Source organism: Passer montanus, unplaced genomic scaffold, assembly GCF_014805655.1.
Source record: "Passer montanus isolate IOZ18808 unplaced genomic scaffold, ASM1480565v1 scaffold3, whole genome shotgun sequence".
Taxonomy (NCBI): Eukaryota; Metazoa; Chordata; class Aves; order Passeriformes; family Passeridae; genus Passer; species Passer montanus.
This window is the reverse complement of record NW_024367707.1, coordinates 17,412,535-17,534,430: the sequence shown is the minus strand read 5'-3', so window position 1 is coordinate 17,534,430 and position 121,896 is coordinate 17,412,535. Positions and strand designations below refer to the sequence as shown.

The window sequence follows — 121,896 nt, the reverse complement described above, 5'->3', positions numbered from 1 at the left end:
TCAGTCTGTGCATAGATTCCATGCAGCTGTCTCTGGGGTTTCTATATTGCAGTGGAGGGTTTAGTTTCACTTATACAACTGTTGATTCTTGATCAGTTTTAATAAATCATGAAACAAGAACTTTAAACAAATTTCTGTAATTCTTTAGATTACTTTCACATTTTGATACATCTCACTCTGTACTTGTAACTGTGAATTCCTAGAACACATTTTTCCTGGTTTAGTACAAAAATCATATCAATATTTAGCTAGGTCTGATTTTTTAATGTAAAATGCATTTTTTTCCATGTCCACAGGCCTCACTTTACCATCTCATTTGGCTGCAAATACTCCGGAAAATATGGACCAAATTAACAACCATGGTTTGTTAAAGAAAATTATGCATGGAACCGGTGCTCAGGCATGCAATAGGCAAGGTTTGATACCACCTCACATCAGTCAAATTTATGATGAATTATTTGTCATACATCAGAAGCTCCAGGTAGGAACTGGAATCACCTTCAAATTTTTGTTGAATAACGCTATAAATATTCTCACTTTTGAAAAATAAATATGAAATTACTTATAAACAAAATCTGTGTCCTCATCTGCCTCTTCCCTTAGATTAATTCAGTGATTCAGTAATGATGCTCTGACTTGAATTTTGGGTAGACCAGGTGGATGGGTAGGTAGGCAGATTCAGCTTGAGGGAGCTGGAACAGTGTTTCTACATCCAAGACTGTCTCATGACACACTGTGTGTGTAGAGGGAAGCACTCATAACCATTGCTTCTCTTGAGAACATCTGAAACTGTTCTCCTGGCTCTAGGCATTCCAAAGTGCTTGCCTTCATGGCCTCCTCCAAAATCCCTCTTTTCATCCCACCAGTTCATCTCCAGCAGGTTTAGGCTACTAGTAGAAGAACCTCCTATATGGTTTTACTCTGTAATAGTAACTAAGCTTCTGTTGCATTCCCTGCCATGACTTAATTTTGCAACTTGTGAGATAAAAATAATTTTGTATCTCTTTTTTTCTTCACTGCTTTTTCAGGGATGCTTCTCACTACTTGAAGAAACAATATCATTAATCTAGTGTTCAACACAGACAGTCACATCAGACTCTGTTCTGTCTTACAGTTAATACCATTATCCAAATATCTGGGAAGCAAAAGCCAAAGTTTAACTTTCTGGAGCAAAGTTGAATTTTGCATTTTGGGAGGCTGAGCCATTCCAATGCACGTGGAGGTCTTTTGGGTTAATGTGGGAGGAAACTGAACAGAGGTGGCTGTCAGGATACTTTGTATTAGTAAGATCTTGTGTAACTGTAATTTCACAAAGAGCTAAATGTATCTCTGGGACAAAATTTTAAATTCAGCATAATTTGGGAAAACTTCACGTGGGTTTTTAAAGTAGTTTAACTTTTTTTTCTCTTGATACAGAGAGAAAGTTCAGCACAGCAGGAGTATGCTCTGCAGCTGCAGGAACGAGAGCGTTGTGTAACAGAACAAGAAGCATTGTTTTTTCAACACGAAGCAGCTTTGGCTAAAATAAGAGGTGTGGAGGAAGAAGTTCACACAAAAATTGCAGCTATAAAAGAGGTGAAATAGTATATTTAATGATAGATATTGCTCTATATGCCCTTTAACTAATTTGTAGTTATCCTAGCCATCACATTTTTGCTGGAAATCCTGCTTGTTTCTTTGAAACCCTTGAAATCCCCAAAGAAAAGATTTAAATAAAAAGTACTGAACAATATTGCTAGAGTTTTTGTATGACTTCTGTTTCAGAATGGTGCATTTACTTGTCTGATGTGTAGTTCATTTTACAGTTACAAGTTAGAAAACTGAGGTAATTTTTTTTTTGTAAAATAATGAAAGCTATGTGACTAATATTAGAGAAAAAAATGTGGTCTGTCTGTAATTGTGTAAGTTAAATGCGTGTCTTTGCATTAGCTGTAGTTGCAGTGGATTTCCTTGGGAATGCTTTAAGACACATTGAGATCTTCTGACATAACACCTATTGCAGAGAGTACTAGCAAACAAAGGCTCAAAAAGTTTGGAGGAAGACCACCCTGACTTTGGGGGTGTGGAAAGAAAAAGTAGTGAAGAAGAGTGAATTATTGGAAGGGGAGAAATGAATGTTAGAATATTTTCAGTAAAAAGTAAAACCTTGCTATTTTATCAGATCTGAGGTACTTAAGTCTCAGGTTCAGAGAAGATTTAATATAAAACAAATTTCAGGGTTAAGAGATGAACGGCAGTGGATATGCAGGTTGTACTTAATAATTCATATGCTTGTGTTGCAACCCAGAGCCCCAGTCTCTACAAAGCATAGGATTAGTTTCTCACTCTGTGTAATTCAGAGTAAGCAAAGCCAGAAACATGAGTTGAAACCCCAAAGCACAGTCACAACCTTTTGTAAATATTTGGAAGAGTTAGCTGTAAGTAAAAGCTTTGTCACTGATTTTAGTTCACAAATGCATCCCACATCTGAATTGTTTGAGAAATATACATGTATGTAGTTGGTCTGGGTAGAATAGGCATCAACAGGAGCTATAGGCTGTGCATGTTGCTCTCAGTTTCTGTATAGATCCTTCTTAAATGCAGTAGAGAGCTTGTCTTTCTCACTGCTGACTGAACATGCAAATTTGGACATGAAGAACTTCATATGAGAAAGTTTGTCCAACTCTTTTAACACTTAACTGGAACTTATTGTTTCTCAAATAGTCTCTTTTAAAACATGTTCTTAAATTTGATATTTCTACAGCAACATGAGGCAGAAGTTAAGCAGCTGACAGAAGCCTTGAGAGAAATTACTAAAGAAAATAGGAGGCTGAAGTCATCATTTGACAGCTTGAGGGATGTGAATGACTCTTTAAGAAAGCAGGTAAACTTTATTATTTCCTGTCATAAATAATTCTACAAGTTACAGTCAACAGTTTTAAATATTTGAGTAGCTTGAGTTTGCAAAATTGCTGACCTTTTGTTTGTCTAAGACAAGAATTGTATGAATGATTGAAAGTATTTTTCTCATCTGTTTCTACTACTTGAAATTTAGCCTTTCTGACCTTTTACAGTATTAAAAAAAAGTAGGATTTATTCCACTGACTCACTAGCAACAGCTAATTGTTAGGAAGGGAAAGTGCATTGAGAATGGATGGAGAGAAAATATTTTATGACATAATAGAATCTATCCTGTGCAGATTTGTTGGGCCAAATTGCTATGCTGATTCTATTAAATAAAAAGTAGAATGTTTATTTCTAACTTCATGTTTGATCAGTATTTTCAGTTATTTTTGCAACTTTTAATGAAGGTAGTATTTTCTCAATTTGTAAGCTAGAATGGTGTGTTTCACAGTAATGCATAGAGTAGGAATTTGTCTCACTTGACTGTTAAGTCTGATCTAAAATGGTGATACATAAATTATCTAAATTATTTGAGCATTGTTTATTCATTGACCTAATTAATGACCTAATTAATGTTCTGATAATCTGAATACAATAAAAATCTACAACAGAGCCTTTCCCTTAAGAAGGTCAGACCTAACTCCTAGGATGCTGATGGTTCTGATGCAACCCATCTGTCTTGTTATTTCCTCTCACTGTAAAATCTTTGCATTTCTGTGCAAACTGAGGGCTTCTGTGATGATCATGCTGTTCATTGTTGCATGGATAAAGCAGGGGGTTTTGTTTATTTAAATGGAGGTTGCAGTTTTCCTGATCTTTTCTCACCAAACAAACTAGTTTTTTAGCATGGTCAGTAACCACCTTCCCCATTAACAAGACTACAAAAACATTCTTGAAATAGTGCATTTTTGTCACTGCTTCATAAAAAACAATCAAATGTGAAGTGCCTGTGTATCTAGAGTGTCATTGTAGTGCTTATTCTTGTCCTGCAATCTGAAAGGTTGGTCTGCAGGTCAACAAAGAGGTACTGCTGCTGTCTTACTTATCCTGGAACAGGTTGTCCACACAGGTGATAAGAGTCTAACACCTTAGAACTATTGAAAAGCTGTCTGGACATAGCAGCCAGTTCTTCCTGGCCCAGCTTGAGGTCTTCCAGAGGTTCTCTCAAATCTCAACCAGTCTATGATTCTGTAATTTGTTGAGGGAGGTGGATGATGATTTTGTTTCCATTACTTCTCATGCTAATAAGAAAATACTTAAATAATTTAGCTGCTCAACAACATTGTGTTACTTCAGTGTGATAATTAAGTCAAGATGTGAGTTTTGAATTTACAGACAGTTTAATATTTTCTGCTTCTTTCAGTTAAGTGATGCAACTGAGTTGAACAAGAAGTTGGAAGGTCAAGCACGAAAAGCAAAAGCTCGTTTAGAAAATCTGCAAGTAAGCTTTGTTCTTACATGTACCTGCTTTTATAGGCAACCAGTGAAATATAATTCATTGTTATATTTTGTTTAGAGGAAGCATGAATTTTCAAAGGTAAAGAAATCTAATGATTTGTGTCAAGTGATGAAAGAAGGCAAACCTGTGAAACAGGAAAAAGTGATGGCACCATCAAGAACTGCTACGGTAAGAATTAAGCAGAAGTCTTGAATCTTTTAATTTGAAAGATATTAGGCTGTGTAACATTCTGTGTGCCTCTGCTAGAAATTGCAAAATGTTGTTTCTAATTTAATTTTATAAGTTACACTAAGAAGTGAAACAAATTATATTGGGGGAAAATCCACACTTAACAAAGAATTAAGTTTGCTGCTAAAAATATGTCTTGGATTTCATATTGCTTATGTCTATGTATGTGTGTATATTTTTATTTATATGGCAAGTTTTCCTCCTTATATGATGTTATCTTTCATCTGCCAATTAGAATTATAACTTGCATCCACTGTCACAGGTTTCTTTTGCTGTATCAGAACAAATCTTAGACTCATTCTGGTTACTGCTACAGTACAGCACTATCCTTATGAATAACACTAGGTAAAAGTAGTCTTTCAGAAGTATCCAATAAAGAATCTTAATCTTCTAAACCAAAAGTGGTATATTGCTACTATTTTTTTGACATGTAGTCTTTAGTGAAGAACAGAGATTAAATGCAGCATTCATTCATGGTTCTAAAACAATCACCTTTTTTCCTTAAAAAACCTTCTTACCTTAATGAAATTCTTTTGGTCTCCATGTAGTTCCATTTATGGTATTGCTCTGCCAACATCTCCCAGCTGGTTATGCTTTTTTTCCCAGCTAGAGGTAAACTGTGAAATGAGAAAGATATTCACACCACCCTATCTAATTGATCTACAGTGGATGCCTTAAAACTGTGCTGTCTATATATAGCCAACAAATTCTCTTTATATAGATTTTAGCATACTTTGGTTGCACATGAAATACAAATAGTATCAGTAGTTATGGTTCTGAGTGAAGAGGAAAACAGTTATCTGAAGGTAGATTGAAGAAAAGTTTTGAGGTCTTTAGGGAATTGTTCATGCAGCCTGTCTTCAGGTATATCTGGATTTCTTTTGTAGAGTATTTCATTGCAATGTAGTAGAGCCAAGATCAGAGTTTCATTAAGTCTTTGTTCTTTTTTCAAACAATACTAGTTACCCAGTTAAATTTATCAACAGTGGATTGCATAAAATGAAACTAAGTAGGTCTAGTATATTGAAATAAGAATTTCCCAATGTGAAACACTTTAAAGTCTTTCTCCTGTATTTCATTTGTCCAGAATAACAAAGTGTAGTGATTCTGTATGAATTTTTCTCCAAGCTCTTTTACTACCATTTGATCAAGTACAAAATAAATCATGGGCATATGTTTTTCACACCCAGAAATCATCACAATAGGTGTTTGTTTTGCACTGGGGAGTAAGGTGTGAGAGAAAGAGAGAGAAACACTGCAGGGTTCTGTGATAGGGTTCCTTCTGGGTCCTTGTAAGAAAGGCTGACAACAAATGGCTTCATTAAATGGCTATTAAAGACAGAGTAAAAGGAGGAATATAGAGAGTGAGTAAATCTTGTGTCCCTTTAGATGCTGGGAATGTTGTGTTTGTGCAGCATCAGATGGAGCCCTGGTGGACTTTTCCCAGGGCATGCTGAGCAGATCCTGTCCATTGAAAGAAGCCCCTCCTTTTTGGCCACTCATTTTATATATTTAATTTTCTTGGAAGAAAACAACTCTGTTCGTGAAGGACATTCATGGGAGAAGAACTTGTTGCCTTTTTAGACAAGGCCAAGGCCAAGGCCAGGCAGGATCAGCAGTACCAAGAGGGATCTGCCTGAGTTTATCCTGCAGCCAAGCACAGGATAAACTGTGCAGCTGGTTATCTGTGCAGCACAGCACAGACTGCACCTGCTCAGGTTAACTGTGCTGTGGGTCTCTGACTCCTTGATATGCAGGGGTCTCCCAGTCAGGACTGCCACCATCCAGCCTTTGATCTGCAGACAGTTTACCTTTCCCAGAGATACTGTAAGTTACAGTTACATTCATACTATACAGGCTTCTCAAACCCTAGGTGCAAGGCCCAGCAGAGCACACACAGCCTGTTCAAGATCACTGTCTGCTTGAATACATTTTCCACAAGCTCACACTGCAGTAACTCACCTCTCAGATTTTATCAGGCATAAAATTCTTATGCTTTCTATTATGCATAACATTTCATAGCTAAAGTACTGTCATGTGTTTCAGTCTGTTACTGTTTTAGCTTAGAAAAAGCATTAAATTGAAAGCTGAAATATCTGATGATGTGAATATATTACAGCTACCATTGAATTCACAAGTCTATGAGCTCTTAACTTATCTTATGGATTGGATCTCTGACCAGCATCTTAGCAAAATAAAAACACAAGAAGAGAGAGAGGACAGTCATAAACCTAGGGTTACCCAGAATTTAAAGAACTCCTGTACTCAGGAAAAGTGTATGAAGGTAAAGGGGTTTGGGTTGTTTGCTTGTGTTAATATGTTTTCAGATTTCACTGTGCTTTAAATGATTCTGAGAGTATAACAGGTCATCATGTAATTACAACAAAATAATTGTTAGTAAGTCAATATTCATTCCAGCATTGAGATATAATACATAATTTGTCATTTGTAAAACATACAGATAATTTTTAATAAAAAGTGTCCTGTCTCAGCCTAAGAGCTTCAGCATTTTATTTCAAGTGACTTCTGTGAGGTGATAGCTTCTCTTGTGTATTATGTGTGATACATTGTTTGAAGGAGATCAACAAGTCAAATTTAAAATATTTCTATGCTTATTTAGATCTTAAAATTTCAATTTATCACCAACAAAAGGTGATGCTATGCTGTATTTCAACACCTCTATTGTTTTCTCTTGTGATACCAAGATTTAGAAATTGGTGATATGTTCAGAAAATTCACTTTGTTGTATTTATTCATTATATAAAAGATCTGTAGGCACTGTGATTGGATTTACATGAGATTGAGCTCACATATATCTCCATTCCCACATGTAAACCTATGTAAAATTTAGCACCTGTGTATGCATATGATTCTGTTAGCTGTACTGGATCTGCCTAGAGAACACTTGCATATGTAATCTGATACAAGAGAAAGTTAGGATGTTGGTTTATTTGTTTTTCACTTTCACTTAGCTTACAGAATAGTTCATATACTGCATGTAATTCTGTTTTTGTATATTTCTGCAGCTTTTGCCTATAGCTACTGAGCAACTCCAGTGGATGCCATATGTGAATCCTAAACTGCACGTGCCTGTGATTAAATTTATTTACTGGTCTATAAGACAGTTAGACACTGATATACAGGTAAAATAAATAGTTCTCATGCAGTATGTTTTTAAAAACAAAATCACAGAAGATATTAGTGGATTTTGCATATTAAATACATATGAAAAATGGATGTTTTCAGCTAGCATATAGAAAAGAAACTGCTGTCTTTGTAAAACATAAATTCATAGTGTTGACTGCAGAGTGGCAAATGAAAAACAAATTCTTTTTCATGTTCAATTTAAATTTTGCACTGTGTATCTAAATGTAGTTTCCCTATGTATGTGATCTCTTTTGTGATGTCTAAGCACATTTGAAAATATATTTTGCATATGTATTAAAAAAACTTGCACTAGAGACAGCAGTTACTTTATTGTGTATTTTATGAATGAGATTTGTTGAAAGTGGTGGAAATGAGTGGCAAAGCAGCAAAGAAATTTTGATTTTTGTCCTCTGTTTGATGTCTAACCACAAGACATTCCTTGCTCTTTTTGACTAGACTGCCATAAGAAAATACTTAGCAATATAATAAAGAAAAAGACAGTTGTCATACTGTACAGACCCTGCATAGTGCTGTCAATGTTCATTTGCTAAATCAAATGCTAGAAACTTTGTAAATATCCTGAGCTTAAATTCTATACAATAGTAAGATATTTGGTTTAGTTCTAGTAAGTAACTATATTTTAAACAAGCATATTGTGAAGTTTGATTCTGTGGAAATATTTCTATAGAGTTTATGATGAAAATCTAGTAGATGGTACCTCTACCTCTACTAGTGTTCTTCAGCTTTGTATTTAGACCTTGATTCTGTAAATGCTTTTAAATGATATAACTTCAGACAAGCTTACAAAATTGAGTTGACTGAAGCAGCTTTTTCTGGAACCAGAGGCAACTTAAAGAACATCAGAGTATCCTGGGCCCTCACTAATTAGTCTCTTGCTGAAGTGTGTGTTGATAAGGCACCATGTTAATATTGTTCAACAGCTTTGGAAACAAAGGAGTATCTCCTATACTGATTATATTCCTATACATGGTCAAAGCATTTGCAATTTAATGTTTAATTGCATGGAGGACATATGTGTGTCAAGTTAAAATGTTTGCACTAACTACATGCACTGTTTGAAGCAGCACACAACAATGAGATCAACCATGAGGAGACTTGGTGAAGATATCTTCAAAGGCATAGTGAGTAAGGGAAACCCACACAGTTCTTCTGAACAGTCTACAGAAAGTAAATCAAAGTCAGCAGCTTTCTTTAAGAGTTTCTGTATGCCTCTGAGGTTTCTGTCAACTTTGATTGTGCTTAAAACTGTAAAACAGGGTAAGTCAAGATTTTTTTTACATTAATTTGTCTATTTCAGTCATGTGCCTGGGCAAAAAGCATTTTAATGATACTGTGGAGTCTATTATGCTTTATTAGTGAAAAGTGATTTCACTTAGGTATTGTGAAGCAAAATGTACAAGTATAAATCTTACTATAATTCATTTTATGTTAGAATTTGTGTTTTTGTTAATATGATGACTTGACAAGTCAGCATTTCTGAAGAGCGGGGAGAAGATAAAGGTTTCAAAGTAGACACTGTGAGATTACAGAAATCAGATTGTGTCTGGACAGTGTGAGTAAAGATGTGGAAAATACAACTCAAAGAATAAGATAACTCTTCTCTCAGCTGATTTGTTAACTGCTACCTCCAGTTATAAAGCCTTATATTTCTTCAGGAGAAACAGGGAACAAGGTGTTGCAGATCCTTTTTTATGGAAGTCAGGCAGAAAAGTAATTTTGTACCATTAAGAGCAGGTGTAAGATGTGATTGCTGTTTACCTGCAGCAACTTAGCAGTAACTGTGTGTCTGCAAAACTGGGCTTTTCTGCAAGAATAAATTTTACTAGGATAGCATAAGAATAAACATCTCTGTAACCCTTTTCCAACTCTTTGTGGTACTAACCACTTATTTTTCCCTTTTCAAAGACAAATATTTTAAAAGCATGGATCAAGCTTTTGATAGCAAATAATTTTTTAATGGGGTTACAACTGAACAATCTAACCTATCCTCAGAGATGGTTCTGTTTTCAGCTGGAATGTTGGACTAGATGCCAACCTGAATTTTTCCATGTTTCTATTTTTGCTAACTTTTTGCTCAGGTGGTTTGTATTTTAAAATATCTTTACACATAACACATTTCTTTTCTCAATAACCTGAAGAGATTGATACAGGTTACAGAGATGCTAATTTTCAAGGTACTCCTGCAATACCATGCAAAAATGTCAAGATCAGATGCCTGCTTTGGAATCTGATTTTTTTAGTCTCTTCCACGAAATATGTTAAATTTCGGGGCATTTCTTAACAGAGATCCATGTCACAAAATTACTACAATCTGTGACATGAAACAGGAATGCCAAATATTTTAAATGCATAAATAATGAATAAAGTTTTTATTCACAGAATTTGACGTTTAAGCAGATTAGTATGTTTTTTTGTTTGATGACCTGTGCAATATTTATATTGTGAGTATTATTTGTAGTAAACATGGGAATAAATCATGGTGGAAGACCGTGCAGACATCATGAACTAACACAGTGTTTCAGCTGTTGGAGGGAACTATTTCAGTCAACATATTTTGGTGAAGCAGATAATTAGATAGTAAACATGGGAATAAAACATGGTGGAAGACTGTGCAGACATCATTCATGAACTAACACAGTGTTCCAGCTGTTGGAGGGAACTATTTCAGTCAACATATTTTGGTGAAGCAGATAATTAGTCTCAAATTGAGACTCACATTCTAGGAATGTTTGATAAAAGCAATGCAAGAATAATTGAAATAAAAAACTAGTCATTGCAGAGACTGATTTACCCTAAGCAGATGAGCACTTGTGATTAGAATGAATCAGTTTAGCTTTTCATGGTTGCTTTGTGCTGCTGGTTGCTGTAGCACAGAAAATATGATCTGTTGTTAAACATATGTCAGATATCACCGTGTATGAATTTTGATCACTCTGACCACATGGCACTAATGATCTGGTGATAAAATAGCAGATTTGGTTTGAACATATGTCCTCATTCCTTCAAAATGTCAGTATCCAGCAGATGGCATCCTAGTTAAACTTATGCAGTAGGATAAATTGTTTCCTTCTGCTCCAGATGATCAAGGCAATTCCAAGATACTGAGGAAGATTTGACAGCAAGAAGTTAAGAAAATAGATTGGTACACTTAATCTACATCCTTTGTATAATTTCTCAGAATGGATGAGAATATAAAATGTTTATACTGAAATATACAGCTTTTTATAGAAGGAATGGGACTAGTTGCTCTCATGAAAATAATTGCTCTCACTCAGACAATCAGGCACTGATTCCCTTAATAGAGGATTCCCAGATGTTGAAATCAACATTGTCTCAAACTATCTGAGTTTGTATTTTCTTTCCTCTTTAACAAAATATTTGCAGGACCTTACATTTGTAAGTATATTTTTCTAAAACATATGAATTGTGGATAATCTTTTTCTCTACTCACAATGGATTGTTAAGGAATAAAAATAGGCAGAGGGTGTCTTCAAATAAAAAGTAAATTTAATATTTTCATCTGTTTAAGTGTCTATCTGCCATGGTAGCTGTCAGGTAGTTGCTCACATGGCTTAATGAAACAATGATTGTAAAAGTTTTATTGCCTGTATTCTGATATTTTCAGTGGATTACCTGGCTCAGGCATTTGAGTCCCTTCGTGTAGACTTGAAGACAGATGAAGGGAAGGCCTTATTTGTGGAATACCAATGTGTGCCTGTCGTATTAAGTCACCTAAAAGTATCCAGTACAAGTCTGCTTTCCAGGGCTCTTGATGGATTACTTCAGATGACCATGGAATCTGGTAAATGTGGGTAATTTAAAAAAAATCATTATGAAAAGAGATGAAGAAAGCATAAAAACAATGGAAAAGCAATATAAAAATACAGTGTAAAAGCTGTATAAATAGTCTAATGTACTATTAGCAATTCTTTGTATTGTGTACATTCAGTAAAGGCATAAAATGTATTTTTGAATTGTCTGTCTTTTTCTGAGTCATCTTGTGTTTTCTTCTCCCTCTCAGACACTGTTTTATATTTCATCCTGGTTACTTTCTTATTTCTTGCTGTGAAATTTTGTAGCTGTTTTTTGTTTGGCTGTTCAGTTTATTCCACCCTATTACCTTGCTGGTATTTTTCTTTGTGCCAGAGAACCCAAATCATGACAACCTGCCAGAAGGTGGAGATAAAAAATAGGTTCTATTTTAATTCTTTTCCTAGTTTGAATGACTGGCTCATCCCCAATAATTTTTCAATTTCTAGGGTTTGGAAATGGTATTTCTAGATGAGATGGTTATGTTTTGCTGAATTTTACTGTGCTTTGGCCCTAGAAAAGCATTAGCAATCTTATTTGCCACAGCATTTTTCCAGGTGATACAGGTAAGGATCAATTGATAACCACCTGAATGAGCATGAAGGTAGTCACACATTCCAATGCCATGTTGAATAAACCTTGTGAGTTGTTTTTATTGTTGGTTTTTTTTTTTTTTTAAGATAAAATCACTTACTGCCTTTAAAAATAGAAATGTGTATTGTTTTGGAAGTATTTTGTTATTATGCATTTACTAGTGAAATAGAAAGAATGTTTGACTTGGATGCTATAGCACTGAGTAAAAAGCAATTTTGTAGCAACCTAAGTTCAAAAATATTTAACTGAAGTTCTGTTGTTCCTTGCAGTCTTTTTCTGACCAGGTAATGAATGCAGTCTTACACTATTCTTCCTAATAGTCTTAAGTGTGATTGGGAAAGAATTAATTGAATGCACAAAGGTAGCAATCTAAGCAAGATGGACAGTGTTTGGTATTTCTTTGGGTAATGACTGTGACAGTACATCTTCTGTTACCTAGCAGTAGTCATTCTGTTACACTAGGTGCCTGCAGTTTGAAGAATAATGAAGATATATTGTGAGACTCAAATTTTGCTTTCTTGCTTCTCAGAGAAGTTGTATCTGTGTAAAATCAGGGAAGGAAGAGTTCTGTTTAATTAAATTGACATTTGATTGAAAATTATTTCTTGGCAACTGGATATAAAGATTATATTATGTGGAGTCTCTTTGGTAGAATAAATTATCAATACACAAATTAGGCATGGTCTGCTCTTTTCCAATACATAGTGTTTTGCAAGAAATTTTTAACAATAAGAAATAGTGTTGCTGATGGGAAATTGTGGTTTCATTCCTTTGTAAGTTTCCAATTAAAAAGTCATTAAAAGGCAAACTTTGGAAGGGGGCAGTGACTATTCAGAAGAGAACTCTCTGTGTTAGAGTAAAACAGGAATTCATGCACAGTTTTAAAGCTGTATTCATGTGCAGCCCTGAATATGAAGACATAGGTAGTGGCCGTATACTAAAATATGGAGTCATATTACCCAAAAAGACAGCATCCAGTCAACAGGAGGCAAAGTCTAGACTTCTATTTTTTAATGTAATATATACCATCCTAGGCATTCTCTCAATTTGTTGCAGTAATTTTCTGGCTCTATAGAAATGTTACAATACTCTTGCTCAAAAATAATACCTTTAGAGATGAAGCTATTAGAAATTAAATTGGAAAAAAGGCCAATGGAAATTTTTCTAGCATATAATTTTCTATAACTTTATTTTAAGGGTTTTTTTAATGAGATGTTTTTACAGATTTGATTCTCTGTTGTCCAGGCTGAAAAATGTGAATCAGATGTGAAATAACTACTGTGTTGCAGTTACTCCCTGTAACTGCATGTACCTTTTTTTTTTTTTTTGTATGGGAAGCTGGAAAGGTGCTGGTAACCTAATAATAGGCAATGAATGTTAATGTTTCTGTGCAGTCCAGGCTTAGCTGAGGTCCTTAGGTAGGTTCTCTCCCCTGTAAGAAATTATTTTTCTCATGTTCCAGAAAGGAAGCCCTCATATACTGAGGATAATTACTTAAGCTGCATATGAAGAATCACAGAATCATAGAATGTGCTGAGTTGGAAGGGATCCATCAGGATCATCAAGTCCAGTGCCTGGCCTTGTGCAGGACACCCCAAGAGTCACACCCTGTGCTCCAGAATGTTGTGCAAATGTTTCTTGAATTCAGACAGGCTTTGTGCTGTGATCACTTCCCTGAGGAGCCTCTTCCAGTGTTCAACCACCCTTTCCATGGATATCCAGCCTAAACCTCCCCCGAATAAGCTTCATGCCATTTCCTTGATTTCTGGTCACTGGTCATGAGAGTGAAGAGATCAGTGTCTGCCCCTCCTCTTCCCTCTGTGGCAATGCTGATGGCTGCAATGAGGTCTCCCTTCAGTCTCCTCTTCTCCAGGCTGAGCAGACCAAGTGACCTCAGCAGCTGCTCGTAAGGCTTCCTCTCTTCACCATCCTCGTGGCCTTGCTTTGGACACTCTCTCATACCTTAATGTCTTCTCTATACTGTGGCACCCCAAACTGCCCCAGCACTCGAGGTGAGGCTGCCCCAGCTTAGAGCAGAGCAGGACAATCCCCTCCCTTGCCCAGCTGGCCATGCTGTGCCTGATGCCCCCAGGACAGGGCTGGCCCCCTGGCTGCCAGGGCACTGCTGGCTCATGGTCAGTTTTCTGCTGACCAGAACCCCCAGATCCCTTTCCTAAGTGCTGCTCTCCAGCCTCATTCCCCAGGCTGTCTGTACATCCAGGGTTGCCCTATCTTAAGTGCAGAATCTGGCACTTTACAGTGTTAAACTTCATGTTTAACATGTTGGTTGGTGATTGCCCAGCTCTTGAACTTGTGGAGTTCTCTCTGAAGGTCTGAGACAGATATTTCTTAGATTAGTCTAAGACAGATATTTCTCTTGATGGAAGCTAGAATGAGAGTCTACAGTACTGCTTAAGCAGATTTGGGATTGGTGTGCATGTTCTTACATTTTGGATCAGTATCATTGATTTGGCTTCATAGTATGTCTAGTACAGTGGGTTCAGAATCCATGTTTCCCTTGCAAGTTCACACAACACTGATGGTGCTTCACTTACTGAAAATATGATGTCAAATGCGGCACCTGAGGCATTAGTATCATCTTTTATCTCTCTCTGTCCAAGAACTTAATGGCAAATTAAAATTAATAGTCTCACTGCTGTGGATGTTACTGGCAGACAACCTTTCATGCAGTCCATCTCTCTTCAGGAGTTTAACAACAAGCTGTGAGAGTCCTGACACCAGCATTTCAATGGGAAATGATAGAGAACTGAAAGGTGACATACCTCAGTACTTTTTTTCTCTTTCTACATCTCCTCTGTACAAGGGATAACATCAGTGTACCTCTCCAGATAGGCCACTTGTGGAATTCTGTGAAAAATGTTTAAGAATTTTGGTACCCCTAGGAAGCTAATTTCTGTGTGTTTCTTGAAATTTAGTTGCATCTAGTTTAGCTGCACTGTTATTTTCCTGACATCTGTGAGTTTCCATGCCATTGTATAATTCTAAAAAAAATAATCCAACTGTTTTGTCCCAATATAGTGGGATGGCCCTGGCTGAACACTAGGTGCCCACCAAACCACTCAGACACTCCCCTCCTCAGCAGAACAGGAAAAAGAAAATAAGATTGAAGAAATAAATTTTGGGTCAAGCTAAAGGCAGTTTATTAAAGCAAAAGCGAAGTCCACACATGGAACCAAAGGAAACCAAGAGATCCCATCAGTAGGTAGTTTCTGGCCACTTCCTGGGAAGTGGGGCTTCAGCATGCATAGAGTTTGCTCCAGAAGACGTGTCATAAATAAGGAATGCCCCCTTTCCCTCTCATGCTGCCTTCCTCCTCCTCTCTTCTCTTGGCTTGTATTGCTGAGCTAATACCCTATGGTATGGGAGTCACTTTGGCTCAGCTGTTCTGCCTGTGTCCCCTCCCAGGATCTTGCTCAAGCCCAGCCTCCTGGTGAGGGGAAATTTTAGAGGGACAGTGTTGACACTGTGCTGGCACTGCTTAGCAGTAGACAAGGACTGGTGTGTTACCAGCACCTTTCCAGCTTCCCATACAAAGCACAGCACTTTGAGGGCTGCTGTGAAGAAAATTAGCCCTGTCTCAGCCAGACCCAGTACACCAAATCATTAACATATTTGGAATTATAACAATGTTTGTAATATACAGAATATGTATGTGTGTGGTATATATATATATATATATATGTATGCCAATCTTGTTTGCCTCACCTCTTTTACAGAAATTTTAAGGCCTAAGGAAGAGGTAAAGTGTACTGCTGATCATGGTTCTTGTCATATACAAACTCATTGATAGTTGGTCCAAAGGCTGACTTTTAAATGTCAGGGGTGAAAAAAATTGAGGTTAGTATGCTCCTCAGGTCATAAGAGTGAGAGGAACTGCTAAAGATGTTATGCAGTAATTCAGACAGTTTACTTCGTGTAAAAAGAACTTCACTTTCAGTTTACTTTTATGCTCTCATAGTATTGGGATTTTTTCCATATTCCAGTACTTCTGTGGACTCTGTTAATTACATTTACTGTTAGTAGATTTGAGGAACAAAATTTTGCAACTGTATGCGTTCTTACCTAATCTCTTGCATTTTCTTAGCAAATTGCTTATTTTAACTTGTGCTAGAAAGTTAATAAGCAACTGAAATGAAAATGTAGGCAATTCTTATGATAAACAATGTAATTGTAAATAATTTATATTTCATGTTGTTTATATGCTGGAGATTTTTTTTTTCCAGATGAGCTCAGTGGCCTAAGTAGCTGTCTGGTTGGTTTAGTCAGCTCTCTTCAGGGGAAGTAATAGGTTGCTTCTAAATTCCACAGTTGTGGGAGTTAACAGCTTGTTATGAACATGACAGTAGAAAGTCAGCTCCACAAAGATGTTTTATCTCTTTTCTCTTATTACATTATGCTAATATTTTTGTTTAAAAATGTACAGAATGTTGTATAAATTTGTTTAGCTATATTTTTACTGTAGCTGAATTACTGGTTCCTGTCTTGTTCCGTGATCAGATAGGAGGACTGTCACTTCAGTTACATCCTTTTCAATTTATTTTTTGCTCTCCATACCTATTACCAGTATTTTAGTCCATGTTTGTTTTCTGGAGAATGCCCACCTTTCCCTTACTACAAAGACTGATAAAAGCAGAGTCAAGGTAGCAAGTCCTACAGTGTTCTTTTAGTCATGGTGCTTTTCCTTGAATCTGAGGCTTCAGATACGTGTCATAACATTCAACTTGATCCTTCTTTTGGTCTATGAATGTAATGAGTGATCTATAAAGGCATCTTCCTTGCTTTCTGTTAAGGAAAAGGGTAAGACATCTATTCCTGCTCATTTAATAGGGAAGAAAGATTTCAGTACTACAGCTTTTGAAGGTTTCCTTACTTTAGTTAAGGAAAGCAGGCTACCAGGCCATGGTGTTCAGTTTTTAGTCCCATCTCTAAGCTATGACCCTTATGAAGACAGATCTAAAACCAAAATCTTCTGTGACAGAATTGTCATAAAAAGTAGGTTTAGTATCTTGTTAAACACTGAATTGCTTGTGATAGATTTCTACAAATGCAGAGTGCTCTGACTGTCTTTGAAATTTTGAGAGCAAAACATATTAACTGCTACATGCCAATGTTTTAGTTTAGTCAAATGGCATCTAATGTATTTATTGCTTAACAAAGCTCTTACCATATCCCATTAAAATTACTGTGAAAATGAATGTTTGATAATTAAAGTAATTGTTACTTCTAATTATCCAGATTGTTATAGTATGAAACAGTGGCTTCTAGGGCATTTTCATACCCCAAAGCTCCCTCCCTAAGAATACAAATATCTTCCCTCAGCAGACCTTGTTTCTAGGACGGTAGTTGCAACACATTGTTCAAGAGAAATCCTGGATACAGACTTGAAACATTTTGTGGAAACAATCTAGTAATAAGTAGCATGACCTCATCAAGAAAATTTGTTCTGTGAGTTGAAGAGCATCACATCATTGGTATTAAATCACCTTGTAGCTGAATACTTGTCATATGCAATCTTGTTCAATAATGTTCTTCCTGTCTTCTCACACAGCTTATTGTGTTTCTTTTAAACTTGTAAATCAGTTAAAAAGATTTCAAATGATGTAGTGAGTTTATATTCACCTATCAAAAATACCATTATTAACTGTAGTCTGGTTCATGCCTGATTTGAAATCTGTTGGCAGAGAGCTCCCTGCCTCAGTTTCACATTTTGCACTTTTATACAAAGACCTCATATGTCTTAAATTCCTCCTGCAGTGATACCTGACTGCTGTCAAGTTGATTTGTAGGTTCCCCTTTTTCAGCCTTAAGTTCATTCAATGAAATCAAAACTTACCTGCTCACTGGACATTACAAACACTGGCATTTGCTTTAAATAAAACTTAAATATACTTATTCTTCAAGCTTATTTTTGTTTTGCAGAGAGAATATTTTATATTAGTGTGTACTTATTCACAAATCAAAATGAGAGCACCTTCAAAAAAATCTCAAAATGATGCTCTCAAGTTTACTGTGAGTTATGGCACATTCTGGTAGGGCTTAAGTGTGATTTCTTAACCATATTGACATAACTGAAGAATTTTAATAACTGCAAAAGTGAGCTGTATTTATATATACACTGAATCTTAACTTTTAATTTTAATTTTTTTTTTTAAGAAGAAAATATTATGGTCATGGATAACCAAGTCTGTGTCCAAGTGTAGTCTCATAGGGAAGTTAATGAAGCCAGTGAAGATAAAAGGATTTTCTCCATAGCAAGAAGCTGTGCTTATTTACATGTAAACTGAAGTCTTCTTACATTGACCATCTATAGGACACTTCTTTTTTCCTTTTTGCTGGAATGCTTCCATAACTGATCCTAGGAATTCTACAACGTGCACTGTAGGTACTTCTAAAAAGTCAACGGTCAGAATTTGCCAAGAAAACTCAAACCTACCCCTTAATGCTTCCTCTTGAGTATTAGCATTTTGAGACTTTACAAGCAGTGAAGGCATGGAGTAAAAAATGCCCGTGTACTTAAACAGATTAAAATTCAACATTTTCCAGCATATTATCTTTACTGGTAACTTTTTAGGATTGCAGCTTTTCAAGTGAGTTTATTCTGCAGTACGGAAAGCATAAAAATGTCAAGTTGGTAAATATTGTACTAAGGTAGGATTCCCCTCACCTGTATGAAAAGCAGATGTGAAAGTGTCCTGAGGACTTGTTTTTTGAAGCTATAGTGATAGAAGTGATTTACAGCTCACGTGGCATGAGCATTGAAATTCAAACCATTTAAAAGGAAATCCTTCCTCTATTATCCTGTCTTGCCTTTGCAATTTTTTTTTATTCATTCTTCTGAAAATAGTGGATAATTGTGTTGGATTAATAGATATTTTAGTTTAATATTTTAACCACAGATAAGGATCTCTAACTCTGTTAAATGCAGACTAGATAATGCTAGGACCCACCTATATGTGCTGAAAGCAAGCAAGTACGCCAAAACTTCGCACAGATTTTTGTCAATTCAATTACCATTTAGTTTGAATACTTTGATTTTTATGAAATTCATTTAGTATGAAGTACCCTTCTCTAATAACAAATAACACCTGTGTCATTATTTTCTCCCTTCTCTAATCACAGTCATGTAATGCATAGCTATTCTGAATTTTGGACCCCTATCTCATCCACTCCAAAACAATAAATAGAAGGAACCATTAAATATAAAGTTATGTAGAGCCAAGTAGCCATTTCAGAATTAAAGTTTCACTGTTCGTTTTGGGAAATAATGTGGTACTTAAGCAGCATATAATTTTGAAGGTAGATGTGAATGCTAACTTTAAAATATTATTTTATGCAAAAAAGAGTTGTTTATATCAGTATTTGGATATACAAATCCCCTTTCCAGTCAACTTAAGTGATGTAATTTTTAGAACATTGAAATTTATTCAAGTAAGATCTTGTTTGCTCTTATTTAGTAAACTTGCATATTTTTAATAAAAAGTTTACAGTTTTATAGTTTTCCATAAAATTATTTAAGTAGGAAAAATACTTTTATGCATATTTTGTTTTGTATTTGGCTACAAGAACTACTGTACTTTTTAGCCAGCTTTTTTTGGAGCAACATCATAATTGATATAATTCCATAAAGAAAGGCATTCCTTGGAAGTGGAAATTTAAAACTGTGTAGTTTGAGTAATATCTGTGCATTGTCAGAGCTCAGACTTTATATATCTTCTCACTTGCAATCTAAGTTTAAAGAACTACAGGTGATGCCAAGTGACTTTTTTTATGTTAAGGTTTTCCTAGACTTTGTGTTTGGAACAAAACTCCTTCAGGTGTGTGCTGAGAGAGTTGTGATTCCTTGTGTGATTCTGATATTTCATTGAGCCTTTTCTGGCTTCTTGAACAAAGTAACCCACACTACAATTTTAAATGCTACCTAGGTTATTTGTAAAATGGTTTTTTTCTCTCTGTCAGGCCTCATCAGAATCAGTCTTTAATGGTAAGGCCGTGCTGATTGCTCATATGCAAACTGAGTTCAATCAGCACAGCAAAAGCTTTCATCCTCTGATGATCAAATCCATCCTTTGATCCACTGATAATCAGTGATTTTCCAGGAAAAATATATGTTGATTTTCAGTATATCAACTTTATGCTTCTGCTATTCTAGCAAGTAAGATAATTCTGATTTCCATGTCTTTTATACCTGCTGCATTCTAAGTAGGCAGTTCCAGCATGGAATTTCATTAGACTATTCCTGCCTTTATGGCATAGTCATTAACAAGTACACCAGATAAGCAGAATTGCAAAAATCAGTGTTTAAAATTGAAGTTCATTTGTAATTAATTCCTTACACAGCACACCTTCCAGCCATCCTACCAACCCCCATTTTCTGCAATATAATATCACGTGTTGCTTTCTCAAGTGGTATTGGCGTACAGATTAGTTATAACTGCTGTAGCATTTATTTACCAGACAAAAATACCTGACTATTCTGCCTCAACAACTGTAGTTCCTAGACACATACTTAGAGATAAACCCGTAGTACATTTTATTTTCTTTTCTATTTCTCAGCTCTAGTTCCTGAAAATATCTTTAGATTTTTACTGAAGGGCACATATGTTCAGTTTTCCATTTTTTAGTCCAAATCCAAAAAATACATTGTATTGACTGTTCTCTTTGCAAAGTGCTACTTCCTGACTTGTTTTTTACCTGTTTGGGAGGTTTTTACTTGTTTTTTACCCACCAAACAGTGCACTCTTCCACACATTAAGCAGCCAGATTTTTTGGGAGAATGCTGTGAGAAACAATGTCAAAGATTTTACTGAAGTCCAGGTAAACCATATTCACCGTCTTTTCCTCATCCACCAAGCAGGTAACTTGGCTGTAGATGGAGATGAGGTTGGTCAAGCAGGACCTGCCTTTCATAAACCCATGTTTGTGCTGGTTTGGGCCTGATCCCTGCACATACCGTGTGGGGACACTCAGAATGACCTGCTCCATGACCTTCCCTGGCACCAAGGCTGGGCTGACAGGCCTCTGAATCATCCTTCTGGCCCTTCTTGTAGATGATTGTCACATTTGCCAGGCTCCAGGTACCTGGGCCTTTCCCCTTTAACCAGAACTGCTGGTAAATGATGGAATGTGGCATGGTGAGCATTTCCACTGGCTCCCTCAGTAACTTTGGTGGATCCCATCTGGTCCCATAGGCTTGTCTGTGTGTCTAAGTGGTGTATCAGGGCACTGACCATTTCCCCTTGGATTATGGGAGCTTTCTTCTTCTCTCTGTCCCTGTCTTCCAGCTCAGGAGGCTGGGTACCTGGAAAACAACGGGTCTTGTTATTAAAGACAAGGAAGTGAAGGCATTAGGTAGTCTTTTCCTCATCCTTTGCTATGTTTCCACCACGGCCAGTAAAGGGTGGTGATACTCTTGGTGGGGACACTGCTGCATCATTCACTTGCATTGCTGAGATCTGTTCTCCTTTCTCCCAGCACATTAGAAAATTTCTCAATTAGAAAATTTCTTACATTAGAAAATGTCTCAATTTCTACTTTCTCCCAGCACATTTCTCAATTAGAAAATGAGGCAAAACTGTAATCGTTGATTTGTTAAAACATTAACTTAGAGTTGTCATTTTATTTCCTGAAGTGACATAACTTTAGGTATGAAACAGAATTTTCTGGGTAACTATAGCTGGTGAGATTTTATGCTGTGTGACTGATTACATTGAGGGTAAATTTCATATGAATCCTGTCAACAATGATAAATTGCTTATTGTTCATTGCAGTCTACCCATCAGGCTAAGTTAATGCAACTACAGCATGCTCCAGTTTTTTAAGGATAACACTGGAGGCTTTTGCAGATTATTTTAAATTGTGACAAAGTCCTGTCAGGAGAAATTCCAATTATTTTTTTTCTAAAATAGTTAAAGAGAAGCAAAATCTACGCAGAATCTAAGCCACCAAAATATTTAAAAATGTGAAGCTTATTCTTTTTAGTTAATCAACTAGAGATACATTTAAATTATGTATTGTTTTGTTCATTTTCTAATTACTTAGAAATAATCTTCAAAAGCTTATCTGAATATATATCTGGATATATACACAGTGTACAGAAAGTCCATTTAAACATGTACTTTTTTCAGTTGGGTTTCACATGATGAACTTTGCAAACATTTAGACCATGTTAGCTTTTCTGTTTTATAGGAAAAATCTTCTGTCTTAAAAGTAATGTTGTCTTTTATGTTAATTTGTAAACTTCAAAGTCAGAACATTGTTATGACATACATGTGTGTGTGTGTGTGTGTGTGTATTGTTTTCTTAATGTAATATGTTTAAGGAACCAAAAAGAGCAGGGTAGCAAAGAAATATTCAGGTCAGCTAAATATGGTATTTGTTTACCCTGCAGAAAAGGAATTAAAAGTGTTTTATGGCTATTTAAGGGTATTTATAGGAACAAATTGTAGGATTGCCCTGTTCATCCAAGGAGTCCTTGTTACCTTCAGATCTCTCATGAATCAGAGGTCAGATGAGTCAGCAGTCATACTAAAAGAGTTTTTTAAAGCCATTTGTTGTCTTAACAGGCAATAGAAAGAAGGAAAGTCTTCTCAGTTTTTTTCTTGAATGTAAAATGTTCTCACACATTTATTTATTCTTTTCTTCCCTTTCTGATAAGCATCTTTGGTAAGAAAAAGATAGTGTTTCAAGTTTTTGTTGTTAAAACACATTTCATCAGGGGTGCAGTGCAGGTTGATAGGACCAACCATTTCTGTTTCTTGAGAATAGGCAATCATTTGGGGGAAATGTGGCAAATTTTAGAAGAATCTCTATAAATTTGTAGCTCTATAGAATTCCTAAAAGTTACAGACTACATAATTTGTAGTCCTAGATTTTCATTGCTTTAGAGAAGGTTATCTCTTCCTGCTATTGTACAGAAATTTTACTTCAAGCACTCTTCAGTGATAGAAAGATTTGGTCAGGAAGCACTCTTAAGATCATGATTGTGTTCACTGGGCTTTGCTTATTTGCTGTTTCTGTTCATAGTTTTGTCACCACTTCTCATGTATTTTAACAAGCTAGACTCACTAGGGCATTACAGCATCATACCAGAAGTGAAATTTTAGGTAATTATTTTTCCAGGTTTAAGACTCTGCTGTATGTAGTTAATAACCCCAGATTTCTGCCACAGAGAGCAGTGGCTCAATAAAGAGCCCTGAGCCTTGAGTGTATGTCAGTCACGTATCACTAAATGTAGCACATGTGGTGAACTCATCTTTGGATTTTCTGTTTGCTGTAATTGACAGATAACCCTGAGGGTTTTTATATGACAATTTCTGAAAAATAATACCTTCTGCAGAGAAAGTACAGAAATACTGAAAAAAAATCAAGTCGTATGTTTTGAAGACCATAAGCTAAAATGTAAAGTGAGAAATAGTATCTTTACTTATCTTTTTGTCACTTATTACTGCTTTCTTTCCTACTTTACTTTCATTCTGGCTTTATATTTATTACTGTTACAATTTAGAGACAGCAAATTCCAACTGGAAATAGTACTAAAGCAGAGAGGACAACGTACATAAAACCATAGGTGTATTGAACATGGTAGGAAGAATGCAAGAAACATGGAAGTAGATGTAAACAGGAAAGCAAATTAATTTATAGTGATTTATTGCCTTGATAATGCATATCTCTTTGACTAATTTTTGTTTTGCATTGCTTTGGGTAAAGAAAAGAGGATACTTCAGCTATATAAACCACAAAACATCTGCCTGCCTTTTCCAAACTTTACAGAACATCAATTGCTGTTGCTTTTTATTGCTGCAAGGTTGGCCTCTTGCTACCAAACTCTGTTATTATCCTGCGTCTGTATGATTTCCATCCACACATTCCATTATGTATGTTGTGGATCCCATCTGTTGAATCCAGCATTTTAAGTCAAAGGAGCAAAAGCACCTCAACTGAAAAGAGAGGAAAGATTATTTATAGTTGTAGTCTCTCTGATCGGTGATAGAGGCATTTGCTGTTTCTCAGTCTCTTCATTTGAAGGTATAAACCAGCAAAGGCCCACAAGTCTCATGAGTTCCCTGTGTATTAGGGAGGTGGCACTTGGTCATTTGTTGGAATAGAAATAACTGGGTCCTTACTGACTATTCAGCATAAATGCAGAGTGCAGAAAATTAGTTATCTAAGCTCTCAGGCTGACTTAAATGCCAAATTGATTTCTTTTTTAAGCCCTTTTTCAAACAGTTTTCTGTAGCATTTCTTCAGATTTTTTATCAGTAAACCTTCTGAAATAAATTAAAACCTTGAATTCACTCCAAGGCTACTAGTTGCATTTAATAAGTTGTATGTCCTTGAATGAGGAATAGCAAATTTTGACCAAAACGTACATCCAGCCCTTTTTGCATTGATAAAAATATCTTGATATCCTATTTATAAATTACACTATTCAGGATACGAATTTTTCCTAATGTCTTGTTTGTTGATTTATGCTGTAATTTGCATATTGCAGCTTCTTATTAAGGGGAAACACATTAAATATTTTGACATTATGCAATTAAAATATTTTCCTCGCATGTGTATTCTCATAATGCAAATGCCCTGTGGTATATGAAAGTCTGTTAATTTTAAATAAAAATAAATTGTTACTTCTTTTCTTTATGTTTTTGCTGTAAATTAATCTATAATATGAGAACCAAGAATGAAATAACCAGGGAACAGATTTAATGTTATTTTGAAGTTACTAGATTTTGGGAAACAGGGTAGGGGGAAATGCTTTTCAGTGTGACATAAAAACTCATCCACTATTTTAAGGGAGAGGTTTTTGTGTTTAATTGTTGTACAGATCTGACTTTCACCTCTTAATTACTGTGTTTTACCTCTTTATTACTGTGTTTACTCTTTTGAAACTGAGTACAGGGACAGTATGCTGATAATGAAAGACTCTCAGGTCTCACACAGTCTTTTATATGTACTATCCCTGCCCATGTGATCTGCAGCAGTTTAAAATATTTCTGAGTCTTTTTGCTTAGCTTAATGTTCCTCTCCCATGGTCTGAAGGAAAAAAACATGATAAATGAGCATTGCATAAACATTTTCCATCTAAGATTTTTTATTTGAGTTTAAAATTATTGTTTCCTGTTTTCCTTTGTTTTCAAGAGAATAGACACTGCTTTAATTCAAGGATCCATAGTGTCAGAACTCTTAGGAAGCTGCATTTTTTCAGTTTCTAGTTTCACCTGAGTTTTGCATCACATGTTCAACAGAAACTGAAATATTTGGTGGTTGTAATTATTGCACAACAAGCATTTAAGGCCTTCTGAAGGTATCAATAGCAGTTATACTTTCCTCTGCACTGAACTCTGTGATACAGTTTTTAAATTATTTTCTTTTCCAGGTTCCTTACAGCCTTTCCTGGAAGCCTGCAGTAATGAACCCTTCTTCCAGACTTGCTCTGTATTGCTTCGAAGTTCTAAGCTAGATATTGCAGTTCTGGAGAAGCTCTGTGTTATACTGCAAAAACTCTCCAGAATAAAGTAACCCTTTATCACTATTATTCTGTTAGCTATTATTAGGTTAATGAACTTGGTGACCGTTATCTTTTTTCTTATCCAAAACTCATCTCTGTTTTTCTGTGTATTCCCTCCACCATATACAATGCTGGACTTTTAATAATTGTAGCAGTTAAATTTTCAGTCATAGAGATTTAAAACAAGCCTCTCAATTAGTGCACAAATGTAGTTCAGTTTGCTGAGTACAAACTAGAAAAAAAGCCTCACAATGCAGACTTAAAGAGGAATTATTCCTTACATCTGCAGGTGACAAAAATGCTTAGAATTCTTAGAGGAGAATCCTAGACTTCCATTTTTACTCAGGTACTTAGTAGTAAGCTCCTTTGAAAATTTAGTCTTATCTTTGACTTGCATTCAAGCTTCATCTGTTTTCATTTCCTTCAAAAAATTTAAGATTTTGAGCCAGTTAAGCCCTTTTGGGAATATTAAACTTTTTAAACTGTGTTCTCATTGCTTACTGATTATTGGGTTATTGTAACAAAGGTTATCATATTAGTAGTTATTTGCTACTGAGCTTCACTGGCACATTGCTCAGTGGAGTTGTTTCATTTATGTAAGGGGATATCTAAACTGAGGAATTTTTACATTGGACTTAAAGCTGTTGACAAAACGGAGGTTTTCGTTCTTGTAAGGAATAAAATTAAACTCTAGGAAAAAGGAGCTTACTATAAAATAATCTAATATAAATTATAACTGACATTTTCTAGTCAAAGTAAAATTGGCTCATAAATCCTATTTTTTTAAAATTTATTGTCTCTGAAATCTTGTTTCACATGAGTGAAAAGCCCTGTTACAGACTTTCCTTGAGCTTCCATTGTACTATGTGTACACATCACTTACTCAAGAAAACTGATAATTTTTGTTAATTTTTTGCCAAATTTTTCTCACCATATAACCTTATGTTTAGAAACATACATCGAATTTTATTAAATACTCAAAATAATGCACATTTAACTTCATTAAAAATATATTTTCTATAGCATGTTTAGTGTTTATATGAAACCTCTCAATTTTAAATTGACAATTATTTTATTCAAAATCTTTTGCAGAAGCAATAAGAAGCTGTTTGAAATGTTTGGTCTTCATCGAATGTTCCAAGAACTGCGTAGAACTGTAGATCCAGGTCACACCTTCCTCTGTATAAACCTCAATTCAATTCTGCTGAATTTGGAATTCTTGAGGAGTAACTCTCTTGACTCCAGTCTAAGCACAAGTCACTAGCACGAGCTTTCAATCTAATTATTGTTCTGTATAAATTATACCAGCTGCCTATGTTACTTGAAATTTGGAGTTGTTTTTTTACTGATTTGTATAAATATGTTAAGCAGTACCTCAGTACTGTGTAATTCGCTGTATATCATGTGGATTCTCACTTATATTTCACTCATTCATAAAAAGGAAAATGAAAAACTTTGTAATATGCTAGATGGCTCTCTTCAATATTTTCTACAGAAGTGAAATGATGCTGCTGTTGTGAATGACTCATGCAATGTCAGCAATTGAATACTTAGAGTAAGCAGATCAGAAATACCAGTCTTTCCTTACAGGTATGAATCTTAGTTACTTTTGACTCTTCAGCAAGTTTTATAATCTTTAATTTATTTTATGGTTGATAAGTAGCAGACAGGTATCTTAGAAGATTATATTTTGATAAACCTGCAGTTTTAATGATTAAAACCAGATTTTAATTTAACATAACTAGATGTATTGAATAAGAAATTTTGTTGGTTTGATTTCAGAATTTTCTTAGAGTTTGTTTGATCTTTTCCTGTATTTAAGTAACATTTAGTACTTTTTCCTGCCTTGTATAGTGCAACTTTGGATAGTAATAACTTTGTAAATGTAAATAAAAGCATTTCTTAAAATGTCTGGCAATAATAATTTGTAACATAAAATTGTTTTATTTTATTTCTTCTGCTGTTTTTTGTTTTAATTTCCAAGCAATCTTCGCAGTACCCATGTTTCTTTTCTGAGTATGAATATGAACTGCCACAGTTCAGTGTTTAGAAGTTCTTACAAATTGGAAATAGGATACTTCTAAAAATTAAAATTAGTCTTCCATTGGTGATTTGTACTGTAAATACTGAAAATCTATGTTTGTAAAATTGAAAATGCAGTTAAAGCTTAAAGATATGCTGTATTTCAGTATTTGACTAACACTGACATCAGTGTAAAACTTCGGAGAGTTTTTATTTCTCATTTTTGCCTTTTTTTCTGTTTGTTTTTGGTTTCGTGATTTTTGGTTGGTGGGTTGGGGTTTGGGTTTTCTTAGTTTTTTGGGGGGTGGAATGTTGGTGGATTTTTTGTTATTGTTGTTTTTTACCAGAAGTATTTGAACTGGTCTTTGAAATTGAATTCTAACTGCAAATATTTTTCTAGCAATTTGACTTAACATTTCTAACAAGCTTTTCTATGAAAGGAGTCTACACCAGATTTGGCACCATGTATGTCTAGAAGAGAGAGCGAGCATTGTGCACTCTCTTGGCAGGAAACCAACTCTAGGTGATTTTTAAATAACACTAATCACAGCTAAAAGAATTTTCTGATAATCAGTTTCATTTTGAAATAAGTATTTCTTCATCAGTAGTTTTGGGTTTCTGTCAAATTTACCAGCAGTGCAAAAGCTTGCATATACCTTTGGCTGGAGACAAAATCCTGTTATTTAGGAAGAATATTCCCAGTCCTCATGTTCCACACGTTTCTCCACCTACTACCATTTAAAAATACTACAAAAATCAATAACCAAAAAAAACCTGTAGAAAGTTGCTAGCTTTTTTATCTCCACAGGAATGTTGATTGTGCTCTTAGTTTTCAGCCTTCATTGCTGTAGTTTAATCTACTAATCTTCCTGGGATTCCCAATTTAACACAAGGTGGTCATTTAATAATGGCAATGCATTTAAAAGAGACACATTGAGTACAGTGTGGTTTTTAATATTGGTCCCTTGTGGTTTATGTACAGTATTGTTTACACTCTAGAAAATTGAATCACAGCTAATTTCAAATTTTTATGATCTAAATGTTAGGTTTCTGTTAAAATGCAAAATAAAAGAGTTTTCCAATCTGTTAAATATTGATGCATTATACTGCATCAATGACCTAAGCATTAGACTAGTCATTTTGATCTTATGCAGATTTTCAAGGCCAGGTTAGGTGGGGCATTGAGACAATTGGTCTGGTGAGAGGCGTTCCTGCCCTGAACATCTGAACAACCCCAGTTGTTCACACCCGCCCTTGTCATGGCCTTGCTCAAACATCCCCATCCTGTTATTATTCCCCTGAGTGACCTTGGCAGTCTCTGTGGAGAAGGGGAAGAGAGTAAGCCAGTTGCATTCCCTGCTGGTATTTGTGGATTTGTCTTGGGTTTTGGAAATGATAGATTTCTGTCAAGTTGGCCACACTTTGGGCATCTCTTTGTGTTGTCTTTCCCTCACAGATGGAATCCAGAATTTTCTGTGGATTCTTCTGCTTTTGTGGCATTTAGATACTATGAGTATTTACATTTCTTCTACTTTACCTTTCTTCCAGAAAGCTGTCTACAAGAAGAGATATTTGAAAAAGTTAACTGTACCTCTAGCTATTTCCTGCAGCTCCCTGCTCCCTAAGGAAACATGTTGTATGTGATCTCGGTTTTCTGGTTTCCTGCAGAAGAATATGCTGTTTTAGCTATGCCAGACACCTCTGTCAAGAGGTGAATTAATATCCTTCCAGAGAATATAATTTTTCAACCATTTTTTGTGAGAGAATTTGACGGGAAGCGAGAGACATGATGACCACTCGCCCTTAAAAGAAAGGCAGGGACTCTCACACTTCCTGTGAGCTGATCAGTTAGAACACAGAGCTTCAAACTGGCTACAGTCTGCCTTGTCTTGCTTATGTTTAGGTCTCCAGAAGTGATCAACTACCATCACTGCCATGAAACAGAAAATTTCTTGCAGTCGCAACCTACTGCTTTAAGAAAAGATAAAGAATTAACACACAATTTTGTCTTGCTGGTTTTCATTGAAAAAAACATGAAAAAGTCAACAAGAGTATTGCATCTCTTCATGTTGAGACAGTTTTCCTACCAGAAAAGACTACCAAATATGATGAAAAATAATTTCCCTTTTTTTTTTTCTTACAGGCCTGTCTACTGTAGAATTGTAATCACCCTTGCTGTTTATAAAAGGTTTCCTATTGATAAATTTTTCAGACCTCATCTACAAAGCCTAGATTTAGCAGATCTGTGAGTAAGATTGTTCCCTGGGCACAGGACAGTTGTATTTGCAGAAGCTTGGCACAGCTAAATAAAGTAGGCTAACATTACCCAGCCTGCACAGTTGTGCTCTGTTTCTTCATATTTGTGACTTCCAGCAGATGATAAAAGGTCTGAAAGTGGGATTTCAGTGTCATTTTCCGTTATCCTGAGCATGACTGGCTTGCATCTCTTTCTAATGTTATATAGCTGAATTTGATATATATAATAGGGAAAGATTTCTTGTAGCAGATAAATTTACCTGGAAGGTGAAGGTATGCTGAAGGCAACATATTTTGAAGAACTTCTATTCATGGTCAGCATTAATGTCTAAAATATATGATTTAACTTACCAGACCAGATTTAAAAGGAGCTGTAAGTAGAGCTCATAATTCAGAGCTGTTTCACTGAATCCTTTAATTATATACTGAATTTTTCACCTAAAACTTATATGGCTTTGGAGATTGATGATCTGATAAAAAGCATTTATCTTCAGGGTAATGTATTTAAATGTAGTACAGAAAGTTGGAAATTTTGATCTATGAAATTTGGTAATCTTCCACTTTCCAAATGGTTAAAGGGACTGCAGTGGCAGAGCAGTGACCCCCTGTGTTCCTCCGAATGATGTAATGCTCACTCATTTTTAAAACTCACAGAAATTATTGTAAAAGTAATAGTGCTGTGCAGCATTGAGATCCTGCCTATTCCACACCCCCGAAGAGCACTGTGATGGGCAAAGGCATTTTTATGTGTTATACTGACTCCTGTATTGTGTTGTGTCAAAACCACCGCTATCCATCTTGTCTTTTGGGCTGATGAAACACTTGAATGCCATCTTCTGACCATGGTTAGGATTATCCTTGCTTATTAGACTTTTGTTTTTTACATAATTTTGAAAGCAAGTGTATCTATGACTCCCTCATTACTACTAAAAGAGATAACTTTGAACAAAATCACTTTCTGTTTGCTTGCTTGTAGGTACTTTTTTTTTGAGTCATCCTGAGTTGAAATGTAACAAGATATAACAAGACATTCTGATCTCTAAAGTCACACTGAGAGAATTAACTGAGGAAAAGAGATCTGAGAAGCCATATATATTTTTTCCCAGAAACCAGTTCTCTTTGTGCTCATTACTCAAGCATATTTAGACTGACCCAAGGAATATTTCCCTGAATATAACATGTCTCTCTGATCACTGCAGCTTAATGGTAAGTAATTGCTCTGATAGATTTACCCAAACTAGGGCTGCAAATTCAGAGGCCAGGATACTGCTAACAATAGTTGAAACTAATAAGTTTACTTTAAGATCATCTTCAGGTCCATAAAATGGCATCCTTAGTACAGTTAATTGTGTACATCCTTAGTACAGTAAAAATAATCTATCCAGCCTCAGGGGGAAAAAAAGTATCATAAGGTAGAGTTTCAAACAGGAGCATAATATCCCACCCACACATCAGCTTTTTGGAAAAGTAGCAGGCTTTTGAAGAAGGTTGGAGATAACTAGTGTTGCCAGACTGGTTTTTTGCTTTGAAAGAAGCAATATTCTAGTGCATGGATTCAAGAGTTATTTATATAAGAAATGCAGTTAAACATAATTTCTCAGTTTATGATCCTTCAAAGCTGCAAAGTAGCAGTTGGATGTCTGCTTGATTTGTCCTCCTCCCTGCTGGAGTATAAGGAAGTGTGAGGAGGATTTTTTTTCACAGCAGTCTTGCACGCCAAGGCTGAATTTCAGAAGCAGATGCTGAACTCTGTTTCCTCCGTGGTTATTCAATTGTCCTACTAATCAGTCTTCAGCACTACCTCCTCCTGATTTTTTGTTTACTTCTATGTGGTAGATTAAGTTGGAAAATAATTCCTGAATTGTCTTGCTATACTAACTTGTATCCTTATACAAGCTTGTTGTTACAGCAGTCTCAATTATTAAAAAAATCTCTTTCTTAAAATAAAGCAGATGGGCAAATGAGATGCCTGTGTGTGCCCTGTGTAACAGCTAATCACTGTTGCCTTCTGCAGCAGGGATGCCTTCTGCAGCAGGGCATTCCTCCCTAAGTATTCAGACAGTCTAGTTTCACAGAACAGTGGCAAAAAGAAATCAACATTTTCTGTCCTTGAACAGTAGTTGATAGTGATAAATTAATGCCTGAGGTAACAGGTGTTATGCACTATAAATCATATCAAGAGTACTTATTTGGATGTGGGGATAGAATATATATGCAATATGATGCATCTAGAACTAGATACAGCCTGTGACAGTCCATTCTTGCCCTGTTTATATTAATATATTTAGTGAAATGTGCACTAGGAAGCCTCTCCCATATATAATGAGCGCATGGGCTCAGTTTTATTTTTATTATCAAGACAAGTATAGAGCTTGCTTGAAGAAGAGTGACTTCTGCATACAGGAATGATTGTTGTACCTCTGGGTAATGATTTTCACCTGCAACAGTAAGAATTAATAATTAAGAATCTCTTAATTACACCTTCCCTAATACAAAGCAGGACTGCTGAACTGTCTGAAACTTAGAGTTTGCCAGGGAGAAATGGAACTGGCATGGAACTTTTCAGCTCATAATCCAACCCATACTGCTGGCCATTTATGCACATGCTCATGGATAATGTGAATATTATTAATTATCCCAAATTACAGCATACAAAGGCATTCAGCTGTTGTTGCTTTATACTAAAAAGCTGGCACCTACCCTTTTCAGCCCAGCTTACCTCTCTTCTTTTAATTTATGCCATCAGTCCGGGACCATCAGATACTGAACCCTATGTACAGGACAGTCTCTGACTGCAACCTGAAATCAGAGAAAGTCTGCAAAGCCCAGAAAGTTTCTCTAAGAAAAAACTATTTATGCCATCAGTCCGGGACCATTAGATACTGAACCCTTTGTACAGGAAGTCCCTGACTGCAACCTGAAATCAGAGAAAGTCTGCAAAGCCCAGCAAGTTTCTCTAAGAAAAAACTGGTTTTTTCCTTAGACAACATTGGTCAGGCTAGGAAGCTGGGATTAAGTGAGGAAATTCGTACAAGCTGGTAAGTAGTTCAGTCTGGAAGAAATCCAACTTGCTCCTCTGGTTTTTTTTTTGTTTTTTTTTTTTTACAGAAGCTTGCAGTTCTTCTGGTGGTCCCCCCTGTGCAGCCTAAGACTGAACACAATTATCCTGTCATGAAGTGAAAGCTTCCAGTTAAGATTTCTGGTAATGTTGTGAAGTACTGCTAATTTAGAAATGCAGAATGAAGACTTGCTAATGAGAGTACTGTTACTGTGACTTTACTGACCAGTCTCAGAGTCTGCAGAGTTCTCAGTACACAATTGAAAACTTACAGATTCTCTGAGGAATGGCAAGGAGCTTGGCATTTTCACATTACTTTCAAGGTGAAATACTGAATACAAATTCTCTTAACAAAATGGTTTCTGCTTCAAGTTTCCTAAGTGATGCAGAGAAGCAGTATCCTACAGGAGTGCAAAGATTGCTCCATATATGTTACCAAGACACTCCCATAGCACAGGAATGCCCTTGGCTAACCTATTTAATTACAGATTTATAAGGCAATATGCTATTTAATCAAAGAAATGACTAATACAACTGTGTTTGACCTCTTTCTTTTATTAGTATATTTTATGTTCATATTTTACAATATAATAAGTTATATATACAGCATTAAACAAAGTTATTAGAAAGTAAGCTTTGGCAAGACCTACAGGACTCTTATTTCAATCCCATACATCTCTTGTATAACAATAAAAATACTGTATACTAAATAAAATAATGTTAAATAGTCTGTGTTCGCATTGGCACCATCAGTTTCAAAACCCTAACTTTTCATGGCCCAATAAACATAAAAAGAAGAAGATTCCTGTATCTTCTTTGTCTTCTTTTTTAACAAATATGTGATGTGTTGTTTTAAATGGCATATAAAACACAGGAGGCAGTCCACTGAATAACACTGTAGTTACACACTGGCACAAGAAAAATTGAATCTTGATGGTTTTTGTTTTCTTTCTTTCTTTCCCTTTTGGTTTTTGGGGTTTTTTTAAATTTATTTTTTATTCTAGTAGTAGTAGTAAAACCTGCAAATTCATGGTCTTGAAAATCATATTGAAGATTGCTGAGCTCTAAGCAGATCTAGAAATCTTATTGAAGCTTTTTGAAATCTGTATGAATTTGTCATTGATTTCAAGACAGGAATTCCACACCTAAATTCGGCATCAATCAGCTAGTTAAATTTCAAATAAATGCAGCTTGCTGCATCATTGAAAGAAGGTTAAGATCTTATGAAATTTGGCATATGCAGATTAATGAAAAGCGTGTTATGAAGTGAAAGAAAGGGTGGAAAAAGAATGAGAGGGGGATAGGTTTTATGTTGCAGTATTTACTTCCCCTGATATACAAATCAAGTGCTGAAACAATACTAAATATGGATGGTAAAGGGTGATGATAACTGTTTTCCACAATTATGATACTATCATAGATAACATCTAGTTACTAAGTGATGGAATACTGGTTGTTAAATTCTGGGTAATAGTAAATATTTTTAATAGCATTTTGTTCAGTTGTGCATTTTGGAATTTAAGAAGTACTGCTTTGTAATTGACACGTCTCTTAATTTAGTGGTTGCACTTGGTGAAATCTGTCATCACTATTTTGGCTATAAATTAGACAAATAGGTTTGGTAACAGACACTGACCTGTGGTCTGAATGAATTATAATAAATTTTAACTGTGAAAATCAGACATTAGTTTAAAGAAAACCAAATTAGGTCAATTTTTGTACTTCCCAAACTCACAGTAATGCATTACGTTCCAGATGAGTTTAATGCCACTGGTGGATTCTGTGCTCATGGTCTAGGCTTACAAGAGTACAGCATTAAAAACACTTTTTCCTCTGCATTTCAAGTCTCTAAAGAAATCTACTCTTTTTGCTCTTTGTATCACATGTGCACCACTGTTGTCTGGAATTCTTCTGTCTGGAATATAATTTGATATATAGATGTCACTATTGGAAAAGTATATTTTTAATGGTAGTGGACAGTCTGGTTTTGGTTTTGCTTTTTTCTTAACAGTAAAGAAAAGAAGATTTTGCTCTCTACTTGCAAGGAGTAACTCACCACTTTTACTGCCCACTTGCTAACCAGCTTGTCCTCAGCAAGTCAGCAGTTTGAATTTATAATTTCTGAAATGTCAGAATGGACCAAGAGTGCATTTACGTGCATTATGTAGATTGTTTTGAAGCACTTCAGTCTGTAAGTTATGGTGACTCTTTTTCCATGTAGCATAGTTAGTCAATCTGAGGACTGTGCATATACACCTCTGCACATAATGCACATAATTCTAGATTCAACAAACCCATAATAAGTGTAGAAAATGAAACTGGTTGGAGCAGATAGAAATGTATGTGCCTAATGTGTATTAATTGATACTGTAGCTGTGGTACTGCTTCTGACTGTAACTGTTGAACCATTGAATGAAGCCCTAAGAGACATGAGTATTTTCAGAGAGCTATTTAATGCCTTTCCTGAAGGCCAGGCAGGAAGGGTATCAGAAGGGTTATTTGCCCTTCTACTCATACACAGACTGCAAAATGGATGTTTGTGTCTATGCTTATTACCAGTAAGTTTTTAACATGATCATTTTGTTTAATGACATGTTTCATGCCAAGCTTCTTGGGAAATTTCTGCTCTCATTTTGGTAGATGTGATACTTCACTTTCAGAAGTCAAAGAAGAGCTTCCCATTGGCTATTGTGAGCAGTTATGTAGGAGAAGCATCAATGGTCTTTAGTCCAAAGTCTTTGATGCAGTGCTTAGTGGAATCACACTTCTGATGGGGAGGTGCAGGGCCCAGGCAGGCATGTCAGGATGTCCCTGCTGGTTCAGGAGCCGGCATTGCTTGTGCCCACTCCAGAATGTCCGCACACAAGGATTCAACAGCATCCAATCGCTCGATTTGCACCAGTTTGGTGAGCAGTTCTGGGATGCTGTAGCCTGCCGTGCTGATGCGGTCAAACAGCTGCATGCCATCTGTCATGCCACCAATCTCATCCCGCTTCAGCCCGAAGCTCTCGGCGAGGTGACGCCACGTTTTCACTATGGCTTTCTCTGTGTTGTAGGTCGAGCTGAGCATTCGGCTGGTCTTCTCCAGGCAGTCAAATGGCAGCTCTGTAGGGCTCAGACCTGCAAAGGAAGGGGGGGATTGTCAGGTGGCTCTGGGTACAAGTCTTGACATTTATTAAAGTACAACAGATTACACTGTTAGCAATGAATACAGCTAAAACCTTTAAGTGATAGTACATGATTTTGTCTAGGTCCAAAGTTACTACCGTGTATTACCAAATAAATTCTTCATAATGACAGTAGGATATCATAATTAGGGTAAAAAGTTGCTTGGAAAAGAAGTAATAGATAGGTTGTATGAATTCCCATGGTTCTGCCCTTTTCTTTAACAATTTACTAGCTGTCAGAAAAAAGTATATTGCACTATGTCCCTAGTGAGCAGCCCCATTAATAAACTTCTACACGTCAGGCTCAGTGTTTGAGCTCCAGAGACACCTTTGACCCTTCCCTGAGACTGTCACCAGCAGCTGCTAAAACATATCTGTAATTGAAAGTTGCCCTCGTAGGAAAGTGAGAAGTGAGGTGAAGCAATGATGCCAGATGCAAGCATAAAAATCCCTGCAAGTGCTTAACTGTCATTACTATCGTGAATCTCTAGGGAGGATTTAACATTCGTCCTGGGGGAAAAGGCTATTTTTCTCCTGAACATATTTTCTATGTCTTCACATTCAGAAAACAGAGGAGAGAACCAGCTACAGCATTTTTCCCAAACCAGATTTTCACTTCTGTAGTTTTCCTGCTTCTTACCCATCAGAAATAACCTGATGGGAGACAGAGCTCCCTGAATTACAGCACACTCATAAATGTGCACACAAAGTGTGTGTGTGTGTGGAAAGTAAATGGAGTCACATCTCCTGTTCTGCAGGGAACTTAATTTGTATATCCTGCTGAAACAGTTCAGGCAGTCAAGTGCTAAACAGGGTTAAAACACTTACAGCCTGGAAGCTCTACAGTTTGTTGTGACATGTGGGACAGAATTTAGAGAAGCAGAGTAGGCTGAGATTTGTGTCTTACCCTCAGTCCTGACCCTCCCCAAATCACACTTTCATATTTGGAACTTTTTAAAATCTGTTAGCTAAAGAAATAAGACCAACAGGTGTCCTCTAGATGGGGAATGCAAAACTGCTTCTCTGCATCTTGGTTTGTTTGTGTGTCCCAACACAGCCCCCCACAACTCTTCCTGCTCTCCATAGGAAGGAAGGCCATGCACATGCCCGGACAGAGTCTGTGGCCTGCTCCAGCCCAAGCCCAGCCTGGACAGCTCTGTGGTCAGGGCTGACCACAGGGCTCCTGGCAAGTGAATACAAATCTGCCTACAGAGTGTCTTCTTTGGGTTGGGACTATTTTCCACGGATAGCCAGGGGCCTTTCTTACTTTATAGCAAATGCTTGTGATCTGATTTCATATTTTAACATAGGCACAAATGGTACACTCACCTTCTGCAACGTCACATACGTTAGCATACACGTCAAGTATCTTTTTCCTTCGACTTTGAATCTAAATGAGAAGAGATTTATTTCATTAACTTTTCAGTTACAGGATTAAACAATTAGCAGACAGAAGTGCAAAGCCTGTGGGACCTCTCAGTTTCATGGGGTCATCACACAGTGTCCTCAAGGGTCCCTTTTGAAGACTCAAAGAAAATAACACAACAATTATTCCATGAAGCATAAATATATTTCTGATTTCACTTGGCACTGCTAGAGATCTTTAAATTCAACTTCTAGACTTTTTTTGAGAGCAAGTACTTTTCTGCTCCAACTGCCAAGAACGAGGACAAATTCGGTACCATGTATGTGTGCAATGATGAACGTAGGGATGTCTAGATAAACCAGGTCAGGACTGAACACAGGGAATTAAATTCAGACTGAAATTGCCTTCTTCCAATAACCTAAGAAGACTGTAGAGGAGGGGCTCTTCCTTTCTGTCTGTTGATGTAGACCTGCTTAGTGTATTACTAATTAACTGAAATATTTTACAGATAAATTAAGAAAGAAAAAAGCAAAGTTTTGGAGAGGAAAAATCTGAGGGTCCAGGGGGATCTAGTCATTTTTGACAAGCAAGAAACAAGACTCAAAACCTGACATTTTTCAAGCTAAAAATGGACACTTTTATATAGTTTCATTTAGCAAAGTATTCTCAAGTTTTGGCTTTGGATTTGATGTGGAGTGAAAACAAATGTCAAAATGTCATGAGCTCTCAGGGACTGAAATTTTCTTCCCTGAGCCAGCTCTCATTAGGACTGAGCTTTCTGAAAAGCTGTCTTTTTGACAGGACTCTAGCATTATCTCCACAAATTTGTCACTTTTCACTGCAAACGAGGCTTGAATAAAAGCTCTGCTTCCAGTACTTTGTTTTGTGGAAAGATTTCCCTCACTTTATTTGGGCAGTGAAGGGCAAGGCAATCAGTGATGTGGGTTAATGGGCTTGCAGCTGGAGAGCAGAGCGTGGCCGCTCCACCTGCAGTGCAAGCGCGTTGTATTCACTCCTTCCTCCTGGAATTTACCTGTGCTTAGTCAGTCGTGTTGCCATTGTAGGCTTGGATTACCTGTTTTAGAACCTTGAAACCAGGAAATTTAATGGGGTTTATTAAAACTTCTCCTAAGAAAACTATTGGGTGCTTGTTTTCATTCTCCACGTTTAGGGTAAAGAAGCAGGTTAAGTAATTCCTTGAAGAATTACGGAAGATGCTCTTTTTACCAGAGCCAGAAGATGGGGGTTTTTAAACCTTAAGCTGAAAGCAAAGGTGTAATGTTTAGCCTGATGATCCTCTTTGTGGCTGCACATTGTAAATGGGTATTTTATAACTAGGAAAAAGAAAACTTGGTTAATAGCAAGCCTCTAATTTTCTTTATCCCTAAGTCTAAGTGCTCTGAGTACTCTTTCCTGTGTTAGTAACACTACTTAATTCCCAATCTGAAGAAAATTACTGCTTTTCTAACTTCTGGCAACTGGCTTAAGTGTGACATCTTAGGTATGGAGTGGAGAATCTTGATGCAATCTGCTCTTCCATTGAAAAGTCTGTCTTCAGCCTTGTCAGCAGTCTTTAGTCCATGAGGACGTGTTAGAACAAGTCTGGAAGAAGTAGTCCATGCTTTAGGTGCACTTATGAGCTATCTAGCTAAATTGCTTTGGAGAATGTATCTATGATATAGGGTCTTTCAAAGGTAACCTGCTTCTTATGACATATTGTGATTTCATGACTACCCAAGGTGTATTATCCTGTTTCAAACCAGTGCTTACAGAAGTATCATAAAGTTGGATATTTAGAGAGACCTCAAAAACCCAAGCTTTAAAGCGTGAGCATTGAAATAGTTATTTTCAGATGGTCATAATTATCTACAACTACAAAACCATTTAACTTGTATTGAGATTTTGTGTGTCTGAGCTCAGCTGAAAAGTAGTGTGTTTTAGAAATTTTGAGCTGATTCTCCCAACAATTTAAAACATGAAAACATGAAAAGATGCATTTTCAAACCTATTTTTTCTTAAACCATATCTGATATTTGATATTAATGATGTGATTTGGACCTAGCTACAGCCATTTAAAAATAAATTAGAAATACTAAAAAATCAGAGCAGACAACTTCTTTTTGAGGGTAGTTTGATGTTAACACAAACTGAAAGGTTGTGTGGGTGAGGTGTGGCCTTAACTGTGCCTTAAAATACTCCAAGTGAGATAAAGAGCCCTGAGCAGTACATGCTCAGCAGGAAGAAGCAAAGGCCTTCCACAGTAAAACAGTGGATTACAGTGTCCTTCAGAGCACAGGAATCACCTTCAAACCATGTGTGTGTTTTTCAAAATTCCACATGGAAACCAAGCACAACACCGGATATTGTTGAGAAGTCTGTGCTGTGGAAATACCAGTGCAGCTGGGTCAAGGTACTCAGATGTTCTGCTGTCAGCCAAATCCAGCCTGCTTCATTATTTTACTGTCTTAGCATTAGCTATGACAGGGGATTGCTGTTATATGGGTGTTTTCTTTCTTGAAACTATAAAATATAATACTCAAAAAAGCAAATTAATTAGTCTTGTAGAAAATTTTACTTCTATCCCTGAAAGCTATACGTATGCATATATGTCGTTATGCAAAGGAGATTCTATAACAGATTTGTCTGGAGAAGCTCTTGTAAATCAGTCTGATCAGTAGATCTTGTAGATCAGTCTGATCTACCCTACTATGATTTTGGGGGGGGTTGATTTTTTTTTTCCTTGAAAAAAAGTAGAAAAAGGTTCTCAATTTTTAAATCTCAAGGTAGCCTTACCCCAGTTGATTTATTGCTTGTAGAAGATTTATCTCTGGCCAAATGCACTAAAGATAACAAGCATCTCTCTGGAGTCCCTTGCTTGTCAACTGCAGCTTCTTCATCACTATCCATGCTCCGGCTTAAAAGTCGTTCATTCTCAGAAGATGCATCATTTTCACTGTAAAATGAAGGATATGGTTATCTTGACTGCAGTCACCCTCTTTTTGCTTCCTGAGAGTAATGAAATAAAAGTGTTTTCCATGTTTTAAAATGCCTTTCCTCTGAAATCTTGTGAATGTACCTGCCTTCACCAGCCCAGTGTGTATGTGCAACGCCCACCAAGCCCCACACTCACAGGTAGCTTGCAAGAATCCTTTCACAGAGGGATTTTCCAACTGAGGACAGTGTTTAGCCCAACCTAAAAATGTTACCCAGGCAATTTTGGCTGCTGGGCAGAGACAGGATGAGGAAAACTGCCACACCATGCCATGCAGATGATGCTAGGGACGAGGTGTTCCCTTAAGGCCTGTAAGCAGCTATTTTTACTCTTCCTGCCTAGAAGGGAAGGGGAACCTCAGTAAGGCCACGTGAGTGAGAGCTGCACTCTGGTCCCAGAAATTAACCTATCAAAAGAGGAAATGGAGGCCAAAGAGCTGATAAATTGGTCACAGAGGGAATGGGGAGGACACAGGCATCTCTTCAGAATGTGTGTTATCATCTCTTAGAAACCAGAGGGGAAGAGCCTACTAAGGCATCTGGTCTTTGCCCTGCTGCAACAACTTGCCAACATACCCACCAAATTTCTTAATGTGTTCCACTGTATCAGGATGAATGATGACCATGTGCCTCCCCCATTTCAGTGAAACTGGTAATATATTTATCTTTTACCCACCTTTTGACAGCCTTAGCTGGAGTTGCTGTAAGTTTTTCAAACTCTTCTTTTTCAGAGAATATCACAACATTTTCTGTAGAACAACAATTAGAGAAGTTTAAATTGGCAATAAGTTTCCAAACCAGTGCCTTGTGTCAGGAGTTAGTTCTGCTGGCAACCCTACAGACAAAATAAATCTCTCTGCTATATTTTTAATTGCTATCAGAGGATTAAGTGACATTCTGGAAGCACAAAAACTAGTATAGGCAATTCTTCAGTACACTGATGAGGGTTTTATATACTCCAAAGGAGAAAATGTAATTAAGAGAAAAGTATTAGGAATACTTAAGCCCAGTGTTGTCTTGGATAGAAAAAGCAAAACTAAAACAACTTGTACCTTGCACTTCTTTCTTCTCTTCTTGTGTGTTAGCCTGAGCTTCGACGTTTTTTACTGAGTGGCTCTTGCAACAGGCTAGAATATACAAATATAACACTAATTATTATCTGAATCTTTCTAAAAATAACATTTGCAACTAAAATTTTACCTACTGAACAATTACCTTGAGCAGATGGCTTTGTTTTTACAATGTAAAACATGATGATGAGGACAATGGCAATAGCCATTATGAAGATAGTAGACATAGCAATTATAAGAGCTGTAGCCAGATGTCCTTGTCCTGAAAGATCTGCTGGAATAAAAAAAAAAAATAAATGAAGGAGCAACTCTTAGGATCAGAGACCAGTTGACAGTTTGAAGTCTGCTCTACACATAGTTTGCATAATTCTTTAGTTGATCTGAGTCTTGGTTACTTTGTTAAGCATTGAAAAACTTAGTGCTGCGTCTCAAAGGCAAGTTAATTAAAAATGTCTCAAAATTTTGATATTTATGCATAAACCAGTTAGTGGTATTCATTAAGAATATTTGATGGTATGATCCATCAGATACAAAGATGTAGGAAATGGTATTTTATTGTGGGAAGCTGTACATAAGCAAGAGTAGAAGCTTTTATAGCACTGCATTCTTGGAATCAGCGTTGACAAGACAAAAACCAGTAAATATACAAAGGGAATAAGGGCTAAGATGACTGTTGATAACTTTTTGTGGCTGCCTCAAAAGCTCTAAGTTAAAAGGAGGACACAATGCACACATAGAATAATGGATGTTTTTCTAACAGAAACTTAAAAAGCAGCATGGCTAAAAGGTGAACTTAAAGTAAGCTAGGTGAAAAGATATTCAGAAAGAAAACTTGGATGCGAAAGGCTAGAATTGAAAAGGTGTGAAAGGATGCAGAAAATTATAGATATGCTAAAAGGCGTGAAAGCTTTAATTTCTCTGAAAATGTGATCCTAACAGTCATGTTTTCAGACAATACCAAGAAGAACAGCATTGTCAGTACTTCATTAACTGCACCTTTCCCATTTTGTCTTCTCAGATTCAAAAATTTTAAAAGCCAAATGATCGTGCTGAAGAACTGTTTATGTTACTTCAATAAGAGACTGACCATATTTGTGCATGAAGTTATTTTCACCATTCTAAGCTAAGCTTTGATGAGGCAGAGTGCTATTTCTGTAAAGCTACAAATAATGAGCTAAATTTATTGCTGGCATTACTGGGTACAGCTCAAATACTTTTTATGTTCAGCTGACAAACAGCAGTGTTGATTAACTGAGCAAAAAAAAGAATTCTGAATTATTTCTAATAGCAGTTCTAGAAATCTGGAAATAGTGACATTGAAAATAGCAACAGATATTTTCAGTTTGGTTGCACTTTGTTGATGCCCTTTTGAAAACAAAGAGCTGCTAAATTAACTCTGTGAGTGCATTCTTACCTTTGTGAGCATGCTGGTAAGGTGAGAAAGTGCTTGTGCCAGAGGTGCTTGGGAAAATGGCTGAAATGCCAGAGTTAGAGCCTGCACCTGCAATATAAAAACAATGCCATAAAATTCCCTTGTTTCTTTGTCCAGTCAAAGGAATAGGTTGGCTCATGGAAAGAGAGCATTTACTTGGCTTGGTTGCATTCCTAATTATTAGCAAAGGACCCAAGAAATACTTGCTTTTTGAGATGTCCCTAATCCCCAAATGTGTTACTGATACACTGAAGGCTGGGTTACAGACCATGCTTGTGCACACTGTCCAGAAGGAGTGAAAGCCAAACTCCTGAACAGATATGAACTCAGAAGAAAATGCCAACTGTTACACATGGATTCCCATGTTATGGATCTGTCCTGGGTAGCAGAGAGTTTTTCAGGGTCCAGCTGATTACTCAATTTACAACTCACTCCAGTATTTGCAACTGCAGACTGAGACTCAGCTGGTAGATTCATCAAACTAGTGCATCTCACAAGCAACCTTCACTAGCAGCATCACTGTAAAGCTGGTATGCAAACCCTCATAATTCCACAGGAAAAGCTAGGGAAGGTGACAAATAATGGTGTTGATTGCTTTCTGTTCCATGGAGCTGTACTGTCATAAAAGAGAATTTTAGAATTTCCTGTAATGGAACTGGGCAGTATGTGTCTTATGATCTCCTGTCAGTCCAAGTCTATATTCTGGGGAGAGTGAAAATTCACTGAAACAATAAATGAAGAAGTTATAGGAAAACTTCATCCTGTCAGAGGGATGAGATTTTCCAACAGGGTTTTCCAGGTCTAAATTCTACCGTCAAGGTTAAAGTTAGTCTTTCACTTGGTGTCATGCACCAAGTTTTCAAAGCATTAAACCAAGTAATAAAAATAACATATTTTGGCAATAGCAAACAATAATGCATATTATTTGGAATAAAGCCATTTATGTGAATGCTTTTGATAGGAGGGTGTTTGCACATTATTACAAAACAAAAATATTAGGGTTGGGAGTAAATGTTATCTTCCTTCTCAAATGAATTTTAATGCCATTGGTTAGTATGTAAAGCAAACAGCTACTATCAACAGACCCTGAAAATAATTTTCTGTCTTGGAGGAAAAAGTATGGAATTCCTCCTGCTTTGTATTAGTTGTCTGTGGAAAAAGTCCAGTGGTAATTACATTCAGCAGTCCTAAAGGCAAAAGGCTGTCCCAGTCATCAGATAAGGTGTGCACAGCACATGGCTCCACAAGCTGGTTTGGCAACTAGAGTAGATGAGAGCTCACTGTGCCCTTCTTTTGACCAAGTAAATATTCAAACAAATCAAATCACCTGGTAAACTTGACAAGAAATCAAGTGGTCTGGAATGGTCTGAGAAATGTTCTATGGTGAAGAACAAAGCAATATGCTCATTCTTCAAATGAAGAGAAATGTTTTTTTAAAAAGAAGAAAAAAAGTACTATCTAAAATAAAACATGTCTGCATGTTGTGAATGAGAAATGTAAACCTAAAGAGGCTGCAAAGTATGAGTTGCAGGTGTCTTCAAAAGAAATTTTCTCTAACAATCATAAAACTTTCAAACATCATTTGTTGGAAGGAAATGGATTAACTCATTATAATTGGTGTTTTTTTCAAACTGAATAAGGGTTTTAAATAGTCTAGTTCATTAATTCACATGCATTTTGTATTTTGCAAAAGAAGGCATAGACTTATTACATAAGTCTTGCCTCTGGTCCTTTCTCTGTGACAGATTTCTTTCTAAGAAGAATTAGTTATGAGCTCCAGAAACTGCAGTGCAGTAAGACTATCTAGGGATCAGTAAATGAAGCTGTCATCTGCATGTAGTGGACATTAAAGACAGGTAATTTGTAAAATTTTCAGTAATTCTTCACAAAACTGAAGTGAATCAGCCTTGGTCATGACCTCTGTGTTTACTCACCGTGGCTGGACAACAGAGGAAATTTAGCAAATGGCCAGAGCTGTGGCCTGATACTTTCCTTCATGTTCATGCACAGACACCAGGCTTATGTCTATTCTTGCAGCCCCCCTGGCAAATCCAGTTACAGCCAATTGGAATTCTGCATGGTCCTTGCAAGCTGCAACAAGTCAACAATAGCTCCTCTGACACTGCCCCTCAGTGAGCACAGGCAAGCTGTGCTGCTCTGTCTGCCCGGAGTTCAGCTAACAAGCTTCAGCTCATCTCCTCAAGTGAGTTTTAGCAAACTTGCTTCTCCTTTCTTTCACTTGAAACATGAATTCATTGAAGTGTTTCTGCCTAAAATCTTTCAGTCTCTTGGTATTGTTAGCTTTGCATTTTTCACCCATCTGTGCAAGTAGCACAGGAAGGGTAAGGAGGAAGGTCACCACTCTTCATTCGGCACCATCATCACACTTCACCCAGCTCCACCCACACCAGGGCAGGGTGTGCTGCCCACACCATGCACACCCTGGACAACACAACCCCTCTGCTGTGCACAGCAGTGAGAGCCTTCAGCCCCAGAGCCCAGGGGTGCAATGTCCTCTGCATGGGAACGGAGCCACCTCGTTTGTTCCACAGGCAAAATCAAGGCTGGCACTAGAACATGGTAGCCTTTCACACATGCCTGGGAGGGACTTAGTCGTTACACATATTTTAAGCCTACTGTCAAATTTAATAATTTGGCATATCCATTATGAGCCAAAGTTTTTCTTTAGATGTGGCTTAGAAGAAAGTGCCAATTCATGCACCTGCACTACCAGAGGAACCAAACTGCCACCTTCTGTTGAGTTTCAGTTTATATCCCTTTTCTATGAGTAAAAAGAAACAACTCATCACTGCTGCTTTTTCCCAGTCAGCACCACACCATGGCCACAATGGTTGTTCCTGTGCACGTCCAGTTTTGCATCCCAATCACATTATTAATTCTGCTTCCAATATAGGTGACACATAATCTGTAAAGACTTAGATACAGCTCAGGCAGAGGCATCCTGAGGTGTTATAGAACACCATATGGAAACAACTTTTTTTTTAAATAAAGACCGATGGCTGTAATATAGCTGTGCAAAAGAGTGGTTTATATTCCTAGACACCTGTATGTAATACTGTAGGAATGTGATAAATAAATTAGGAAAGAAGTTTATCACTGGTGGTTGGTCAACTTTTGCATTATAGATGTTTTTATTCAAAAAAATTGTGATTTAGTTGTGACTTTCTTGGAGTCTAAACAATTAAAAAAATGTTCCATACTTATTGTTTAAAAGAACAATTGAATCTGTATTCACTTTTGAATGTTTGGGGACTTTAACTCAAAAGATAGCTTTAATTTAAATTACCATGCAGCTGCCTTTTGTTCTTTCAGGAAACAAATGCTGGGCAATAAAATACTTTTTTGTTGTTGTTTCAATGAACCTTTCTGCTTTATGTAACAGACTATTCCAGTTGTTCCTGTACCTTGAGACAGAACTTACAATAAGAAGTAACAAACAAAACCACCAGATTTATGAGAGGAGGAGGGAGAGGGCAGAGGGAAAGGAGGTTTTACCACCATGCCCCCTTGCAAGTGTTTGTGAGTGAATAAAATCTGGTGCAGTAGGAGACCATATGTGCCCTGACATCTGTTGCTGTGGGTATCAGCTTACTGGTCCATTCAAAGGACTGATGCTCACAACCAGCAACAGATTTTTTTTTTTTAGTCTATTTAATACTTAATAACATGTTATGAAAATCTCCAAAGTCTGTACACAACAGACTGTCAGAGTGATCATAAAATAAGACACATTTTAAAAACCTGGTGTCATTATGTGCATCTATTTGGTGCTCTTGAGTGCAGCTTGCTTTCTCCTGATGCATCCCTCCTCTGCCAGGCATAGTCCAGCTATGAATGGCACAGACAGGCTGGGAGTGCCATCACTGAGACTCTTATGGGCTGAAGTAGGATAAAGCACACATACAAGTAAATAACTATCAACCTGAAGTATGAGATGAAAAATATATTATGCTGAGTTGAAATTCAATAAAAGTAGACAGTTTATGGCTGACAAAGTTAAAACTGGATTTTAACTAAACATAGTCATAAATAAAGACCTAGATATGTAGAAAGTGGGGGTCAGAACTTGTAAATAATGTAAATCTGTATTCAGGTACTTAGGGGAAAGGTTTGCTTTCAAACTTAGGAAAACATTTCAAATGGAATGCCTGTGCATTTTTTTTGAAAGTCATGCAAGCTAAAGCAGCTGTCACAGCCAACCTGCTTTCTGAGGTGCCTACATATGACTTCAGTAACCAAACATAAACCAAGTCTGAAAATATCACAAATAATAACAGATAACAGAACATATCCTAGGCACTGGAGGATTGCCTGAGTGATCTTTATTTTACAGACTACTATAAGTTACTCTGATATTTTCTGGAGTCACAGTAGATACTTCAGGTAGGTAGCTATTACACAAGGAAGAGCATGAAGTAAATTAATTCCTGAGAATTAAACTTCTGAAAATGATGATAGGAAAGTTCTCCCCAACTTTTGTTTTTAGTCTGGTCAATCTCTCTGTAAGTAATCACATCACATAAAAGAATTTTTTTTCTGCTGTGCTTTCTATAATGTCTATAACTATTTTATTTCTCTCTCCTTTTGCCCAGGCAGGAGAGTGATGACGATTATGGGCCACATGGCCTTAACCTGACTATTTGCATATGTTGAATTTTTTTTAAAGACTCACTGGGAGCTGTAATCATTGCACCGCACTGGAAAGTCATAGACAAACACTCCATGAACTAAGCCTCTGTCCAGGAATTCAGTGTTATCACTCCTTTCTCTATCAACATGAAGGGGATAATTGCTATTTAAGCTTTGCTGTCATGACTTTAGAGCATCATAGGGAAGAGAACAGACCTGCCTGGAGCTGGTCTCCCATTCCCCTGGTGTCCTGGTGGCCAGCCCGTTGGAATGGGTGGTCCAAGGCTGCAGCTCTGCAGGATTTTCAGCTCCTGAACCCAGTCAGAGCAATCCTGCAGAGACCTGCAGTGCCTCCCATGGGCAGGTGGTGCTCCCTGTGGGAGCTGCAGCTCCAGCACCAGTGAAAACATCAAAGCCATTGGAGTGGTTTTATTGGGAAGAATTGCACCAGGACCACATAACCTCTTGAGGGATACCTGAGCTCAGCCTTCCCAGTAGCTGAGGACAGCAAAGCCCACATTTTCTTCTCAGATCCCTCCCCTTGGAGGCTGATGGCTGAAGCTGGCCAGTTTTATCCTAAGATTAGGTTCCTTTCCTAATATGGACAAACCCTTGAGAAGAAGAATCAGACCATACCACCAGTGAATAATAAAGCACGGCCTTCAACATTTGTCCCAGTACACATGTGAATAGGAAATGGGTGTTGAGAGATCAAGCAACTCAGAAAAAAGAAAAAAAAGTATGTTAGTTCCAGATAACAAGCCTATTTGTTTGTAGGCATAATTTGAAACAGAAGGAAAAATGTCCTGATGTTGATTGCATTACAAAAGGATAAAACTGGCAAGGAATGGAAATTAGTGATTCAAAGAATGGAAAGTTAAAATAAAAATCTCTGAAATAATTATTTTAACTAATAAAGTGGTTTTGGCAATAGGCTTGTTTGTGCTAAGCCTTTCAATTAAGGAAGCTGAGTTCTGAGTCTCCAGTACATGGATTTGGATGTGCCCCCCTGATTACAGCTCGTCACATGAAACATCAATTGTTAGTCAATTGTTCCATCTCATCTGTTTAGTTATTTTTGAAGTTCTAATGATACTATGATAAAAATAATATTTTATATTTCTAGATGTCATTTGTTCTCTTTGCTCTCTAGTATTTAAAAAATAGCCTGACCACATATATTTTCCTTTACCAATATTTTTCTTCTTTTTTAACTTCCCAAGCTATCTTTGGTAGGTGTGACACCTAAAAACTTACACAGGTTGGTTATTGTATCTCTTTTCATATATAAATCCAGCAAAAAAGGTGAAATAAAATAGCATTATTTTAAGAACATACACACTTATGAATATGTACAGTAGATTAAAAAGAAAACCCTCAATCAGTTGCTGAAGTTCTCTAGACCAATAATATATGAGTGGAAAAGGATTTGCATATTTGATGAAATTGTGTAAATTCAACTTCAAAGTGCTCCTAAAGTTAGTGTAGCAGGGTTTGATTTTTTTCTCCAACATTTTTGAATTGGAGTGAAAAATATTAAAGTTTGAAGAGAAAGAGAGTTAATACACATAATTGAGTGTTTCAGCTGCTAAAACACAAAACCTCTTCCAGCTGTAACTGTACCTCTCTGCCAGAGAAACTCCATGTATGGCTAAATCTTCTGTCTTTTACATGTACTTTTATACTGGATAAAAGAAAAAGAAAATAAAAAAAAACCCCACACTACATAGTCAGAGGCCTGAAGTGACTCCAGTTCCAGAGGTGTTGATGGAAAATCCAGTACCATTAACTGTGGGAAGCCACATCTTCGTGTGGTTTGGTGTTCATTACCTTAATGGTTTGATGTACATGGAAAACCTGCCTCCCTCTCTTCTGCAGTGCTGTCATTTATCACAGAGGTATCAGATCCCCACTTATGCCAGCAAGGGGTATTGATGGCTCGTGATCTGCCTCAAGCTCAGCTGAAGCTCCCACACATTTGGCATTTCTCATTGTGCTCCTCTGTGCTCAGCACAGGAGCTCCTGCACAGGAGACTCGAGGGAGCTGCATGTTGAGAGGCCAGAAATCTTACACAGCTGTTTCACAGTGCACGAGATGGGGCAAACTGCAGTCTTTATGGTGATGTTCCCCTTCTTCACAGCAAGAAAAAGCTTTCCTGCTACACAACAAACATTGATATGCTCATGTGTGCACAGCCCTTTCCCCTGTGTGCCCGCTGCCCACAGGCTGACACTGAAGCCTGCTATTCCTCCCAGGCTGCAGAACTGTTGCTGCCATCCTTCAGACCAGTGAGATTTTCAACACCATAAACTAGTGACATTTTGCCTCAATCAAACCTCTGGCCTCTGTGAATCATCTCTCTTCCTCCCCCTCTTTTCCATGATATTTTGTGCTATTTATGTCTCAAGTCCTTTGAGAGGGGAAAAAACCCCAACAAGGTGACAGAAGCCCATCAAGGAATTTTTTTTCTCACTTTCAGTCCTTTTTACACTAGTATTTCCAGATGCTGGGGCATGGGGTGTTCATCTTGTGTCCTTGGCCATTTCAAGTTTTATTAACTGCACATGAGCTGAAAGATATTTGCTTACCCTTTGATCAAACCCAATTACTTTTTTGCCAGATGAAATGTGTCATCAGACAAATTCCCTGAGCAAGTCTCCATGCAGGGGCACATACCCCTGGACCTGGCCATCTGTAACACACAGTCCAGGCACTTCCCCAGCAAGGAATGTTTACAGCCAAGGAGAGCACCACTGTTCTCCCATCCTGTCTCAGCCCTAATGAAGGCCTGAAACAAGATTTATCTGCCCTCATTTTTCTGTATAGGGTTGTAAACTCAGAGCTTGTCACCCTGAGCTTCCTACTTTGAAGTAATTTTCCATTCTCATTTCCTAGTGATGTGCTCGGTCCTCTTTCTCCAGTGTTGTGCTGGGTGCAGGAGATTTTGAAGGAGCTCTTGGGGGAGAGACAACACTGTAGTGTAGTGTAGTTTTAGGCTCCTGAAAGATGCTCAATGCTATTCTGAAGTCTCAACAAAGGAACAGAAGATTCCTGGGGCCACTTGGAGTTTTCATACTGGCTTCTCCATCCTGACAGCCAGTTAATAAGCAGAGGTTGTTCTGCACAAAGGAACCATTCCTTCCAGAATGCTGGTATTATCCTTCACGTGACAGAAACCTCATCCTCTTGTTAAGGTTATGTGTTTGGAGCACACCACTTAGATGAGTTTGGAATTTGCAAACCTCAAAAAATGCCACTGTTGTGCAACACTGACATATCACCTTTTCTTTGCTCTGACTGGTATAATCTGATGACAGTGAAATGTGTGAAAAAGATCATCTGCTAATACCAGATTTTACACTACCTTCCACAGCAACAGCATTTCAGGGGGCTCCTGCAGCAAGGCTGATTTTTCAGCTGGACTGCAAATTAACGGCTATGAATTGGGGCACTGTTATTCCAAATGGGGTTTAGAGATTCAGATATCATAAACCAAATTACCTGAGCTGATTGGTTTGAGGGGCTTGGATTTTGAGACACTTTCTTGCTTTTTGAACACTTGCAATCAAATGGTTGGCTTCATGGACTTGATTAAAATGGAAATATTTAGTGCTTCTAGGACTAATGTTTTCTTTTATCTTATTACCCAATCAATTTGTTGGTTTATGCACCTGCAAATGCCTCACGAAGATAATACATATTTATTCTTGTGTTTATCAAGCTAAAAATTGCATATAGTTGATCAGTTGTGCTGATCATAGTTTCCTTATAGAAACACATTTCCTGTTGTATCTGCCAGATATCCTACAAAACACAAAGATTTCTTTTCTTTTAGGTGAGTAACAGCTCTATAAAGGATATCTGCCAGATATTCTACAAAACACAAAGATTTCTTTTCTTTTAGGTGAGTAACAGCCATAAGATGCGGTACTTTCTTCCCAAATCAGTAAGTAATGCCATGTCTGATACTACTAACAAGCCATGTGTTTGAGACAGACCATCAGAGCTGAGGAAGGGATTAATTTCCAGCTATGGGTTAGCAGTATGCATGGTTCTATTCCCACCAATGGGGCAGTCAGATGCAGCTGCACCCTCTTACCTTATCCCCTCACGTCCTACCATGACTCTCTGTGCTGGGTGTGGCTGGGGTAGAGTTAATTTCATTAATAGCAGCCAGTATGGGGCTGAGGTTTAGATTGGTGACCAAAAAGATGTTGATAATTAATTCAGAGACATTTTCAACATTGCTGAGCAGTGCTTACTCAGCACCTTCTGTGCCTCTCACCCACCCCATCAGTGAGGGGGCTGGGGGTACACAAGGATCTGGGAGGGGACACAGCCAGGACAGCTGACCCCAGCTGACCAGAGGGGAATCCCTCAAATTATCGTGCCATGGTCAGCACATAAAGCTGGGGAAGAGGAGGAAGTGGAGCACATTCAGAGTGATGGTTGTTTGTGTTCTCAAGTCATCATTCATGTGATGTAGCTCAGCTTTCATGGGGATGGCTGGATACTGAACTGCCCACAGGAAGTGGAGAATGGATTCCTTGTTCTGCATTGATGGATGTGTGTAGCTTTTCCTTTACCTATTTAACTGTCTTTATCTCAAGCATTGAGTTATCTCACTTTTACCCTTCTGGTTGTCTTCCCTGTGTGGGTAGCAGTAAGTGACTGGCTGTCTGAGGCTGGACTGTCAGCTGGGATTAAACCACAACCTTCCTACCCTTGTGTTCTCACCTCTCTTCCCACATCTCGCATTTGGGTCCTCCTTAGCACCCTTACCTCATCTCCTAAACAGATGTTATCTCACCAAAACCACACTCACCCTGCCCTTCACCCACTCCCACTGTCTCAGGCAGAAGGGCAATCTCAGGGCTGGGTGGGTTTCTGCAGCCAAGTGGGGGGAGCAGCTGTACAACAGAGCAGATCTTGGCACGCAGCTCAGGGAGATGCCTCCTGACTGCTGCTGCTCACCAGGAGCTCTGTGAGGTGGTGATCATCCCCTGGCTCCTCCAAGCCCTTAAACTGTAGGAAAGTGGTAGATGTTCATGTCCTATCCTTTAAAGTGACTCCCAGAGCACCAGTGATACACAGCTCTGCCGCATCTGAACAAAGCAATCACTATTTATGTACATAAATAAATGCTCCAGGACTTTCAGCCCCTGCTTTCAAACCAAGCAGACAAAATATTGCAAATCCTTTTCATGACAAAGATTTCTAAAATAAGAGAATATGGATGGGATTTTGGTTTTAGAGGCATCAGGTTTTTCTGGGGAACTACTCATTTTTTCTGTTTGTTTGGGGTTTTGTTGTTGTTCAGTTTAAAAGCTTTTTGTACTGATCTCCAGATCGTCTAAGGGGGTGTCAAAGTAATTTGGTCATTCAGAGAGAGCCTCATTTTTTTCCTCTTCTTTTTTTCTTTTTCACTTTCTTTTTCTCTTTCTTTTCCCCCTAAAGGAGACAGCAGTTTTGTGGGGGATTGCCTCTGCAGGACAGTGCTGGTGTGAGCTGTCCCTCTCCCCATGGCATGAGGATGGGTAAGCCATTGCACACACATGGTATGCAAACCAACAGGTAACTCTGGGTGTCACACACACATTCATACTTGATTTCCTCAATCAGCAAATTCTCACTTTTGTCAGTGAAATCTACAGAACTAATTATCTTATCAGTGCTGACCACCAAACATCAACTTTAACCTGTGAATCACTCTGCAGCAAAAGGATATGAAAAGGTGTGATGATGCCCTTTTACTGCTACAAATTACAAATCTACAAATTGTCCCATGTTTTCTTCACAGGTGAACTGAAACTCAGTTTAAAAAAAATACAGACATGGGATTTCCTGGGCCTAATGTTTAAGTAACCCTAATAAGTCCTGCATGGGATCTCTTAACAGATGCAAACTGGAGAACAAATGAGCAATAGTAGATTCTAAAATAAAAGATTCTGATTTTTCTTCAGATGATAAGCATTCCCTCCCTTTGTTGGCAAGGCTAGTTGGAAGCAGAAATTGCTTAAATGGAGCTGGGTTTATTGTTTGAACATAATTATCATCACTGAAAGATTTCACATTGAGCTTCCAGATGATTTTAAGTCAAAACCAGATGAAGTGCACAGAAACAGCAGAACACTTACATTCCTTGGTGTTGGGAGGTGCCAGCAAGCACGAGTAGCAAACCATCCCGTAGATGTTCCGAGGTCTGTTTTCCAGCATGTAGTAACTGCAGCAAAGGGCAAGAAGAGGCAAAACAGTGCAAATTAATATGATATGACTGAACATGGTTCAGCAGCAACCAATTATATGGAGATAAAATCATTTAAAAAAAACTTTTATAAGCAATCTGAGGCAAAGATTATTATTTTTTTTTTCAAATTGCCTGAATAGACACTGTGTTTCTCTTCTTCCTTTCCTCCTAAAATGTAATTAATCAAACATCTAGACATGACAAGAAGTGGTAACATTGCCTAAAACAACATTAGTCTCCCTGCTGAGTTCAAGCTGCAGTTTACAGCATGCCCTGAAATAAGATTTTTCAAAGTAAGAGAAAGCAGTTTTTTGAAGCAGTAATCTTTCAAGCAAGACCACCAGTTGGATATGGTTAGCTAATTTTACTCACAAACACCATAAGAATAATCTCTGTAATCTTAGAACCAAATCTGAACCAGATCATAATAAAAAATATAGTTAAAAAACACCCTCACAGGGCAAGGTAGATTAAGTTTTACAGGTTTGGTTCATTTTTTTAAAGTTCCTTTCTGTATTGTTTATGAATTAGTCCTTGATTGTGGAATTACAGTGTGAAGGAAAGGTTTTCATAATTTGAACTTCTGGGCTGCTAATAAAGTTAGTGTTGAAATATGGTAATTGGCTATCAAGAGCTGGATCCACATGCACCTTAATGAGTAATTACATCAGAATCATACATATGTTGATGTAACATCATACTGTTGATGTTGCAGATATGTCTTTACAAATCACTTGTAAATCACTACATATTTTAATGAAGAGATGAATAAATTCTTAATCTATTCTGCGTAGAGAGGAACACAACACTACAAACATTTTATGCAACTGGGGATCTGTTTTCTGCTCTTATATACCTGCCTATGCATGTGAAGTATGTTTTTTTCTGGAAAATGTATGCATTATGAGGAAATCATTGCTGAAATGGTCCATCAAAATCAGTTGGTGTATTAATGAATGACAAAGAAGAGATACAGGTCCAGGAAATGGAATACACAGAGATGCAAAGGGGAGATGAGGACTGGAGCGAACTCAGAGAGCAGGGGAACTACACGTGGTTCCTCATTTTTTTCTTACTGGTTTTAAAAGACTCACCCTCATTTCATCCTTCAAATATCTCTTGTGCCCCATGGGCCACTCTACCATTCTCTCAGGAGCAAAACTTCATCTTTCCTCTCTTATGGAGCCTACACCATTTTAGGTTGTAAAGCAGATAATAAATACACAGGAAAAGGCTGCCAAACCACAAAAGAAAAGAGTGGAAGCTCAAGATACATGTAAATCTATGAAGAAAAATACAGGGCAGTTAGGATCCACTGTCCAATAGCTGTGTGGGTTCAGGAAAGATAAACAATCCTTCTGACAATTAATTAAATCAAGGTGGTGGAAGAATTCTTGGTTTTCACCACAATGCAGAATGGTGGAGGACATGTAAAGAAAACTGAAGAGGATGTTCATGGTAGGCAACCATTCACTCACATGAGTAGGAAACTCTGCAGTTGCAAGCATTAGTGACTCACCCCCAAGAAGTACTGGCAACAGATTTGTGTTTCTGGTTACTTTCCAAAGCACCAGATAGTAAAGGTGATGTCGGAGATATGTGATAGCTTTGTATCACCAGCTACAGAGAAGCGACCCACTAATGACAAATTTAATTTTCACAGTATTACTCTTCCACTGTGATATTTATTCTTTCTCTCCTTGGCACCTGCCAGGTTCAGGTCTGGAGGGGCTACAGGCAAAATCCAAGAATAGAGGCTAGACTGAAAACTGGACTTGTTTTCCTGCTTAACACCATACTGGCTTATCTTGGGCTAACCTTGGTGGTGTCATTCCAGACTCAGGGACTTGGATCTGGGTTTAGATCTGCCCTCCCACCCTAACAGGGAGCCTGGGACTGACTGGGCAGGAGGTGCAGAGGGGTGGGTGCTCTGCTCAACAGGGGACAATCTGCAGAGAGACATCAAGGAGGAGTATCCTCAGTGGAGGCATAACTTAGCCAGAGCAGCAAGGGTGGGACTTAATTTCATTAGAAATTCACTGGCTAAACCCTTTCATGCAGAAAACAGAGGAGCCTTTACTCCTTCTCTTAAAACCTCTCAAAGAACTGATCCTGCATTTGCTGTAGCCTTGGACAAACACATGAAATGGGGAAATGTCTGTAGCAGAGGCATTTCTGACTGCATTTAAAAAGAAAATTATCCCATTGCAATTCTATCTTGTGAGGGGACTGGAGACTTACCCCTGAAAACAGGTGCTGGGACAGCATAAGGAATATGTATTATGTGTACTTGACCTGTTCTTACTCCTTATGGCCACTACTGAATGAAGACAGACGAGCAGGCTGGAGGAACCCTTGCTCTGACCTACCATTGCTGCTTGTAGCCAGTTGTGATCTCAGTCTCACTCCAAGAATGCCTAATGGATCACCCCACTGAGGGAAGTAGTCTGAGTCACACATAATTTCCACATTCTTAACCTGTCTATTTGGCATGATGGAAGAGCTTCTGGGCTGGGAGCAGAGGACAAAGCCTGCAGTGTCCCAGGAGGTTCAGTCTAGGTACCTCTAGAGTTCATGGGCAACAGGACTTTGGTTTTGAGGATCACAGCTTTGGAACTAAGCCTTTAACATCTTCCTTGTCTTGCACACTTCCTGTAAGCATGAATGACAGTGTTATTTCTATTTTATATGAGAGGGAACACAAAGAAGCAGTGGATGACCTCCTCTCTTGTACCAAAGGCTTCCTTCTTCCCTCAAACTGGACATCAGTAATAGTAAAAAAAAAAAAAAAAAGAAAAAAAAAAAAAGAAAAAAAAATTATCCAGCACTTATTTTAAGATAAAGTACAGAGGATGGCTCGTGTAACCACTGGAAAATTATCCAGCACTTATTTTAAAATAAAGTACAGAGGATGGCTCGTGTAACCACTGGAAAAGGCTGCCACTTCAGTGGTATTTTCTCTGAAAACTTTGGTGCAGAATGTGCTATATACTCATCTTTTCCTCAGGCTTCTTTACTGAGCTGGTGAAAAATAGCAAAGGGATGAGATGTCCTTAAGTGCAGACAGCAGCATGTGGGCTGTTACCTTGGGCAGGTCTGCAGTATGTTATGGAAGCAGTCCTCTGGAAGCCTTGTTTTTATCCCTCACATCTGCTCAGGGGCTCTCTGAGGTTTATTGCCCAGCCAAGGGGGCACCCTGCCAGCTGCCACTCCCCCTGGTACCTGGCTGTCCCTGTGACACAGGGGACAATAAGGACAATCAGCTACTCACCAGCCCTCTGCTCTGACACACAGGCTCTGCATTTCACCCACCAGCACACAGGAGCAAACTCTGAGGACTCTAAGTAGCATGAGGAGTCAGGGCAGCTTCAGAGCTTGTTTTAGCTCATATTTAGTTTATCTAGAGAATTCCATCTATTCAAGCTTGGACTGAGAGGGTGTTTCTCCTTAACTGCTGGTTTTGCCAAACAATCCCAGGACCTGAGCGTTGCAGGAGCGGCACACAGCCAGATTCCGGCAGACCAGTTTCTGCTACAGGCTACACCTGTGCAAACACGATGTTTTGAGATTTCTCCCCAAGCACCAGCTGTGCAAGCTGATTATTTTCAGCCAGCACCCTGCTCCCACCTGGGTGACCTCATTAGTCCTGACAAAAATTGCAAAACAGCAACTGTGACCACTATTTAAGTTTCTTGCTCTTCATGATATATGAGAGGAAGTTAAGAGGGAGCTTTTTCAAGTCACATCATCAGTCTGTTTGGCTGGCAGCTAGACAAGTCCTTCATTTTATTTGTAAACTGTGAAAATTTCACAAAGACTTACTGATAAAATAAACCTGGAAGCTTGCAGGGCCTCTTTAACAGGGCTGTGCTGTAAGGAGTGTGGGTTATACAGCATCTGCAAACTGCACAAAGGCCAAAGGTCAGTAGGAATTACTTTCTAAACCAAAGAGGAATAGTGGCAGAAACTGAGAAGGTATGTAAGGTGAGGTTCTATTTTAGTGTATTTACTCACCCTATAAAAAAACATCAAGAGTGCATATGTATGCTTGGGTTTGCAGACTTTTAGATGTAATATTGTCAATATGTCATGTACATATCCAATGTAGCAATTTCTTTCTCACCATTATTATGAGAATTATACTGAGTGTAAGAGACCATTACAAAGATGGACTTAATAAACAGCACCTATTTTAAGCCCCTTCAGCCAGCCCTGAAACTTGTTTTGACTCTGAAGAACACTACACATATTACATTAACAGCCCCTCAGACTCCACTCTGTTGTGTAGAAAGGACCCGAGAGACTAAAATGCCGTGGTAAATCTCACTGAACAGCTATGTTAGCTAATACTGTCAACTACTGACAAATGTGCCAGCTGTTCACATCTGGAGAGGAGATATTTTATGCCCCTAACATGCTGTAGTGCCAGCGTGGACCCTACAGGGTATCTAAGGTGCTTTCAGGCAGCTCATATGTAGGAGGCAGGACTTAGAAGGTGGCCCTCTGAAGCTACAGCTGAAGGCCAAGCTGGATTTCTTTGAGTATTTAAAATGGCATTGCACAGCTGTGCTTGTTTCATTCCCTTTCCATTTCTAGTAAGAGGAAAAAGTTTTCTAGTTGTTCCAAACATTGAGATTTCAGTAAGATTAAAAATATCTTCTTTAGGATCCCTTCCAGACCTAACTGTTTTATTAAACTCACCAATACTTTTGCAACATTTAAATGTATTGTTTTAGCAGAGATGAAAAAGCATAATTTACCAGTATTGTACCTACAGCTGTGACATGGAGAGGCTGTCAGAGATTTTGACATTAGAAAAGTACTTCCCATGCCTTGGGTAGAGCAAAAGTCCTTACCCTGGGAGACAAGGACCACACTCTGCATCATTCTCCTGGTCCCCAGGTGTCATGACTGTGGCTCGAAAAAATCCCTCGCAGTCCTTGTGCCGTCGGCATATCTGGTACCCTCCTTTGGAAAACTTCTCTGAAGGGCAGGGGATGCAGCCGTAGTCCTCATCTTTGGTGCCATATCCACATGTCTGCAACAACACACAGCCACTCAAAAGCAGTCTTGTGCTGCACACCAACTTCTAGCAGAGGAGAATGTTCACAGCCTGCCCCACTGGCCTTGCAGCACAAAGGGAGAGGAGTCTCTTGTTTGGCCTGTTGGTGTCTATCCTACAAAGACCGTGCAGGGATATAAGGATGCAGCATGTTGTGTGCTGGAAAGGGAGAAGGGGAACTGGAGAATTATACTGTTTGTTAGTGGCCCCCCCATACTACTTCTATCACAGTCCAGCAAACTGTGGGAATTAATTTCAGCTGCTGCTTGGATAGAAAGTGAACTAAAAATGGAAGAGTAGAGAAGACTCCTACAGGAGAAACACAGCTGCAGCAGGGCTATCAGCAGTTTCAGGCCAGGAGACCCCAGAGGGAACAGCCCAAAAGGCAATGTTTGGATGAGATTTTGTAACCTCTGAACTCACATGTCCCAGCTGAACATTACATTTAGATTAAATAAAACTAAGCCATACTGGTTATTTAAACATACTTGTTTGGGACTACCAACTGTGTGAAATACTTGCAATAGGATGTTTATCCCATTAAAACCAAACAGGATTTCAGTAATTTTTTTTTTTAATAAGCAACAATTATCTGCTGTAAATCAAATGGTTACTTAGGAACCATAATTTAAAGTATTGCAGAAACACCCATGTTGCTCTAGTGCAAAAATAGCTTAGCAGGAGAGCAAAATTAACTTGTCAGTGTGAGGGACCAGCAAGCAAACCAGACTGACCAATTTATCACTCTGTATTGGAACGTCAGCCTCAGATTCTAAATAACTACTGAGATGAGAACAGACTAGCAGAGACTGTGTATGGAACTTCTACCTTTCCATTTTTACAGTATCCCTGGGATATGGATTGCTGGTGTGCATGCAAGATGCCTCGCTCCCACAGCACACTTGGAGGTGTGGGTGCTCCTGCTTAGGCACCCACAGCCTTCCCATTTCCTTTCCTACCCGTTACTCCCACACAACAAAGCATTTGGGTTTTTTGCATTTGGTGCTGGCCATGTTCCCCCCAGCAGCAGCAGAAGCTGGTATTACCATGTAAGGTTCTTCACCCGGCTCGCACTTGGGGCAGTCATGGCACATGCCCGTGGTCTGGTTGTAGTACTCGTTCTCACCGCAGTTGGAGTATTCGGCACTGGCAGAGTACACCAGGGAGACCTGTCACCAGAGAGCATTCCAGAGCACTGTCACTTCCACTGCCATCGTCCTCCGTGCCTCACCCCCTCCCCTTGCACCTCTGCCATGGCTCAACAGGCAGCAGAGCCAGCACTGCAGAGTGACACACGCCTAAAGCTCAGAAGCAGAAGTGGTGACACTATTTAAATGGGAGCAGACACAGGTTTCAGCAACCTGGTACTTCCAAGAGTTTCTCAGAGACTGACATTCATGCTTGTTGACACTGCCACTCCTTAAAACACTGAAGGCCATGATTCCTGACCTGTAAACTCACATGCTCTCCCACACAAGCAAATGCCAGAGTTCACACCCTCATCACTCCCAGCTCTAATGAGCCTTCATAAATGTGACTGCAAGGGACAACTATAACAACCAGAGATAATGCACTGCCTCAGGCCTCAACCACAATAGGGCTGTGCTTCATGTGATAGCCAGGCTAATGTGCTTTTCTAGCACTTTCTGTCTCTGCTCCATCCTGGGTCCTTCTCCTTCCCCCTCCTTCCTAGCAGCCATGGTTTAAACTGCACATTCTCTGGTGTTTTATGGAATGAAAATTATCACTGCATTGAGGTTCAGTCCCCAGGTCATGTGTGGCTCTGCCACAATTCACAGGTGGTTATGAATAACCCAGGCAGAACCCTGTTATCTTTGCACACTAGAGAGACATGCACACACAGAAATACCTACCATCAGGAAAGGGAACACGTGAGTCCATTTACATTCACCCAGGTGAGCCATGCTCTCTTGATATTTTACCTGAAAAGATAGAATTGGTGATTGTTTATGAACATGAGTAAATATTTGTGTGTGTTGCCAAAATAAGAACAGAAGGGCTCATAAGCAGAACAAAGGTTACATGGGAGCAATGCCCAGAGGTCTAAACAAAGAGAGGGGGAGATGTGCACGTGCAGTCATGCACACACACAGACACCACACCCCCTTACTGCACATCTCTTTCCTCTCTTTGAGAAGATCATGGCAGGAGGGGATCCATTTTTACAAAAATCTGTGAAAGATAAAGAACCAAGTTTGAATTCTGGCACCTCTTGGCTTGCTGAGAAATCCTCCCATGGAGGAAAGGAGGGCTGCGTCTTGACCACTGAAATGAAGTAGCCTGGCTCGTGTCCACACCAATTAGTGCTTGACCACACTACATCAGGTTTGTCTGGGAAAGATCCGTATGGAGCACCCAAAGCAGAGCCAGGGAGTGAACCAGTGGCAAGCAGTGTGGGCAGTCAGAACACCAGGGCTGCACTTTCCTTGCTGGCTCCTGTGGCTGCACTGAGAAAGCCCAGAGCTGCTTTCCGTTCTTTAGCAAGCATCCGCTGCTTTTTGCTCTTCATAAGCAAACTGCAGATTTAAGAAGTTAAACCCAAGGAAGGAGACAAACCTTATATCCGAAAAGCTATTGAAACAGTTGGGAAAAAAGAAAGGCTGAAACCAATGTTACAAACAATTATACTAATTTTTTAGTGTCTTAAAATGATTAATTTTGAGTAAGAGCTAATGTTCCACGTTCAAGTACTGGATTTCTTTCTAAGGTGAAAAAAGAGACAGGAAAAGGAGGCTCAAATTGATTTTTTTTTTTTAGTGTGATACAACCAATTTAATTATATTGTTACAGCACATAATATGCCCTTGGGGTTTTAGAGCTCCAAATTGTAAGTGTTTGAGATACAGTTGCGACATTTTGCTCCTACCAGATGTAAACGACTCTTTCAATTTTCCTTGCCTCAGACACTAGGAGACTTTTAGCCTCCCAGAAGAGTACAATTACTGCTTTGTGCCACATTCGAGCATACAACTTACATGAGAGCAGCGCTCTCATTTGAGATAGCTACTAACATTTACATTTTTAAACACTAAGTAGATTAAGCAAAGATTATATCACTCCAGCATCAAGCTATGAACTTGCTTTATATGTTCCTTCCAGCAATTGGGCTAGCTGAGACAGGTAACTGGGTGGGTGGGTGGACAACCTGAATCATAAGTATATTCGTTTGTGCAGGAAATTGCACTTTGAAACCTAGAAACAAAAGAGAATCAGAGATAAATTGTCCTAAATCTGGGGGTAAGAGATGGAAAATAGAAATTCCATTGTATAAAGTGTCAAACGTGAACTTGGATGAAGGCTTTGTCTGTGGCAGTGCAGTTGCCTGGAAAAGTTCCAAGGATATAGTCTTAATGCATATGTATGTTAAAATGTACCCTACTTATAAAAGACTTTGTTAGACCTTAGATATTAATTTTATTAAGGCCCCACTGGTGCTTCTTAATTACCATGTTTATTATAAACCTGGTCTGAGGCTGCTCAGAACCAAAAATTTCAGCAGTAAATGTTGAATCTGTAACTTTACAGCAAGAGTCTATCTTACAGCAAAACCATGCTTCAGTTGCTTTCAAGCTACCCAGATGTTCTCTGTTTGAGGTACTTGTATGCAATCATAGCCAGATTTGAAAAATGGAAACAAAGAATTATAGCTCTCTAATGTTCCATACAGTCTTCTTCATTTGGCATTTATTTACATAAAATGTTATAAGTGTCAAATTATACATACATAAATAAAATATTTTTCTCTCTCTTAATATAAATATGCATGTGGGGTATGTTTTGTATGTAAACATACTTTTTTCCCCTCCTGCATTCCTTCATTTTATGCAGCAATATGTCAAGCATATGGGAAATACTTCTTTTAACTAGAAAAAGCTATTTCAAAGTGCTAGATTAGAACTCCAGGGGAAGCTTTTCCCACAAATTGCAATATCAAAAAAGTTAAATTTTGGTATTCATCCTCCCATTCAAGTACACTGCCATAAATTGGCTGTGTTATTTCTGTTGGTTTTGTTTGTTTATTTGGTTGGGGTTTTTCTTCCTTTGGTGTCAAAACTCAAAACACTTATTTTATAACACTGGAGTGAACGTGGGAGTGGGGGGAGGGAGATGAAGGAGGTTTCTGGAGTAGGGCCACTCGACTGGGGAGATACCTGAAGGTATCTACCAAGATATGCCAGGCTGCTCTTGGGCTTGCTGTCAGTTTTCAGGCATGGTAAGTTACATCTCCACCATGCTATCTGCATCTCATTAATCCCATCCACACAATAGAGGGTCTTTTAGTGCCAAGACTGCTTTTCTTTCTAGTGACACCTATGAAGATACATTCAACCAGCCAGCTCCTGACAAGAAGCAGGAAAAAGACGGACCAGACATTATGGCCCCTAACCATTAAAATAAATTGGTTCTTATTTAATTATTCTCCTTCAGCTGAAGCAAATGGCTTTCTCCTGTGGGCTGGAATGAAGCAGTGAGCAGGAAGGAGCTGGAGGTGTATTTTTTGCTGGGACTCTGGTATCGCTCCTAAGGAATTTGGGATCTCCGGCTGCCTGTCTGCCAAGCCCCGCAGAGATCCTGATTTGTGTTTTTGTTTGGGACGTGTGGGTGTCTCCAGAGAGGAGGTGTAAAACATAGATGGTGTCTTTGTGGATCAGGTGTGCAACACACAGCAAGTCTCATCATGACTAGCGGGGGTTGCTAATTACAGCTATATTTGTCTTTTGGGCATATTCGTTAATAGCTGGTAAGAATATACCTGTAAGATGACAGGAAAAGGAAGACTATTTTCCCAGTGGCAACCACAGCAAGAAATGCTAGAGACTCCCTGTCTCAGCTACTTTCCTGTAGATGCAAAGCAGAAAGTTGGGGAACAGAAAAAGAGATGACTGGAACCCTATTACTAAAAATATTTCTCCTCTCAGACCAAAAATTCTTCCATACACTCCTTGCAGTTCCCTATCAAGAACTGGTAGATACAAATAAATAAGTAAATAAGTAATTAAATAAGTAAACCACCAGGTAGAAAATATTTAGTTCATGCTGTCTAAACAAGAAAAAGCATAATTCAGTGTAGTTAGCCTTCAAATTTGATAATTTACTTAGATTATTAGCTAGCACTGCCATGATTTATTTACAACATCCATAATTATAATCAGAGTGAATATATGAAATGTGCAAACAATGAGGTTACCACAGCTGGTGGACTAAGCCAAAGCTCAGAGCTTTCAATGGATGACCTTACATGTTCTTCTAATTCTCTGGCTTCAGTAAGTAATACAGTGGAAAAATAATTTCCTATCCTAGACTTTTTGGTTTTTAAAATACAGTTGAAAAAAGGAAGAAAGCAAACAAATGGACAGAAATGTTATTTATGCAGGCAGATGGGGGCTTTTTCATATCTCTGTATTTCTTTAGTGTCATCATTGACATAGATACACTTCAACAACAGAAAACAACCTTGTGAGAGGGAAAGACACAACCACTGTCTCAACAACATTGCCAGTTCCAGTAGGCCTATACACATTTCTTTTCTGGGGTTTCCTAAGCAGCAGTTTGGTTATCAGGTCTGTGGCTAGGAATGTAATCTCTAAGTAGCTAAATACCAAATTGGTATCAATAATCAATTCACATCCAAGACCCCAGCTAACAACAGAGACAAAGGCTTTCATATAAATAAAGGTGGGCGCATTTCATGTCCTTCACAGGGCCACCAGCAAACCCAGCACTTGCCCTGAGTTCCCAGGGTTTATGGGAAGAACCTCACAAACCCCCTCTTCCACAGATTATCACAGTTTTTTGCATGAGCTCAGTAGATAATCTCTGTATGCTCCCAATGGTGCTAAATCCTTTTTAACTGAGATAAGCATATAATCCTCACTGCAGGGCCTCACAGGCTTCAGAGTTCAGCCTGGCTCCAGACTTCTGAAAAAAGATGCAGTCTGAGTTTTGCTTTCAGGAGGGAAGCCCATCACTGAATGACAATGATGGCACTGCATGCTCAGGGACAGAATAAACTCAGCGACTTAAAAGTAAATGGAAACACAGAGATGATGGAAGAAAACTATTTTGCAGCCTTAATTACAGTTTGCATTGTTGTGAAAAAATACTGTACAGAACATTATTACATTCATAGGACAACACCAGCTATACTGTTTCCCACTGCTTCTTTATCACTTTGACCTTGCAAATACCTTAAGAATTTCTTCAGAGAGATGTAAAAAGTGCTAAAATGATACAACTCTATTCTCCCTTTTTACCCAAAACATCAAAAGGCAGTGAGAACAGCCCAAGCTGCACGTAAAACTTTAATTGCCCTGTGATCTGGCAACCCTGTCAGAGAAATAATTGATTAATTGAGCACAGAAACAATACTTTTTCCAGTGGGAACAGTATTGACAAGAGGAGACAAAAGATTCTTTAATTTGTTAATGGGGGCACTGTGTTTTGAGGACCTGGGGACAATCAAACCTAATGAAAAGCCATCCATCTCCTACAGGGTTGCTTATTTGGAAACTATGTCTGGAAGTTGGTATTTGAACCTGTTTTCTCACCGTTCATAAAGGCAGGTGTCAGCTCTCAGGTAGGCAGCCCACCAAGTTTATGAAACGTTCTTTGAGGGAAAAAGAGGCTACCATGCAGGAACAAAGCAAAAGCAGGAAATAAGGAAAGGGTTTTCTAACACACCTGGCATGACTGACACACATTTGTGCAGAAAGGGGGCATTTACAGGGTCTGAGAGGACCCTGGTGTTTCCCACAGTGCACACACTGTTGGCTGGTACCAAGCCAGCTGTGCCCCAGCCCCTTGCTGCTGGCATGGCCCTGATTCAGCCTCTCCCCTGGGCTGACATTGATTTTACCTGCCAGCAGCATCCCTTCAAAGCCCAACCCTGCCAGGCTGCTGGAGGACCACTGTGGTCTCCACTCCCCCTCCAAAGTCCACTCAGGGCACATGGCTCTCAGGCAACTCGTCTCTGTGCTGCTCCAAGCCATTTGGGGATGTGAGAGGGGAGTGAGCATAGGATGGTTTTTTTGGGCAGGAAAATGGTAATTAATTAATGTCACAACCTGCCACCGCAACAAATACTCATCAGATGCTCATGATAGACAGATTGGTGATTGGGTGGGGAAAGGACACCAAAGGGAAAAGGCACTCATGACCTCCTGCCATGGAGGCTACTGCAGTTGGTGACAGAATTTACTGAAACTGCAAATAGAATAAAAGTCCCATTGTGACCATTCAGCAATATTTTCTTTATAAAAATAAGAGAATATTAGGGAAAAAAAAGTGGCTAGGGATTTGCATCTCTCCCAGTCAAAAGGCTGCCCTGATCTTAGGAGAGGTTACATAGGCTCTTTTGCTTTCTTATGGGGTGTTTTACTATAACTAAATTTTAAAAATAAAAGAAATAAATCAATACATCTGTAATGTGTCCTGCTGCATAGTTAAGTAAAAAAACCCAGAAACCTTATATTTCTGACATACACACACACACACACACACACACACACACACCCACACACATATATATATATATATATAATGGGGAAAAAAATCTTGAATGCTTTGGCCAGTCCCCAGAAGGATTCTTCTCAGTGGAACAGACTTGCTTTCCACCTCTGCTTGCTTTTCTAGGGTGATTTCCAAGAAGACTTTCTGATTATTTTCAGCTCCTCCTAATGTCTTGCAGAAAGTGCTACAACAGTCATATTATTCCTTCTGGTTTCCTTGCTTAGGTATTTGTTTTCAGAGGGCTTGGGCTTTTCTTTTGAGAAGCACTGGCAAAGGTGGTGGTGCTGGGGGCACATTAGGGCTGCACCCCATCCTCCCCAGCAGATCTCCTGCTCCACCACCCAGGTGAGCTCACCCTGCTGCCAGCTCAGAACTGCCAGCGGGCATTTGAGTTTTCCATGGAAATAGTGGGAGGATGGATCTTACATCACCGTGAAAAATTGCAAGTGAACATGCTAGACTTCCCAGACTAATACTTCTAAGATGAAAATTAATGAGCAGCAACACAGTCATTCACTGGATTGTCTCAGTGCCACATCTGCTCAGTGCTCTCGCCATCACCATTTCCTGAGAAGTTTCCCCATCTACTCCTACCCAAGGGACAGGAAACTTGTTTTTGGAATTTTGCTTCAAGGGGGAAGGTAAAACTGCTGATATGGAAACAATTTAAATTCAGAAGCTCTCCTGAGACAAGTATTGCTTTCCATTTGGAGCAGAAAATTAAAAGCCTGTTAGGAAACTACAAACTACCAAACCAATGATGGTGCTTTTCTAACACCTTTTCCTTATCGCCGTGCTTTACTCTTCTAGGTGACAAGTAACAAAGTAAGAACAGTCTGAGTCTTGTTTTTCATTATTAGGTGCAATAAGGATTTGAGCTCACACTTTGCTTCCACTTCTCAAGGTCTGTTCCTGGGAGCTGCTGATCAGATCAAAGATCATCATATTTGGGAATCAGATGACAGCGTAGACACTGTCATTCTTTAAATACAACAATGGTTCATTATTGTGTTTATTATTGTATTATTATTTAATACAATAATGGTTGAAATTTAGAAATACTTCACATGAAGGAACTGAGATGAAATCTTGCAGTGACCATTGACAAAATGTATTGAAATTGTAACAAGAATAAATCCTGCAGTGACCATTGACAAAATTTACTGAAATTTTAAATTGAATAAAAGTCCCATGGTGACCATTCAGCAAATAATGTCTGTTCTTAGCTCTACAGTAAATTTGCATTTCTTAACTAAAAGCCAAATATTGTTAGAGAGATCAGCACACAGTTCTGGTTTTCCCATGGTTTACATGAAAACATCTGCATTGCTGCATGTGACAGGCGCAGAGAAGAGCAGCTGGGGTGCAGCGGGAGGGAGACACTGCCCAGCATGGCAGTGCCTCTGCAGGTACTGCACAGCAGGTCTCTGCACGGGGCAGGATGCCATGGGAGAGTCCCGGCCATGAATTCTCCCTCCTGGTACAAGTGCACTCATCAGTGGTGCAGCAGTTTCACTCTTTGGCAAAGGTAATGGAGGCAGCAGTATGCCGTGGCCATGTACACTTTGGTACTTGATACTAGAATCCCAGAAAAGCCTCTTGTTTGTCAATGGGCCTCTGTCTCAGAGACAAAGGGATACGTATGCTGCCAACAAACATTAAGTTTTTTATTATTCTACTTTTTACATAACTGTGTTTGAAGGGGGACTTATTATTTTTGTAAACTAAAGGCTGGCTGCATTTAAATTCAAAGCTGCATCCCAAGCCGCCCGGGCCACCATTGTTGGGAAGAGCAGGGGGAGAGAGCGGAGGGAGGGGAGGCATCGGCGGGGAGCGGGCCCACACAGCGAGCCGGCGCCGTGCCGGGTGCCCGGGGAGCGGCGGCTGCAGGCCCGGAGCGTCCGCCGGGGCTTGCGGGCCCCGGGGCCCGGCAGGGGCATGGTCCGTGCGAGCAGCCCCCATCTCACGGCAAGGCTCCCCATGGGGCTTCAGTGAGGGGAAGGGGCACAGAGGCTGAACCAGTCCCAGTGCTGGGCAGAGGAAGGCGCCTGGGCAGCCAAAGCCCCGTGTCTGTGGGTACTGGCGAGCCACGGCCTGCTGAGGCTGCTTTGTGCCAACCACCACATGCACAGGCAGGAGAGGCAGCGAGCTCCACCTTGGCTGAGAAGAGCTGAAGTTCCAGCCCATCACTTGGACATGCCTACAGGAATCGCGTGTTTACAGGCATGCGTGTGTACACAAACACATCTGTTTATACACACATGACTTCAGAGAGGCTGAGTGTCCTTCACATCTCTCTTCAGCCACGATGTCCCAAAACTCCAGGGATGTCCTAGCACAGTGGCATCTCTATGGTCAACATGCTTAGTAGGGTTGCAATTGCAAAGTACGCTGCCTTTGCTCCTAGAGAAGGAGGCAGAAATGGGTTTCTCTGTTGGAATACTTTCTCTTTCGAGTCGATAATCATGAAATCTCTTAATAATTTCTCTGAGGCCCTCATTTCTTTTTTAATGAAGGTGTTTACATTCCTAATTAAGGAGTGCATTAAGCCTAGTGGTACCTTATCTGATAAACCCATTAGTAGGCTATGTCAAGCTGAGCCTTTCAAGGTAGCAAGCTAGCTTTAAAACTGGTTATCCTCTGGGCTGAAATATGCAAACCAAGAGCTCACAATTAACTTGGGTTAATTACAAAATACCAGAAATGTAATAATATATTTAAAAATACAACACAGGTGCTAATAACTTTTTTTTTGTAGTTTTCTCCTCCCCTTCTTTTTTCTCCTCTCTGCAGGAGCTCACAGCCTGTCACTTTGTTCCCAAGTAACACCCCCCCATGCTCCACAGGTGTTAACCACCTTTTTCTCTCATGTGGAGGGATTCATTAGCATAACAAGACTGATCCAAGAATTCTTGCTTCTGCCTTGCAGTTAGCATGGATTTTTCTGGTGCTCTCTGGACCTCATAAACAAACTGGGGTTGAAATGTTTATTTTTTCTAGGTCTGTCAGTTGGTCTGATAAAAGACATCTCTCCTATTTCTCCATGCCTATTCTCCCAACACCAGCATCACACGACTCAGGAAAACTTTGAAACACCACCTCCTTACCACACAAAGTGTCAGCTTGTGGAAGTAACCACTTGGCCTCCTTCCTATGAAGCAGCAGCCTTGTGACTGCACCCTGCCTGTTTGGGAGCAGCTATTGCTTTCCAGCATGGCACTTTCAGCTGCTTGTCATTGCAGCTTTTAGCCCAATACACTCACTTAAATAAGACTGGTTTTGAGAGACCAGGCAGGAGTCTTCAGTTCAGTGGTTGCTCTTTTGATGTGACCTGTAGGACTGGTTTCATGTTCTGTATGCATGAGTGTCAAATGTTTTGTCAAAGTCGAAGGATTACGTGGTGCCCTCTTTATTAGGAATTAAAGCTTCCTGTCAAGGGGAACTTAGGAGCCAAGTACTATCTACCAAGGACATATTGCACACTTAATTTGTGCAATGTCTCTACTGTGATTTTGCAGGAGAGGGAATAGGCTACGAGCACCCATCTTGGAAGAAGGGGCCAGTAGTGTCCAGGGGCTGCTTGCTGCAGGTAGGTGAGCAGGTGTCCTTGGGTCTGCCTTCCATGGATCCCACTGGTGCCTCAGGCTTGATTGCTGTGGCCTGGGAACTGAGGTAACTGGAAACAATTGCACACACTGCAGGCCACCCTGCAGTATATGAAGGCCAAGCTTTGATGCTGCTCAGCTGGCAGCAAGCACTCCAGAAAGCACGGGCAAAGTGGGGAATTCAGGCTGCCAAAGGAATGACCTGGAAGGCAAGCCTATATGGTGTTCAGAAAATGTATCTGCAGAAGGGAAGCCACATTCCTGCTGCTAGTGCTGTGCCAGGTGAGGGAGTATATTTATATTAAATAAATATTGAATAATTATTTATTCTTCTCTCCACTTCATAAACTGTCCATTTAGCTGATTCAGATGCCTTTTATGGTGCTACAACCGAACTAAGCTGCTGAGAAGAAAATATATTTTTATCACTCATAAGCACATCTACTGCCTCATCCCATTCCAGTGACACGGGCACAAGAAAACAAGGAGATGCAGTTTCAGAAGCGCTACCCTGGCCTGACACAGAGGTGATGTGATGGAAATATGGCAGAGCACTGTGGAAAAAATGAAGAGGATGACACCAGAGAATAATTGACACAACAGTGAGTGTCATAGTCTTAAAAGAGCATGACTGTCATGGTCTTGATTTTTGTCATCTAGATGTTTAGTTGCATGTTTAAAAATTTGTAGTAATGTAAAGCTGCTTTTTGATAAGAGTCTTTGGACATGTCATGAGTCTGACTGTAATTCTGAACCTAACCTCAGGTTTTATAATATTCTGTGTTGCTGTAGGTAAAACTAAATGAGGATAGGAAAGGGACCTCTGTGAAGCAATGACAGTCCAAAGATGTATGGAAACAAGGAGCCAGTGGGAGTATTTACAGTTATCTCCAGAAGCATCCAGTATGATCAAATAAATATAATCTTTTCTGGTACCTACCAGAAAGTGACACGTTTTCCTACCAGATGATGAGGAATGTTGTTTTGAATAAATACAGGTCCTGACAGCTGCTTTAATAGTTATGTGTAATACCTCATCCTAAGACATTTTAGACTTGGCTATTCTCTAAAAATGAGAACTTCCTATAGCTCCTCTTAAAATCTTGGGAATGTGAAGCATCATCCACAAATAGCTTCTGTTCCCTCTACCTGCAGTGATTGCTGAGAAAGCAGAAATGCAGGGACAGCACTAATTGTACTGCAAATTTCAAATAGATGTGAATCATCCTCCCCATAAAAAAAATTTGAATAGATTTAATACTGCCCCACCAATGGTTAATTTAAAGTTTTGCTTTACCATATGTCCCATGAGCGTTCTCTTTACACATTTCACAAGTGAAGGTTGGCAAAGCTCAGTCTCTTGAACAGGAGTCCAACTCCACTGGGGGGCAGTGCATTAGCACTTATATTAATAATGCACTCACCTGCTTCTGAGAAAGCAGGATTTCCAGAGAGATGTTTAACTAACATGAGACATTCTGCTTAATAGAACAAATATGCACGAATATATCTTCTATATGTATTGTTAGATTACTGACTTGCTAGCTAAAGAACCAATGCTAACCTGAGGATGAAACCAAGTCTGAGTACAGAGATAGTTTAAACTATTTATTGGCACCAGGATCAACAGATTCTAAATTAGCTACAAAGCTGCAGGGAATCCTGAAATGTGAAATCAGTTTGGTGTGGGATTTTTTTTTTTTTTTTAATTCTTAGCCCCTCAGGAGATTTGAGATGGTTTGATCTTCATCTGGAGACTTGTCAAAATTCCATAGAAACCTAATAGCCTGCCAACATGGGTGGTTGCTGCTCGCAGGCATTTTGACATGGCAAAGGTCCTGTCTGTATGCTGCAAACCTGTATCCGTCAAAGGCTGCCTGGAACAGCATGAAACCAGGAGCTGTGCGGTGTCAGAACGCCGTGTGCAGGATTGCAGGGGTAATGTATGCACATCCCAGCTCTCCCAGGGCCGCCAAACTGTGGGAGGAATCCATCTGGCCCCTTAATTATTCTGAGCTCTGCCTAGGAGTTAAACCCCACAGGGTGCTGCCACACCTCTATACCAGGGTTTGGGTGGGACGGTGCTCTGTGCTCTCTGGTTAGAAGAGAAATGAAGACTGGAGGGCAGCTGGGGAGGAGGGATGAAGCTGGGCAGAAGCAGAAACCAGGGCAAAAGTCTTGGCATGGAGTGCTGTTGTCCAGACCAGGAGCCTGCATTGGAGAGAGGGTGTCGAGGGTAGAAAGAGGAATGGGAAATGTGACATAACTGGAAGGCAGCAGAGCCAAGCACAGGCTGCAGTGGCCCTTTGGTGGGTCCTGCCTGCTGGCTGCTCCATTGCCTGGAGCCAGTTGCCTGGTGGAGTTTGTGTTACATGACTCTGGAAAATGGAATGGGGCCTCCAGGTCTGGAGGTAATCAGAGTGCATAGAGCTTCCAGGCTTGGAAGGAATCACAACGTGATGGAATGGATTGGGTTGCTGAGGCTTCACAAAGCAGAACTGGAGCCATCCTGTGCTGAGCAGTGGGAGGGGAGGAGGATGCGCCTTAAACTGGCCTTGTGATGAGGCTCAAGCTCTTAGTTGCAGGCATAAGCAAAGACAGCTTGACAGAAAGCTGGGATGTCTGGCCCATGGCAGAGTGGAAGAGGAAGATCATGGGCCTTAAACTGGCCTTGTGAGAGGCTCAAGCTCTTAGTTGCAGGCATAGGCAAAGACAGCTTGACAGAAAGCTGGGATGTCTGGCCCATGGCAGCACAGAGAGACCCACTCACATTTCCCCAGCAGAAATCTCTGTGCTGTGCCAAGTGCCTAGGGATGGTGGCAAGAGTTAGAGCGATTAGTCAGTAGGACAAAACTTAGTTACACACCAGCCTGAAGGAAGATGTGGGTATTCTGGCCTGAACCCAGGGTCTGGAAATTGAGGGATACATATAGACAGAGCAGCTACCATAGATGAAACACAGGAATTACATGGCAGGAAAGAAGGCACTTGGGCAGGACCTGCCTTTCCGAGTGAAGCCCTCGCCCTGAGCAGTGCACGTGGAGGAACCGGTTAGCTCTGAGAAGCCTGAGCTGGCAGGCAGACTGTGACTGCCCAGGACATATCCCTGGGAGAGACATGTGCTTCCTGTAAATCAATCACCCTCTCACTGGGGTCTAATGTGCCTCCACTAGGGTCCTCATAATGGTTTTGCAGTTGCACGGCTGAGGGGAGATGGGTGCTTCCCTGTGTCGTGTTTCAAACGGTAGAGAAATGTAACATATCCACTCCTCACTACAAAAAGCACATTGAGGCGCTGAAGTGTGTCCAAAGAGGAGCAATGAAGCTGGTAAATGGGCAGTGATCTGGAGCACAAGCCTGGTGAGGAGCAGCTGAGGGAGCTGAGGGTGTTTAGCCTGGAGGAGAGGAGGCTCAGAAGAGACCTACAACCACCTGAAAGGAGGCTGTAGCCATTTGGAGATCTTTCTCTTCTCCCACGTGATAAGCAATAGAAGAACAAATGGTCTCAAGTTGCACCCAGGGAAGTTTAGATTGTATATTATGAAAAATTTATTCATTGAAATGGTAGTCAAGCATTGTAACAGGCTGTCCAGGGAAGTCACCATCCTTTGAAGTGTTAAAATATCATGTGGAATGGCATCTGGGACATGGTTTTGTGGTGGACTCAGCAGTGCTGGGCTAATAGTGGGGCCCAGTGTTCTTAGAGGTATTTTCCAACCTTAAAGATTCTGATACCTGCGCCAGGACTATGCCTGTGATGGATGACTTCCACTAATGCCAGTCACTGTTCTTGTTTCCCTTTGGTATATTTGAACAGGTTTCAGAGCAGACCAGGGCAGAAGTGTTAGAGCTATTTAGCATCCCTCTAGGCTAGGAAGAGGCAGAACTTGCTGGAAGTTTGTGCTTACTCATCAGTCTTTGGATGTTTGGAGCTTGTGGAGGAGGAGGTTCTCACTGGGCTTTGTGAGTTTTGTTTTGTTTTGCTTTGTTTTGTTTTGCTTTGCTTTGCTTTGGGTTTTTTGGTTTTTTTTTTTTGTTTTTTTTCTGGGCTGGACATTCCATTAAGAGCTTTGTCTGAGAGACTTGCAGCCAAGAACACAGATTTACCTCACCACAGGCTGGTGGATCACACTTGGACTTCACAAGGAAGAGAGAAGGGGCTGAGGAGGCACTTGCAGAAATGGCCTGATTAGGTCCCACACAGCTTCTAAGCTGTAGTATGGCTATGGCAGAGCGAGGGGTGGAGTTGGATGTGCCAAGCTCTGGGGGAGAGATGGGCTCTTGGGAAGCAGAGCAGTAGGTCCCTGGCAGAGGAGAAATGCCACTTGTCTGGCTGGAGGTATGGCACTCCATTCAGCTTGTGGATAACACAGCAGTGCAAGGCAGAAAGCAGAGCTGGCTAAAACTGGCTAAGATAATTCTAAGAAGATTAAAAATAATTTTGGCAATTAATGGATAATTCATATTTATCAGGATTATAAGAAAGAAGAAGAATAGCTTACAGCTGTAGATTTAAGTGCTTTTTTTACTGTCCTGGCACACTGTAATTGCAGCAATGAGAGGCTGAAAGGTCTTCTTGGATTACACTGCCTGCAATTCAGATGATACTGCAAACACTTCTTTAGTTCTCATGGATCTTTATTGGAAAACTTGGGCCATAGATACTTACTGGTGTGCATGTTGCATCTCCATCTTATGGCCTTCATGCAGCTTATTACTAAACATGGAAGAAATTAATTCTCCCTATATTTCATTTCTATCACATCTGACAGCTTTGTAGTTTGTGTCTATGTGTGTGATATTTGTGGCCAAGTATTTTAACATAAAAATTCCTTTTGCAAGGCCAGAAAAGATATTTTTCCTATACTTAATCTCCCACTTTTTTCAGCAATTTTGATGATGAAGTAACGTTAATAGAATAAAGTTTACACTGAAACAAATCTCAGAACTACACTAAATTAAGCTAATTAAAACAAGATTCTTGCATCTTTTCAGCTGCACTTTCTTTAAAAGTATATGTACATCCAAGGCACACCCAAAAAGACCAGACTATAAAGCCATCAGATTCTACAGAGAATTATACAAAAATTCGATAATTCATTGCATTAGTAAATTAAAGTGCATCCTGTCAGAAAATGAAAAAAGGTGTTTCTGTTATAAGTGCTTATTTTATATAAGAGCTATCAAATTACTCAGTTGTCAAAAAAACACCAGAACAAGATGGGACCTCAAGAAGTTATCTTCTGATTCACACTCAGAGAAGTTACCCTTCTGCTTCATACTAAGAGAATCATTCTCTGCCACACCAACAAACTTTCATCTAACTGCATCTTGGGAACCTCCAGTGAGAGAGACTACACAGTTTTCCCTCATCTCTTTATTCCACTGCTTGCCATTCCTGCTGTTAGGCAGCTTCTCTGCAGGTCTCATCTGCATATCTCTCTTCATTCACTTGGAGCTGCTGCTGTGTTTTTACCTCCACAGACATGAAGGATTATTTCCTGCTGCTCTGCAATAGTTTTCTAGGTATTTGTGACCTCAGCTTGGTCATATTTTATGTAAAACAGCTCTGATTCATCCAGTCTTGCACCATTACCCATGATTTCTAGAGCTCTGTCTGCTTGTGCTTCTACCTGGATGTTCTCCACCATGACTTCATCTTTCTTGAAATGAATGTCTAAAGCTGAACAGAGTAATTTTATGAAAGCCTTGGCCACTCTGGATAGAGAGATAGAGAGAGCATTAAGAGTTTATTAGTTCTTTTTCAGACATCCCCAAATGAGGTTGTGAGAGAATAAAGGTCCTGAATTCAGCTAGAGAACTGCTGAAGACTAAAATCTCATGTATTAAGCTGCTACATGTTTGAAACTGGTAAGTCTTTGACTTGCTCTTCTTGTTTCTTCCCCATAAGCTATTTGGCATTACTACCAAGATGAGAAAAAAATATCTTGCATTTGTAAGACATATATCAGTTTTGCAGTGTTTCTATTTATACCCCAGCAAATACAATCCAGTTGTGCCTAACAACTGTCCTGGGTTTTTCATTCTGCTGGAGTAAACTCTACTGAATTTTCTGTTCTGCCAGTGATGCCATAGCAACACATTCCCATTCTTCATGCTCCTTGCTTTGCCAGGCTGGTAAAGGGGATGTTGAGACTGCTATGGTAAGAGAGCTTTTATCTGGAGAACAAAAGCAATCTGCACCCTCAGAAAGCTGTCATCGTCTCTCCTGCAGACTGCTGAGCCATGCCAGCTCACATCTTTTTGCTGTGATGCTGGATGAAAGCAGTGACTCCAGCAACATGAGCTGCTATTTTGAGTTGGATGCTCAAGTTGCTGAAAAAGATTTTTCTGGCAGAATATCTTTGCAATATTTCCACTACAAAAATCTGCTTTCATCCTTGAATTCTGGTGTCTCTTTTTTGAGGACTGAATGTTTTACAGGAAACACACTTACATGGTCAGGAGAGAATACAGTTGTGAGGGCTGGCAAGACCAGTTCTGCTTTAAACAGAGCTGGGAAATTGCTCCCCTTTGTCCATTAACTTCTCCAAGTATCTCCTGTGTCACTTGATGGCCAACTCTGAGATCAAACTACTGGAGGATGCCTTAATAGATAACATCTATTTTAACAAAACAATACGAAACTATCAATGTCTGCAAATCTTCATTGCACATATTTAACTGCTCTTTAAAACAGCTATGTTAAAATTTGGTTAAATCCTTAAGTGACTTGGGAGAAATGGGGTCACTAATTGCATTTAACTGCCATCCTGAGTGTAAAAGCAAAGCAGAGTGATATGTAATGAGTAGAGCCTAGGAAATGTTACAGTGAAGCTTATATCTTGTCTTTTTGGAGTACATGGCTTAGTGTTGGGTACATTTTTTTTCTGTGTGGAAGACTGAAGGATGGCTGTCACATGGAAACACTGTGCCTCTCAGAAGCTTTCTTTAGTGTAAAGCAGTGACTGGTCCTCCAGAGCCAGCATCTCTGTACCTTGAAGACCAACAACTTAGAAGAAGTATGGGAAGCTTTGATTGCATACAAACCATAATATTTTCCCATCATTAACACTATGTGACCTCTACTAAACCAAAGTTAGGGCAATCAGAGAGGGAATTTTCCATGAAGGGGGGTGAAGTTTTAAAGGATCCCATCTTACAGGTTGCAGTAAAATCAAGCCCAAGGACAAAAGAGAGATGATGAAAATATGTTTTAGCTTTCTGCTTTTTTTTTCAGTCTCCTAAAAAGGTAGTGCATTGAAACTACACTGGAGTGCCATGCAGGTACATTATTGCTCACCTGTGACTTTGCACCCTGAGAAAGTACTTGCTGGAGTCAAGTATCTGCTTTGAAAGAGTCAAACAGGTCAAAATTCTGCTTACACTATCACATGAGCAAGCCAGTGCTAACTGAGTGTTTTTGGAGAAGTATGGGAGAGGGGAAGACCATGTCTTACCTGCCAGCTCCTCTCAATTCTAGCTGTTGGGATGGGACCATATTGTTTTGACTTTCTGTTGAGTAAAAAGCTTGTATGTACATGAAAACCAGCTGGAGGAATGGAGGAAGCCTTCTCTTTGCCTGAATCAGCTCACACACAACTAGGCCATACTGGTAGTAGCTCCTTCAGTACTTTCTAGAGCATCTTGAAGTGCTGCCTAGAGTCAGTTGGTGTAGTAACCTTCCTGCCTGAACAGGACAGATTTTGAGAGCTACCTCCCAAATCAACTTGATATATTTTATTTAGTTACATTTTATGTTAAAAATGTGTATGTTGCTTCTTCAGGGCAAGTTAGAAAAAACCTTATACACAGCAAAATGATGCCTACATCTGATCTGGGATCTATGATGGGACAGGCATGTACAGCAGTGGAGAGTGGAGAAGGGTGGCACAGATAGGGCACATGTGGTTTAGAAAGATAACCAGCCCCAAAAGAACTGATGCTGGGTGCTCCTGGGCAACATGTGGGCTTGAGAGGAGCTGGTGCTGCTGCCTGCACAGAGCTTGGTGTCCACACACCAGGAGGAGACAGGAGGCAAGGCAGGACATGCAGTGAACTCTCTGTCTTAGAGCTGAGAATGGTAAATCCATCAAATAGCTTTGAAGAGCCAGAAGCAGAAATACACTGTTTAATCCTTAAAACCTATAAATGTTATACAGTTTGGAAACAGAATGGATGAGACTTTGTAGAATGAGAAATTTTGATGGCTCTTTTTTTTCTTTTATAAACAGCTTTACTCTTTGGTGGCTGGTAGGACAGCCAGACTTTAACCCATTTCTTTTGTCTTCTGTAGAGCTGGAACAGATGTTGGTAGTAAGCTCACGTTAAATTAAACTTTGTTTTAATAAACATGTTTCTAGGATGCAGAACTCGGCTCCTTTTTTGTGGCCACGTATCTTGACCACCCTGAAATCATGGCTGCTGGATTACCATCTCTCCTCACACCCTTCCACCTTCACTACACTGTAGATTGCAAGTCACACTAATATTAACAAATTTGTTATACCTAGAAGCATTGTTTTGCAGCCCTATAGGCAACTAATAGTGATTGCTGCAGAGCTCTTGCAAACAGGTCCATGGTTTCTGGAGTCCAAAGGCATATATCATAATGTATTTTATGGTGCTGGTAAACTCACCTAGCCCAAATTTTTGGGAGGTAGTGTTTCTAATCTAAAAATTGCAGCAAGGTGGTTATTCCTTACTGGTCACAAATAAAATTTAAAGTAATTCTGCCCTTCCTCCAGGTTAAAATGTCTGCTGCTATCAATATGTAAATAACCCAGACACAGACAGTTCTGGATCACACAGGTGACTGTGGTGTTCAGTGGATATAAATAACAAGGAACTATTACTTCTTGGAGAAGCTGTTTTGGTAAATTCAAGTCTAAGCATGAAGCAAGAGAAACATAAATTTTAGGCTTTTCCTGTCAAACATGCTGTCTCGTCCCACTAGTTTGAAAAAGAGCAGTTGTTTCCCTTAGAACAGCATGAAAGCCTTGGGGAAAATTAAAATGGTGAGAGATTCAGTATGTAAAATATACAGCGCAGAACACCAGAGAAATCTCAGTCTGGGAATGAAGAATCACTCTTGTCACGAGCTGGCAGGAATTTTATCCCTCATTTACACCGAATAGAATTTGGGAGATTGATCGGTGTGCCTGCTAGGTGAGCCATCTACTGGCTGTTCAATGCAGCGCCCGACAGCTGACCACCTCTATCAACTCCAAGTGTTAATAGGTTGAGGAAATCTAATGCAGGAGGATGTGTGCCTAGTGGAGCAAGATGTTGTCAATTAGTCTGTTGCTGGAAAATATAATTCGAAGAATTTTTGGAAGAAGAAATGCCAAGTTTCTAGTTAAACTTGATGAGTACCTCTGGCAAATTTGAGTAAGAAACTTTCTCTGGAGAGACTATAAAAATAACTGTTCAAGCCAAGTAAACAATGTATTCAATGTGGCAACTTTTGTCATTGTGTCAGCTCTGATTTTCACAGATTATGATGAATGCATACGCAAAAAGCTAAAATAATACTAAAGGTTTGTAAGTGGGGGGCTGAGGGGGGTGTTTCTAGGAGAGGACCTGAACTAAACACATGAAGTTAAAGCACATGAAACCTCCAAGGCTTCTTCTGAAGGTGGCTGCTAGAGCATTCTCAATCTGCTTACTTAATTAATTTAACATCCACCATGAAGGAACCTGGAACAGCCTGACTCCCATCACCATGAAGCTACGAAAGCACCTAGGGCCACACATGTAATTGTTCTCCCATGCCTAACATAGTTGCTGCTGCCATCCTGTGCTTAACTCCTGCATGTTGGCAGCCCTTCTAGCTGCATTTTAGCTGCAGCTTTATCTGAGATGTATCTGTATGAAACTCCCTGACTGTGCTGCAGCTGGAAAAGGGGAGTCTCCTCTCATAGGGAAACACAAGGTCTTCTCATATATATATATATACACACATATATATATGTATATATATATATATGTATATATATATATATATGAGAAACTGCTCTACAAGTGTGAGAAAGGACTAATGCTGACTTTCCAACCAGTAGGAAATCCAGGCAGACCCTTGATGCATATTCTTTAGGTGGCTCAAACACAGCATGCCATTGTGTAGTGCTGCTCTTGTTCTTGGCCTCACATTACTGAAGGTTATCCAGCAGGGAAGGGAGGTCGTCCTGGAAGTGAATTGCAGTAATGGAGGCTGGAGCATGACCTGTACAGGTAAGTAGACTAGCAGAATTGTTTGTTGTGTTGCATAGTAGGAACTTGCTTTAAAGGGAGGGGCTGAAGCACAGAAGGATAATTCCCATGACAGCCTCAGTGCTGTAGATCGGTTTGGAAGCAGCAAATATGGGAAACATATTCTCTCTCATGTAAACACACTTTTTTCTCTAAAGCCTTGGACCTGTCTTAAGAGGGTGAGCTCATGTGCAGCTGAGTAGACTTTAGTTATCTTCCTATGGATCTGTCTGACAAGTTGCCATAGATGCTTCAGATAACGTAGAAAACCTGTAACCATTACTACACCCTGCCTTGTGTGCCTCCATGGTCCACTGGAGCCTTATAGCTGGATACGAGTCAAAGCAGCTTCCAGGCTACTTTAATATATTTTGGGACAAAGCCAGGAGAGGCAAAGCCCAGGGCATACCTCGGGCTCTGTGCTGAGGCACTTGTTGCCACAGGGATGTATTTCTTCTGCCGTACAAAGTACATGGTGTGCATGCAGTACTTCCTGGTCACATTTTGCATGGTGCTTTTAAACAGACACAGTCAGCCCAGCCTTGTTTTCTAGGTAGGCTTTTTTCTCCTTTAGAGATTTTTCTCTTGTATTAGGAATTTAAAATCTGTAATCTCCAGCATTTTTTACCCTGGAAGGCACAGAGGGACACAGCTGTGTCTCTGTGAACAGTCCCATGCTCCCTGTGTGATGGCTCTCACTTTCATCTGCTGAGGTAGGGTGTATGCTGAGGTGCCTGACTCCAGGCCTGTGAGGGATAAACACCACTGTTCCCAGACTAGGAGGGGCTGAGACACTTGAGAGGACGTGGGTTGTCTGAATATCCCTGTTTCAAAAGTACAGCCTGGCAGCTGAGGATGAACAAGACTGCTTCCTCCCTGAGGTGAGGCATCAGGCACAGCTGTGCAGGTGAAACCCCCCTGAAGTCTGCAGTGAAGTTCTCAGCGATGCTGGCGGCAGCTGGATTTGAGCCATGAGACACAAAGAGCACATTCTGTATGGCAGTTGACAGAGTTAATAAAAGAGAATCATGTAGATGAAACTGGTGGGTGTTCAATGCACTCAAAGGAAGTAGTCTTATAATTTCCCTACCAAAACAATACCACTATAAGCACCAGAGACGTACCTTAACATAAACCTGTGCTTAGCAGTTTGATCAGAAACCTGAAAAGCATCTTGAAAAGAGCCAAATCTGAGCTCAGAGACTGAAATACAACACTCTATACATTCCAAGTAATGGAATAATCACTAGCACATTAACAATTAAGTAGCAGTTCAGTTACAGAACATATGAGAAGTGCTGTAGCCTTTGCTGTACTAAAGGGTTTATTTGTAGTCTGTTGCTTGCATTGAAATGACATGTTACAGAAAGATGAAGGGAGCGTGTCAAAACCCATTTGAAAAGTCACTTCTTCTAAACAAGGCCGTCTGCTTTCATCCCTCTCTGCATTATCAGCTGAACTGCTGGCACCAGGTATTCAAGGAATTTCAGAGGGAAGCACAGTATTTCCTTGTCACTGTGATAGGTTTGACAGAGCATTTGGACAATACAGCTAGCATCCTGTCACACAAATTGACATCTTGGGAAAGCAACAGGCTTTAAAAACAATACTCAGTTTTCCCTAGGACTGGGATATTCAGTGATGACTTTTTTTACACATGAATCACTCACTTTCATCCTTTAAATGTGTTCAGAGAACTGGAGGTTGGGATGCTTCTGCTACAGACTTCCTGGGTTTGTATTTGTAATTAAAGTCCCCACCTCCACTCCTGTTTGTTCCCATATACCTGCATCTCAGGGAACAGCTTTTCTCTGCTAGAGATTGAGCTACTCCCCAGGCTGCTGTGCATTTCAGAGGCAATTATTCATGTTTGCAAAGGCTATTGTTTATGTGGCCTGTGGTTATTGGGCACGGCCTTAGATGAGATCCTGGGCTTTACCAAAGGGGCAGGTTTGGCACTGGTGACGAGACAAGACAAAGAGAAACACCAGCTCCTGTGCCAAGCGATGTGGGCACTCTTCCTTCAGAGCGCTGGCACGCAGCCAGCAGCCCAGCACGGTCTTTGAAGTATCAAGCTGCTGACAGTGCTGTTTAAGATCAGAAGCAGGCATCCTATTTAAACCATGCTTGGTGCTTGAGAAAGGGAATGTTATCAAGCTCAAGTCTCGGGAATGCAGGCTCACAAAGGACCACCCCACTCCCTGCAGAGTGGCCAAGCAACCAAAGTCCTGCTGCTCTTTCTACATGAAATCTCTGAGCTTCCCTTAAGTGGCACAGTCCAGAGCCCATTTTTGTTAAACCTAAACAATTGCCCCTCCAGTCACATGCTCCAAACACACACACCCTAAATGGAAATGGAAAGTATTTCAGAGCACAACACAGTGCTATGTTTTCTACCATATGTTTAAAAGGCAGTTGCATGCTGCTGTGAAAAAACATTACATGGAATTTGTATATCCTTTCATAAAATCCATCCATGTATTTTGGGATTGAAGTTACACAAATAAGACTGAAAAATATGGTCCTATCTATTATCTTCCTTATTTTTAATGACTTCTCACCATCCCGCTGCATGCTGTTTCCCAGTAGTACAGCACAAAATGTTGGACACATATGGGCTTTGTGCTTCTGCACTTCAGTGGCTTCCTGAATGAACTCAAAGGACCCTCAAAACAGTGCCCTGGCTTTGAATTTATCCCAGACAGACATTCACAGTCCTCAGTTCTAATAGTTTTTTCTCTCTTCTGCTGCCTTTTCCCAAGAAACAGCTTGCAAACCACTCCTAACTCTGTCAGACTCTGCTCATTTTTATTTTCAAGTCAGAAATGTGTGTCCTAGAAAAGACCACTTCCATGACAGCTCAGAGCTTTCAAACTGCATCAGTCTTTCTGTAACTTTGCCCAAGGAAGTGACACTTTAGAGAGGGCAAAATGGTTTCTCACTACTTGGAAATCAGAGCTAATTTTTCCCAATCTTTTCTTCACGTGATTATCTTTTAGGGAGAGGCTAATTATGGACACAAGTTGTGGGAAAATATTTTTAGGCAATTATTAGGATGCATGCAAAGAGTTGTACTGCAATTATCTCCCCTTAGAGTAGTCAGGTGCAAATAACAATATTTCAAGGCTCCCAATACGAATGAAGCAGGCCCCTGACTTGCTTCAAGAACTTCTTATGTGTAGAGGGAACAACATTAATTTCTCTGTGCTGTTTTGGAGGAGTACTGCATAGCAAAGGGCTTCTTTCCCTGCTCATTTACTATACAGGATCAGGTTTCCTGATGATTTCAAAGAAAGTACCCAACCTGGCAGGACCAAGCCTGCCACCCTGTACCTGCTCAGGCCCTTTACCCTATGCTGTGCAAAGATTCAAACCAGAGACTTTCCCAGATATGACTGACATTACAAGGAGGAAGCAAAAGGTGTAACTCTATCTGAGTCTTTGATAAGAGGATTAATTTAATTTAAAACCATACACTTTGCTCATTTAACTTTTTTTCTTCTTTTTTTTTTTTAAAGGAAATATAAACCAACACTGTAATTGTACTTTGGCCTGTGGGAATAATATCCCAGAAATAACGTCTCTACTGAAAGTCTAGTAGCTTAAGATCTCTGTGGGGCTGCTTCTTTCACTGCAAGACCTGTAATTAGCCTTCCATTATGTCACTGAGCAGTGATCCTGAGGAAGCCTATATTTTCCCCCGAAGCACCCTACATAGACATGCGAGAGAGCAGCTAGGGAATGCTCTGGAGTTCACCCTCCTTTTCAACCCAGGCATCTCAGGGAGACCCTCCCTGGTGCCCCTTTGCCAGGCTTTTCAGCAGGGATACCCTGTGGGCACCTCAGTGCTCTCAGGTGTCTGGTACTTGGCTCACTGTGAACACTGGGATTGCTACAATCTAGATCCTAAAGCCATGGTGCTGTTGTTTGAACTGCTGTTGTTTGAACTGCTCTCCCACCTTCTTTTTGCTTTGGGACGAGCAAAGACAGCAGCTTTCTGCTTAGGAAGGATGGAAAGCCACTAAGCCATTTTTTCCTCAGCCTTTGGAGCAAACATGGCTGCTTTGGAGATGGAGATGGCTGGGTGGTGCTGCTACAGGTCTAGCAGTGTGTGCCTCCAGGCAGCAAATGCTTTCCTAGCATGACTGGAGGGCATAAGGGTATACTTCCAGGGTATTTTACTGGCCAAATTTAGGATGGATGAAACGGTGCATACAAACAAGGCCTGGCCGAAGGAGGTTCTCCATGATTTTGGGAAAGATTTTTGCTCCCTTTAAAATAAATAATCAATTTTGTCAGGTAAAATACTATAAACATGTGAGCTGTTTCACATAGCAAATCCTACATCTGAATTGCTTTGTATTTTCCATAGCTATTTCCCAGTATTACTGTCTAAAACTCTTTCTGAATTAGAACTGAATTTATAAATAGTTTTCTTTACTTAGAGTGTTAGCAGGTTTTGAGTGTGTGTATGTGAAGAAACAACACTGGCTGAAAAACTCCTTTCTGTGTGTAATCTTTATTAACATTAATGCAAACCTCTCTGCAAAAGTGGCATGGAGAACTCTGGTGATGGACACAGGGCTGAGGAGACCAGTCCTCATCTTGACACATTTAAGGCACTGAGACCAATGTACAGACAGTCCCCAGATGTGCCAGACTTCACCCCTCACAGAGCTTCCTCTGAACTGCCAGCCATCCTAAGCCTCTTTTTAGAAAAGACATTGAATTCCTACTGTGAAAGCTCCACACTGACTTCTGATGGTGATTGCCAAGATGGGCTCTCCAAGCTCAGCAGCCCTGGGAACACTGGGAACACTGTTTCATGGCAGCTCTTCTGTTTTTACCTTCTAGCACTGTGTGCAAGGCAAAGCAAACAATGTTTTTACTAGCACTTCATTACTATGGATGAATGCCATCACACACTCAAATTTGCTTTTCATGGATTCAGTGCAATGGGCACAAAGATGGTTTCTCTAAAGTACCAAAAATCCGGGATTAAGAGCATGAAGGAATGCAAGAGAGGTAGTTCTCTGCTAGATTTTTAAATGTGAGTATTCCTCACAAGCAATATTGTACATTGATCCTCACCAGCCTACTGCCACTGTGAGAAACAAATCCATGACCTGCCTCAGATGTAGATACGCTTTGTCATGTGTCTTTAATAAAGAAATGGATCCAGAGGGAAGTGAGGTTTGACTTAAAGAACAGGCCCAGTTTTTCTGAAATTCCAGATGATAACACTAAGTTGAAGGTTTGAACTAAGTGTTAGTGTAAATCTGTAGACACTGCAATAGGTCAGGCTTGAAAAAAAAGCAGTTTATGTTACCAGAGAGCTGCCATTTCTTTATCTAGCAATTTTATGTGTTGAAGTATACCTCATATTACTCATTAAGTAATGTCAAGGACTGATCTTCTTCCAGGCATCTTTGGAAACATGAGGGTAATTTTCACAAGGCATAGGAAATTTATAATTTTTTTTAAATGGAGTGACTTACTTTTTGGACATTCAGTGTTATTGGTTCTCACACTCAAGAAACCCCTACTTTGATCTCATATTGTAGCCAAATTTTTATGTTCTGTTCTGTGATTTTCATAGAAGTTTATTAGGTGTTAATAACCAGTTCATATCTGTGATAATAAATTACCCACATAATTTTGAAATCCTACTAGGGTGCTGCAAGGTGATCATATTGACATTCAAGGTAGGAATCCACTATATGCAGTGGCAAATGTAAAAGTTGTACTTACTTGGGTAGCTGGGAACATCCATGAAAGCAAAGGAGAAGAAATGTATTATATTCTTGGGGGAAAAGAAGTTGTCTAAAGACCGGGCAGTGGATCAGGAGCTTTCTGGATCTGTTAACTAAGCAATTCTTCTCGTTGCTGGCCTCAACAAAGGCTCAACACAGCTGCCCACGTATGGGGGGTGGTGGCACCTGAGATGTCCTGTGGACTGTGCCTGACCCCAGTGTGCCACTTCAAAAGGCAGTGGGTCCCCTCAAGGTCCTATATCAGCCTGCTGAGCTCACATGGACATCTTACATTGCACAGCTTAAAAGGCAGTAGCCACACGTAGGCAGGCAAATGAATACAGCTCTTCAGAGGATCTTGTACTCATTTAAAAGCACAGGTAGAAAAAAAAAACACTAAAAGATCTCATCTTTAAGACCACATAAAAGAAAATTGCAGGGTGATTTTCTGATTTCAGGTTATTATGGTAACATGTTTTCTTTTGGGGAAAGAAGACAGATACAAACGTCCAGTGCCTGGTGCCCATGCAATTATTTATTTCTACATGATCTGAGAGCAAAAATACTATTTTTCCTACTTACTTCATACTCTTGCATGTCACCAGAAAAAAGAATCATGTCATGTGAAGATTGGCATACAGACTCAAACCAGCTGTGTTTTTACCTATAAACAGAACATACATGTGTAGGGGCTATATGGTATAATAAGTAAAAGCCATCAAAGGCACTGTTCCTCTGACTTTGAAGCAGGTCTGCATTTTGAGGGCAGGATCAAAAATCTGGGGCCCACACAGTAGATCTGTTGGATGAAAGGGGCCAGGCTGAAGAGGTAAAGAAAAATCCCCAAACACCTCATTTTCTTGAACAAACGGAGCCTGTTAAGTGTAAGTACAGTGACTGTAGCTTCCCAGAGCTCTCCAACTCCTCCTGAGAACATCCTTATCAAAACCTTTCACGATGATGGCTGTGATTAGCATACAGTAGCATGAGGCAGAAAGAAGCTGAGGTGCAGAAATGTCGTTGCGCAGACAACCTCAGCTGCGCACTGACCAACACTGCATTTGGGACTCTCTGATTGAAATCTTCAGGGAGTTCCATGTTCAATCACTTTGTTTTGAACAAAAACTACGGCTTGTTCACACTGTTTCTCACTCCCTTCTTAATTGTTAGAAATTAATACCCTTGACACGCTCTTAAACCACACTGTTTGGCAACTATTTTACAGTGTAGGCAAACATTTGAGCTTAGTGCTAAATATGCGGGTGCTGTACATACACAAATAAAGACTGTCTCTTTCTCAGAGATCTTACAGTCTGAAAGATAAAAGATGAAAGAGTGCTTGGAAAGATGAGTAACTAACTGGGGGGATTGTGGGAGGGGTTCACCTCAGTTAAAATATAAAAACCTGGATAACATTCAAAGAATGTACAGATTTTCGTCCTGGAAGTGTGCATTTTTTTATGTATAACAGTTTTGTAATTAAGAAAAAAGCTGAAACTGTTAACATTTTCTTGTGCCTGGTTTTGCTAGGACTGAGGTAGCATGTTTCTGCTAATTCTCCTGACACCCCCAAGCCATCCTGCTACAGTCGTCCTCTGCACAAAGCTCAACACTCTCGTTCAAACCACTGGCCCTGCTGGGCTTGGACCTCGAGAGGGATTAGATTTGGAGACCAGATGTCTCTTGTATATGATGGATAACTTTACATTGAAATACAAGAAATTTTTAGCCTTTTTTATTTGCATATAATGAGGAAGGTTATGAGTCACAAAGTAAACAGAAATAAATATGATGCAATCAGCATGTGCAATTCCATTATTTAATTTTGCAAATATTTCTTCAAACCAAACCTATCTATCTTCAGACATCAAGCATGGGTTAAACACAAGGACCCCCAGACACAAGGGCACTGAGCTGCTCTCTCCTTGGGAAAGAGTAGCTGGGGTGTAGGCTGCTGGGGCACAGCAGCAGGGTTCTCAGCACTGCCCAGATCCCTTGCTCATAGTTGCCTCCAGGTTTCTAGACATGCAGTTTTTTTGCTCCTGGAGATGGAGGGACTTGTCATCAGGTAGCACTTTTCATGGTACAGCTATGATGCAGTAGATATCCATGGGTTGTAATTTCTTATATGTCACCTTTCATGTGACACTTGCATCCACAATGAAAGAACAAAGATTAATTCTTTTTTCATTCTTATTTTGGTTTAGTACACATCAGATGGTGCCTCTCTTGGTTTTTGGGATCACACCAGGATAGCTTGTTCCTCAAACAATGTTTGACATCAAACTTAACTGCAGATCACAGAGATGACAGAGATCGTTTTGCTTTAGCAGTGTCAGAAGAGTTCAGATAGTGATAGGAATGATGTAGCTGCAGCTTTTTTTTTTCCTTTTTTTTTTTTTTAATCTAACAAAGTGCTAGCAGGATGCCACATGCATATGAAACAGGCAATCCCTGGCACAAGGATGTTGTGTGTCTGTTGTAAAGGCAAAGGCTGACGTCGCCTTGTGAATCCAAGTGACACACTTGGAGCCATCCACATTTTGATTTCAAGCCAGTGAAAACCAGATTTTCTTTTTGCTAGAGTTGCTGAAAGGTTGGTGAAGTAGGAGGCAGCTAGCGCCAAGGTAGAACTATGCATGTTTCTTGTATTCAAGTGATGCATTCCAGAGTTCTTCATTTAATCATCCAGAGATAAATAAGCTACTACTTATTAAAAACTAATTATGTTTTAAGCAGCCCAGCTAAAAGATAATCTCTGTTACAGAATTCCTAGTGGCAAAACATCCAGGATTTTTTACATGTAAAATCATGAAACTGTTATGATGCTTTTGAAGTTTTAGCACACTCATGCATTTGCTTGAAAACTACTATGGAAGCAGTAAACACTCTTGTTTGGATCTGACTCTTCAAGGTGCAATACAGGTAGCTCTTCACTCAACTTCATGGGCTCAGTTCTCACAAGTCTGACATAACTGATAATATTTTTGAACTATGTGTTTGACAATCAATGCAATAAAAAAAAAATTTGTGGTTTCAGCATCGATTAGTCTCCTCACCAAAAATTACATTCCCAGTTAGAATACTGAAGAGGCTTAACAAAGACACTTTGAAGGGAAAGAAACCCCAACACAATGCCTTTTTCTTTTGCTTCTCTAATTGCTGCAGATGTTGTGCAGTTGCACCTATGAAAAGTTAAATATTACGTCTCTGTAACATTTTTGATCTTCATTAATTATAGCTCAGAAAACCTTACAAAAAGCAGCCTGCCTCTTTAATACAAATAAGATTAATTGCATGGGTGTTCAGAAAATGAGCCACCAGTAGTTAAACAAAAAATGTTTGTCTTTAAGCAGCCCTTGAATGATTTTTTTTTTTGAAACTGTTACAGGAAGTGAAGAGGCTGCCAAATTGCTATGCCCGTGAGCCCCACTCTCATTATCAGCCTAAACGAATGCACACACCCCATCACTTTCATCCTCTTCCAGGTCCAAGAAAAAGAAAAAAGGAGGCAAAAAAACCCAACCAACCTTCCACACAAAGAGGTGTCTCTGAAGTCTGGAATGCACCCTGGCTGTTTGAAGACAAGATTTATACCTGACACCCTCCTTTAAGCTCATTGTTGAGACTCGCCTGCGTTCAAATCAACCGCAGACTGGCTGCTGCAGGTACCTCATCTTACAACAACCACATCATCCAAGATAAATGCACCAGGAATTGCTATCACTTTGAGGTGAAAAAAAATAAATGGGTGGGGGGGAGCAGAAATCCAACCTCTGATGCAGGTAGTGGGTGGAGGAAAAGACAGACGGGCATGAAGGAGTGTGTAAGGGTGTGACCAGGGAAGAAGCCAGCGACAGCCGCCAGCCTGCAGCGTGGGGTGCAAGGATGAAATGGCTCTGGCTGCCTGTGTGGGCACCTGTGTTTTGGCCCAGCCTCTCCTTGCCTTTGGCAGCCAGGCTGTGGGACCAGGCATTGGGTGGGATCCCTAAGCCACCCCAGTGCCAGGGAAGTGGTAATCACTCGCGTGCTTGTGAAGGGCTGGAAGGAGCTTTTTGACTTGCTGGGAGACAATGAGAAGGACTGTTGCCATCAATTCATGTCATTCCCATGTTTTCTGAGGCAAGCCTGACTTCATTTTAGGATCCTGTCCCTAAGTAAGCTGTGGTTAGCTACTTTAATTCAGCTTCCTAAATTTCTCTGGAGGAAAACCCTTGGTAGTAAGGACTTAATTTTACACTGAATCTGTCTGGTGGGAGGCAAAGCCATAGGGCACTGAGATAGGTGAAGCAAACAATAGGAGAGACAGAAGAGTGTGCTCAGGATAGTGTCAGGATGTAGAGAAATACAGCTGAACCTCCTAGAGCTCAGGCTGCTGAAACTCTAGGATTGGCAGGAGTTGAGCTAGCTGTTGAAGGCTTTGAAGCGATGCAGGCAGAGGACGTCTGTCATAATGAGAGAATAACACCTGGCAATTGGCAGAGATACTTATTGCCTATATCATACTATTGCTCAAAGCCCCAATAAAAGTTGGGGTATAAGGATGCAATTTGCGGTGTAGAACCAGCTAAGGAGCATTTTCCAGGGTGAAGAATTACCATGGCATTTGGAATAATGCCCCATTAATCCAGGGCATTCAAAAATGGTTTTGAGAAGATATTCTGAAATTAAACTGATAGAGAAAAGACGGCAGAAAAGATGACAGCATAGGTAGTTAATGCAAAACTTTAAAGTTAGAAAAATCTGCCCATCTGAAGCATTTCATAATGCCTATCTTGGATCCAGAGATCAGAAAGCAATACAGGATTAGCAAAAAACTAAGGTTCCTACACAGGTTTGACCTGCTGTTGGGCAGGACCCATCAACATGTTCTGGATTTAACCCAACAGAAAGATCTTTGTTTGGTTTTCTGGTTCTCCTTTGTCAAGCAGTTAAGTCTCAGGGCTTTACAGGGCTTCTTCCAAAACTTATGGGCTGACAGGGATGTTTGAGATCTGGGAAAAAGGAGCTGGTTTAATCCATTTCAGTTATAGAAAACTTTCTATATTTAGGATTTTAAATTATGTTTCATTAAGAATGCAAATTATGAGCATTTCTAGGACTCCAGGTACGTGCATGTCCCAGCTAGCACACAAGCCTCATGCCACTACAAATCTGAATAAGGCAGGTTAAGTTTGCAGCAAAATTAAAATAGTGCAAAAGCGAGGGCAGGAAGAGAGCTTGAACAACACATTCAACTGTTGCCGACTTGGGTGGGAGGAAAAACATCTACACTAGCACTGAATTGACACAACTGCATATGAAGCTGCAGCATCAATCTCAGATTGGCCACAGGTATCCTGTTCCATTTTTTGGAATTGAAAACCTTACAATTTATAATTATTTTTTAGATTTTTTTTTCTGGGTTTTGTAATTTTGTTTTGTTTTGTTTTGTTTTTCTCTTGGGGGATGATATCTTCTACCTGGTGACAGCAAAAAATTCTCAGAGAAATCGGTTTCATCAACCCATGACCAATGTATTTAAGAATGGAGCATGGCTCTGCTGCAGCAATCAGGGGAAATGTTGCAGACACTTAGCCTGGAGCCTCCATAATTTGTGACACCAAGCTTCTGAGGAAATAGCATTCAGTATTTCATTCTGACATTTCAGCTCTTGACAGCACTACAGAATGCTGCTTGAACCTAAAGTCAAATGCAATAAACTGTGCACAGCTTTGCCCAAAACCCCCCCAAAACAACTCCAACAAAACAAACAAACAAACAACAACAACAGCAACAACAAAAAAAAACCACAAAAAACCCCAACAAAAAAACTAAAAAATCCAAACCAAAACCATGAGTAAGGCTAGTTCAGATTGCCATCACAGGGAGCCACAGGAGTGGGAAACAGAAATACATGGCTCTAAGCAGCTGCTTCACTGCTGACTGCCTATTAAAAATAACAGAATTTTCAAGAAACAGTTACAGGCACTATCATAGCCTTCTGGCCTAAACACAAAATCATAAACCCATTTAGATTGAAAAAGAACTTTAAGATCATCGAGTCCAACTATGAACCCAGCATTGCCAAGTCCACAACCACGTAGAATCATTGCATTCTTCCTTCCCAGAAGGATCTTCAGCTTCTCCCAAAACAAGTTGTAACAAAGAGTGATAAAAGACATCAGAAGATGCAAATATGAATATGGATGACAAACTTGTACATTAACTGAGATTGTTCACACAATTGTTTGTGATTAACTACTTGGCCAGGGTATAAATGTATTTTGTATTTGTACACAATGTGCATCTGTTGCTGGTGTTGAACAGCTCCTACTGCAATAATATGCTAAAAAGGTTCCAGGAAACTTCTGTATACTGGTAACCACTGGAACTTTTAAAATTTCTTCTGAGCCAATGAAAAATGGGAATACTTATTTATATGTTATATGTACACATATGTATGCAGGGCTACATGGTAGATCCACAGACATGTTTTAGTCTCAAGATAGATTTCTGCAGCCTATGAAATTTTGTTTGTACTTTTTCCATCCTTTGTGTTTCTGATCTAATAATTTTACAGTTCTGAAAATGTAACTTCAAAGTTTGGTGCTCGTTATGTTATTAAAGAATGGGAGTACCAGCAATGAATTAGACAGCAAATACCCTGGATTCACCAGCAACTCCTTCTCCACCCCCAGAGAGATGCAATCTTTCTCCCTGTACTCCAAGCATTTGCTGGTTTTGTCCTCATTTGGTCCTTTGCCTCTTTATTAACTCTGTTTTCCCTTACCACACATGCTTTGTGGGGCTAATGACTCCTTTTTAATGCTGTGTGGCTCCTCTGGCTGCTATTCCCCACTCCACTCTAGCTCGAGCAGCACCTCAGTGGAAACAGCAGCTATCCCTTCCCCCTGCCAGTACCTTGTGCTGTTCCCACAATCACTGCTCATGTCCCTGCTGCTCTTCACACTCTTGGAAGCCCAAACAGGAATTGAGCATCCTCTCCTACAACCCTCATATTTGCTTCAACCCTGACCCTCTGTTCTACCTGCTCCCTTCATGCACCTGTTCTCCACAGCCATTCAACTCCCCATGGAAAGAAGGTGCTGGACAGAAATCCCAGGAAACTCACTCTCACCTGCTTGGTGCCTATTGCTAGCAGGGCAATGTGGCACCATGTGTCACCAGCCTCTGCCTGCAAAGGGGTGGGCAATGCAAGGTCATCTTACAAACTGAAATACAGCAGCAGGCATGTTTATGACTTGAGAGGGCTGTGAGGAGAGCAAGAGCCTCTTCCTGCCTCCTGTTTCTCTCCAAGAGTTGAGGGCAACCTGCCTGATTCAGAGTCCCTTGGAGTCCCCTAGGCCCTGGTCTGGGGCAGCTCTGAGGAGATGGCTTAGTCTGACTAAATGTGTGCTCTGTGTAAGCAATGGAAAAGTCATATTTCTAGTGGTAGCAATGTATTCTATAGCAAAAGCCTGTAATAGAAAATTATTTATTTCCATGACTATTTGCTTGAAATTAAAAAAAAAAAGGTTATAGAAACATAATTCTAGAAGATAAAACTATCAAGTGCACAACAGCAGCTGAAGAACTACATTTCTTTTACAGCTTGTCTGAAGTGTCACCTTGCAGGGACCTGAGGGCATGTTAAAGTGAAGAGCTTTAAAACAGCGAACAATGAAATCTAATTCTTCTCCAAAAAAGGCAAACAGGAAACTTGTTTAAAGGACAAAGCTTTTGGTGCATAGCAAGTGCTTGTGTTCACATGTGTGCTCAGGTTGCTTTCAGAGTCTGTTTTTTTGGCTCTCTTGGCTCTGTTTCCAAAAGACATCTAAAAAAACTCATGTACGTGCGTAAGTGCCAAATGTGTACACAGCATCTCAGTCACTTTGACAGCAAGCGACAGTTAATTCAAACCATGCATTACAGAGAGCTCATCCTTTCATGATAAATGGTGGTATTGATAGATGAATTATTTTTACATTGAGGTTAATTATGTCAAATCTCAGCCCACAAGTGTGCAGCAGAAAGGGTAGCATTTTTCTTTGTTACTAATAAGCTGTGTTTGTTATTTTTCGTCTGCACTATTCACATGTAATTAAAAGTGACCCAAACCCACATAAATTATATGCCAATTAAAACCCTTTCATCTTTGTTGCTGTGTCATGACATACTGGATATACAAATCTGTTAAAAAAAAAAAAAAACCAACACAACCCCATGCTATAAGACTGCCCTGTCTCTTAGCACCTCATGGTGACATAAGTTTAAAGCCTTGAGGAAACCAACCCCCTGCCATAAGACTGCCCTGTCTCTTAGCACCTCATGGTGACATAAGTTTAAAGCCTTGAGGAAACTAAAGGACTGAGTCTTAAAGGACTGAGTTTGCCTGTCTGCATGGAATCAGTTCTGTACATTTTTCTTGCCCAGATTGTTCCATATATAAAGCTCCTCACCTGGATCCCCGATGTCCTGTTTATTTCTCACACATGTATTCTTCTCGTAGGAAGAACTCAAAGCTGTATACAGAGATATAAAACAGTTCTCCCTAATTTATATGCCCAATAAAACAAACTTCTCCAAAAGGGAGTAGCTTTAAATTTAAAACTTAAAGATCGAATTGTGCTGTTCCCGCTCCCAAAGCGGCATCAGCAGCTGGCTGAAGTCAGCATGCCTAGTAACAGAAAGGTGTATTAGCTCAGTCAGCAGTTTCTCAACCAAAACCAATTAGTTTACAATACAAATGTCAGTGTTCAGAAAATGCTATAGTTACTGTAGAACATTTAAACTTCAAAGCCACTCAAAAGCCTGGAAATACAAACCTAAGATGACCACATTGGTACCGCCTATTTACCCTTCACTGAAGTTGCCCTGCAACATCTTTCTCCTACATCTCTGCTGTGTTCTCTGCTTGCACTCCAAATAATTGTTCATTAACAGATTAAAATGTATTTCTATAACTTTAATAAGGACTGCAGTCTTGATTACAGGGTATGGTTAGCACATTTCAGAGGAGTATATGGTTTCCACAGATCAATTTATTGGTGCAGGTGTATGATACACTTTGAGTAAAATGGGACGACATCAAATACTCCTTCTGTTTAATTTGGAGCAGAGAGTTGAATTTCCAACACCTGCATCTCAAGAGAGTGCCAAAACTGTAGGGTTATTGGATATTTGCAGGAGGGTTACTTTGTGGTTTTGGTTTTTTTTTTAACTGGGTATATTTACCCAAACTTTAAGTGGATTCCAAAGCAAATGGTCTTTGTGTGGCCATGAAGCAATTTCCCACACACTTCCACAGCTTAATTGTGCACCCCCAGTCCCTTTCCCCTAGGGACCCCAGAGGTTTCATGGTGCACTACAGCATGTGACAAGGGTGCCTTGTGTGCCACTGACAAATGCACATGGCAGCAATGTCTTTGCAAATGTCCCAGTGAGAAGGGATTCATCTGGAGCTGGCTATTGGCCACAAGACACTGAAAATCAGAAATCATTCTTCATGCTTGCTAGTGTTCCTGGAGGTATTTGCCTCTTAGCTGTCTTTGACTTTAAGTAGCCTGGACTAATGTCTAGCATTTTTCCCAGGAGAGTTTCCTACATCAGGCCAGATTCACAACAGGAACAGTGCCATAATGGACTCGGTGCTCCCCAGCAGACACAGAAGGTGGCAGCATCTTTGTTACAGCCAGAGTCTGGGAAGAGACATCTCAAAACAGAAATCTTCAAAATGCCTTGGCTGTGACCCTGGCAGGGCTTAGAAACCAGACAAGGCTTTGCCATACAGTCCTCCAGACCCACCTCAAATTCCAGCCTATGGAACCTTTCCTACCACTGCTTCATATCTTTGCACTTAATACCCCCATCATCTACAGGACAGCACAAGGCCCAACACCTCCACCTGCCAGGATCCTTCTTTGTTTGACCACAATTTTGGAAATCTTCCCTCTAAGTGGCTGGGAGCCAGCTGGGTGGGCTCTATAGAGAGGGAGCTGTTCAAGTCCCTGGCCAGGCAGCATGGCTACACTGGCTCTCTTGGGTTTGTCCAGCTCCCTCCTCTTGCAGCTTTTCTGTTTTGCATGAGACAGTTTTTTTCTCTTTTTCACTCTCTCACATGACTTCCAAACCTAGTGACTGGGGCACCACCTGGGTCAGGGTTTGGAAACTGGGCTACAGTTCTTACTCCGAGCTAAATTTAGATATATTATTACCCAGAGCCTACATCTCCACACACTTTGGCAGCTGTGCATGGACATCCTAGCCACCATGTGGCAGTATTATTTTTCTTTTGTTCTCCAAATTGGCACTTTTGCCTAGGAAAATGTAGGAGTTAAAAAAGCAAAAGGAATAGACAGGCAGACACCTCTTCTGGAATGCCCAAGAGCTGGGGCTGGGGACACTGCTGTGAGTAAAACAGCTAAAGCCTATACAAGCTGAGAGACACATTGAGTCCAGCTCTCCCACCTGAGCTCCCTGAGCATGTAACAGTGTGACTGACCATGCTCTGTGGGAGGACTTGACATGTGGCATGTGGGTCTGTTCATCCAGCACAGGCCAAGCCAGGTAAAGCATGTCCAGAAGCACACGTTCAGGCATGCAAGGAACTCACAGGATACAAACGTGGGTGTTGAGGTATGTAGGTACCTCTGCGGTGAAGAGGAGGCAAGCAAGATTTCTTAGTATCTAAGTTTCAGACTTAGCATGTGAAGTGACTTGTCTGCTAGGCATCCAAGTTCCTCCTTGGGATTAAGTCCTTGAAGATGTTCTAACAGAAAGTATCTGCTTCTCACCTCACAGTGCTGCCGAATCAAAGACTCAGAGAGTGGCTGTTATTCTGTGCACTTTTCACACATGCAGCACTAATTGCTCTTCTGTGATTAAGAAAAAGTAGTTTTTATCTATATATACAAAAAAGCATAAAAAACTCCAAATTAAAAATATTGTAGAGCTAAGCAAATTTATTTGTTTGCGTCCGTTCTGCAAAAGTTGACATACCTGTGAAGCTAAGGAAAGGCCTGTGTGCACCTCTTTTTAGATTAATCCATCTAGAATTAGTAATGGTAGGGAAAATACTGCAGACAGCAGCTTCTGCATGTATTTCTGGGAAACTTGAGCTGTTAGCAATGTCTTTGCACTTGGCTTTGCAAGGGGAAAAGTAGATGTCTTTCACTCATTTTGATTAAACTCATACAGTTTCAGCAGCTTGTGCAGCAATTGCACCTTTAAGTTTTAATCCATCTCTGACATAGGCACAGGCAACAGCATATAAAAGTACATCAACATTTTGTTAAAATAAATGGCAAAACCACTGACAACATCAGGACTGAGGCAGCATCTCAAGTCTTCCCATTCAAATCTTTATGCCAAACTGTTTTAAAAGGCCCAAATAGAAAGTTCTAAAGAAACAAAACAAATCCTAGACATTATGCTTTCCTCTCATTTTCTTTCCTTCTGTGTTTTAGAATTCCAGAAGAAAAGGCTTGCATACAGAGAATTTTTTTTTTACTTTACCTGCTCAACTCATGTATCATTCCACTGTTTTTTTCTTATTTTAGGTCCTATATATTTTAAGAAATAATTTTATGATGCTTCTTATGAGCATCTCTAAAATTCTCCAGGGAGGCTTGCATTATTAGCAAGATCTTACTGAATTAATAAGCCAGAGCAGTTTGGTAAAGGCATTACAATAATGCCAAGGCTGTGCTGTGGATGTTGAGCCTAACTACAGAGTTTTGTTGAAAGCAAGCACTCCCTTCCAAAGCAGCCAGTGGCTCTACCAGCTGTAAGCCCATCACTTCGCAGTCACAGACTCTTGCAGCGATGCCATACAAAGCCTTTCGAGCCGCTACAAACCACAACAAGTTCAAAACCTGACTCATGTCTAGAACTTCGACTCACTCTCTGTTGCTGGCTTAGTCACTGCCAGCAGCCCTGCATGCATCTGCTAATCCTGCGGTGTGCTCAGCACCGTTCCCTCCTGTGGGAAAGCCCTGGTTAGTCAGACTCGCAGCGAGGCAGGGTATTGTTAGATTTCTCTTACCATTGTGCTGCTTTGTTCTTCCTGCATTCTCATCTTCATGACGGTGTGAGCTGTTGGCCTTCCACACTTTCTTTGTGCCTATGTAAATTCAGTGTTTGATGCAGAAGAGGCGGAGACAATTTCTAAGTCAAGGGGCAGGTGTGAGTGAAAGGAGCAACCCAACAGCCAAACTATTTGAAAAAGAAACCTTTAATGTCTCATCAGCTCAGTGCTAAAAAAAAAAAAGCCTTCATAACTTGCCTCGAAAACTGGAAAAACAGGGTGTCTAGCTATAATTTAAGACATTAATAACACCAAGATATTACAGTTCCCTGACACATTTTGACTTTTGCATGGTGAAATGCTATCTTAAAACTAGGTCTGATTATAAAAATGTGAAACACGGTCAGTGACAAAGAAATTATGGACAGGTTTAGCCCAGGCTAAATTTTAGAACACACCTGAAAAAATGGCTCTTTCCCTTTCTTAAATGGACACTCTGACAAGGATATTTGTAATGTAACCACTTTACAGGACTGACCATAGTCTTCAGAGGTATTTAGCGCAGCCTTGGGATGTAACACCTCAATTAACGAAATAAGTTTCAGCAAAAAGTATTTTTTACCTGCAAGCAATGAGTATACACTTTTTCAGTCTGGGAGTCTCCTTTCCAGCACAGAAAACACAGTAAAGCAAGAACGAACACATCCTGTCATATAGGAACAGAGGAAAGTACAAGCTGTCTAAAGCTCCACAATTTATTTTTATTTCCCTGGTCTAGAAAAGGCTTTCAGGCCTGGAGTTAAAGCTTAAGAGCACAAGTAGCTTACTTGCCTTTTGTGGGACAATGTGACTATTTTAAGTTGTGTGTGTGCTTATGAGCTCCACCATTGTAAGTTACGATTTACAGAAAACAGGCATATAAAGTTTCCTCACCACAAGCATCTTTACAGTCATCATGGAAATCTCAACAATAAACCAGAAGTCAAATTTCTTATTGGATTTATTCCTTCTGCTGAAATAGTAAATTTTTTCCATGTCTGACTCATCTAGAAAATTTTTATGAAGTTAGTAGCAAATGCAAGCATCCTGCTCTTTGCCCCTTCAAAGCTATCACATAAAGATAACAGTGTTTTCTTTTAATCTTTTTTTTCATTACTGAATATTATGCTTACAACAATCCTGCTTTGCTACAGATGGTTTCCTGTTGTTTCTGCCAAATGTGAAATAGCTATAAAACTTGAAAAGGTTCTGCTGCTGTCACTGCATGAAAAATTACATGTACAAGGGAAAATTAAATATGAGCCTTAGCCTTTAATTTCTTTAATCTTACTTAGTAAGTGAACTTTTTTACTCCCACCCCCAACTCAAAGCTTCCGATAACATGACCTGAAGGGAAAAACACAGCTATGTATTTTAGTCAGGTATAAAGCCTTCATTAACAAAAACAAAAAAAGAGGAAGGGGAAGTAGATAATTCTCATGTCCAGACCAACCAAACAGCCACCAACTCCAGCTGACAAGAGCTGTGCCTTTGGCTCAGTTTCATAAAATACATAAAGTCATTTCTGTTAGAAGAATGTGAAGTTCCTGTTTTCAGTGCTATAATAAGGAAATCTGTCACCTTAGCAGACAAATTACTAGAAAATGGCTTGTGCAATCCCAAGGGGACAGAGCCTTTGCTTCTTGCATGGGCAAACCTCAGTGAACTCAATGACAGCTTTACTTGAACTTAAGAAGACTATTAAGAAACAAAGAAAAATTGAATTTTATACATATGATGAAGAAAACTCATGATGCTCTGATGCTCTCTATAGGCATAGTTCAGTGTTAAATGGCTGAAGAACCAGGAAAAGGGTATTTTACCAGCAAAGTAACTTAGTAAGGCACATAACTTACAAGTGGAGTATCAATGGGCAAGTGAGCTTCACAGATCTCTCAAATTTCTGTCACTGTTTGACTGGCACCACATCAACAGACTCATTTTCTAGTTAAAAAAAAATAATCAGGAAGCATTTAACCACATCCTTCTACCAACAAGGTAAGACTGTGCTCACTGCCATGGATCTGCCTCTACAGGCACTGGGGATAGAGGCAAAGAGAGTAAATATGAGAAATTGCTCTGTCATTCTGAGTGTATTTGTCTGCTGCTGTACATAGAAGATCTGATATCTTAGAGCTCTGCAGCATGAGAAAAAAGTGTTCTGTATTACACCGGAGATTTGGCAAGCACCCATTTCTGCAGGAAAAAAAGACATTTAACTGTAATCTCACCCAACCAAGACATTAGACCTCAACTTTCCAGCTGCTCAGATCCCTACTATTCATTCTAGGGTTTGGATCTGATACTCATTTGCTACAGGATGAGTTTCACTCTTGGTTGGAAAGAGAAGTTGGTGGAGTTTTAGGCTTTTCTAACCTGTGGTGCCTTTCCCTGCTGTGAAGGCTGCAATTTAAAAGTGGAGGTAGAGGTGACATTGTGGGCAGGAGTGAGTGGAAAATATGTACAGTCATCAAGCTGCAAGCAGATGTCTCATCTACATGTGGACGTGCCTCTCCCATGTGCTGTACCCCAAGGGCATCACTCACTGCCTCCTCAAAGTTGCTCCTGGTGTTTCCCCATGCATAGATATTTGCAGCAGAGATACCCATTTGTTTGTTTAGTCTGACTTCCACCAAAGCTAAATTAGAAACAGCCTTATGCAAGCTCTGGGAGACCTGCACTATACTGGGCACACTCCTGTAGTTCAGCCCAGCTGTGGCTCCTTGTTCATTGTGAAGATATCCAGGTCTGGGTGTGCAGGGGTGCAAGGCACCTGTAAGGCTGACATGCTGGACCTGGTGCTTTCTCTGAGACACCCTGCATGGTGCCTGATTTTGTTGTCTGTAAAAACCACTGACAGATCATTTGAGCCAGGAAAGCATTCACAGACAAGGACATTTTATTTCTCTTTTGCAGTGTAGCCTGTGTACATGGGGATCTTGGAAGAAAATCAGAAATTGACAAGCATGTTGGATATCTGCTGACATGGCTGGACAGTCTCCTGTTGGCTTTATTGGCAAGTATATAAAGTCCCTTTACATTAATTTTATCAGGTTGGGGTGGTTTTTTGGTTGTTTTTCTAAATTTATTACCAATTATATAATTTGGTCACCAGCTGAATTATTTGCACCTTTCACATCCAGTTAAATACCACAAAGTGCTAGTACCGGATTTTTCTCACAACTGGTTAGAAACCATGATAAAAAACATAACCCTACCACATCAGAGATATTCTTCATATACCATAAAATATTTGCATCTAGGTTTCCTTTCTGCTATCCAGTGCCATCTGTTATCTGTTTTGGTCTGCTTATAAGAACTGGCAATTCTTGAAAATTGAGAGCAAGACAAGAACAATGGCTTTTTCCTTTGTATTTTACTCCCCAAAGAAACCAACTGGATCTACACATGCACAGAAAATATACCCCTCCAAGTGGCAATATATTAGCACATGCTTTTTCTGTATGGAAAATTTAAAGAGACAAGACTCATCACAGGGAAGTATTTGAATTTAATGAAATAAATCTGTGCCCCACAATGCCTGGATACTCAGTTTTACTTTTGTCTCTCTTGGAGGGTGTTGACACTCAGACTTGGTGATGGAATAAATGGTGACAGCTGAGATAGTTACTGCCCTCAGCTGTGCGCTCTGTCCCTCTCTTGGAAATTATTACCCTCCTGCAGCTGGCAAAACTGGATGCTTTATGGAACCAGCTTCAGACTGCCAGACTTCACGCCAGCCTCGGCTTACGCGGGTCCGCCAGCCCATAAACTCCCGTGGCTTGGAGGTGAGCCCACAAGCCACTGAGCCATGCCTGCTGTGCAGGTGGTAAACACTCAGACAGAAAGGGGGTGGCCAGTCGAAGGTGCTGCTGCTTTGCTTGCCCCCCCTGTCACGTACCACTGTATGGGTGGCAGCCCACAGATCATTCTTTCCTATGTTTGTAAGTACAAATGTGTCTAACTCAGGGGACACATTGTCACAGCTACCCACGGAGAGAAGAAATGGCAAAATCCCGAGTGACAAAAAAGTGAACATGGCCCCAGCCTTTCTGGTTTTTGTGGACTCCAATAGGAAGACAAATGTTACTTAAGGGTGGTAATTTCAAGTTTTGCTTTGTTATAAGAAATAAATTGAAGTCCCTCATGTTTGAAGATGTCTTCTGTTTCATACTTCCTAACTAGAGCAGGCTATAAACCAGCACCAGGTATTTTAACAGACTCTGTCTATTTTAGCCTTTGATATCATCTTTTCCTCATATTTTTGCAGTTCCAGTGTTTCCCTTCCAAGATGTGTGATATAGATGTACAGGGTCTTTTAGTCTTCTTCTTTTCAGTGACAGTTCTAAAGTTCCCAAGTTCTAAAAAGTTCTAAAATATCTTGATTTATCAGCAATTACTGTAGAGATATTTTTCCCTCCCTGATCCTTCTCCTAAGAAGTATAGAGTGTGTATAGAGTTCCAAAAGAAAAATGGACCATGTCCTAGGAATGCATCCTTCTAGCCTGGATAATTACAAATATCTAATCCTAAGAACTATTAAAATGGTTCTTGCTTCAAATGAAATGCAAAATTCTGACACTCAATCTGCAAATAATTGTGTGCTGCTTAACTGGCACTTCAGTAGTTTTTGGTTGTGATATATCTAGAGAAAGAGATGGATGCACTGTCAGAATTAAAGCTCTCTCATTTTTGTCCGTATGTTTCTGCTTTGGTCCCCAGCCTGTTATGTTGCTGTACAGAGGATAAGGCCTGGTCTTCATAGGGATGTGGAGGTAGGGAAAAGGGTGAATTACTCCTGGGTTCCTTCTTACCAAAGAGCTGGTTTGGGCTTGGATGCAGCTAAGTTTTGCAGCACCATATCATTCCTGGCTGCAAAGCCCAAAGAACCAGAGGCTCATTGGCATGATCTTCAGGGGATGTGCATTCATCAGCACTTGCACAGCAGGGACAAAGACAGCAAGAAACTGGAAGTCATGGAACTTTCTATGCCAGGCTCCAGTAAGGAGCAAGTATCTCACTGAAGATTGATAGGGAAGAGATGGATGCTGAAGGATAGCATCTAGATTGACCTTAGACTTGAAGAGCAAAAGGGTCTCTAGGTCCATCAACATTCAGGATGCTGCAAGTATAATCAAACTAAGTTTTCTGAACTCTTTTTTGAATTTCTCCCCAATTCACCCATAGCCATTGATTGTATCAAAGTAACATTCTCAAAACACAGTATACCGTGCATATTTTATTATCAGAGCAGGACATTGAGACCCTCCTAGCTTCCTATGCACAACAGTGAAGCGCAAGGATCAGCTGGGATACCACCAACTGGTGGAGAGGTTCCTTGTGGGACAGGGAATGGGACAACATCAACCTCCTCAAAAAGTCTTTCTGCTATAAAACTTACACAGCTCTGGCAGTCTCTTCTGCTACATAAAATCTTACCAGCCATCTCCTCCCAAAAAGAAAACAGGAAGAATTTACGGCACCAAATAAAAAAAAAAAATCTCAGCTCCGTAGAACAGAGTCTAAAAAAGAATGCCAGAAATTCTGTGAAATCCTCTAGGGACTTAGCTATTGATTTTGCACTGCAGATGGTCAGACATTATGGTAATGTGGCAATGTAAAACCTGTTGCTAGATTCATGGTGAGTGATTCAGTTCAAGCATTGTGGCTTAACTTCACAGAATGACACTTCTGACATTTCAAAACTAGCACTTGCTTGCGTCAGATCAGGAGGATGTGGCCCTGACTCCATCTCCACAGAGATTTGAAAATCCACTGGCAAAGCTTTAACTTCTTCATAAGACAATAGCAGATAATGCTTTTAAAGTAGTTTTTGTTTATCTTTTATTCTTTTGTTTCTAATTGACTCCTTCTGAATTTGAAAATAACGTCCTCTCTACTTTTGTTCTGATTTCCCCAGTGGAAAGAAACTGAAAAAGCTGATGTACGTCAAGTCAGAAGAAATGTGTGCAAAGTTAATATAATTCAGGAAACAGCATTTGATCACTGAATGTTGCCAAAGAGCCAGCAAGAGCTGAGCACACCACCCTTTTGGGAGTTTTGCCATTGACTGCATCGGCCCAGAATCTTATCCATTTGTAATAGAATTGGGTGAGTGATAAATCAAACAAAGGAACAGCAAGTTACTTGGCCTCCAAATAATATTTGTATGTTCTAGTCTTCACTGTTTGAAGGTTCTTGGTTTTCTGGGACAAGCATAGTTGAACAATTGGTCCACGAAGTGACTATTGGCAGAAGTCAGTTACACTTTGCCAAGGTGGACAGTCTTACACATCACAATTCCATCCTTGTTCAGTACTAATTTAATTTTTTACAGGGACTTACCATCTTGGCATATACATGGCAAGCGTCTCTGTTTTTGCAAATACCTCCCTGACCTATTGTCACACCAGCCAGAACTTTTCTACATGTTAGGAAAGAAGGGTTTTCTGCAACAAAAGCTGCTACTTCAGGACCTGTTCAGTAAAAAGGGGTACCTGTTACCTTCTATTGCATCATAAAATATATACTGGGTCTTGAGGGCCAGAAGGGCACTGGAAGGCAGTAAAGGCCTGGTTCCAGAATAATCAGAAGGAGAAACTGGATACATTTTACAGGAGTGAATGGAACTCAGCTTCACACCAATGACTCATGTAGGGTGGGGCCACGCTGGCACCTCTCTGGTTATTCTGCTATAGGCAGTAGTTCATATTGCAATTTATCTACCTTTTAGTTGAAAAGAGGAATAGCACAGATATGATCTGAGACCCAGTTGCATCCTAACATGGTTAAAGGAAACAACTCTGTTGATGATATTAGAGGGGAATTCCTCCATTGATGACAACATGAGAAAAACATTATCTTAATATTAATCTAATCTTCAAAAGCTTATGCTGCTATTTCTTGAAAACTGAGACTTGGATCATTTATCTAGCACAGTTATATGGGTTCAGTTAGAAACTTTAGACTCCATTAAAATATTTCAGTCCTCCAAGAAATGCCACCTTAACACAAAAAGTTGAAATGTTCTATGTGAAATAATTATCAGAGGAATTCTTAATAATGCTACGGTAAAATTGCATTCAGTTCAACATTTTTGGTGAGATGATTTCCATGGCACAAAATTTAGTATGATGCCTTGAAAATGGCCATCTCACCATCCTATGTGAAAAATTAAAACATCACATGTTTTTCATCTAGCTGCAATAGAGAAAAATCAGTCTATTTATGCCAGTGGTTTTCTGCAAAAGCTATCTATGTACTTAAGAGAAAAAAAAAAAGCCTGCTGGCTTTTTCTGGGCACATTCTCATCTGAGCTCTTTCTTGTGGTCAGACTACATTATTGCAAACAGAACACAGCTACACTGTGCCCTACCAACCAAAAGAACTGGGCTAAGCTCTGGTAACAGTTTCACCATTGTCAATGATGTCCAGTGAAAATGTGTTCACAGAAGGTTACCTGAAGGTGGAATTGCTCCCACTGAGTGGTGTGGAGACAACTTGCTGCTGCTGAATATATTTCCTTTATTTGACAGTTATTGTCTTTTTCAATTTATCAATTAATTTCTTATTAGTATTGGTCTTCAATAGAGGATACCCAAACTTTCTTTCTTTTCACTTTGTACAACTTAGACATTTCTGAGAGAGAAAAAGAAAGAACTGAGTAATCCTGATAATAGTCATGGGGTTTTATCCTACTTTGCACAGCCACATTAATTTCCTTTTAAAATTTACGATCTCCCATGATTTTTCCTGTAGAGCTGCCAGAAATTTCCACCACTTGCCCAAAACATTTCAAGACCTATCATTCAAAACTGCAACACACAACATCAACTCCCACCTCTGCTGTAGATGAGGGGCAGCATGGCTATTGGCCTTGTCTACTCAGTGAGAAGCAGCCAAAACTGTGGAAGGTTTCCTTGTAGTTTGAGGCATGTAGAGAGGTTTGGGGTGATACCCCAAGGAGGTAGTGGTCACTAAGCTCCTTGGCATTGTCATACTATTGAAGAGGATCTCACCCCATGTGGGACAAATCCTAAGTGCCATCCACTGCCCTTTTATATAATATCTAAAGCTTCACTAGTTGTAAAAATGAAAACACCTTTTCTCTGAGGCATACCAGTGTCTAGCTGCACTTTTACTAATACACAGTATCAGTGCTCTAGCTGTGGCAGCAGCAGCAGCTAAACCCACCCAGCTCAGTACAAATGACAATCTTTCATAGTCCTGCAAGGTTCACAGAGGCCACTTTACCATTGGAGCAGGTTCTGCAGTCCCAGCTGAGCTCTCTGCTCCTCCAGGCATGGCTGGGCATTTCAAAGCCACTTTGGCACCACGTATGGCTACAGAGTCCTATGCTTGGAGCAGGTATACAACACCACTCTGCTCAGGTACTGCTCACTGTGGGCAGCAGCCTGCTTTCCTCTCTGGACCTCAGTCTCACAGTACCCCTTCACAGAGAGATTGTGGAAGCAGGGAAAATCAAAATCACAATGCTATGAACATGTATTCACATGTGTGTGCAGTCAGCCCCAACACTATCAATACTGTGATATTTTACAGCAGTGGTTGGGACTTCAAAAGTATAGTAGCAGTGTAAAAAGTACATGCAAATTAGTTAGTAGTGTTAACGCAAAACTCAAAAGAGCAGTTCCACTGTTTATACATCTATTGAAATAAAAAAACACACTGGATCCTCTAGAGTTTAGAAACCAGTCAGAACATCAGTACTTCTAATAATAAAAAAGTCTACCACATATTCTGTGTGAAGAAACTAACTTCTAACCAACGGTAGTACCAGGAACTGCAGCTACTTTCTAGCATTCACAGAAAAAAGCAGTTCTTTAGTCCTGTGCTAACAGCAGAGAAACCGTCTGGATGGTAGACCTCCTTCAAACAAAGCTTAAACCCAACACGACTTCCAGCCACAGCCCTCAGTGACATCCCCGTGACAGAGTGGATCCTGTACCAGAGGCACGCTGGCTCTGGGGAGAGGCAGCCGACGAACTCGACGGGAGCCTACCTTGCACAGACGGGCTCACGGCCTCCGAAGCCCGGAGAAGGGCTGCTCCGGCGGGCACAGGGAGCGGGATGCCCGCAGCTGCTCCTGCGGGCACAGGGAGCGGGATGCCCGCAGCTGCTCCGGCGGGCACAGGGCGCAGGGTCCCGCTCGCTCGGGCTCTCACAGGTGCCAGCGCGCGTCTCCTCCGCTCGCAGAGTTTGTCATGAATGTCCCCAGCTGGGTCCCAGTGAGCCCAAACACCTCGGAGCCGTCAGCCCACGGCCCCGCGCTCCGCTCTCAACTTCTCCTCGCCTCGCTGTGCGCTGGGAAGTTCGGCAGAGCCGCGGGCGCCGGAGCGGGCTCCGCTCTGCGAAAACTCGCCTGCCCCACCTAGAGGAGCCCCGCAGGATGAGGAGGAGTCCCGAGCCCATGCCTGCTGCCGCCCAGCTCGGATTTGGCTGGTGAACAGAAAGTTTTATCTGGTTTGGCTGAGAAAAGGGGAGCCAGAGCCCGGAGTGCCGGGGAATGCTTCTGGGAGCTCCTGAGAGCAGAAGTGAGGGGGAAGTTTGATGACTGAACCGGTTCAATTTAGTGAATATTGCTATGGCAAAATCAAATTATCCTGCAGGAATACCTGATTTTCAGATAATTCGGGGTGGCTCCTCTGAAGCCCAACCTCATTTTCCTATTTTTCAATGGCAGTTTTGGAGATTCCCTGGACTTCCCACAGGACTCTTACCAGGAAGGGATAGCATGGGAGACATCAGGAATCATTGGTTCTCCAGGAACACACACAACTCTCTGCTGTTTCTAAAAAATTCTAAAGAATGACCTAGATGTTTTACGAATTGGAAGTGTCATAGGCACCTTTCTGAACTACTGATCCTTTTCTGTCCAAGCAAAATTGAAATATTCTTATACAGTTGCACTCTCTGAACATCACAAATTCTGGTTGTTAACGAGCTTTGTGCAAGGGAATTGCCAGTATTTCTGCAAAGACAGTGTTCCTTAAAATCAGAAAATGTGAAATAACATACTCAGATAGCATTATTTATCACTGAAGTGAAAAGAAATAAAATTAAAACCACCCAGCCCACCTGCAAATGGCTTGAGAACAGTTAGAGCACTTAATTCAGAGGTCACAAAGGAGAAACATATCAACACTATGTCTCCTTTTTTGAGCATCCACTATGTAGTATGAAAAACTGACAGTGCTTGATCAGTGGAAAATATTTTTCAAATGAAATCTTTCAGCCTTGTTGGATACAAGATTCTTAAATATGCATTGGTGTGTGTTGTTGTCATTCCACTACTGACCTTACAGTCACCATCCCACTGGGCAAAGGCATGCATTGAAAGCAGGGGTGCTTTCGTTCTTATCTACCAGACTCGATAGTATGAATCAACATTAAAATATAATTGGGCATTTTTTCATTTTATTAAGAAACATATGCAATACAATGGTTCCAGTTGTCAAAAGCTGACCCTGGACTACCCAGCAAGTTGCTTCCTTCCTACCTGTAGAGAAGAAAAGATTGCGGCTGGTATCACAACATGGCTAAGCCTGTCTGAACTTCCACAGGGGTCACTTCTCTTAGCAGCAGGTGAATTGTTCCTGAACCTAGTTCTTATCTGAAACAAAATTATAAGAGAGACAAGGATGAAGGTGGTAGTATCAGGGTAGGTTCACTGTAAATGATGGAATAAACCAGGAAAGAGGTTGTTTCCCTATAGCCTGCAGGGTGTATCCATTCCTGAGAGGAGACAAAGGCAGCAGGACAGGAAAGCCAGAGGATAGTGTAGAGCAGAGGGCAGAGGGAGAGCAATAATTGTTTATCCCCATTGCCTGTGGAAGCAAGGCTTATACAATGTTTGTGTTCCCTTTGAATAGCAATTGAATCTACTGGCCAATAAAGATACATTCTCAGAAGCCTTTAACAATAAGCAGCTGGCTAAAGTCATCCCAAATCTATTGCCTGGATTTGGAGAAAGCACACTGTGAGCACACCTTATAAGAAAGCAACAAATCCATGCAGAGAGAGACCTCACACGTTCTCCAGCCACCCAAAAAGCATACATCTTCTTAGACCACACAAGTCAGTCAACCCACAGAACACAAATCTGTAGGAAATCAGGATTCATTAGTTCCAGTACTTCTGGAGCAAGATGTTTTTCTGTGGATGGTTTATCATTGTGGGTCTGAGAGGCACTGGAGAATTTTATGGTTTATGTCTTTGGGCCAAATTAGGTTAATTTTCATTCTTCTGTTTCTCCCAGTCTTCAAGGCAGCTAGGCTGTGCCAAGGGAAAAATTACAATGCAATATGGTTGTCCAAGGTCCTGCCTCTCAGGGAACTCCTCATGGTTTAGTTTTGAGGTCCACATCCTATCAGGGCTGACATCTGGCCCAGAGAAGCTGCTCTGCAAAGACACTGTGTGAAAAAGAGAAATTTGTGTTTTGCAGACCCAGCCACAGTGGAAAAGTAAATATGAAAGAAGAGCTACTTTTGTCAAAGAGCCACCAAGATGACAGTGTGGTTTTTAAGCTGCCACATTGATTCCTGGCAGCAGGTAAAAGACTGAAAGGATTAACTACCCCTTTCAGCCCCTATGACATCCATATGTCACCTACCCTCTCTGACATGAGAAATTCCTGCACTGAGCACCCAGCTGGAATGAGGGGACATGCAGGCATCAGTGACAAAATAAGTATATGCAGCTGCAAGTAAGGAAAGGAAGAATGAGCCATGATGAACCTATGAACTCTGGAATTGTGAGGCTTCTACTGTTTACCTTTTCTATCAAAATGGAGGTCTACATGGCACAAGAATATCTGTTGTCACACAATCTTCCTTCCACCCTACCTTCGGTTCTACTAGAGGCAGCCCAATATTGCATGTCACTGCAATATTTCTTAAGTTTGTCCAAAGGGCCTCTGTCTCCCCTCAAGTAATGGGAGAGGTAGAATGACATGAGAAGTGCCTGTACTACATGCCCAAAACAGACAGTGGGTTTGCCTGGTGTGTGCTCTTGCTGCTGCTAAGTAAAGCTGATGGAGCTCTCCCTTTTGAATTTTCTGTCTCTCTTTTCTGCAGGGGCTGGTATCCTCCTGCCCCACTGCAGTACAAGACACTGGCATCCAGAAGTGGTACATGAGGAGAAGGAGAGAACATCATAGCCCTTGGAGATATTTTCTCCTTTTGTGGTGGAAAATTGTCTGGTTTGTAATGAAAATTGACCTGTCTAAAGACTTCCATTGTCAAACAGAAGAAATGACACTCATTTTATTGTAACTCTAAGAGCTGAGAAAGATACTGTAAGAAAGAAAATAAAATAATTGAGCAGAACCTCCTAGGAATGAAAAGCCAACACTTCTGGAGGTGTGCTTAATAAAGGGCCCCTTTCCCAGGGCTTACATTTATTTCTCAAAATACAAGATTACAAAATAACCAGCATACACCTGCAAAGGAGTCCCATTAGCATCCTGCCTATTTCAAAAGCCAGACTCACTGATGTTAGACTGATGACTGCACATGAGCACACTCATCCAGAAGCTTCTAACCCCATTCCTTTCCTTCATAATGCACCCAGTTGTCTCAGTCAGATTTATTGCAAGACCTACCACTGACCTCAGCTTTTCTCCCTCAAGACTTTCTACATTCATGGGGTTGCCCTTCACTGGTTCTATCTGTCCAAAACCCATAGCACTGCTTTCAGATGCCACCCTTTTTATTAGGCCAGAGAAAGTACACATGGGTGCTGGTTTACGTAGAGACTAGTCCAATAAAGGTTTCTTACAGTCAGAAAAGTTTGGTTTATTTCAAGTGGTATCTTTCAGTGATTCTTCAGGTTTAACTGAGTCACTTCTCCAGCTGACTCATTACAAGCCCCCAGCCTTACAGATATCTTGGAACTGAAACTGCTTACCAAGTCACAAAACCCTACATAGCATTTGGAGAACTTCTTCCAAACCTTCAGGTAGACTGTTTCAAGCTAGCTCATTTAAATATATTTCTGATTTTCAGAATTACATCTTTCACGAGAACCTAGCTCCTAGTTTACAAGAACCTAGTTCTGAAAATTGCAAAGCAATTAGCTTTAGCTCAAGCACCCACAGTAACCATGCCCTTGATTTCGCAATAAATATTTCAAATAATTAGCAGTGTATTTTTGTGCCTTCTAGAATGTGCCTAATTAACGAATATATTAATCATGACTCCTTTCCTAAAAGGAAGAACTCATGATGACTACTGCAGAAGTAGTTAAAACAAAAGAAAATACCCTTTCCCTTGCTGCTGAGAAAGGACTCCTTATTTGTTATATGATATTTTCTTCCCAGTCTTTCAAAAACTCAGGCAGGCTTTGGAGAGCACAGGAGGATGGATCCAAGCACAAACCTTTCTCAAATATCTGAAAAGCAAAGGGAAGAGAGGAAGGTAGGAAAGAGTTAAACTGAAGGGCCAGGAACAAATGGAATACAGGATGCTTGAGATACACTGTGGTATCAGAAGTATCCTTAAGAAGCCTCTTCATGCATCACAAATGTCTCCCAGAGTTTTATTATTGATTTAATAAAAACCCTGGATTCCAAGACAGTCAGTAGCTCAAACATTTGATCTAAACTTTGGATGCAGCATTTTAAACCAGTGATCAGTGGATATTTACTGTGTTACACTATATTTGAATCTACATTCGTACCTTCATTCTCTGCTTTGCATTGTAATTTTTCACTTTTGCATATATGCTGACCTTCTCCCTTCATTGACATTTCTGTACTTACTGTTGTAAAATTACTTTCTTTACCAATGTCTTTCCATATAGTTTCACTTAGTTTTATTTCTTGATGTATATTCTAGAGATAACACATTCATCAAACTGCTGTTTTCTTTTTATTACCCTATTGTTATACCTAAAACTGGCTCACATTTTGTGAGGTTTTATTATTTGGGGAGGAGAGAGAACTATGGGTATTAAAAACCATTAATCTCTGATTCTTCTAGATTTGTCATATTTATTTCAAACTTTTTTCAGTACTAGGAGTGACTTCTTCCATCTTCTATGTTCTTGCCTATCTTATTTAATTTCAGATTTTCTCTGCTGAAATCATCCTGCACAGAAGATGCCAGTGTCAGAAAGTTTCTTTAAAACCCCAAACTTTAGGGGAGCTCCTAACATATGTGTATATTCAATGTAAATTATGCATATTTACACATATGTTAATGTTTTGTTCCAAGCTGACCTTGTATTTTCTCTATCTTTTGAAAACCGTCCAATTTTATCTGTCTCTGTCTTTGATATCAAATTGTCAGAGGCAACAACAGTACTGGAAATTTTGCCTATGCTAATATTTACCAATGGCTTCCATTAGGACACTTCATCATAACACAGATTTTGACTTAAGGATGTAAATTTTGGAGAAAGCAAAATTTATAGTTTGCTTTTTGCTACTATGCACTCTGAACTGAGAGAGTCATGCATCTCTGAATATCGCTATTTGCATTTTTACAGTGAAAAGTGAATTATTAAATTATCCAGACTTTCTTCTTACAGTGAATGTGCTCCAACACTGTGGAAATTCAACCAACTTTTTCCCTGAAATTATTTCTTGTTAGTGTTATTGGCATTGTAGTGCTTATCTGCAAGGAAGAGAAATCTCCTATGCTTGTAATGACTCATCCCTGTGTACAGGAAAAATGCAAGAGCTGGGAAGAAACAGAATGTGAGAAGATGGAGAAGACAAAAGAAGGAAAGGAAGAGAGGAAAACATAGGGCAATGGTTAGGTTTGAGGGAACAAAGAAGAGAATGGGACAAGGACAGGCTAGAAGGATGGAAACTGTAGCATAAAAGAAGAAGAAAGTTATGAAGACTAGAAAGAAGAACAGGGTGAGGGAAGACTTACAGAAGAGAAGGAGAGCACTGGGAATCACCAAAGGTAAGTATAGTTTTAAAGGTTGGGTTTTATTTTTTCAGTGTTTTGTTGGTTTTTTTGAGGTTATTTTTTTTTTTTTTTGACATCTGAAACTAAAATTTGCAAGTTTCTTGCATCCATATGTATATCCACGACTGGACATCCACATACCCACACGTGTGACTGCAAAGGGAAGAGGGGGACTCAGTAGGAGACCAGAACTAATATGGCAAACCCAGAATGCACAGTATGCCCACACTGGCTTGCCTCTGCATTTCAGTCCCCAGACACTGGACGTGCACCTGCCCCAGTCAATTCACATTAGAACATTCCTTCTTTTCTTCCTTATGCAAAGTGCAAGCAGAAACATTATTAATGACACAATTGCAAACCCTGCTACACATATATTAACTTTCTTATGGAAGTTGCCAAGTACTTTGGATGTCACTTGTAAAACACTGAGTATTCCTCAGAGCTTTATGAGCAATGTTGATTGTATCAATAAATACAACTTCTCTCTAAAACAGGCGGCGTTAACCTGATGTAATAGAAAAGGGAGGAAGACATAGGAGTAATGATAACCAAATATGCCCAATAATTTCAGATGTTTGATTTCAAATGCCTCAGGACTGATATTTCAGGCTGTATCACAATATACAGCATGTGATATATTCTGGGGGGGTCTTGCAGGGGCTTCAGTGGCAGTCAGAAATTGCATCACTCTGTCAGGCCTGTATTGTGCATCTCCTGGGGAGCAGGGTAATTAGGCAGGGAGCCTTGCAGTTTCCAGAGCAGCACTGGCTGCCTGAAGTCTTCAAATATTCCTTCTTCTCTTGCATCTCTTTGCCTTTACTTTTGTTTAGATGTTGCAGCAGAGGAAGCAAAGTCTAGTAAAAAGCACAGCACAGCATAGCACAGCATGTAACCAAACAGAATAGGGTATCTCGTGGTTTGATATTGGTCAAATGCCAGGCACCCACAAAAGTCATTCACTCACTCTCTTCTGCTATAGTTGGGCTAAGGAGAGGAAAAAAAATTATGAAGGGCTCATAAGTTGAGATAAGGACTGGGACAAAAACACTCTAAGGGCTAAACAGGTTCAAATCAAAAGACATAAGGTAATATTATTATTAACATTCAGAGGAGGATAATGAGAAGCTAAATAAGCCTTTAAAACACCTTTTTTCACCCAGCCCCCCTCCCTCCTTCCCACCAAAAGATATAAGGTAAATTTATTATTAACATTCAGAGGAGGTTAACAAGAAGTTAAATAAGCCTTTAAAACACCTTTTTTCACCCAGCCCCTCCCTCCTTCCCACTGACAGCACAGGAAGATGGGGCATGTGGGTTTTGGTCAGTTCATCATTCAAGATCTTCTGTTCACTCAAGGAGAGGAGTCTTTCCTCTGCTGTGCTGTGGGGTTCCTCCCACAGGCAAACAGTCTTCCCAAAACTGTTGTGGTATGAGTCACTCATCTATGAGGTGCAGTCCTCTCAGGATAGGCTGCCCTAGTTTGGAATCAGGGGCCCTCTCTATCTCTGGAAGCAGGAGCCCTGTCTCTGTATTCATGTCTCCCACTGGATCACAGCTTTCTCTGGCATCCTCCTGCTCCGGTGCGAGTGCTTTTCACACAGGCTGCCAGTGGATCTCTGCATCCCCTGTGGACTTCATGCATTACAGGGGGACAGTTTGTTTCACCACAGCCCTCGTCACAGCCTGCAGAGGAATCTTGGCTCAGTTGGAGCACCCCCTCCCCCTCTTTTTTTTTTCCCCAGTGACCTTGGTGCTGCCATGTTGTTTTCCCTCACGCGTTCTCACTTCCTCATTTTCTCTGACCAGAAGAAAAACTGATGCTCTTATGCTCTTAGGTATTATTGCCAACAAGTTCCACTAATTCAAAGATTCCTGCAGCCAACTGCAGCATCGAGAGGTTGATTTTGTCTGGGTTCTACGTCAGGGAATCACTTGCCATGTTCCCACAGCCACGTGGCCTGCCGCCATCGTGTCAGTGGTGGCTGCTGCAGCGCTGGTGCTATTTAATGTCACTCCTCACATGGGGTGCCAGGAAGGAGAAGCTGATGCCACTGTCCCTTCCCTTCTGTCTGTGGTGTAGCTGGCTAGGGGTGGCCAGGCAGACAAGGCTTGCCGTGGGCCGTGCTGAGATGGCAGCAGCCATGGTGGCACATTGCCACAGGCCAGGATGGCAGCAGCCATAGTGTTGCATTGCCACAGGCCAGGATGGAGGCAGCAGCCATGGTGGTGCATTGCCACAGGCTAGGATGGAGGCAGCAGCCATAGTAGTGCATTGCCACAGGCCAGGATGGCGATGGCCATGGTGGTGCATTGCCACAGGCCGGGATGGTGGTGGCCATAGTGGCGCATTGCCACAGGCTGGGATGGTGGCGGCCATGGCATCTTGCCACCCTTGTGAAAAACTGCCTGTGTGCTGTTTTGATGTTCTTAAATATGTCATCACAGAGGTGTTACCAACCTCTCTAACTGGGCCAGAAGTGTGTCCATCTTCAGAGCCATTAGAGACCGGCTCATGGTCACAGTGGAAGCTTCTAGCAGCTTCTCACAGAAGCTACCCTCTGTGGCCCCCCCCAGACAAAATGAACACATTGTAGTTTGTACTTTCAAAGCAATTTAAGTCCTTAAATTCAGTCTCACATGCCTAATTCTGCTTTATGTTTGTATAACCTCTGCCAGTCAGACAAAGCTGATCTCCAGCCCTGTCATACTCAGCTGGTGACTTCCTATGCTTGGTTTGCACACAAATCACTTTTCATGGATCAGGCTCCATCCCTCAGAAGTTATTTGAAACTTGACCACTGCAAGCTTTGTCACCTGGCAAGAGCAGTAGTCACCAACATATTAAAACACATATTTCACTGATACTGTGATGGGTATATAGGCAAGGGAATTCTTCAAGCAGTGATTCCTCTTCAAATAGCTACAGGATACTAAAGCTGTTTAGCCATCTAAAAATTGAATTAACTTGCAAGAACTATTTGTAGATATTTCAAGCATGTCCTGAGCCTGTAAACACCTTGCTTTCAGCAAGAACTGGAGGCTTTCAGCTTGGAGTCTGTTTTTCCTGTGTTGTGTGTAAACACTGTATAAAACCCTGGAGTATTCTTGGAGGAATCACTGAGAAAGGGTAACTAGAGTAGTGGTTTAAGCATTTGTTTTAATGTTGATCATCATAAGTTTTTTGATGCAAAATACATGGTCATTGTTTCAATTTAATAGAAAAGTATAAACAGGGTATTGAGTTTATAAACATCTTGCAAAATGTGGTTTTTTAATTGGTGGTGATTTTAGCTTTGGTTCAAACCAAAATCTAATTGAAATTTGGACCATAAAATTAAGAGGTAGATTTAACCACAGTGATGTCACAATTTGTCACTTAGGTGGTGAAAAAAATCAAAAAGGCTTAAGTCATGAGTCTGACCAAAACAAATTTCTATGTCTAGTAGAATAAACCATTCCATTCACTACCAGTCAGCTCTTTCTCCATAGTGACAAGAGAGTTTAAATTCACATCCCTAAAGGTCAATTACACTTTTATTACTCTTAATATATGTAATTAATCTTTAATCCAGGAAGCTTGTATTAAGAGGAATTATTCAGGGTATTTTCAAATACATGCCAGTAGCACATTTTTCAAACACAGTGCAATGAATTCCCATTTTGTTTATAAATTCTTCCTTTACAGATTACTTCCCTTCATGAATGCAGATGGTTTGCACATTTGATTAATATTTTAATATGGCCTTGTATCACCTGAAATATATGACTGTGGTGTATTACTAAACTTTAAAATACATAATAAATTGAAACTGTCAGCTGGTTAAACAGATTAAACCCAGCCTCACAGTAATGCTTCCATCCAAGTGCAGGTGACTCAAGGTTAGCAGGTAGTCAGGAGACATGGGTGACAGCACCATTTATATAATCTACTATCCACTGGTGGGCTGCTCTCCAAATATTCCTCTTTCCATTTTAGAGGGGAACTGTAAGGCCAAGTGCTTGCTCAGAGGTAGAAGCCCAGTTTTCTTTGTGCTGAAGCAGTTCAAAACCTCTCTCAGACCAGAAGACACCTTCTCTACCTTGCCCTTAGTTCCTACAGTGTATCAGCTGAACTGGTTAGGATCCTTTCCCAAAAGAAACTCAAAGCTTTTTCAAGATAATTTCAAAATTGTAATCCCTGGGAAAATACCCTCAGGATAGAAGGCATATGTAGGTGTGTGAGAGACATATGTGTTTGTTTCCCTTTCCAGCACAGCTAGCAACACAGTAGTCAAAGTACTCCCCTGGTTCATGGGGCCTGAATTAAACTGAGTGCTTACACTGAGACTTCAAGAATTTTCACTGCTTGCTGGTTAAAGGCTTTAATCTTCTTCATTTTTTCTTTTAAACTAAAGGGTGCAGACAGAGAAAAATGGATCCAGGTGTTGGCAGCTGCCAAAGATTTTGTTTCAAACTGATGCATTTTACTGTGCATTCTCTGGCCCAAGGTTTTGTTTGCTGGCAAGACTCCTCAGTAACATCAGTGAGCATGCACAGAGTGTCTGTGAAGTCAATGAGCCACTGTTGGAGCAGCTCCTGTTCAAAAAGAGTGAAAGCATCTCTGTGCAGGCAGCTTGCATGGATGTTTTAAGAGCTCGTGCCTTCAGAGAAAGATATGGGAGCCAAACGAGTAGAATTGACTTTGAAGGTATGTTCACACTGAAGATGCATTTGCCACAGCAAACTCACACCAGCACTTTGGTGTACCTAACAAAGACCCTCAGGCAGCTGAAGAGACTATGCAAAGTGCAGGCAGAGTGGCAGGAACAGAGACAGTGGCCAGGATGTGCTGCAGAAGTGCCTCACCCTACACAGCCACAGCAACAGCACAGCCTGGTCTGTAAAAACACAAACTTGTCTCTAAAATTACAAATAATTGAAGACTTTATAAACTTTTTTTTCTCTCCCCCCTGCTAATACGACTTTTGCTTCTATAATGCATCCAAATGATCTTAATTTGTAATTTAGGAGAGACTTAATTACTGTAATTGTTAAGAAAAGTTAATTTAAATGCTTACAGAGTCAGTGACCCAACATGCTCAATGAACTGCTAAGGTTGGGCGCAGAAGAATGTAATCTTAATGTACTGAATTCCTTTCCTTCAGGCAAATACAGGACCAAATGTTCAAAGCTGCTTCTTAAATTGCACATGCAACATCTGAGGAGACTTCTGCCTACGTGTAAGAAACATTATTTGCATGCACAAATACATAATTTAATTTAAACATATCTATACATTATATTCACACTAAGAGAGCAAGCAAAAAAAAGCACCCAGGTAAACACTGCAGGCAGTTTTCTCTGCTCTTTCACATGAATAAAAATACAAAATACTGTATCATAATATTTCTGAGTTAATCCTTTAGAGTACCCTGTGAAATGCGAACTTTGGTTTCTGCATCTACCTCTGCAGTTTGTGATCTGCTGGTTTGATGGAGCCTGTGCCTTCCTTCCAGCAGTGCTGTTAGGTTTAGTTATTGACTGACATTGAGATTCTTGATTCCTAGGAATATCTGGGACATTGCTCCTTCTTTAAATGCAGTCACAAATCACTCCCAGTTTGTTAATTTTCTTAAAATCTTAGACGCCTTCTTTGGTCTTGGGTTTTTTGGTCCTCCTGCATATTTTTTACCCTCTTTCTTTATAATAAAGTAGGCATTCCCATCCCCTCCAGGCCAACACACTTCGAATCCTGTTCTTTAGGTGGGTAATAAGAATAAGAGTGTTCCAGCACTAGAAGACCACACTCAGCAATTTCAACAACTTTGCCAGTGCTTGGAAAGACTAGAAAAAGTATTATTTGAATACAGAGTGGGTGAGGGATAGGCATACCAAGGAGATTAGGCGAAAAACCTTGTGAAGAAACCTTGGAGTCCAAGGAGGAAGAGAAAAACTGGGACTGGGAGATGGATAGTGAGACTGGGAACTGAAGTTGTGAAGCAAGATGAAAACTGAACAAGATTGCACTGGAGGGGACAGAGGGGCAAGACATTGGGTGCAGGTACTCATTGTGGGGTGGGGGTGTGGGACTAGGGAGGTGCAGGGGCTTGGGAAGGGGTGCAGAGGGCTGTGCTGAAGACTGCAATGAAGGAAATCATTCTGTTAATGACTGCACTCAATGCCAAAAGAGGGAGAACCGAGGTGGCACTAGGAACTGTAATGCTGGCCCAGCATTAGAAGAGTTCACAGCAGAATTTGGTTGGCTCTGTAGGTTTTATCTACATATTACTAGAAGCAAAAATGGTGTTAAAAGACATATAAGAGCCCCAGAAGTCCTAGTTTATATTGTGAACAGTTTGAACTGCCCTTCACATCTCTATTTTATCAGAGTTATACTTTAGTACAAGAAGATGAAATGTAAACAGTCTGGATACAAGTAGCAATGATTAATTAGTAATTTTCTCAGAAATTCCTCATCCAAACAGCATGAGCTGTATTCCCATTAAAAGCACAAAGAAATCTATTTTTCATTTAAAAAGCTGAATTTCCCCTAGAGCTCTAAATATCCTCCTTTCCCTCAAACCACAAATATAGCAGACACAGCTACTCCAATGAAATTCATGAACTATCAGAGGATTGTTCCAGAAATGTGAAGGTTCAAGATGTTCAAGAAAGTGTATTTGGTGAAAGCAAGACTGATGTGAACCAGCAAGACTGATGTGGACCAGGGTGCACAGGCCTGGGCCAGGCTGTGTAGCTGTGAAAGTGCCCTGACACCTTGAGGCTGTGCCAGGCAGTCAAAAGGGGGGCAGCAGACCCTACACTCTGGCAGTAAATCAGCTTCTGCATGGTAAGGTTTTGACATGCAAGTATAGCAACTTGGAGCTGTAAAGAGACTTCTCCTGCCTGACAAGTGGTAGATATGTGATGCTTTAGACATGGTTTAAAGAACTTGATATTATGGCATGAAATTTTCAAACACAAGGTATTTTTCTCAGTTTTCAGTACATGCTGTTCACTGACATCAGCTAGGCTCTTATCTTCACACAGGCAGAAAGGAAGCTAGCATCACCCGTGTTTCTTCATCTCTGGTCACTGATGGGTCAGTCTTATTTAGCCTTGGCAAATTCCTACTTGCTCTTATTATCTCTTAATCACTATTTCCACCACATTTTTTCAAGGTGAAATTACCACAATCAGGAAGTATTAATTTTTTCCCTTACCACGCTAAAGGTATAGACTGATAAATACAGTCCCACATTAAGTCCCTGATCCAATAGGCTGATGATTAAAACACTCTTGGGAACTCTCCCAGTGACCAAAACACCTGGGTCCTTTAGTAGGCACTGGATCAAACTGTGCAGCTCAATTACCCTGCGGGGAAAAAAAAATTACTCAGTCTTAATGAGTTTAGAGTAATTTCAGACCCTGCTATGCCCTCTGCCTTTAGCTGCTATTTCATGGAGGAGCAGACCTCTCACAAGTCCTGTGTTGTTCCTGCCAGTCCCACTCAGAAGCCCCAGACACTGAGGGCATGTCAGATGGCAGTAAGCCACCTATTGTTAGACAAGATAAACCCACAATCAGATCCATTCTTTCCTTGTGAACTTGTGGTAAATTTAAAAACAGATACATTTTGTGGACTTGCAATTCCATGTGAGTGCTGGTGGCAAAGCCTGGGCCATACATACAATATTATATCACTGTGACCCAGCTCTATTTGTAAAGATGAAAACATTAGTCAGTGTGGACAGATTTCATGTCTAAAGAAATGGAGATGTTCTACTGGTGAGTGGGTAAAAGCCAAGGTTCTGTGAAATACCTGCTAATTTCCAGTATTTTAAATTGGTGTTTCATTGTATGACATTAACTTCATCCATAGATATGCTGGTCTGTTGGTAGATAGGTTGCCCTTTTTTGCTTGGTGTGATTTATTTACTCACTCTCCAGAGCCTAATTACATCTCCACTTTTATATTATAAGTTTGAACTCTTTCCCTGCAGACTTAACCTGCAAGATCTGGGGACATAAAACTTAATCATCTTTGATAATTACATGATGGCACCCCTGAAAATTAAGTTAGAGCAGCTGCAAAACATGTGAAACAATGAGACTTATCTATATTATGGTCCTGATGAAATCTTGTAGAAACTTTACAATATGCTTTATTGACCTTCTCCAGGGTACTATAATGATACATCCTATGTCAGATCCACATCACTGTAATTGAATTTTAGAGAATTTCTGTGATGACTTAAAAATTGAATCTGTTCCCTTGTGCCTTTTCTTTCAATACAATCTAAATTCCTTTTTCATTCCTCCTTTTAATTATGAAGGTGGGGAGACTAAAGAAAGTGTTATCAGTCTTCCTTGGCTTAGAGCCCTTTGCTTATACTAACATTTTCCCATCAGAGACCAAATAGTGACTGCATTTTGTGCAGGATGGGCTCAGGAAATTTTCTACTACTTTACATAAAGCAGGCAAGAGACTGGTACCAGCACATCAATAACTTCAACATACAAGCCCTAGCACTGCTCTGTATTATCCAATTGCCTGGCCCCAGCTGGACTCCACTGTGCCTTATGCAGCACATTCCTGCGAGGTGACATGGATGGTCATCCTCGCTGTGCAATGCCAGAGAGAGCTGACTGCCACAGGGCAACCCTCTCCTGGCATGGCTTAGCCCAGGTGCATCTCTGTGAATTAACTTTAGACATATCTACAGAACTTGGAACATATCAGAGGTTTTGTGGCAGCCTGCAATACACCTTCAGTTTTGGCACACCTCTACTGACTT

General features: G+C 40.0%; 2 protein-coding genes across 3 annotated transcripts; one reads left to right on the top strand and one right to left on the bottom strand.

Moving 5' to 3' along the window:
* Positions 1-286: 286 nt before the first annotated feature.
* CCDC138 (coiled-coil domain containing 138) lies at positions 287-27,579 on the top strand. Its single transcript, XM_039714562.1, has 11 exons — positions 287-481; positions 1,417-1,575; positions 2,744-2,863; positions 4,247-4,324; positions 4,400-4,510; positions 6,690-6,854; positions 7,597-7,713; positions 8,803-8,995; positions 11,364-11,546; positions 25,539-25,677; positions 26,763-27,579. The coding sequence occupies exons 1-11, from the start codon at positions 287-289 to the stop codon at positions 26,932-26,934; spliced, it is 1,632 nt and encodes a 543-aa protein (XP_039570496.1). The 3' UTR covers positions 26,935-27,579.
* Positions 27,580-35,485: 7,906 nt separating this feature from the next.
* Positions 35,486-60,929, bottom strand: EDAR (ectodysplasin A receptor). Of its 2 annotated transcripts, none has more exons than XM_039714353.1 (11): positions 60,867-60,929; positions 60,039-60,161; positions 58,787-58,968; positions 53,821-53,906; positions 43,015-43,101; positions 41,746-41,874; positions 41,583-41,657; positions 41,207-41,279; positions 40,333-40,492; positions 37,503-37,563; positions 35,486-36,126 (listed from the first exon to the last, which is right to left on the bottom strand). In XM_039714353.1, the coding sequence occupies exons 1-11, from the start codon at positions 60,915-60,917 to the stop codon at positions 35,807-35,809; spliced, it is 1,347 nt and encodes a 448-aa protein (XP_039570287.1). In that variant the 5' UTR covers positions 60,918-60,929; the 3' UTR covers positions 35,486-35,806. The 2 variants fall into 2 exon arrangements, with proteins under 2 accessions (XP_039570287.1, XP_039570288.1); XM_039714354.1 differs by having other exon boundaries at positions 41,746-41,871; positions 60,867-60,917.
* Between the last annotated feature and the right edge of the window lie 60,967 nt (positions 60,930-121,896).

What these genes read in the sequence shown, in the direction of transcription:
- CCDC138 (XM_039714562.1), top strand. Translation starts at nt 287, where the DNA reads ATGTCCACAGGCCTCACTTTACCATCTCATTTGGCTGCAAATACTCCG. An exon ending in TCATACATCAGAAGCTCCAG is followed by an intron (nt 482 to 1,416) that starts GTAGGAACTGGA and finishes CTCTTGATACAG; the next exon opens with AGAGAAAGTTCAGCACAGCA. An exon ending in ATGACTCTTTAAGAAAGCAG is followed by an intron (nt 2,864 to 4,246) that starts GTAAACTTTATT and finishes TGCTTCTTTCAG; the next exon opens with TTAAGTGATGCAACTGAGTT.
- EDAR (XM_039714353.1), bottom strand. Translation starts at nt 60,917, where the DNA reads ATGGCTCACCTGGGTGAATGTAAATGGACTCACGTGTTCCCTTTCCTG. An exon ending in AGAGAAGAAAGAAGTGCAAG is followed by an intron (nt 41,280 to 41,582) that starts GTACAAGTTGTT and finishes GTTGTTCTACAG; the next exon opens with AAAATGTTGTGATATTCTCT. An exon ending in CGTATGTGACGTTGCAGAAG is followed by an intron (nt 36,127 to 37,502) that starts GTGAGTGTACCA and finishes CTTCCTTTGCAG; the next exon opens with GTCTGAGCCCTACAGAGCTG.